The sequence below is a fragment of the Mixophyes fleayi genome, chromosome 4, assembly GCF_038048845.1.
Source record: "Mixophyes fleayi isolate aMixFle1 chromosome 4, aMixFle1.hap1, whole genome shotgun sequence".
In the NCBI taxonomy this organism is placed as follows: domain Eukaryota; kingdom Metazoa; phylum Chordata; class Amphibia; order Anura; family Limnodynastidae; genus Mixophyes; species Mixophyes fleayi.
Window position 1 is genome coordinate 107,481,662 of NC_134405.1, and position 144,179 is coordinate 107,625,840.

Here is a 144,179-nt window from a genome sequence, read left to right on the forward strand (position 1 = left end):
TTGGAAACCATCACTTAAAGCCTCTAACAATACCAGAGTCCAGCACTGTCACTGCAGCACATATAGAATAATATTTTCAAATCCAAAACTCTGGAAAAAAGACTAAAGGCTAGAGGTGAGTGACTGGTGGTGGGGGCAAGAGTACAGGTAATATAATGTACTATATTGTATGTGTTGTAAATAGCTTTCTTTCAAGACAGTAGATTTGGGGCCAAATATGCAGATATGAAACCTCATTGCAAGAGTGACACCAAAGTGTGCGTTTACAAATAACCTTTTTATACATTATATATGCTAACTAGAGTAGTTGACAGAAGGGTAAAATTAATAGCATTGAAAAGTTGTTAGTGACATAAACATCTATTTTGCACACAAAAAAAATGTGTGCAATGTGTTTCAAAATATAACATTATCATTTACTGTAATAGCACATTAAAACTGTCTGTATTATGAATGTGTCACTTAACTGAAAAATATTCTAAAGTAGGCTTCTAAATATTACATTATACTTCATTTTTAATTGTGACTGAATTGTTTTTCAGCATGATGCATAAATTCTTTAAGAATTAACCCTAAGAGGTATATTTACTAAACTGCGGGTTTGAAAAGGTGGAGATGTTGCCTATAGCAACCAATCAGATTCTAGTTCTCATTTATTTAGTACATTCTACAAAATGACAGCTAGAATCTGATTGGTTGCTGTAGGCAACATCTCCACTTTTTAAAACCCGCAGTTTAGTAAATATACCCCTAAGTGTGACATCTTTCAACACGTTAAGTACAGAAAATGTTGAAGGATTATATAAATTGCCCTATTGTATTTGCACCAAATTGTGTTACCCTGAAATATTGGCAAAATAAGCTGAACCAATAGCCAGAACTGCCTAAAGTGGGGGTTATCCTCTTTCAAGGAAGCTGTTGGACCATCAGTCCTAATACTAACCTGTACATGGGTGTGGAACGAATTACTGATGAGCAGAATTCCGACAACAGGGATGTAGACACTAAAATGGCGATGGGTATTATAGCGACATGTAAAAATGTAGACTTGTAGAAAAAGTGACAGCAAAGATTTGCGACAAGACTCAATGCTGGCAGTCTGATTCTCGTCACTTAACTTGCTGACAGTGAGATTGCTGGTCTTAAGGGGGCTTTGCAAGCACCCGGCACCAGGATAAGGTACAACTGTTAGTACAGAAGCTAAAATAGAAAGCGTAGGGGTGTTTTTTTTATAAACACTATTAACTTTGGCTGCGCTACAGTTAAGAATGTTTATAAGACCGACCCCTACACTTTTTATTTTAGCTTTTGCATTAACAAATGTTATTTTTATTTTTTGATTTAGAAGGCACCGCAAAAGGTCAGCAACATTGTATATGAAATATACAATAGTCTACAATACACAGAGGGCAACAGTCAATAACACATTACATAATACATTATATTAAAAAAAAACCAATAAGGCAAAGATCAGACATCTACTAAGAAAACAGGGTTAGGGAAGCAGGCCTAGAGGTACAGAGGTGATACAAAAGTAGAAGACGAACCAGAGGAAATGAGAGCTTGCATTCTAAAGGGAAGGGGAAGACATAAATAGGGTGGCAGCGAGTGTGGGAGTGGAGGTGATAGCTGAGGCAATGAGATAAGAGGAGGACTGATAAGCTTGAATGAAGAAATTAGTTACAAGGGCACATTTGAAACATTGTAGAGTAGAGGCTAAACTAATAGAGTATGGGAGATAATTCCACAGATGAGGAGCAGCCTAGGCGAAGTCCTGGATACAAGAGTTGAAAGAAATAATCAGTGTGGTAGTGAGGCGACGGTCGTTAGCAGAGTGTAGTGGGCTGGAAGGAGTGTAGGTAGAGATGAGGTTGGAGATGTAGGGAGGGGATTGGTTGAGTAATTTGTAGGTGAGGGTGAGGACTTTAAATTTAATTCTGTAGGCTACAGGTAGCCAGTGTAGTGTAGTGGCGGAGAGGGACAGCCGTGATAAAGTGACTAGAGAGAAATACAAGGCTGGAAGCACCATTAAGGATAGAGACTGAGAGGGACAAGGCGAAAATTAGGTAAGCCAGAGAGGAGGAGGTTACAGTATCAAGGCAAGAGATTATAAAGTGGTGAATAAGAGTTTTGATAGCTTCAATGGTGAGAAACGGACAGATCTTGGATGTATTCTGGAGGTGGAGGCGACAGGATTTGTAGTGGAACTGAATATAAGGTTTTAAGGAGAGGGAGGCGTTGAGGATGACTTCTAGGTAGCGGACTTGAGGGACAGAGAAAATGGTTGTGTTATCAACAGAAAGAGAGAGGGAGGGTGTGATAGACTTGAAGGGGGGAGAATATTATTTCCGTTTTAGAAATATTCAGTTTAAGAAAGCACTGGGACATTAAAGATGAGATGGCTGATAGACAGCAGGAGACACAAGACAAAAGGGTAAGGAAGAGGTCAGGGGAGGAAAGATAGATTTGTGTGTCATCAGCATACAGGTGAAAACGGAGGCCAAAGGTGCTGATGAGGTCACCAAGGGAGGGTGTGTAGAGGTATAAGAGCATGTTAATGTGGACTATGCTCAGTCTTTCAACTTAGTAGTGGTGCCCCCTGTGAAGACAGGAAGTGGGTACAGCTGTACTGAGCATGCAGAGACAGGAAGTTGGCTTCTCTCGGTTCAGTGACAGTTGAACTGTAAAGAGGTTATAACTAGAGCTACATCCTTTTTGTGTTCTGTTACATATATATATATATATATATATATATATATATATATATATATATGTATATATATATAAAAATTAAGTGACTGGAGGCGCAAAAATATATATGAGCAACTTGTTCTCTGACATTGCCCACAATGTAAGCTTACCATCTGCATATATTAAGTTTGGCACACGGCCTGTCTGTTGCAGTCAGTATCAACTGTGAGCAACTGTGTATATGTCTATATATCATCTGTTACAACAAGTTTGGAAATAAAGTCTAACAGCTTCTTGTGGTTTAACATCTACCACCAACACCGCTGACACCTATTACATATAACAGCACAAGTGTCCTGATAATAGGTTTCTGGGATCAAGATTGGATCCTTGGGAAACTCAGCAGATATGGGAAGAGGGGGGATATGGAGTCGGCTAAAGAGACAGAAAAGGAGCAATTAGAAAGGGGAGAGGAAAACCAGGAGAGGGCACTGTTACAGGCCTATAGATTGGAGAGTTTGCACAAGGAAGGCAGCAGAGAGGTTGAGAAGGATAAGAAGGGAGAAGTGTCCATTAGGTTTAGCAGAGAGAAGGTCATTGGTGACTTTAGTGAGGGCGGTTTCGGTGGAGTGCGATCTCTGGATTGGAGGGGGTTAGGGAGTGAGTGAGAGGAGAGAAAGGAGGTGGGACGGGTGTAAACAACATGATCGACAAGTTTGGAGGTAAAAGGAAGGAGGGAAATAGGGCGGTACCTTAAAAGAGAGGCAGGGTCAATGGTTGGTTTTTTGATAATGGGGAAGACGAGAGCATATTGTTCCCATGCTTAATGAAAGTCTAAGAAAAGAGAATAGAGCAAACTTGCAATTATTTAAACCATATATTCTTAAAGACCAGAGTTGAAAAGAGCATTATGCATTCCAGTCCAAAAAGTTACCTATATTGCTCTGTCTTTTAAAATACACTTTTATTCATAAAAAGTAATCAAAACATTCAAACTTCCACATCAACCAGGTTGATAGTGGTCAAATATTAAAATACAGTATATGTTAATAACAAATGGTCAAAGTTAACTCTATGAGGATCCCAATGAGGATCCCAACTTACTAGACTTCACAATCCGGCCCCCCCAAGGGTTTGATTTCATTTTAACAGGGCACCTTATATCTTTCTATTTCCACTCTCTTAATGCTGTATTTTAATATTTTGACACTATAGATCTGGAAGATGTGGAAGTGTGAATGTTTATATTAATTTGATTATTAATAAAAGTGTCTTTAAAAAGAGCAATATAGGTAAGTTTTTGGACTTGAGTACCTTCTCCTCTTTCAACTTTTGACTGTAAGAACGAATGTTACTAGAGTAAGTTGGAACAGCACCACCTCAGTTAGATTGTGAGGTAGCATAAGGCATTGACAAAGGAATATGACAACACTAAATCATTTTGAAATAAAAACACTACAAAGAAAGGAAGAAGAGATAACAGGGGATCAGAGATTACCAAAGCTTACTATAGAGAAATTCTGAAATAACACACATTATTAGATACAATTGGATCTCTGGTACATATACATATTTAAAAAATTAAATCTCAGTCTTCCATTAAAGAGTAGGGCTTTAGTCAGTAGTGGTGATGGTGATACACAGGCAGGATGAGACTACAATAGATAGATAGATAGATAGATAGATAGATAGAATTTATAGAAGTGCAGACATTTACAATGTACTTTTATGAAACACAGAGGTAGTGTATCACAGGTCACAGAATAGCCTGGGTCTTATGTGTGTAGAGTGAGAGGTAACCATGACAAGCTGCTACATTGTTTTATATTTCATTTCTACAAAAGCATAAAGTGCAAAGAACCGATCTATACAGAACCGATTTATACTGAACGACAGTGTGGTTATATATATATATATATATATATATATATATATATATATATATATATACTGTGGCAAACTGTGGTTTGACACGGGCCTCTAAGAGAGGACTCAGCTATTCAGCTGACAGTCTGACCGGGTTACATACAGGTATAGCTGTGCACCTAGGTTCAGAGATATACAAGTCTGAGACATGTATGACAAAGTATGAAATGTGATTTAACGGACATGCTTTGAAAGTGTAATTTCCACAGTTAACAGCAGAGCTGACAGGAGTCAGATAACAGGTGGTCAAATATCAGAACTCAGGCAGTGAGCAGGCACAGCAATTGCAGGGCAAGAGCACTGTTACCAGCAGGGAGGCTAAGCCCTCCCTGCCTTTTAAACAAGAGAGTCAATCTGAGGAGGAGTAGGGGAACAACCCCAGCCCGCAATGGTGAGTGCAGTGTGGTGTTTGTAATGCGCTCTCATGTTCCCCAGCTGCCTGTCAAAAAGTTTGGGGCGGAGAGATACAAAATGTCATGGCTGCCAAGGCAATAGCCAGGATGGAAGCATGCGCCTTACAACAGCGCAGTGGCTCAACTGGAATTCGGGGCAATGAGCCGCTGTGAGTAGCGCAGTGGCTCATAACACGTATGAACAAGTGACTCAAGAATGTTTAGAAATAAACTTGTTAACCTTTTCAGACAGATAAGCAGCAACAATGCAGTCTTGTCTCCTTGGCATGGTGTTAACACAAACTTCATGCTGCAGACTGAACAGTCAAAGGGTCTGCTTTTATATAAGGGTGGTAGCACTTCCTGATGATCAAATAATGAAGTGTACTTGACTAACAGTCCCTGCTTAAATTGCCTTCTTCATCAATATGGAAGCATTAAGGTGGACTTTTCACACATGGCTTATCCGTGTTAGTTTATTTTATGTTCAATAAATACCAACATGTTGGGTAGCACGGTGGCTTAATGGTTAGCGCTTCTGATTCACAGCACTGGGGTCATGAGTTCAATTCCTGACCATGTCCTTATCTGTGAGGAGTTTATATGTTTTCCCCGTATTTGTGTGGGTTTTTTCCTTTAGATGCTCCAGTTTCTTCCCACACTCCAAAAAAATACTGGTAGGTTAATTGGCTGCTATCAAATTGACCCTAGTCTCTCTCTCTGTCTGTCTGTGTGTGTGTATGTTAGGGAATTTATACTGCATGCCCCAATGGGGCAGGGACCGATGTGAGTGAGTTCTCTGTACAGCGCTGAGGAATTAGTGGCGCTATATATAAAATAATAATAGTAATATTAATAATAGCAACAGAGTAAAATATGTTATGTATTTTTTGTCACATGAGATTAGATTAATCAACTTTTTGGACTTAGTGATGAATAGATGATTGCTAATTACAGTATGTCCTGATTTGTTAAACAAAATCAAAGAGGGCATACATTCTTTTTCACGTCACCAATTAATTAGTTCATATATCACCTTAAGAGCAGTATGTTCAATAAAATTATTGGAGGGTTTAATTTGTTTGTATAAAAACAGAAAAAGTCTTTTACCTTTTATCATACTTCTCCCATCCCCCAGATGCAGTCAGCTGACAACAAGTTTAATCACTGTGCACTTCTACTTCTTCCTCTCTGATTGAGGGATAGAGAGCACAGTGATCACACAGACCAATCATCATGCGCTCCATTCTTTATTGATGTGTGAGGAGCGGAGTGACAACAGGATCAGAAGAAGTGTTGGAGAGACAAATGCTCCCAGAACCACCAGCCCTACTGCTGTCACCATACTTCTTACAAATGAGTGCGGAAAGGAGCACGTGATCGGAATTGTGTGATAAACATTCTACCCCTCCCGAGGCACTGCACATGATAGAAAAACATAGTAACAGGCGCTCGATCTTGCAATTTGTCTTCTAGACCCAACTGAAGTATTATTCTTTTTATTTTGAAACATAAAAGGAAAAGTTCAGGAATAAGCAGTATTCTACTATTCCATTATTCAGGGAGTAGAGGGATTGACTTAAGCTATTAGTGAATTTACATACATAGGGGCATATTCAATTCCTCGCATTGTTCTTTAGAACAATGCGGGCCACGCACTATTACTGTTACTATGGTAATAGATGAGCATTATTACCTTTACTACGGTAAATTCAACGCTGATTTTAGCTTGCAGCTCTGTGAGCCGCTAGCAAAAATCTGCGTTAAAAATTACTGTACTAACAGTAATATTGTGCTCTCTGTGTTGTTCTAAAGAGCAACGAAGGGAATTGATCTCCCTCCATAGAGTAGTACATTTATTCTTGACTTAATGTACTTGTCATGACTAAACTCAAACATTTCCCAAGATTTTGAAAATAAGCTCTTACATTTAAATATGGTATTTTATATGGTATTTGTTTTAATACTTCACATATTTGTGCAAGTGATCTGTGTGCATAATCTGTAAAAGTAATATTTAGATATCTTCCAGCTGTCATTCCATTTCCAAATCTCCTCACCCATCTTCTCAGCATATAATATATATATCCTGCTTGCTCATGTATACACTAATACTGTTAGTCTATCTCTAGGTTTGTCTGCATCAAAAACTCAGTCACCTACCTGCTAGGAGAGACTCTTGGGTCTATTTCTTGAGATACCCCTGATAAGTACTGTAACAATAATCTGCTCCCTGGTGATACTGGCTGGTAGCAGTAAGAGGTAGTCTTACTGCTTGCCAAAGCAGTCCTGGGACATTCTGCTCATGCTGGAACTGGAACAACACTGCATTACTAACAGTGTTGGTGTAGTTGGAATCATAACTGTCCTTGAAATATATATATTATATAATGTGATAAAGCATGGCAATCACTGGAGTCTCACGTCTCACACAATTTGGCTTCACTGTTTATTGGCAGTTTTCAGGATGGCTTAAACAGTTTCAGCGGTGGTTACAGCAGACATTTCCATTAAAGAATCACAATTCTTCCACAACCCTACGTCTGGCTATACAGTAGTTCCCTCACTTCTAGCCGGCCACTAACTGGCATCGGTGACCCCGTCCACAAATTCAATCATATTATAACATTTTGTCTATCTGTATGTCATGTAGACTATAAATTTGTATGCAGAAGACCATGCCATGGCTGCTGAATCAACAAGCCAGTTGTGTTGGTATTACTTATTGAGTAGATGACCATCTATGAAACATGTGGGTTTGTATTTGTCTTTCTGGAAATACATACTAGGCCAAACCCATCTAGTCTTCCTGATTGTTTTAACTGCATAAAGTTCTCCTGTGGAATATATTGACCAAAATTAAGTTTATGTTACTGCAATAGGATGTAGACAATATACATATTCTTAATGATAACCCTTTTATAGTAGTTAATAAAAAAAAAATATTATTTAAAGGTTTACTGGCCACTGAAGTATTAACTGTGAGCAATGCTCCTTAAAAATACTTGTAAAATGATGATGTCTGAGGGATCATTGATCTGTATGAAAACGACTCTTTCTCATTTGAAACTCATGTTTACCTCCAACATATAGAGTCAATAGGCTTATCATTTATTTAGTAAATTTTGCAAAATAGCAACTAGAATCTGATTGGTTGCTTTAGGCAATATCTCCACTTTTTCAAACCCGCAGCTTAGTAAATATACCCCAATGAGTCGGGTGAGTGCTTGAGGAAAAGCGTTTAGGAGAGACAAGGATGGCGAAGGGTGCAGATGGGACAGCCACCTTCCTCGTCACATCTTAGCCTTCAGTAGCGCTTGTTCATGCTTCCATTCTACTATACAGTTCTGATATTAATGAAAATGAAATGAGTGACAAAGATTGCTGTGACCTTTATAAAAAGCAGTTTTGACAGCATGGAAACATAAACATTGGGGGGAGGATGAAGGAAGCTGGACTTTAAATTAAGGACAAGTTCTCTTTTACCTACCGTGTTTTAGTCTGGGAGTGAGGGGGCGCTATGAGCATATTAGCCTAGGGTGGACTGAACCCTACAAAAGTGAGGGGGCAATACAAGCGTATTAGCATAGTGTGGGCTGAACCCCACGAAGGAGAGAGAGCGCTACGACTGTATTAGCATAGGGTGGGCTGAGCCCTACGAAGGAGATAGCGATATGAGCGTATTAGCCTAGGGTGGACTGAACCCTAAGAAAGTGAGGGGGCAATATGAGCGTATTAGCATAGTGTGGGCTGAACCCTATGAAGGAGAGAGAGCGCTACCAGTGTATTAGCATAGGGTGGACTGAACCCTACGAAGGAGAGAGAGCGCTATGAGCGTATTAGCATAGTGTGGGCTGAACCCTATGAAGGAGAGAGAGCGCTACCAGTGTATTAGCATAGGGTGGACTGAACCCTATGAAAGTGAGGGGGCAATATGAGCGTATTAGCATAGTGTGGGCTGAACCCTATGAAGGAGAGAGAGCACTACCAGTGTATTAGCATAGGGTGGGCTGAGCCCTACGAAGGAGAGAGAGCGCTACGAGCGTATTAGCATAGGGTGGGCTGAGCCCTAGGAAGGTGAGGCGGTGTTACAAGCATAATAGCCTAGAGCAGGCTAAACACTACAAGGGTGAGGGGGCTCCACGAGTCTATTAGTCTTTGGAGGGCTGTACGCTTAATCAGGCTCAGTCTGAAGTACTCCATAGAGTGCAGCTGACATGTGAACAAGCATGAACGTTTGGAATTAATGGTCCTACAGATATCTACTACTGTACACTTTACAATGATGTTAAAGATTGTAAAGCATATCATATTTCCTATTCAAGATCAGTAATAGCAATTGTTACCTACTGTATAAGCACATTAGAGATGAGATTTTGGATTTTATAGAAAAATTGCCAGTTCACACAGTTATTCAATCATATCCACGAAAAGAAAGGTGATATAATACAATTTACACATAGTTTGAGCATTACATGTGCTACTAAAGAATTATATAATGCTTGGAATAGCACAGATAAGAAGACAGACATTAAATAAAATTCTATTGTTTTAAAGTAAAAAAAAAATCTTTTATAATCTTCACATTGGCACACGGTAGCCTCCCTTTATTAATACTTGCAAAATCTAAGATAATATACATATATACATATACATATATATATATATATATATATATATATATATATATTATGTAACAAAAGGAGGCATTTAGCTGGCAATATGCAGAGAAAGCAGGGAAGTAGAGTAAAACATTTGTGCAGTAATGCACCTAGATTGAATATAAAGACCTATGTATGAAAAGAAATAGTTTAAGTTTGGTTTAACTTACATGACTTGAAATCCTTCCTCTCAGCAAACAGACAGGGTGTGTCTGAATTACAGAGCCAGTGATGGGTGTTTCCTTTTAAAGAGGAGGTGGGTGTGTCACCTGCCCATCAAGCTAAGGCTGGAGGAGGACTATCAGGTATAAAAGCTTGTGTATATAATTTGTGCACTGAGACCAATGCTGGGTGAGCTGGCTGGTCCTGAGAGAGAGCTGGACTATGTATAGCTAGTGTTTAGGGTCTCCATGATTGCTGTACAAGTATATGGTGTCAAACATTTACCATCCTGACAATAAATCACCATAAAAAGGAAGTTGTTGTTCGTGTGTGCTTCTGCAGTAGCGGGCTCTTGCCACAAGTGGTGTCAGGAGTGGGATACTCCGGGAAGCAAGTTTCCGCTACCCAACCCGCGCAGACCTCAACATGGAGGAAGTACTGAGAACCCTCGTGAATGTGGCTGCTGCGCAGCAACAGCAGCAAGCTCAGATGCTACGAGATGCCGAGGCACAGGTGGAAAACACAAGGCTCTTAAGAGAAGAGTTAAGCCAGGTGAGACATGACAGAAATGAACCACTTGGTCCTGTTCTCCAGAAAATTTCGCCAGGTTATGACATAGAAGCATATCTGGTGTCCTTTGAGAGACTTGCAAAAAGGGCAAAATGGCCTCTTAAAGATTGGGCTGAGAGGCTGGCGCCATATCTGACTGGTGAAGCTCAGCTAGCGTATATGGATGTAGATGAGGAACGGGCCTCTGATTATTTGTGCCTAAAGTCTGAGATATTGGCTCGCATTGGAGTTTCCGGGCCAGGCCGAGCCCAGCGCTATCACCAATGGCGCTATGATAAAGAAAAACCGGTCAGAGCGCAAGTGGATGAGCTTTCTAAAATTTTAAAGAAATGGCTGCAGCCTGAGGAGAATTCGCCTTCTCGGATTATTGAAGTTCTGGCGATAGATCACTGCATCTGGGGGCTGAACCAAGATTTGCAAAGGTGGGTGCTGCAATCAGACCCAAACTTATGAAGAGCTTGCCACCGTGGTAGAAAGGTTTTGTGCGCTACAGCAAATGACTAAAAAACCTGCATCTGTGCCAAAGCCGCTGCCACGCCAAAAGCCAGGTTTGACAATCCTTGCTACAGGGCCCAATGGCAAAACTGCTATGGACAGAGGGCCAGGCGCAAAGCCGTCTAATCCGAAGTGTTTTGAATGTGGTGAGCTAGGCCACTTTAAGGCAGAGTGTCCTAAACTACCGGAACCCATGGACTGTTCCGTGGCACATATTGGGCCTGCTTTTCCAAGCTGTTTTACCATGAGTCCCACATCAGGAAGTCCTTGTTTGTTCCGGGTGACTGTGCTAATCAACCAAAACCTTGTTCTGGCCTTGGTTGACTCGGGGAGTGAACTCTCATTGGTTTCCAGCTCTGCCTTACCCGAAACCATAACTTCTCGCTTGCCCAAGGTGAAGGTTCTTTGCGTACATGGCACGACAGAGGAGTATGAAAGAACAATACTACCAGTCACACTCAAACACAAAACAGTTATGGTGGTAGCTGCCATAGCACCTAAACTCCCATATCCACTCATTTTGGGGCGAGATTTCCCACTGTTTAATGATGTCCTCGGTGAGCGGATCTGGCCGGACATGCCAGCAACTGATGCAACGATCGGAAGCCCGGTCTTAAAAGAACCGCCTAAGAATCCACAACATCTGGACATCGATCTTTGGGAACCGCCAAACTGGAATGCCATCCTGGGAGTCACAGCAGGAGTTCCACAAAAGCATCCACCTGCGGGGAAACATGGACAGTCCAAACTAGCATTGGTCGGTGATGTCGCAGATGAGCCCACCCCGCCTGTCAGTGAGGATACGGACTGGTCCGCAAGACCAATTTTGTTTCCTCTGCAGGACTTTGCTCGAGACCAACTTAATGATGCCACTTTGGAACATGCCTTTAAAAGTGTGACTGAGGTAAATGGGGTAGCGAAAGCCGCCCAGCCTGCAGAAGGTATACCATATTTTATTGTTAAAAATAATTTCCTGTATAGAGTTGCTACTGTACAGGGGGATAAAGTAGAACAATTAATGGTTCCTCAGGTTCATTATTATTATTATCTTTTATTTGTTAGGCACCACAAGGTTTCCGCAGTGCCGCACATAGTACAAACAGTAGACTATACAGGGTATAACAGTACAGAACAATAAACAAAAAGTACCAATACTTCAGAAACTCCAGGCAGGCAGATGCAATAGACACGGAGCAGAAGAACGGGTAAGGAGACAGGAGGGAAGAGGGCCCTGCTCATACGAGCTTACATCCTAAGGGAGGGTAAAACAGACCAGGCACAAGAGGAGTCCATGTAACCCTAGTGTTAAAAGCAGCACATACACATGTCTGTGGGGGACACCTAGGGGAGGATAAAACACGGGAACGAGTTCTGCTTAGGTTTTACTGGCCCGGTGTACACATGGCAGTGAAAAAGTATTGCCGGTCCTGTCCCATTTGTCAGAGAACCTGTCCCAAACCCATGTACAGGGCACCTCTCATTCCAATACCAGTAGTACAAGTTCCCTTTGAACGGATAGCTATGGACCTTGTGGGGCCACTGGAAAAATCTGCACGGGGGCACCAATATATACTAGTGGTGCTTGACTATGCAACCAGGTATCCAGAGGCAATTCCCCTACGAATAATAAAGTCCAGCACCATAGCTAAGGAACTTGTATTGATGTTTTCACGCTTGGGAATACCCAAAGAAATTCTCACAGATCAGGGTACTCCATTCATGTCTAAACTGATGAAGGACATGTGCCAGTTGCTAGGGGTTACGGCGCTTCCCACCTCTGTATACCATCCACAAACAGATGGCTTGGTGGAACGCTTTAACCGCACATTAAAGCACATGCTCAGGAAAGCAGTGGCTCAAGAAAAAAAAGATTGGGACACTCTTATTCCCTATTTGATGTTTGCCATCCGTGAGGTACCTCAAGCTTCAACAGGGTTTAGTCCCTTTGAGTTATTGTTTGGGAGACAGCCCAGGGGTATCTTGGATATGTTAAAAGAAGGGTGGGAGCAGCAAGGTCCCAGGAAGCCAAATCTGGTACAATTTGTATCACAAATGTATGAGAGGCTAGGAAAGATAGGGCCCATTGTGCAGCAACATGTAAAAGAGGCTCAGGAACGACAGAGGAAAAGTTATGATAAAAGTGCTGTTGTTCGATCTTTCAAGCCTGGGGACAAGGTCCTAGTCCTGGTTCCCACCCAGGAAAGCAAACTTTTCGCCCATTGGCAGGATCCATATGAAGTTCTAGAGGCTGTCGGTCCTGTCAATTACAGAGTCCACCAGTTAGGTAGGAGAAGGGAGGAGCAAATATATCATGTTAACCTCCTTAAACCTTGGTATGATGAGGAAACCTCTCCTCAGGTAGTGAGTACTGCCATTGAAAAGTCTGAAGTGCCCATAGAGCCAGCTTTGTCCATTCAGCAGAGACAACAGACTGAAGAAATGATTCGTCGGAACAGGGATGTCTTCTCTTCCATTCCTGGGCGCACTACCTTAATCGAACACGACATTGTCACTGCGCCAGGAGTCATTGTAAAGCAGAAGCCGTATCGTATTCCAGAAGCCAGACGGGTGGACGTGAGAAAGGAGGTCGAGAAGATGCTCCAGTTAGATGTGATTGAAGAGTCCACTAGTGAGTGGAATAGTCCCATTGTGCTTGTCCCAAAACCCAATGGGACAATTAGGTTCTGCAATGACTTTAGGCGCCTAAACATTATGTCGCAGTTTGATTCCTATCCAATGCCACGTGTGGATGAACTAGTGGGAAATCTTGCTGGTAGCAATTATTTGACAACCCTTGATCTAACAAAGGGTTATTGGCAAGTTCCCCTGACTCCCACGGCCAAGTCAAAGACTGCATTTTCCACCCCTGATAGTCTCTATCAATATAAAGTCCTACCCTTTGGATTGCATGGGGCACCTGCCACCTTCCAAACGGCCATGAATAAATTGCTATGACCTCACACAGCTTATGCAGCCGCTTACCTGGATGATATAGTGATTTATACCCCAGACTGGGGATCCCATTTAGCCAAAGTTGAGGCGGTCTTAGCTTCATTAAGGTCAGCAGGGTTAACAGCTAACACAGAGAAATGTGCCATAGCCATGAGAGAAGCCAAATATTTGGGGTACGTTGTTGGTCGAGGGCATGTCAAACCCCAGCTAGACAAAGTAGAGGCAGTCAAAAATTGGGCAAGACCAGAGAAAAAGTCACAGTTAAGAACCTTTTTAGGCTTAGTAGGTTACTACAGGCGGTTTGTAAGCCACTTCGCCACTAGAGCTGCTCCACTAACGGACATGTTAAAAAAAAATTGTCCAGATAGATTAACCTGGTCTGACTCTGCAGAAACCGCCTGGTCTGATCTTCGGTTAGCTCTTTGTTCCTCCCCAGTTCTACAAGCACCGGATTTTACCCGGAGGTTCTTCCTCCAAACTGATGCTTCTGGTGTTGGCTTAGGTGCAGTCCTGTCACAGGAGAAGAATGGAGTAGAAAATCCTGTCCTGTACCTAAGTCGTAAGTTGCTTCCCAGGGAACAAAAATATGCCACTGTGGAGAAAGAATGTCTCGCCATAAAATGGGCTACAGAAGCTCTGCGCTATTATCTCCTAGGCCGAGAGTTCACCTTAATAACAGACCATGCACCATTGAGATGGATGCAGAACAACTGGGAGGTAAATGCCAAGGTAACCCGCTGGTTCTTGGCACTGCAACCTTTCAAGTTCTCAGTAGAACATAGACCCGGGATTCTACACAAAAATGCAGATGCGTTGTCACGAAAATATGCGCTCCTCGCGAAGTCCGCGTCCCCCTACTTGGAGATGCTAGGGGGAGGGATATGTAACAAAAGGAGGCATTTAGCTGGCAATATGCAGAGAAAGCAGGGAAGTAGAGTAAAACATTTGTGCAGTAATGCACCTAGATTGAATGTAAAGACCTATGTATGAAAAGCAATAGTTTAAGTTTGGTTTAACTTACATGACTTGAAATCCTTCTTCTCAGCAAACAGACAGGGTGTGTCTGAATTACAGAGACAGTGATGGGCGTTTCCTTTTAAAGAGGAGGTAGGTGTGTCATCTGTCCATCAAGCTAAGGCTGGGGGAGGACTATCAGGTATAAAAGCTTGTTTATATCATTTGTGCACTGAGACCAATGCTGGGTGAGCTGGCTGGTCCTGAGAGAGAGCTGGACTATGTATAGCTAGTGTTTAGGGTCTCCATGATTGCTGTACAAGTATACGGTGTCAAACATTTACTATCCTGACAATAAAGCACCATAAAAAGAAAGTTGTTGTTCGCTTGTGCTTCTGCAGTAGCAGGCTCTTGCCACAATATATATGTGTGCATGTAAATATTAATGTATATATATATATATATATATATATATATATATATATATATATATATACCAGTTAACCGTGCATGATACTCATGCATTCTAGTCAAATCAAGCTACTTAAGGTGTTAAAAAGGTTCTTGTCATGCATTTGGGCCATAGCCCAGGCCTCCTCAGGGGAAGAGCGTTACTTCCTGGCGTAAGGGCCCTTTTTTAACGTGGTTTTGTCCACATGTCACCACCTCATCATTCTTCTCCATCAGCTCATCCTTCATTTTCATCGCCACATCTATCCAGATGTCTATCCAGACACAGGGATCTCTCTCAGCGGTCCTGAGTATCACACTCCTCTCACTCTGTCACCCCCGGCAACCACCAACCACTCCCCACTGTCACCCCCGGCAACCACCAACCACTCCCAACTGTCACTTCTCCTTCAAGAAATATATATATATTTTTTTAAATCTTTATAAACACTTTTAACAATTAACAAATTAAATTAACAAATTAAAAACATCTTAGTATACCAAATTTCAGCCCTTTCTGAATTTTTTTTCCACACACACTAAGAATTTAGTAGGTCAGTGTATAACTCCGCCCAGCAGGTGGCGCTGCAGCTTGGTTTTATTTTTTACACACACACACACACACACACACACACACACACACACACACACACACACACACACACACACACACAGACAGACTAACACACGCCACTAAGCATTTATATTATAGATACACATGTGTCTCAAATAGTGGTTTATTTATGCATTTTCACCAATTTGTATTTTTCTAGCTGATGAAGAACTGATGACTCCTCATCAGAGGCGACCCCACAATAAAGGACATCCCCCTACTTCAAGTTATTTTACTACAATTAAAAAAAGAGGAAAAAAGTAAAAGAAAAAACATTAAAAAAAGTTACAAGTTTCAAGTGATTTATAAAACTAAAATAAAACTATTTTTTTATTAGTTGGAAAAACTTGTGTGTGTGATTAATGTTTAATTAATGTAATTAATTATTGTGTATTAAGTTTTTTTAGGTAAAAAATTGGGTGCCACCAACCCAGAGCCGTAACTTAGAATTCTAGTGCCCTGGGCGAGAAAGACAAATGCCGCCCCCTAGCCCTCAATTTTAACCAAATTAACCTAAAATATTCCTAGATTGCGCCCCCTTCAGCGTTGCGCCCTGGGCGGTTGACCCTGTCGCACAGCCCTAGTTACGGCCCTGCACCAACCCCATCCCATAGCTGTACCCTGATCCGTGCTGATAGACTCTTCCCACACCCCTGGGAAGTGGATGTGGAGGTAATAGTGATTTAAATACAGTAAAAATAAATTTTGCCTCTGGTGCACTAGAGGTTCAAAAATGGCCTGGGTGCCATTAAGTGTCTGGCCATACCCATGGCTACCAGAGCATGCCTGCACTTTGGGATTCACAAGTGTCAGCATACTCTGCCACCCAGAGCCTGCTGGTGATTATAGTTCAACAAAGTAAAATAGAAAAAATAATCATGTAAAACACAAGGTAGATGGATTTACATTTAAATTAAAAACACCATACACAACTTTCATTTCCCATCTTTATTGCACATCTACATGAAGAGTATTTTACCTAACATCCCTGTATTCTTTACTAAATAACAAACAATGAAAAACTAGCTCCTAAGAACTCCACTGCAATGATTCTATTCCTACAGGCTTCCCATTCAAATGCATAGCGTACACTACCGTACGTAGACCCAAGAAGTACCTAATGGACACATGACTTACGAAGACATGCAAAGTGGCACGGTACACCATAATTAATGTAACGTAAATGCTGTTAGTACCAAAGTCAAGCAACATATATATTGATCCGTTCCTTGTTGACTTCGGGAGTATGTGGGAGAGGCGCTTTACGTTTGTGTTACGCTGACCGCAGGTTGCACTCAGTATGCATGCCTTAATGACTCATTGAGTTCCACTTTTCCTTAACCAATCTACACTGAATGTATACATATGTGACATTTATTGTTTACATTCAGCTATTGGGTGTGGTCGGGGTAAGACTGGGAACACTTAAGGTCAAATCTCAGCCAGCAATATTGTCCAGCTAAATGCAGAATATTTAAAAAAATAGTTTTTAAAATTTCACTTATCTCTACAATGGAAGACTGATTAGGTTTTGTATCACCCCATACTGGTCAGAAAGTTTAGGTTTAGAGCTTATTGGCTAACAGTTTATTTAGAGAGAAAGATGTAATATTTCATGTCTTATCCAGGGTTGGGTGGGTTTCCCAGGCGTCTGTAGTATCATCTCTTAGACTAATTACTTACTGGCATAATAAGCACTTGCAGACAGGGACAGTCAGTGGAGGACACTCTTTTGATCCCAATGCATTCACTAACAGTAAACACAAGTAAACATAGCAGGCACCCTCCAAAAACACAGGTGCGCTGCAAAAACTAAAAACTGCAAGTGTAAGGTGGTATGGGGTTATTGTAATATATTGATTCCATCCCATACCCATTTACATGCATTTACTAAAGTTAGAAGACACTAGTAAAAATTATTTTTGATGCCAGTGTATAAAGAAATGTAAAATACTAAAATTGCTTACGTATCTGTTACAATATAGTCATAATATTGAGAATAAACTTGTATTATTAACATTTTGAGAGTTCCCAGATTTAAATGCATAATGTAAAGTCAAAGAATTTTTCAATATGTTAAAAGCTTGTTAGTAAAATTCAATTGTGTGCTCATCTTGTTTCTTACATATGGAAACTGATTCATTAACAATCAAGATGGGCAAATCGATTTGTGCGATTCTAAAATTTAATTATTTCAGAGATTTGCCTCCATTTAGAACCACTGTGTGCAGTATTGGTGAAATGACAATGCCTTGTATTTCTCGTGTTTTATGCCAAAGTGCAGGGATTCGTGGAGCAAGATAGTGGCATTTGATCAGGCCAATAGGAGTTGGGAAGAATTAGGGTGTAGCAGCTGCTCCATTTTGAAGAACCATTGTGAGTGGAGGACTCGGCTCAAGATACCAATATGTCCACACCGTGTTGATTACTCCTGAAGAAGGTTACTGCAGGCAAGGCATTTGGTGAAACACTAGTCAGAGTGATAACAGTAAGGATCCTGATACCTGGGGCCCAAGGCTGTAAGGTGACCTTGACTTTTTGAACGCTACAAAATTAGGGATTGATTGATTCATCTACTAACGCAACGTGAATGCAACTTGCATATAAAAAACGTGCATGCATGCCTGTATTCAAATACAAGTGAAACTCAAGAAACGTTTCCATTTCAATCTGGTTATAAGAATGCTTTGGCTATACGTTATCTGCTATATGTTAAAAGACAGAACACACTGTAGGATACGCACATGCATATGTAAGAAACTAGGGTAGAAAAACCACACTAGGTAGAATAGTATAAGCACTGAGTATAATAACCACTTATTGACCCGAAAAAAAGGCTCTAATCGGGGGGTGCACCCAACACTGTAACAATTAAATATGGAAAGGAGAGGAGGGATGGAAAGACAGTGTAAATTGAGGCACTCCGTGAGTGCTTATTAAAATTTAACTTTTATTGAGTTTGATTAAAATGGAAAGTAGATGAGCTAAATAATTAAAAGGAAAATCAGTGATCAGTGATTTAAAATGCAAAAAAAGAGAGAAAAAATGTTTTTTTTGCAAGGTCTCACCTATGTCCTCATAGATATTCAATAGTAGGCTGAAATAGCGCTAATTATTATATCTATTAAACACAATATATGTCCATAACAATCGGACAGCAATGTAACTCTGTTGCCTATACTTAGAAAGGCACTGTCAGCTAGTAGTAATATTGAGATGTTTTAAGTTGGATTAACGATCTAATATATGAGAAGTCGCTAAATAATCCAAGTCGGCAGTGCCCCTTAGAATAATATACAGAATAATACAGCAGGATTGATAAAAAAAAAAACCTCCCAAGGTATGATAACCGGTATTGTGTCCCAGAGAGGCTTCCAATAGGAGCTATATAAAAATCCCACTAGTTACTCAGAAACAGCATCAAGTTATAACAAGCTTTTGCAGAGGCATCAGAGATTGCAAATGCCGTGTCCAAGAATCGCGGGATTATGTGAAGTTTCCCTACCTACACAGAACTGGGGAGCGATTCTTGGAAGTGGTAATAGAAATGAGGATTGGTGAGACAAAACGCTGACGCGCGTTTCGCTCCGTGGCTTTTTCAAGATGAAATGATTTAAAGAGTTGACAGCTCTTAAATAGTCGTTCAGGTAGGTGTGGGTTAAACGGACAGAACCAATCATAAGGATTTTCCGTGATGGGTGTATATTGTCCTGCTTAGCTCCCCCTGTGGGTTTGATTGACAGTCGAATTAGCCAATCACGCCCAGTGTTAATACAGAACAAGTCACTCTATTGGTGTGAGTGAGATATAATGAATTATCGATGTAGAAACTGAACTTCCTAATTATTCTCCGTAATGTACTCATTCTGATTAATGTAATTAAAACGGCGAGGGCTAATCTTAAGATTAATATATATTCCTTCTTATACCTTGTCTCCCCTCGTGGATTTGGTTGATAATCAAATTAGCTTTGTCACTTACAAAATTAGTCCAATACAGATCGCAGAGTGTAAGTAATAAATCATCAATATGGGGACTGGACTTCATAGTGGTACTCTTTAATGTTATGAACCATCTATAATGATTTAATGAATATACTGACCAAAAAGACTAGTTATTAAAGTTATTAATTGTACATACATATGTAAATCTAATAGTAATCTTATATTTTAATGGCGAGTATTACATCCCTATTATATGATAAATTATACTGGCATATAAAACAGTCTACAGCCATTTATAACACAAGAGCATCTAACTGGTAGTTAATGTATATAGTAATAGATAAACAAACTGTGTTTTTTTGAGTACCATAATTAGATAACTCTGTTATATGTACTATTTAAGTTAATGTATAATTTATTCACAAGTTCCATATGCCAATGGACAAGAAAATAGGGGCATCTATCCCTTATAAGAGATGCTCCTTTAGAGTTCTGTAAGATAAACTAACTCATGTATTACTTATAAGCAGTACATTGATGTATCCAATTCTGAATGTCCGTAAGAAATACAAACCAATAGGACCATGACATGATGTCATATAGAGAACATAACATAGCTACTAGGAATAGATGTAACTAACGATAGTCTAATTTGCTATTTATTGAACGAGGGGAGAAGGAAAAGGTTGTCATCCTATATGTAAGTTAATATATATTGATATTTATTGAGTAGAAATTAGGTTAAGTCCGTTTTAACCACACCTACCTGAATGACTATTTAAGAGCTGTCAACTCTTTAAATTATTTAGTCTTGAAAAAGCCATGGAGCGAAACGCGTCTCACCTATCCTCATTTCTATTACCACTTTCAAGAATCGCTCCCCAGTTCTGTATAGGTAGGGAAACTTCACATTATCCCGTGATTCTTGGACACGGCATTTGCAATCTCTGATGCCTCTGCAAAAGCTTATTATAGCCTCATGCTGTTTCTGAGTATCTAGTGGGATTTTTATATAGCTCCTATTGGAAACCTCTCTGGGACACAATACCGGTTATCATACCTTGGGAGGCTTTTTGTTTTATCAATCCCGCTGTATTACTCTGTATATTATTCTAAGGGGCACTGCAGACTTGGATTATTTAGCGACTTCTCATATATTAGATCGTTAATCCAACTTAAAACATCTCAATATTACTACTAGCTGACAGTGCCTTTCTAAGTATAGGCAACAGAGTTACATTGCTGTCCGATTGTTATGGACATATATTGTGTTCAATAGATATAATAATTAGCGCTATTTCAGCCTACTATTGAATATTTATGAGGACATAGGTGAGACCTTGCAAAAAAAACATTTTTTCTCTCTTTTTTTGCATTTTAAACCACTGATCACTGATTTTCCTTTTAATTATTTCGCTCATCTACTTCCCATTTTAATCAAACTCAATAAAAGTTAAATTTTAATAAGCACTCACGGAGTGCCTCAATTTACACTGTCTTTCCATCCCTCCTCTCCTTTGCACATGCATATGTGCAATATAAAGTCCCATCCGAATGCATGCAAAGAAAAATATTCTCTAAAATAAATTTACAACTCTTAATACTATGATCATTAATAAAAAAATATTAAAAGTGTGTAACGAGCCGCTGCGGTACTCACAGCCGCCGCGGCTCGCTTACTGTGCCCTCTGGCGTCCCGGTCGTCACCTTGACGACCGGGACGTAATTTCCGGTTCCTGCCCTGGCCGTTACGCTTCTGCTGTAGCGCTGCATCTCGGCGGTGCTAGTAGCCGGGCGCATGCGCGCAAAGTAATACAGCCTGTGTGTCACTCACCGGAGTGTGAGTGCCTCCACTCTGGTACGTGGTTCTCCATCTTTCCCGCTCACACCTGTGTGGAACCGCGGCCGTCCGCCATCCTGTCGCACTGGGCATGCGCAGGTCCCTTTAACAACTACACCTGACCACTAATGTGATTGATGGATCAATCACCCCTCCTTACTTAAGGCACCTGCAGCCTTAGGTAGTGGCCTGATCTTGAAGTCTCACTCCCAGTGAACTTCTATAGGTGTGTGCAATTTCCAAGCTGCTTCCAGCTCTACTCCTGTGTGCAGTTTCCAAACTGCTTCCAGCTCTACTCCTGTGTGCAGTTTCCAAACTACTTCCAGCTCTACTCCTGTGTGCAGTTTCCAAACTGCTTCCAGCTCTACTCCTGTGTGCAGTTTCCAAACTGCTTCCGGCTCTACTCCTGTGTGCAGTTTCCAAACTGCTTCCAGCTCTACTCCTGCGTGCAGTTTCCAAACTGCTTTCAGCTCTACTCGTGTGTACAGTTTCCAAACTGCTTCCAGTTCTACTCGTGCTTCAGCTTCCACGCTGCTCCCTGCTCAACTCAGCGGCGGTTCCCATACCGCTACAACGCTTCACTTCTCAGCTGATTCCGGATCTACACAACTGGGTATGCTCTACTGACTATTGACTATTGCCTATTGCTCGCATACCAGTTGTATCCATTGTTGTTTGCTGCACAGGGTACAAGTACCCATATAGACTGTTTTACTGCATTGCTTCATTTAGGACAAGCTTTCACTCAAGCTACGATATCTCCTCACGCTACTACTTAGCGTTATTGTGCATATCTGCTGTGACCAGCTTCTCCTCACTGCAAGGCATCTACTCCATACAGACTATTCATTGTGCCTTCCATCTCTGCCTCACAAGACATTGCTCTACTCGCGCTGTTTCCATACAGCCACAGTTTGCCTTTCAACTTCACTCTCCTGCACCTGGACAAGTCCTCATTCCTTCTCACAGCAGTGGTACAACTTGCTGCACGCAGACCACTGACTTCCATGCTACCTACCCGCACCTGTACAAGTCCTCCTATCACAGCGGTGGTACAACTTGCCATACGCAGACCACTGACTCTCCTATTACCTACCTACACCTGGACCAGACTCCTCACCATAGCGGTGGTACAACTTGCTGAACTCAGACCACCGACTACCCTGCTACCTACCTGCACCAGTACTATTCTTCCCATCACTGCAGTGGTACAACTTGCTGTACGCAGACCACTGACTCCTCCTCTACCTACCATCACCTATCCACGTCCACTCCTCGTGTCTACATTATCTTCAGCCTCCAGTTTACTGCTCCTAGTCACTGACTTTCCTCTAACCATAGCTGCAAGTCGCTGACTTCCTCAGACTATCTCTACTCTCCTGCTGTTGTGTCACTCCAATCATTCACCTGCCTGCTTTGAGGTGCGTGCCATAACCCCGCCTCTCTAGTAGAGTCCATCTGGTGAACCTCGGGTAAGCAACTCCTAGTGCCCGTGACAGTAAGATCAGGCCATGACAGACCCAGGATTGGAACTAACAGTTAAGGAGATGCTGCAGCATCTGGTCACTCGGGTAGAACAACAGGATGTTTGGCAGCAACATCTGTTCCAGTGTTTCCAGACTCTGGCCACCCGAGCAGTTCCTCTACAAAATGTTTCAGCGACTGTTGAACCTCCAGCGCCTTCTCTTTCCCCAGTGCCATCCCAGGTCTACTGCTTCCACGCTACACCTGCCTACTCCCTCAAAATATGATGGAGATCCTAAGATGTGTAGAGGTTTTTTGAATCAGTGCTCTCTATATTTCGAGCTTCAACCTCACCATTTTGCCACTCACCGTGCCAAGATTGCCTACCTCATTTCTCTGTTTTCTGGACAGGCTCTTGCGTGGGCCTCCCCTCTGTGGGAGAGAAATGACCCCCTATTGGAGGATAGTGCACTCTTCATTTACACATTCCGCAAAATTTTCGATGAACCAGGCTGCGTTGTCTCTGTGGCTTCCAGCATTCTCCGCCTACGCCAAGGATCACACTCTGTGGCCCAGTACATTATTCAGGTGCCTCTGAACTACAGTGGAACACCGAGGCCCTGATAGCTGCCTTCTGGCAGGGTCTGACGGATAAGATCAAAGACACACTGACCACACAAGAGTTACCCTCCTCCTTGGACGATCTAATTTCCCTATGTCATAGGGTAGACATGAGATTCCGTGAGAGGGAGTCTGAAAGAACAAGCACCTCTAAGGGGTTCACTCGCCCATCACCTCAAGTTCGTCATCTTCCCCCTCCAGTGGAACCCATGGAGGTAGGACGTTCTAAGTTAACATCTAGAGAGAGGGATCGACGAATACAAAATAGACTCTGCATCTATTGTGCTGACCCTACTCACAGCCTGAACTCATGTCCTAAGAAGTCGGGAAATGCCAGGCCCTAACCAGTTCTGGAGAGGTAAGGTTAGGGTCCCTGGACTCCTCTCCATCTTCTATGGATTCCAAAGTGTGTGCATTTGATGTTACCATCTTCTCAGCCACCAAATCTTTTATCTCTCAAGCACTTCTGGATTCCGGCGCTGCCGGCAACTTTATCTCCAGTGCTCTTGTTAACCAGTGGTCCCTACCAGTGGCCCCGTTAAAAACCGCCATAGCGGTCACCGCTATAGACGGCTCTCGCATCATTAATGGACTTATCACCCACTGTACGACTCCTTTGACCCTTCAAATTGGAGCCTTACACAGAGAGAAAATCTCTTTGCTGGTCCTTCCTGCTACTACTAGTCCCATCGTTCTTGGCCTTCCATGGCTTCAGCTTCATTCACCACAAGTTGATTGGAGTACTCCCCAAGTCACATCCTGGGGCCCGGATTGTCATCATAGATGCCTAACCCGAGTGGTACCACACAAAATCAACAGATCATCTGTAACACCTGGTCCTCCGGGTCTTCCTCCACAGTATGCCCCAATCGCTGACGTGTTCGATAAGGCACAATCTGAACGCCTGCCACCTCATCGGGCATGGGATTGTCCCATAGATTTACTACCTGGAAAAAACCCTCCTAGGGGCTGTGTATACCCTCTCTCGCTACCAGAGACACAGGCTATGTCAGAGTATATCAAGGACAACCTTCATCGCTGATTCATTCGACCTTCCAGCTCTCCCGCTGGAGCGGGCTTCTTTTTCGTGAAAAAGAAAGATGGGACCTTAAGACCCTGCATTGATTATCGGGGGCTCAATGCCATAACCGTAAAAAATCGGTACCCGATTCCTCTTATCACCGAACTCTTTGATCGTATAAAAGGTGCTCGGATTTTTACCAAACTTGATCTCCGTGGCGCTTACAACCTAATCCGGATCAAGTCAGGCGACGAATGGAAGACAGCATTCAACACCAGGGATGGGCATTACGAATACCTAGTTATGCCCTTTGGACTGTGTAATGCCCCAGCTGTCTTCCAAGGATTCGTGAACGAGATCTTCCGGGACCTATTATACGTGTGCATTGTAGTCTATCTGGACGACATTTTAATCTTCTCTCAAGATCTTGTCTCCCACCATCCACATGTGGCTGAAGTTCTCTCCAGACTGCGGAAGAACCTCCTATTCTGCAAATTAGAAAAATGCTCCTTCGAATTATCCCAAATTCCATTCTTGGGATACATCGTGTCCGGAGTAGGTCTGGAAATGGACCCAGACAAAGTTAATGCCGTTCTACTTTTTGCCCCAGCCAACTACCCTCAGGGCTATACAACGCTTCCTGGGGTTTGCGAATTATTACAGACGTTTTATCCTGAACTTCTCATCTATTGCTTCTCCTATTGTGGCCCTGACCAAGAAGGGTGCCAATACTAAACACTGGTCCTCTGAGGCCCTTCAAGCTTTCCAAAGCCATAAAGAAGCATTTTCTACCGCCCCTGTTCTTCGGCAGCCTGACGTAAACCTTCCCTTCTTTCTCGAGGTGGACGCCTCCAATGTCGGACTCGGAGCTATTCTCTCCCAAAGATCTGAGCAACAGAAATTCCATCCTTGTGCCTTCTACTCCCGGAGTCTTCTACCCGCGGAAAAGAACTACACCATCGGTGACAAAGAACTGTTGGCAATAAAAGTCGCATTGGAGGAGTGGAGATATCTACTGGAGGGGGCTCATTATCCGGTAACCATCTTCACCGACCACAAAAATCTCCTCTATTTACAAACAGCCCAATGTCTAAACCCTCGACAGGCGAGGTGGTCACTTTTCTTTTCTCGCTTCGAACTCATTATAACGTTCAAACCTGCTGCAAAGAACAGGAAAGCAGATGCTTTATCCCGGGCATTTGCTCCTCCTTCTGACATCTTGGATTCTTCCGATCATCCTATACTGGATCCCAAATGTGTGACTTTGGCCACTTCGTCCACCAATGTGCTACCGTTTGGAAGAACTCTTGTTCCGCCATCTCTACGCAAGAGAATATTGTCATGGTACCATTCTTCACGCTTCTCTGGACATACTGGTGAACGAAAGACTTTTGAGATCCTTTCCCGGAGTTATTGGTGGCCTTCTATCAGAAAGGATGTCAGAGAATTTGTGGCCGCTTGTGAGATCTGCTCTCAATTTAAGTCTTCCCGCAGAACACCAGCGGGATTGCTCCAACCACTACCTATCCCTACCAAACCTTGGACCCACATAAGTATGGACTTTTGTCACCGAACTTCCTCTTAGCAAGAGATGTAATACCATCTGGGTAGTGGTGGATAGATTCTCCAAGATGGTTCACTTCGTCCCTCTCACCGGATTACCATCTTCTTCTACCTTGGCTGACCATTTTATTAAAGAGATTTTTCGAATTCACGGCTGTCCGTCCGAGATTGTGTCCGATAGAGGAGTGCAGTTCGTCTCCAGATTCTGGCGAGCCCTTTGTAAGAACTTGGGTATCCGACTGTCTCTATCATCGTCTTACCATCCCCAATCAAACGGCCAGACCGAAAGGGTCAATCAAGATCTCGAGACCTTCATAAGAATCTTTTCCTCAGCCAATCAAGATAATTGGGTAGATTTACTCCTGTAGGCTGAGTTTGCCCACAATAACATGTACCACGAGTCTTCAACAAAAACTCCTTTTTTCGTGGTTTACGGGCACCATCCGTCTCTCCCAGAGTTTCCTGCCCTCCCTCCCACCCAAGTCCCTGCGGTGGAGAGACTTTGTCAAAACTTTAAAACCATCTGGACTCAAGTGAGATAATCCCTGAGGAAAGCATCAGCCAGATACAAATTCTTCGCAGATAAAAAGAGGCGAGCCATTCCACCACTCAAGCTTGGATACCGTGTATGGCTTTCTACAAAAAACATCCGGTTGAAGGTTCCGTCCATGAAGTTTGCGCCACGCTTCATCGGACCATACAAGATCACTCAAGTCATAAATCCAGTATGCTTCAAGCTACTATTACCAAAGAACCTCCGGACCTCCAATGTCTTCCATGTCTCTCTGCTTAAACCTCTTGTTATCAATCGTTTTTCTGCTCCTCCTTCTGTACCTAAACCAGTACAGATTCATCAAGAAGAGGAGTTTGAGATCTCTCAGATCCTGGATGCTAAAATTTTGCGAGGAACTCTCTGATTCCTCGTTCATTGGAAGGGCTTCGGTCCAGAAGAACGCTCCTGGATTCGCGCTGAGGACCTCAACGCTCCAGCCCTGCTTAAAAAATTCTACCAAAAATTTCCGGGCAAACCCGGTTCCAAGTTTTCTGTGCCCACCTTTAAAAGGGGGGGTACTGTCACTCACCGGAGTGTGAGTGCCTCCACTCTGGTACGTGGTTCTCCATCTTTCCCGCTCACACCTGTGTGGAACCGCGGCCGTCCGCCATCCTGTCGCACTGGGCATCCGCAGGTCCCTTTAACAACTACACCTGACCACTAATGTGAATGATGGATCAATCACCCCTCCCTACTTAAGGCACCTGCAGCCTTAGGTAGTGGCCTGATCTTGAAGTCTCACTCCCAGTGAACTTCTATAGGTGTGTGCAGTTTCCAAGCTGCTTCCAGCTCTACTCCTGTGTGCAGTTTCCAAACTGCTTCCAGCTCTACTCCTGTGTGCAGTTTCCAAGCTGCTTCCAGCTCTACTCCTGTGTGCAGTTTCCAAACTGCTTCCAGCTCTACTCCTGTGTGCAGTTTCCAAACTGCTTCCAGCTCTACTCCTGTGTGCAGTTTCCAAACTGCTTCCAGCTCTACTCGTGTGTACAGTTTCCAAACTGCTTCCAGCTCTACTCCTGTGTGTAGTTTCCAAGCTGCTTCCAGTTCTACTCCTGTGTGCAGTATCCAAACTGCTTCCAGCTCTACTCCTGTGTGCAGTTTCCAAACTGCTTCCAGCTCTACTCCTGTGTGCAGTTTCCAAGCTGCTTCCAGCTCTACTCCTGTGTGCAGTTTCCAAACTGCTTCCAGCTCTACTCCTGTGTGCAGTTTCCAAAGTGCTTCCAGCTCTTCTCGTGTGTACAGTTTCCAAACTGCTTCCAGCTCTACTCGTGCTTCAGCTTCCACGCTGCTCCCTGCTTAACTCAGCGGCGGTTCCCATACCGCTACAACGCTTCACTTCTCAGCTGATTCCGGATTTACACAACTGGGTATGCTCTACTGACTATTGCCTATTGCTCGCATACCAGTTGTATCCATTGTTGTTTGCTGCACAGGGTACAAGTACCCATATAGACTGTTTTACTGCATTGCTTCATTTAGGACAAGCTTTCACTCAAGCTACGATATCTCCTCACGCTACTACTTAGCGTTATTGTGCATATCTGCTGTGACCAGCTTCTCCTCACTGCAAGGCATCTACTCCATACAGACTATTCATTGTGCCTTCCATCTCTGCCTCACAAGACATTGCTCTACTCGTGCTGTTTCCATACAGCCACAGTTTGCCTTTCAACTTCACTCTCCTGCATCTGGACAAGTCCTCATTCCTTCTCACAGCAGTGGTACAACTTGCTGCACGCAGACCACTGACTTCCCTGTTACCTACCCGCACCTGTACAAGTCCTCCTATCACAGTGGTGGTACAATTTGCTATACGCAGACCACTGACTCTCCTATTACCTACCTACACCTGGACCAGACTCCTCACCATAGTGGTGGTACAACTTGCTGAACGCAGACCACCGACTACCCTGCTACCTACCTGCACCAGTACTATTCTTCCCATCACTGCAGTGGTACAACTTGCTGTACGCAGACCACTGACTCCTCCTCTACCTACCATCACCTATCCACGTCCACTCCTCGTGTCTACATTATCTTCAGCCTCCAGTTTACTGCTCCTAGTCGCTGACTTTCCTCTAACCATAGCTGCAAGTCGCTGACTTCCTCAGACTATCTCTACTCTCCTGTTGTGTCGCTCCAATCATTCACCTGCCTGCTTTGAGGTGCGTGCCATAACCCTGCCTCTCTAGCAGAGTCCATCTGGTGAAACTTGGGTAAGCAACTCCTAGTGCCCGTGACACTGTGGGCTGATTAATCTAATCATTCAAGGGGACTGTGTAGGATTCAGAGCTAGGCTCTGATTGGTGGCCTTTTGTACTTAAGGCAGTGAGGTCTGCAGCCTCACTGCCGGTTATAGCTTCTGTTTCCAGTCTGCTGACCTGCTCTGCTGCTTTCTCCTGTCCTTTGGATATTCTGTTGGATTGCCCGTGTATGACCCCTTGCCTGGATTTGGACCCTGCCTGTGTTTCTTGTGACCCCGACCTCTGGCGTGTTTACCGACCTCCCTGTTTGCTTGTGACCCTTGACCTCGGCCTGTTTATTGGATTTGCTGTCTGCTGTTGGCCCTTTACCCTTGCCTGGACTTCGCTTCGCTTACCTGGGTTCTCCCCAGCCGGTGCACACTGCACGACCCTCTGTCAGTCTGCAGCCAAGTCTGTCCCCACTAGGGGCTCCAGTGAACACCTGACTGGCGGAGCAGACTCCGGGTTGTGCTGTATCGGCAAGAGGGGTTCCTAACAAAGTGTATTTTTTTTTACATGAAATACATAAAATGTGATGTTGTTAAGGCATACTGTACATAAAATACAGTTTCTCTTTCTTGTAAATAAATTTTTAGCAAAGAATAAGTGTAGTCATCCCTATCAGTCTGCACTTACACCTGCCCTGTAGCTGGTGATACGAATTAGGCTGGGTACACACTGAAGAATTTTCCAACTAATGTGTTATCTCAAACGATTGTACCTACGACTGAAGCTCCGATCAGTCTGGCGATTCATTTATACACACTGACATGATTCACCTTCAGATCTGTGCTCTTCATCTGGTCCTTCATCTGGTCCTCTAGTCTACAGAGAATGACAGCACAATATTTATTCATTCATTACTGTCACATTTGCACACAGCTTAAAACCACCTTGTTATAGCTATCCACATGTCCTAACGAATTTTGTTAGCTTCTGAAACTAAACATTCTGTCTCAGAACAAACAAATTAATTATTCCTTCTACAGCACTTCTACATTTATTCACCGGGACATTCATCACTAGCATTGTCTGAAAAGAAAACGACTCTGTAAACTCTATGGAGATCGTGAGCATGAGTGCATACACACTGCATGATTGGTTGGTCAGAAAATATTAAACAGTACGAATACCAAATGAAATGATGATCGGCACTTTGGGACGACTTTAGATCGTCGTGTCACTATACACACTCACACGATATCTGACCAAATGGTCGGATGTCGGCTGATTGGAGGTTTTCCGTGCAATCATCGGGCCAGTGTGTACCTAGCCTAAAAAACATGTACCTAAGAGATGCATGAACTTGAATTGGCTGCACATGTGCATGCACTCGACCTTGGCACACCCTTTCTGTACATTATCTACATTAGTTCACCCCTCGTTCCGTACTTCATGTCGTAGGCAGTTGGAAGTGTAATTTGCTTGCGGACATGAACTGCATGCAATTGCATTCACTGGCGTTTGTCACGTTCTGGCACATGAGCAGAGGGACTTATGTCCAAAGATGAATAAGGCCCTTAAAGTGAGTTTGAGGCAAGTGGATTACTGAATAGTCCAATGATCCAGGGTATATGCTATTGCAGTACATTGCAGAAATAAAGCATGAGGTTTGTGCAATATATTATATATATAATGGGGTGTGTTTTATTTTGTATATTCTAATGCCAATTTAAGGCCATGTGTGGTCAATAGTGATAGGAGTTCTTCAGTGGATGATCAGTTACAATAAAGTATAAAGTGTGGGATGCCCATTGCTTGAGCACATTTATTATATAAGTGCACCAAAATAAAATGAAGCATCATCTAAAGACAGAACAAATGATCAGGAAAAATGATTAAACTAATGCATATTTGGCAACGGTTTAAAATCAATTCCAGGGACACATTGCTGCTGAGAGAGTGCATCTAAGCACATCATGCACTTTACTGATTCGGTGAACCTTCATGAACTACAATACCCATCATATCATCTATTAAGCTCTGCTACTGTATAATTTCTGGCATTTTAATGCCCGTGTTCAATGAATACTAAATGATAAATCCCAGAGAATACAAACCGAGAGTGAGAACTGAACTGAGTATTCATAATAACAGAATAACAGAGTTGTATTAGCCTGTTGGTCATAATTAAAAAACAGGGAGCTTTCCGCAGACAAGTCTTTAAAATCTGGGACTACCTCTGGACCACTAAATTGGCAACTATGCTAATGAGTTAAGCAGACTTGGGATAACTCTTATCAACAAGTCATTTTCATGTTTAATGCCCCTACAACAGCAAAAAATTGAATCATGTTCACAGTTTGCATTGATTTTTAGGAACTGTGTTTCTTAACTTGAAAACTAATTATGTTTTAAGATACTACAACTAGAACACTGCTAAAAAAGATACATTTTATTTGAATGCACCTTAGGCATTTCCAGCGCTAAATCTTAATGTTGTTGCTATAGTAATATCCCTGCAATTCTGATGCTGAATGTTTATTTATCATACGTCTATTACATTTCTCTGGGCACTGTGCCAAGACAAAGACTTATGTAGCATACACAGGAATATATTAAAAAATATTTGTATGCAAACAGTAATTTAAAGCATGAAATCCACAATTAGCTCAAATTTGTATGTGCTACTTTGAAATTGCTCCATGCGTTTATTTGCAAAGTAATTAAGAGTTGTAAGCAAGGTAATTAAATGTAAGGATATTATTCATGTATTGTGAACTACATCCTTCTTTAAAAAGGAGTCTGTAACCTACACACAATTGGGATGGCTATTTTGTATACTAAACTAATACTCATTAGTGTGTAGTGTGTCTATTCACTGAAAAACAGTATCCCATGAATATAAGTAAGGCAGTGTTGCTTCAGTGAAAATGGATAGCATATCTACATGGCTCAGCCCACCAGATAGATAGTTCCATTTTGCATGCGAGACAGGTCAACTTTAAATATGTCTTATCAAGTAACAGATCTCGCAGTAGGCTTCATCTAGGCAGCAAAAGCAGTAGAAGCATGCAATATATATATATATATATATATATATATATATATATATATATATATATATATATATGTATGTATAAAGAGAGATCCTCTCTCCCACCTTCCCTCTCTGCCTCTGACTTCTCCACCTTTTTCTCTTCCAAAATTGAGGCCATCAGACTGAACATTTCCTCCTCCAATCCCTCTCCCGCCACCACCATCGCTTCACCGCCCTCTATTAATCAGCTCTGGTGCTCCTTCACCCCTACATCTGGTGATGAAGTTCGCTCCCTTATTCTTTCCTCTCCACCCTCTACCTGTCCTCTTGATCCAATCCCCTCTCACCTCCTTGGCTCTCTTACTCCTACTGCTTGCTCTCACCTGGCTCACTTTTTCAACTTACCACTCTCCTCTGGCATAGTCCCCTCTTCATTCAAACACGCTCTCATCTCTCCTATCCTCAAGAAAGCCATCTTGACCCCACCTCCCTTGCGAATTATCGCCCTATCTCTCTTCTCCCCTATGCCTCCAAATTACTCTAGCATATTGTCTGCAGCCGCCTCACCAGACACCTCTCGGTCAACTCCCTCCTTGACCCCCTCCAATCTGGCTATTGCCCCCTCCACTCCACTGAAACTGCCTTGGCCAAAGTTACCAATGATCTCCTATCAGCCAAAGCCAAGGGTCACTTCTCCCTACTCATCCTCCTCGATCTCTCCGCGGCCTTTGACACTGTAGACCACCCCCTCCTGCTGCAAACTCTTCTCTCTCTCGGCCTTTCCGGTTCTGTCCATGCCTGGTTCACCTCATACCTTGCTAACCGCTCTTTCTCTGTATCCACGTCTGTTTCTTCCTCCACCCCCTCCCCTCTCCCTATTGGAGTCCCTCAAGGCTCTGTTTTGGGCCCTCTACTATTTTCGCTCTACACTTCCTCCCTTGGCGCTCTCATCTCCTCTTTCGGTCTTCAGTATCACCTCTATGCTGATGACATTCAACTCTACATATCTTCTCCTGATCTTTCCTCCTCCCTCCTCTCTCGTGTATCTGACTGCCTCTCAGCCATCACCTCCTGGATGTCCTCACGCTTTCTCAAAATTAACATCTCTAAAACTGAACTCATTGTCTTTCCCCCGCCTCGACTCCCTTCCCACCATGACCTCTCTATCGTTGTTAACAACTCCACCATCTCCTCTTTCGGCCAACTCCGCTGCCTTGGGGTCACTCTTGACTCCTCTCTCTCTTTTGCCCCCCACATTCAATCCCTCGCCCAAGCCTGTCGCTTCCAACTCCGCAACATTGCCCGCATCCATCCCTTCCTCTCTCAGGAAGCCACCAAAACTATCATACACACACTCATCATCTCCCGCCTTGATAACTGCAACCTCCTCCTTACTGGCCTCCCCCACTCCCACCTCGCACCCCTCCGCTCTATACTCAATGCGGCTGCAAGACTCATCTTCCTTTCACGCCGCTCCTCCTCTGCCTCCCCTCTCTGCCTTGCCTTAGACTGGCTCCCTTTCCCCTACAGAATCCTTTTCAAACTCCTTACCACCACGTACAAGGCTCTCTCTCAGTCTATGGCCCCTTACATCTCTAACCTCCTCTCCATTCACACTGCTGCCCGCTCCCTACGCTCAGCTAATGACCGCCGCCTCTCCTCCACTCTTATCACCACTTCCCACTCCAGAATCCAAGACTTCTCCCGTGCCGCCCCCCTCCACTGGAACGACCTCGCTCCATCCGTCTCTCTCCTAATCTGTGCTCCTTCAAACGAGCACTCAAAACTCACCTGTTCCTCAAAGCCTACCAACCTTCTACCTAACCCCGCATCTCCTCCAAACGTTCTACCCTCTCTCCTCCCGGTCCCTCTCCCCACACTTCAACTTCCTCCAATTGTGTCTGTTTCGTTCACCCACACTTAGGATGTAAGCTCGAATGAGCAGGGCCTTCTTCCCTCTTGTCGCCACACCTGTTCTTCTACTCCGCCTCTACTGTATTAACCTGCCTGGAGTTTCTCTAGCATTGGTATTTTGTTTATTGGTCTGTACTGTCTCACCCTGTATAGTCTACTGTTTGCTTTGTGTACGGCGCTGCGGAAATCTTGTGGCGCCTAACAAATAAATGATAATAATAATAATAATAGAGAGAGAGAGAGAGAGAGAGAGATAGATATAGATATATAGATCTCTCTCTCTCTCTCTATACTACATACACACAGTGGTTGAAGTGTGCTGGCATTTGGTGGTATGCCATACTGCCACTTCTTCAATTGCCTTCATTGTAAAACTGCTGAATTCCATTCACTTACATTCCCATTAAGTTTTTCTTACTGCTATCTATAAATTTTCAGAACGGAACTTCTCAATTTTTAGTTTGACCACTGTGTGTGAGTGTGTATGTGTGTGTGTGTGTGTGTGTGTGTGTGTGTGTGTGTGTGTGTGGTTTGCTCACCTATTCAGCAGCCTTGTGAAGGCTGCAGAGCATGTTGCACAGAGGTATAGCCATGCACCTAGGTTTAGAGATATAAAGGTGTAAGAATTGTGTGACAAAGTAAAAGTATGAAATGTGATGTAACTTACATGTTTTGACAGTGTCTTTTCCACAGCAAGAGCAGAGCTGACAGAGTGTGTCCAGGGCCATCTTTTCCATTGGGCACAACGGGCAGGTGCCCGGGGGCCCCATGGGCAAGGGGGCCCCATAGGCAGGGCTCTTAATTGAAATATATCTATCTATATATATATATATATATATATATATATATAAATATATATATATATATATCTACAACTATGTCTATATATCTATATCTATCTATCTATCTATCTATCTATAAATATATATATATATATATATATATATATATATATATATATATATATATACATGTGTGTATGTGTATCTCTCTCTCTCTTTCTCAATATATATATATATATATATATATATATATATATATATATATATATAGGTAGGGGCCCCGGTGAACTGCCTTGCCCGGGGGCCCATAATGTTGTTAAGATGGCCCTGAGTGTGTCTGTAATGAAGAGGAATTACAGAGCACCTGATGAGACTTCCTTTTAAAGACAATGTGGGAGTGTCGCCTGTCCATCAAGTTAAGGATGTGGAAGGAGCCTCAACTATAAAAACCTGTACTGTGCATTGTGACCAATGCCAGCTAGTGACCGGTGACCAAAGATGGAAACTGAGACTAGGCAGATTCAGGTTGCCTGATGTTTTCCTGATGAAGTATATGCTATTTATTGTGATTGAATAGAAGTACCATTCATTTCAAACAAGAAGTTGTCCGTGTATGAATGCCCTGAGAGTGCCTTGTCACAATATCTATCTATCTATCTATCTCTCTATCTATCTGGGCTTAATTTGTACCTTTGTCAAATCATTATTTTAGGCAATGAAATGGAAAGTCACATTTAAATATGATGGCATATTTTAACTTGTTACCCACTACTTGTTACCCACTTGTTTCACTACTTGATCACTAAACCATACTGGGCAAGAGGGAAAGAAAATAAATTGTTTTTTAAACCACCCACAATAGGCAAAAAACCCTGCTCATAAAGCCTACCATACTTGTGATGCCTATGAATAGGTTTATACACTGCTATACCACATTGGCAGAATGTGGTAGGCCCACCAAGTCACATTATAAATTTGCTAATTGGTTGCTACTTTGCTTGTTTCTCTCTCTCTGATGTGTGCACCTCTACATATTCAACATTTAAAGCACAGACTGGATAGCAGTGCATGGGCATGTGTCGCTGAATGTTCCAGTGGAGGGATCGGGAATTACCCCACTGGCCACTCTTTTTTTTACATATGAGTGCTGACACATAGGGAAGTGGGGGGGGGGGGGTTCCTCCTTAAGTGTTGCAAACTATATGCAAATGTCTTAATTTGCTGTTTGATTTTATAAACCTGTCTGATTAGTATATATCCCTTAGAGGAAATTAGCAGAGCTATGACTATGCTGCAAGAAGAGTGGACTGTGCGCTCATCCTGAGTTGCTACAATATTAGGCAAATTTAATAAGGCTGTATACAGTGCAATCTGTGTGCAACGTGGCCTCTTTTTTCATGTTGATAAATTGCCCCTAGTGCTAAAAATACAATTTGTGAATATAACGATTAGCAGTTTGTAAAAAGTCACAAAAAATAGTTATGAGATTAGCATTATGACATAAACACTGAAAACCTAAAGCTCCTGAAACCTCAAAGCTTCTACTGACTATTGCTCACGCATAAACGGAAAGATGCGCATGTTTGCTCTTTGCTTTTCCGTTGTCTAAATAAATAAACCTGCATGCCTGCATTTTTTATCATGAGATCCTGTTAGTGTAAACATATTAAACGTTGTTTTTGGCTCATAGGAAGAGCTTATGTATAGATTACCATGAATAAATAATATATACATATTATATAAACACATTTGTTTTGTTTATGGTTTTAGTTTAGCTTGTACTTATGTGTGCCTATTGCAATATCATAATGACTGTTTCATGCAATCTCCTCTGTAATAACAATGGACATTTATTTGAAGGTCTCCCCCCTCCCTTAGCTAGCATGTCATCAGTGTATACAAACAATGATATTGATGTTGCACAGCTGATGCCTTATATATTGCATTCAAACAGAAACAAACGTCCACATAATTCTACGTTCATCATTATTTGTCTTTAATGGTCTACTGGAAATGACAACCCAGAGAAAAAATCCATTTCTTTATTTTAAGATTTAATAGGATTTTTTTTTTTATCCATAATCCAACAAGTTATTTGTTTCTTCCAGGAATTAAACTATTGCAACAAAAATCTCTAGAAAAACACAGCTAGACTGCAACATAGGTTAATTAATTATTTTAGATGTCTGGATCTATACGCATTTGAATAAAAAATCTCAATAATTCATTGATTATTAAATCATCTTTCTTGATTAATTCAATGATACACATCATGTGGGAAGATTTTTTTTTACAGCAATCCATTGTCAACTGAGTTCGAGAGGACACTTTGGTGCCGTGTCAGTAAATGTAAGCAAATCACCCCAAATATTGTCTTGGTGGATCTCGAGCATTACAACATTACAAGCCATATGGTAAAAAGGTAACTAAATTTGATAATAATTTGATTATAATTTTAGATTTTTTTTTTAAATGCTAGTAGAGAATAAACATTACAATGAACATGTACAATAAATCTAAGAAAGGCAGAATGTTAGGGCAATAACTTTTAGGGACAAATATTTAAAACTAGGGACTAGGGACTGTCCTATGAAATTAGGGTCAATTTGGAACTAGGCGTTAATCGCATGTTTCTTATTTTCAATCGTTAAAAAAATGTGGAGGTTGCCAGAGAGATGTGTTAATCTAAAGCTGCTTTGCTCATTGGAAAGTGTAATCCACACAAATGTAACACTATGTGGTTTAGAGAGATAAGAGGAGAGAAAAAGAATACAGTGTTTCAGACATAAAAGCTTCTTTATAAACTGTAGGCCCACTACGGGGTTATGGAGTTAATATTTATCTAGGCATTTACATTTCAATTCTTACTCTATATATGCAACAAGACAGCAAATGTAAAATAGCTCAGTGTTGTTCTTTTTTGTTGTAACAGATAAATTTCCAAATGTCATAGTACAAAGCACTGCATGTTAACAACATCAAGTTTGCCATCCTTAAGATGAAATATTGATATCTCTAATTAAAGATTTGTGTCCTTTTACTGCAGAGTGGTAAAAACAACTCACACAAATTGTCGCTTACCACCACCCGTTGCACATCACAAGTCAATATCACATCTGACAGTTTATGAGTTATGCTGAATTTCAACAAATACATGTCGGGTTGTAGTGTGATGTGTAGCGTTGCTACATAAAGAGATATCAATCTGCTAAAAGTGAATTAATAATATAGAAATGTTGAAAAAAGTTCAAATAAAATTCTCCCCTGTCTATCTTCAAATGTAACTGTAAAAATAGCACATAAATACAACAACAACAACAACAACAACAAGAAGAAATCATAGTTGAAAGGTATACAAATAATTATTTCATGGGGATAACACTAGGTTTATCATGAGGTTGAGGATGAGGAACAAAGGTTATTTCTATTTATGAATAATATCTTCAACAGATAATTTAGGGAGCTTTATGTCAATGTAATAGTCTTATTAGATGAATCCACAAATTATCTGGTAGTCTTTTGACTGACATTTTTGTCATATTCTGTTGAAACAAGTTTTTGGGAAATTAAATATTTTCCACCCCATGATAGATCAAAATGTACTTTTACTGTTTGATATTTGACAAACAATACAATCTGATGTACAGTATGTCTGAAGTTCTCATCTAAAATCTCAATGATGATCGTTTTCTCAGTACTGGAAAGCAATAGATGGCAGTGTTATAACCAGCAGAGGTGAAGCCACAATAATCCAAGAATGTAAGGTGCCTTATATAAAAGACCTACTAACAATTATAGTTTGTTTTCACATACACAGCAAATACATATAAGTGCAATGCCAAATATCTAATTTTATGTCAAGGCATGGGCAGTTTTACATACACAGTCTGAGAACAAACCATCTGTTATCAGCTGTTTTATGTAAAAGATGTCTAAAGGTAAGAACACTCTGGCATTTGTACAACTATTTACACAATTGTAGACTGGCTACAAAATGGCTAAATGTGTAATCACAAAATGACAAAGAATCCTCCCAGATATCTCAATGTTCAGATGTTGATATGGACCTGCAGAAAATGCACTTGTAAGCTAAACGTGATCTCACGCACTTTGCACATTGTCTGACCCCACATACTGGAGTCTCATGTTATCCAGTGATTTGACCTGATTGGCAAGATCTGTCTGAATTGACCAAATTGGGAATAGACGAGGTGCTTGTGGAACATGATTTGCGTCCCTATCTATCCATGTATGGGTGTGATAAAGCAGGCTCACTGCATTGTTCTCCAATACTCCAGAAACATACTGGTAGGTTAATTGGCTTCTGACAAAATTAGCCCTAGTTTGTGTGTGTGGTGGTGAATATAGATTGTTATCTCCTGTGGGAACATTGTATTTATATCAACTTGTAGGTTTAGGAGTTATTTAAGTCATTTGTTGACATTAAGACCATTCACAGCTTCCCCAATTACCAATCACTTCTGTGTTTAAAAAACACACAAATAAGCAGAAATAGGGTTCTTATAGTATCAACATTGATCAGTAATTACAGATTAATGAATTTTGTTTTATAAACAATAAACATATTTTTTTTATTATTTTTCTATCTCTACATCCATGTCTACTGCCATGTACTCCAATCAGCATAACAACCTTTATAAAAAAATAATCACTTAACGGAAAGTCAGTTAAACAATAAGTGGACTGTAAAGCAGAAGCGGCATCACAGCACTCCGACAACATTCTATTCCCTAGGTACCGTTCAGACAAATCTCAGACTTAAATTTGATGCATGCTATCAGAAGGAATTAGCTAAAGATCACCTGTCTAAAATAACTGTAATCAGTAAAGTTATATGTGCATTCAATGCAACCTGATGGTTTCTTTCAACTTGAAGGATGGCCTTTGTTGAAGGTGGCAGACAAAGCCGCGTGTCATGTGATCCAGCTTCAGAGGACAGCTACTCTTACTTTTATAAAAGGATTAATCAGACTGGAAAACCAAAGACAAAACCTGTCTTTCTTTCTTCGGAGATCTGAGTATCCGGGCACTACTTTTCATTTCTTTATCTAGATGCTCAGTCAAGGAACACAAGGAAGAGAACAAGCATTTTAATACACTTCAGAAGGCCTGAATGATAAAGGGTAAAATGAGACTAAGTCTAGTGTTTGTCAGCGGCTGAACATAAGGCTGGATCACGTAAAAGTACTTTGCTTCTGCTGAAGAGCAGTGTCAGTGAATATTAATTGAATGCTTACCTTTTTACGATGATGGATTTTAAATGGTGAGTCTGAAAACAAAAAGATTTGAAAGAATAGTGAGAGATGGAAAATGAATTAGTGTAGGAACATTTTTCATTAACATCTTGCTTTGTCACAGACCAACTTAATGATGAATCATGCACAGCATACTGCTGTGCCTATTAGTAATATGGAGTAAGTATTTATAACATTGACATGTTAATTATTAAAAGAAATAAAACAAAGTCAGACAAGAGGATTTATTTTTTCCTTTGTTAGGCGTCAGCCGTTTATTCAGTCGTCGAGCTAATTTTCATGACAATTGAATGTCGTTATGAGTATTATAACTAGTATCCATGGACTAAGCTGTTGTTTACTAAACATGTTACATACTTAAATACACCAAGGCATCTACTGTTTCTTCCACATTGATTAGAGCCAACACTTGTACCGACGGGTCTTGATGACATTAATGGGATTCTATGTATTTGTCAGGCTCGTCAGCTTAAATGAAAATAGCTATGCTCTTCTCAGTAACATTAAGGTATAAGTCATACTGTAGCAACTGGTGTATTTATCCAAGTTATAGCTAAACTTTGTTACTACCCCTATATTAGTCTTTATCCTGATCAATTATCATCTTCTTATGCATTAGTTAGTGTATCAAAAATACTCTTTATTATATAAGTTGGTTTATGCAACATTAAGGTCTATCTATATAAACTTGTCTTTCCAATATTTGTGGCTATGTACTGATGGATCGACTGCTTTTTCCAACATATATCATCATTCACATATGTATACACTTATCTGTCAAATGGTCATCTACTTATGTGTTAACTTCCAACATAGCCTATAGACAGATGGAACTTTTTTTTTATCTGTCACATCACTGTTTTGTTTTTGACAGGTTTTCAAATTATGTCTATATCGGTATCCATCTATCCTCACCTGTACAGAACAGAATGTGGGAGCATAGATAGAGAGATGTATTGTGCCCCGATCATCAATAGTGAAATATTAATGTGAAATGTGGTTTCTACAACCTCTAAGGCCGTCTATTCTCTCTAACATATATGGTCAGTTACTCATGTATGAACTAGTCTGTACAAGACAACATTTAGCTAACACAGTATTCAATAATAATTTTTTAAAAATATTTTTTTGCTACACATACAGTACACATTGAAATCTTCCTTATTTATACCATAAATGATTATACTGTTAAGTGTTCTTTTATTTTATGTTAATTTTTTGTTTTTAATGAGTTCTGGTTTGAGCTTCTATTGTACTTATGCATGTGTATATACTGCAATCTGTTCTTTATGTCTACGTATGGCAAGTACTGTTTTGGAAGAGTGTACTTCCAACCAGATATAAGTCAAAATGTACTTTGCTATATAGTTGGCATTCAATACAATCGGAACAAGCTCCGTGCTCTTTTTTTAAAAAGCAACTTATGTGCAAGTTGCGTTCGGACTTAAATTAGACCCACATATTGGACAATTTATGAAGTTATCTTAAGTCATCCTTAGTCTAAATTGTCAGAGTGATAGCCTATAGACAGCTCAAACTCTAGAGGAAGTAAAATAGGTAATAAGATTTCTGCTGGTGAACCTGCGGAAGGATCATTAATGTATATATGTGTATCCCTGGGCCCATCTCTCACATGTGGCTCACAGGAGTTAATTGACAAGCATGTCAGCAGTAGTAAGCTCTCCAATGCTGCCTCGGGTGCCAATAGATGTAGATATTATATGAATAAAAGTGGACTGTGGGCCATTAAACACTGACCATGGTGTCACTTTTTCATGTTCTTAAAAAGGGTTCTCATGGCATTTGGTGGTGAGCAACTCCCCACAAATGTAACATACTCACTAGGGGCCTGATTCATTAAGGATCTTAAGTTAAGAAGTTTCTTATTTCAGTCTCCTGGACAAAACCATGTTAAAATGCAAGGGGTGCAAAGGAGTTTTCTGTTTTGCACATAAGTTAAATACTGACTGTTTTTTCATGTAGCACACAAATACCTGATAGCTTATTTGTACACTGAAATTTAAAGTTGACATTTATGTGCTACATGAAAAAACAGTCAGTATTTAACTTATGTACAAAACAGAAAACTCATTTGCACCCCTTGCATAGTAACATGGTTTTGTCCAGTAGACTGAAATAAAAAAGTTTCTTAAGTTAAGATCCTTAATGAATCAAGCCCTAGATGTAGTTGCTTCCTGATCAATTGTGTGAAATTACTTTATCTCTCTCATTACACATTTAACTCAGTGCCATGTTAACAACATTATGGGGCCCCGGGTAAAGCAGTGTACCGGGGCCTCTACATATATATATATATATATATATATATATATATATATATATATATATATATATATTAGATGTATAGAGATACAGATATAGATATATAGAGATAGATGTACTTGCTCAGTGACCCTTGAAGGTTTTTTTTGCAGGTTTTTTCTTTTGCAGGATTATTTATTCTAATTAAGAGCCCTGCCTATGGGGCCCCCTTGCCCGTGGGGCCCCCGGGCACCTGCCCATCGTGCCCAATGGAAAAGATGGCCCTGATTTAACTCTCTAGTACAGCATTGCTAATAGAGATTTCAGTATTAAATATCAATATAGTTTAATTCACTGATTAAAATACAAACTACAGATGGTTGTCATAAAGTAGTTTAGTAAAGGCGATTGCTGGTGATCTGAAATGAAATAAGCAAAATACATCACCAGATCTCACAGCTTAACTGTATTCCATGTGTAGTGCTGACAGCACAATTCTAATTCATTACTCCATAGGGGTCAGCTCTGCACATAACTAATCTGAAAGTCTGATTAAACAAGGGGGGAGGGTTTGTTTGGATGAAAATTTTAATTTTATACATATTAATTCAGACTTCAGAGCATTCTGCAAATAGGTAAAAACTAATTAATCAAAAACAGTACTGTTTTATGGTAAAGGACATCACAGTGGATTGATCGAGTAAACTCCCAGTGTGGCTGATAGAAGTTTAAAGAACTGTAATATTGAACCATTGTATAAAGCAATTTACATATATTGCAATGTGTATGGCTCTAATTACAACTGCACTCCCCTGACTGAGAGACCTATTCAGCAATCTGTTTAAATATGGTCTCGGATGATATTTCATGTTACACTGGAACTTCAATCTACGTGGTACTTCTTAATCAAATGAAAACATTTGCATATGAAAAGAAAATAGGTGCATTGTCTGTGCAGAATACTTTAGGTCAGTGTGATTTATTGTATGTGCTTGATTGGTGCAAACAACTAGTCAATAAGGGTCATTCACTGCAAATACCAGATCCACTTGTTTTCTTGCAAATATGCCCAATTTTATGCAATGCCCTTGTGATTTATATGCAAAAATCACACAAGTCTGCAGGGCCAACATTTTGCTTCATCTGATAGGTGGAGCTGGGTGGATCAGGATGTCCCTCGCTGAATGTGGCTAGGCACTTTCTCTTTATTATGAAATGACATGGGTGGGGGATGTATGAAAGTGAGGTTGTTTTTTTGTTTTTTTATTATTAATATTTTTTATTATACACACATTACAGAAGTTAAATGTTCAAACACTGTCAGCAATAATAGGCAAGCTCACAGGCATCAGCTTCCAGTTTTGTCAGAACATACAGTGTATATATCCGGGTGTGCGGAATGGGTGTAGGGGGCCTTCAGGGTACTGGAAAGGAAAGGCAAATTTCCTGCATTGTGCTGACCACCCAATATAGTTGCAGTTTCCTATTCTTACAGTAACACAAGACGTACCATTCATCCCTCCAGCAGGGAGCAGTGACCAAGGGATTCTTTACAGTCCAACTACCTATACCAGTTACTCTAAAGTCTGCAAAACCTGACATGGAGATTTTGTCCATGACCATATAAAACAGTGATGGCGAGCCTTTTAGAGAGCGAGTGCCCAAGCTGCAACCCAAAACCCACTTATTTATCGCAAAGTGCCAACACAGCAATTTAACCTGAATAATATATTATGCCCCATAGATCTATACAGCCCCATCCCTAGTTAACACACACCCTGCTCATCGCGCCACTGCCCCCGCACTGCCCCTCTGACCCGCGCCCACCAAATTGAATTCAAGAAAAAAAAAAAAACAGCGTGTCCTCTGGCCCCGCGGCACCCATAATCCGAGCCCACCAACCTGATCCAGAGACAGATGTCACCTCCTGTGCTGCTATACACAGCCTGTGCTGTGCATAGTGCTGGCTGGATGTCTTTAGGCGCGCAGAGGGGAGCAGCCCGGCCCCGCGCTGTGCTATGCTGGGGCGGCGGCGTGTTCCCACAGAGAGGGCTCTGAGTGCCCCCTCTGGCACTCGTGCCATAGGTTCGCCACCACTGATATAAAATATATTCTGCACAGCGACTCCCTCAAGGTAGGATGAGAGGACTGGAATTACTGCTTTGGCGGCATTATTTAAATGCTTTAGAACCATTTTTTTTATATTGAGAAATCTGCATGTTCAGGAGATTAACCAGTCTGGCCTATAAGGTACATGACAACCAAAAATTCTTGCAGTAAGTCCCAACTGCAGAAGGAACCACATCCCCAGTTACATTTTAGACAATTAGGAAGGGCACCTGTATAATCTGAAGAGGACCTTGTACTGAGTTTCCAAATAATGATAGGCTAGAGAAGGTCACTTGTGTAAATTGGACAATTGTGGGCCAAATCTGGTCAGTGTCTGACTTTTAAAAAATCACAATACCATAGTTTGTCATAGCCAGGGAGATTGCTATATAGGTTTTCAGAGATAGTATGTTTAGGATCACGGGCATCACAGCAAAAGTCCTCAAATGAAGTCACAGATCTTTTCACTTTTGCTAGAACATTTATATTTAGAAGGAAATGTCTAGCCTACAAGTATAACCACAATAACATAATGAAGGCACACTCTTTAAAACCTTCCAATATTTGGCTGCTCTTGATCACCCCCAGTCAGACCAGCTTTCAAATGCTCCAGGGTACATCCCTGGTGGAAAGCCTGGGTTTTGTGACAATGGGGTTAGGAGGGACAAATATGAGGAGACAAACTGAAATGTTCTTATATTGGTCCAGCAGTGTAGTGTGGGACTTATTGTGGGGTGTAATGTGCATGGCAGCCTGGAGAGCCATAGGAAGATTACAAAGGGAATTCCTATCTCTTGACCCTAAATTGCCATGCATTACTTGGACATGCCTGTGTCCATAGTAGTGCTCTGGTGAGCATTAATGCCTGATGATGTTTAAAGAAAAGAGGGAGTTGGAGTCCTCCTTGCATCTTCCTCCTATAGAATATATCCAAGAGGTTTTCTCAACCCAGATAAAGTCACAGGTCAGCGATTGCAGTGTATTTGGCTGGAACACTGACAAAGAGTGTCTAGAGGAGATACAAGACTTTGAGCAGAATGTTCATCTTGATCATGTTTATCTATCGTAGCCAAAAGAAGCCATGGGAAAGCCACCAATGGAGTTTTATCGCAATTTAGAGATCAAAGGGATAACGTTCGCTTTGAACAAGGCAGGATCCTTGGTGATCATTACCCCTAGTAGTACACTAGTATTTGATATGCGTGGGGTGCCAGGAAAAGGGAAAGGTATGCTATATGCCAATCAATGTGGTTAGTGGAATTGAGAGGTTCAGAGCTACTGATTAGTATAATATATTTTGAAGTTAGATAATTTGCTGACTTTTAGTTTTAACGCGTATTTAAGATGCCTTTTAGGGGGGGGGGGGTAGATTGTGTGTCCCATAGGCCTGGTGAAAGTTTATTTGTTGATGATTATGACTGTCACATACATGTTCTGTATGTGTATGCTATGTTTAAAGTTTTATGTTTGTACCCAATTGTAAAGCGCTATGGAATTTGCTGGCACTATATAAATCAATGTTGATGATGATGATGATGATGATGATCATATATCAAAAGATTTGCTTCTAAATAATTTTGTGGCTATTTAGTGGCCACATTTTAGTGATCAGCTGTACATCAAGCTTCTTTGTATAAGCATCATATGTAAAACAATGCAAAGAGACCTATTTTGAATTGTGATTTGTAAAACTGCCCTTTGATACAGCCTCCCCATGATTGTCTTTTGTGGGATGTAATTATTTGAATGAGATTCAAGAAGTGCAGAAGCCAAAATTTAGCGGAAATGTTCACTGTTTAGTGGTGACAAAAGAGCATTTTTCTCCTACAAGACTTTTGGTAAAAACCAAGCAATACCTTCAATGGGATGGTATTTGCACCTTCTAGACACACTTTCTACAGTAAAGCATATTTCTAAGCAGCTCGGAAGTCTATGCACTATCATGTTTCATTTTGATTGATTGTCTAGTGCTACAGAATCTGTGGCACCCTATAAGAAAACATTTATGATGATAATGATGATGATAATGATAATGATGATGAATTTAAGAAATGAGTAAGGCTAACCTAAGCAGTGTTTTAGAAAAATAACATCAAATCTAAAATGAACAGTGTTTGGCCCAGCAGTAGTAATATGAACTTTGAAGTCATGTTGTTAAACTTTTCTTTTTTTCACGCACATTTCCATCCAGACCCACAGAAGTTTAAAATTGGTCTTAAAGTAAGATATTCCTGTAAAAGTACAATAACAAATATGATTTGTGTTGCAGGAGGTCCTTGGCAATAATTTAGAAATATTATTACTATTAGCCAAAATTATGATACGGTCTTTTGTGTGTATCAAATAGATTTGTCATTTTTACTGTCTCTGCTCTCCTGCAATCAAAACCAACAATCATATAGTCTACTTAAATATATTGTGCATCATATTGTATGCAGCAAGCAGTGGTCTACAGCCTCCTGAGGACCCCAACAGTGTATGTTTTCCATATCTCTTTGCTTTAGCCCAGGTGTATTCAGCGCCGGTGCTAGGGTTCACGTCGCCACAACCCCCCCCCCCCCCCTCGAACACACTAAAAAAAAAAGGAGAGTTTACTTATTTTTTCTCTAGCTGATCTCCGCGCCTTCTGCACACAGAGGCGGAGTGATGCATTCTGGGAGGGGAGGGGGGCGCCGGGAAAGAACTTTATTCACACTGTCTGTCTGACAGACAGTGTGATACTTCACAGATGCCCCGCCGACACTGAAAAACAGCGGCAAACCTCTCCTGAGCCGCTAACTAGATTAGAAAATCTAGTCAGCGGCGCCCTGCCTAAGGTTGCCTAATGGGAGCGCCGGGCCTGGGTGTATTCACTACTCACTGACACATTGTAACAGATCCACAGGTGGAATAATTATTTCCCTTGTCACCTGGAAAACATGCACTGTTAGGGGTCCAGAGGACTGGGTTTGAGAAACACTGGTATAGAGCCACTGGCCTTTTATAAACACATGCATAGAGGTGAAAAGCTTCATCAAAGACGTAAATGCTGTTATTCTGTATTATACCATGTTTGTTTTGTTTAGAGCTTCTATTGCTATCTTGCTTGTTGTTCTTTTTATCTAAGGCAATGTAATATTTATGACTTGGCATATAACTTTTAACACTTAAGTTTTTTATGTGTCAATAGATTTGCAGCACATTTTACTAAATGCAATTTATTAAACATATCTTTTAGAGAGAGCACCACTGCAACAAAGACTGAGAAAGTAGACACATGGAAGAATTATCACCTGTAAATGCATAAGTAGATACAAGTAAGGAGTTCCAAAACCGGACATGAACATCAAGGCGATTGCGCCAACTGTGATAGGTTGTGTTGCCTTCACCACTGAATTGGTTATCCACATTAAGGCACAGTTGTTGGCACATGTACCCTGTTGGTGGGGTCCCTTTCTGGTCCACATTGTTAAGGGTTCACAGTCGCTGGCTGCAGCAACTTCCTCTACTCCCAGCTGGGAATGAGACGGAAATTACTACTTATGAATATCATTAGCAAAACTTTAAAGAAGCTGCAGCCCATTCAGCTGCGTTTACGACACACCTATCCTAACTGATTGAACAGTTACACTAGGTTGACTCCACCAACATTGACACTCCTGAGACCACTGATGGTGGCATACCTTGAGCAGGTGGTGATTACTTTAACTAGCAGGGATTATCCGAAGCCGGACAACTCCATCTAGGTAAACTTTTTAATTTTTCTGACAAAACACTGCTGGTTTTATACTCATATTTCATGTAACTGCTGAAAGTTAATGAAAATCGGGTAACTTTATTTCCATGGAAAAATACTTACATTCCCTTTTCTTAAATACATTGGTTTACATTCACATAGCTATTTGCACCATAGCATTCCTGTACCTTCATGGAGACTTACATTTAATGAAAGTTCTGGAAATGCACATAGCCAAACAGAGAGGGCCTCACTTAAAGCTAGGAGCAAATCCAGTTAAGGATGGAAATTTGCACCAAGATGTAAGGGGCACAAATACAATATTTTGCATATAGGGCAAACACTGCCTGCTTTTGCGAGTAGCACACAGCTTTATTTTTACACTGGATTTAGTGTTCAGCTAGGACAACCCCCAAGTCCAGCCCTAAATTCCCAGGTAGCCCAGCATGGTTTTGACAAGGTGCAAATTTGCACATATAGCTGCATTTACTCTTAATTCTAGATGAGGACCTGAATCAGTAATAGACTCACATATGCTCGCTCTCCACCCATGCCACTTCATTGAAACACAGTACTAACATCTAATTTATGTGGATCTTATAATTAGTTAAGTGCATTTCAGAGGAATCCCAATAATCCGTCTGGACTGCCTGTCACCCTGTGCTAGTTTTATTCATTTTGTCAACATACATGCACGCCAAATGTTTATTGTAGTGACTGTAAAATTATACAGTATACCTTGTGATGTACACATTTTCATCTGGCCCCCAAGTCAGAGCCTGAAGGAATTAAATCCGGCAGACTCAGCAATTCACCTGGGCTACACAGTAAATCAGCCCCTTAGAAGATGTATGACTTTATATACTTTGTAGCTTAGCACTGTGATCCCATCTTGATTTAATGAGCTCAGTTCCTTCTGGCTCAATCTACAAAAGAGGTAAAATAACCCCAGGACTTTATTTTTTCAGAAGTGCACATTGTGCAGTTAGGTTAACCTTTGATAAAGACTAGAAACCATTTAAATCACTTTTTTTTTTTTACCAAGCCCATACTGCCCTGTTATAGTTCCTTATTTATGAGCTATTTAACTTTAATCACTAGTGTTGGAAGATTAAACATTGTCTGAATAGTAATTAGATGCTAAAAAGTATTGAGACCACACGAAGCTCAAAGATTGTCCCATGGACCAACTGAGAGTGACATTGCTATGTGTCTCTATGGGATATAAGGACACATAAAACTTCCCACAATCCATTAGGTTCTGAGTCCTATCTTTAATTATTCAGTACATAAATACATCCTGGGAGATTAGTATGCATCATGCTAAGTTGCCACATTGCTGTCAAGGCAGAATTTACTATAATGGCAAAATCTGTTACTTTTAACCAGAATGTTTCTGACATGCCATATGGCTGAGGTCTAAAAGACTGAAATTGAAGGTTCTGTGTCACTTGATAAGACGCTGGAATAGTTACACAGTTTTATATTCAGCGTGTTTCCTTGTACATTCTTTGTGCACATTAAAAAAAATATTTGCAAAAAAAATATTATATTATTTTTAATATGTAATATGTAAGAAGGACCAGTGCTAAGGAAAGATTAGAATGCACGTTTAGTTATTTAAGTATTTCAATAATATAGCATGTTATAATGCCTCCTCTGATTGGTTGGGATGATGAGATTGTGGAGGGAGCGATATCTGCTTTAGATAATCATGGAAATTGATGAGTCTTGTGGTCATATCAAATCACAGTAGAGGCTTTTGGAATCAATGAAATATTTCCATACGTCTTAGTGGTTTCTGTTGTGAAAGTACAAAGTTTAACAAATGAGGACAAAAATGGTACTTTTCCAGTTATCACAGAGATTTCAGTCCGGTAATGGCAAGTCAATGGATATGATGTTCCTACTTAAGCAGACATTTGAGATTTGTTGCACTTAATGATCATTGTGTGTCTGCCTGTGGATGGAAGTAGAATTGTAATATTCTGTAGTTATAAGAGTGCATCAATTGAACAAGAGAGGCCGTAAAGATTGGTTACAAAAGTGCAAATAGCATTTACCTATATTTGTATTATATTGACCCCTTTTAACAGGGAAACTGTTCGATTTTCTGGTCAAGATATTGGCATCTAAAGTGGAGCAAAATATTCACAATTTTGCATCTTCTGATGGAAGGAGCTAAAGCAATTGTTTCTTTGCAGACAATGGGCTAAGCACATATGTTTATAGTTATGTATCCACATGCAGAAATAAAATGTCATTTTGCAAGGGTCCTAGACTATTTACATGAAATCCAATGTGTGGGGAAAGTGCAGTTTGGGAGATGTTCTCTGTTTAGCAGGACTGCACTTTTCTCCTTCTTAAAGAACTTGAATTTGATTGGTGCTCAGGAGATGTCGGTTGTCAGGAGCCGTCCTATATTTTCAATGGGATATTGTTTGCATCTTCCAGGAATATGTATTTCTAGGCACAATGTGACCAATGGGATAACAATTTTAACAGACACAAAAGGCATTAAAGACAGCCCCCTTCCTCTTACTGTCACAATTTATTTAAGATGCTAATGATGATGATTATTATTGTTGTTATTCATTTTTATTTGTCAGGCGCCACAAAGTGTCCGCAGCGCCGTACAGGAACAAACAGTAGGACAACACAAGGTAAACATTAGGGTACAATAAGCAAGTAGCACTATTACTCAGGTAGCTCAGCGCACAGCTAATAAGATAGGGTGGGGGAACGTCAGCACAGCAGGAAACCTGTGCCCAAGAGCGTGGGCGAAGCTAACAGGTTATAAGAGCTACTGACAAGGTGCATAGAAGAGCACGGGTGGAGTCATGCCATTTCATGGTGGAAACAGGAGGAGAGAGGACCCTGCTCAGAGGAGCTTACAATCTAAGGGAGGGGCAGACAGACAGAGGGCACAAGGAAAGGGAGATGGGGACGTGGTCAAAGGGAGCGAGAAGGAGGAAGGGTGAGAGAGGGAGAGAAAGCCAACAGGTGGGTAGTTAGGCAGATGACTGAAAGGCTTTTAAGAAGAGGTGGGCTTTTAATGCCAGTTTGAAACTGCTTAGAGTGGGGGAGGTTCTGATATCACAAGGGCGATCGTTCCAGTGGAGGGGCGGCAGCGCGGGAGAAGTCTTGAATACATGAGTGAGATGAGGTAATTAATGGGGAGGAGAGACTATGATCGCAGTGGGCGGGAGGGATTGTGAACAGAGGAGGTTGGAGATGTAGGGAGTAGTGGAGTTAGCAAGGGCCCTGTAAGTGAGGGTGAGAAGCTTCAAGATGATTCTATAGGGGAAGAGGAGCCAGTGAAGGGCATGGTAGAGAGGGGAGACAGAAGCAGAGCTGCGAGAAAGAAAGATAAGTCTAGCAGCGGCATTGAGCATAAAACGAAGAGGAGCAAGATGAGAGTGGGGGAGGCCAGTGAGGAGAAGGTTGCAGTAGTCCTACCGAGTGATGATCAGGGAGTGGATGAGGGATGAACTAATCAGTATTTTAGTAGAAAAAAAGGAAATGAATGAATACCACCAGATCTTCAGTCCAGAAAAAATTGGCACAGATTAATTTTCTGTGTCAGTTTCCAAAGCCAGGATTTGGACGTGTACCTATGAAAGGTAGATGAATAGGTGCATTTCTGCAAATTGTAGAACTATGACCCAGAGAAGAATGTTTAGAACTTTCGAAAATTACTTTTAGTTCTTGCCTGCCTAAAAAAAACTTATTTGGGACAGACAATCAGCTGTATTACAGCAGTAAAAGGTCACACAAAATATTAAGAAATTCAAGCTAGTGAAGGCATCTTGCCAATATTTGTGAGGTCACTGTACATTTTAAGGGGTAATCCCTGTATTCACATATTTTGGTAGAGAAAGAGAACTGTTTTATTCTATGTGAGATCTGGCTGTTTGCACAGTCTGTCAATCAAAGATAAGCTTTAACAGTCTAAAATCAACATATCTGCTTTTCAGATAGTGCTAAAATAATCATAGGAAGCAGCCAGACTGGCTTAACACACAGGGTTAAACTGAAGTAAGAGATAAGAACCATTTACATCCATATATAAAATATATCTATAACTGCCTAAACTTGGCCTAAAGGGACAAAATTAACAAACAGCACACACATATTTTAAAATCTAGATAAAGATGAAAAGCTAAACAACCTCTCTGGATTTAAGATGTGAAAGGTGTTGATTAGCATCAGAGGATATATATATATATTTTCTTCTTCAAAACTTGCTATTAATTATTAATTCTTCAGAACTGGTTACACCTCTATAAGTGGTCCAAGTAAAAACAAGTTGGTCAACTCCACCAACTCCTGCAGATTCATGTTTACAAGTCTGAAACACACATGTAAGTAAGTATGTATGTAACAGAAGCTAGACCAGCATGCAGTCAATTAAAATATATAAACATTAAAAAGAGCACAAAGTAGCAAAGTGAGACTGCTGATAAAATGGTGAAGAAGTGACGTTGTGGTGCTATTTCGGGATGCGGTAACATTTCCCGCATTGGAAATGTCAGCAGTTATCCTGTCGACATGAAAATGTTGGCAGGCTAAATGCCAAGACTTTCATTCTGGTGACATCTTCAAAATGTGGACAGTGTGATTGTCGACATTTGCAAAGTGGACAGTCACACTGCCAACATTAAAAGAGCAATGCTGACATGCCAGCACAAAACAGTTATTAAAAAAAATAATAATAATAATATTAAAAAATAATAAAACTGCTCCCCTCCCTCCCAAAATACATCCAGACTTGTACTGATTGCGGGTCCAGCGACATTGCACTATTAATGTCGACAGTATGACTGTCCACATTTTGAATCTGTCACCAGAATGAAACTGTCGGCATTTAGCCTGCTGACGTTTTCATGTCGACAGGATAACTGCCAACACTTACATTGTCTAGATTTCGTACCCAACCCCTACTTCGCATGAACTGATTTTCATGGCGGAACTTCACAGAGGTGTCAAATTAGGGTGATACAATCTTAGATTACCGGTTTTATATCAGAGTTATGCAGAATGGCCATTTTGGAGTATATTTGTAAAATCTGCTGTCTGCATTGCACAATATTGTTTGTAAATAGATTTGTGATCATGTGTCAATTCATTTTTTGGGTCGTTTAGGGTAAAGGTCTGGATGGAAAAAATTTTTATAGAGGGATTACAGAACACACATGGCCCAACTGGAGATGTTGTGAAAGTCCATCCTCAAATGCAAAACGAGGCAAATATATAGAATAGTGTGAAAACGGTTGCTCATCTTTATTGATAATAATGTACACCCCTTCCTCGGCACTCAGTGAGTCTGAGTCATTAGGCTTTATTTTTACACTGAAATTTAAAGTTTATTTAGGATATGCGCTACCACAAATATAAATCTTTCCCTGCATTTTCATTATACCTCCCCCTCCTATGTAACATGGTTTTGCCAAGGTGCAAAGTTACTACTTTTTTTTTTCTTTGCCCTCCTTAATGACTCAGGCCCAGTATGGTTGTAATGATATGAACTTATTTGCAGCTATTAGATTATCTTTTTCTATGGATCTTCAGCTGTAAGGTGTCCTTGATGTCTCCCCCCTATTTTTGACTGGCTCTGCTCAAAGTAAAGCATGCCTCCGTGGTTATAAGACTTGTTATGCCCATTTTTGAAGTTGTGAGGTGGGGATAAAACAACATGTAACCAAATCAATCGTCAGAATGCTCACAGCAGTATAAAGTGTTTCAGGAGATGTGAGTATTGGTCTTGTGTGAGGCTGTGACATGTTCACATTTGTGATTATGTTCATGAGGAAGAGTCTGCATTTGACAAGACAGCACCCGGTGTTCCAACTTAATAAAAGATTTTAATTGCACAACCAGTCCAATTGCCAATCTACAATCACTCATATTTCTATACTGGGCTGTGCATAGTAAATACTCTTATAAACAAAACAAGTTCCTATATCCAAAGTGAGCAGGTATATTACTTTTTATGGTGCTCTAGTACCCCCCTAAACTACCTGGATCAATATTTTTTTCTACTTTTCTAAAAACACTTAGATGTTACCTGGCACCTATCCTGTCAATCAGTATGTAGGTATGGGAGAAAAGGGGCACATTAATGCCCTTCCCGGAATACCCTCTGCAACACAGTGCCCAGGGGCAGGCTGTGGGTAGCGGGGCATCTGTCCACCTGGTCAGTCCCATAGTGGGCTACCTTGGGTTGGGCCACTGGGCCACCTGGAATTTTTCTCCTTTACAATGTTCTTAATAGGCTACCCACCTGCTAGCAAGCCACCTATAGAGAAAAACCATAGCCCACATTGGGTTGGCTACATATGTGCAACTTAAAATAACAGAAGCATGAATGGTTGTATTTGAAAGGATTCCATTAACTTTTTGGTGAAATCTCCAGACTGCGCGGTATAACCAAATATAATGAAGGACTTCAGCCTCCAACCATTGACAAGCAATCTGTGAAGAATTATATTGTTGATCCACTGAATAACATTATCATTGAGTCTTGCCCCCCCCCCCCCCCCTTGTCTAAAATTTGCCAACCCTCCCCTGACTGCTGACTGTGTCTGAGGTCAGAAAGAGAGGAACAGATAGCACTATACGTGTATGTATGATGCATGTTCTCTATGATTAATTCATGAGACTAATGCCCCTCACAACGTAATTATCTTTGTTTATGCTCCATGTATGCGCTGGTTGGAAGAGCAGATCAATCAACGGTAAAGCAGAAGGTGTAGTGGTTAAGACACATTCCCAGACCTGAGACTCAGTACAACCCTCTTACACTCTGTCACCCATATGTCCAATGAAATATCCTCCTCTTTTCTGTGTATACATATTGTTTTCTCTTTGGTTTCCATTGTTACATCTTATTTTCTGTGTTTTTTAATGCAAACCGGTCGTTATGTCCTTTGTGTTATTGTGTTAAGCTATTAAACATAGCTTGTTAAACAACACTGCTGCACTTATGTTGGAGCACGGGATACAATTACTTACCTAGCTAGTAAAAGCATACATACAGTTTGATACATCTTTGATCATGGTACGGAATATACATGTCATGATTACTTATGATTTATTGCAAGATGATATGGTAGATTTAGTTGACCTTGCCCTTTAGTCCAGACCTGCTTTATAAATAATTCAGCAAAACAGTTTAGTCTATAGTTATCCGCCAGTTTATGTCCACTGTTTAGACTGAGATGCTCTGCACTAGCAATTTAGTCTTTTCTTACAATCAAGTGCTATGGTGTAGTTTTTGCAGTAGCCGCACAGTGCATGATTTGCTGTTGTTTATGTGAAACGGCTTCATTTTTATGATTGTTTTCTAAATGAAAACAGCCATTATCTTTTGTTCTAATTAGAGCAATGACATTCTTCCAACTGTGAGTACATTATGAGGTAATCTGTTGGTAACTTTAGTAATTGTAAGTTTTATGTCTTCTTGGCTTGTTCAGAACGGTGTACAGCTCTGAAAATGGTTTTAGCCGCTTGAGGTCTTGTCTTTTATTCTCTGGAAAAAAAAGAATTGAGTGTATCGGTCAGCGATGCTTTTTTTTTTCCTGGTACAGTTGTACTCTTAATCCCATTGCACTTTATGGGAGCGTTGAGGCAGCACAGTACATGATGGCAACTCAAACCATTTACAGTTGTCTTGTTTGACCTGTTTGTGTTTTATCCCAGAGGCCTATTGTATGCAAACCACTTTTAATGATTGCAATGAGCTGTATTTTCTGAGTGTAAAATGCGAGTTTGAAAGTATTTTACATAAATGTTGCAGCACTGAAGGACTGGCAGATGGGATGCTTTTTGTCTATTTTGTTCCAGCAGACAATTACTGTCTAATGGTTCCTCTGCTTATCCACAGGTGACCTTCCTATGCAAACTTTGTGAAAGCATAACATCTGTCTGGGGATGAAACCACTGAGTCCTTGCATCATGTCAGATTATATTGTACATTTTGTAGGCTAACAATGTATAGGCACTTGGCAGCTAAAAGTGACCTCTTATTGCTTATTGTCAAGCTTTATGTAAGGTCCTCTCTTTCTCCTGGACATCTGGAACAAGACAACACAATTTACATGTTGCATATGAATGAGCTCTGAAAACACTGTTCAGTTTGTTGCAGAATTGTTAGCGCTGCTGTTGTATTTCTGATTAAAGGGCTGTAATTGTACAAAAAGCAGAACACATTTCTTGTCTTGGAAAATTAATGTTCTAGGTGTTTCACTTTCTTTTTAAAAAAAAAAAGTGCACAATTTATAGCAGCGAATGAAAAAGACTGCTGGATGTTTCTTTTTCTTAGGGGACTGGAGGATAAGGGAATGGTGGGGGGGGGGGGGGGGGGGAGGGGGGGGAGGGAGGGCTACCTCAGGGAAGTGTGTCCCCACTCAGGGAACCATCACACCCAGATGAGATGAGATGGAGGGAGTTTAGTTAGGGGAAGGGAAGAAGGGGGGATAGAAGAGATGGTGTAGTCCAGAGTAAAGGTGAAGAGTCACATATATGAGTAAAGGAGAAAGTCAGAGGGTAAAAGGCGGGAGGTAAAGATGAAAAAGAAAGAGCACATGAAACTTAAAACGTGCCAGGGGTGGTCCCATCATTATAAGAGTACCAAACTTTGTGAAATGCAGGAAGTGTGTCACGGAGGAGACTTGTCACATATTCCATTGATGCAGTGTGCCAAATTCTGCTTATAACAGCCACTCTAGAGGATTGTAGGGATTTCTTCCAATCACTAGCTATCTGAAGTTTAGCTGTGTTGTATATATGACAGATAAGCTTATCTGATGATTTGGGGATTCCTTTGGTAGGTTGACATAAAAGAACAGAAAACGGGTCCTTTGGCACATTGGTAGTAGTAACCTGCTTAATTTATAGTAGGACATCATCCCAGAATATTGATACAAGTGGGCAATCCCACCATATATGGAGAAAGGTACCAATTGAGCCACAATTACACCAACAGAGGTCAGTGGTGTGGTTGTAGATAGAATGCAGTCTTGCGGGAACTATGTACCATCTGGTATAGATTTTGTAAGTATTTTCTTGAATGGCTGTGCTAATGGAAGATCCTGCAACCCTTTGTCGAATGAGCGACCACCCCTCCTCGTCCATTTATACTCCAAGATCCTGCTCCCATACCTATTAAAACAGTTTTGTGGGAGGGGATGAGGAGGACAGAAGAGACTGTACAGAATTGAGATATAGCCTTATCAACCCGGGCTTTAGATGCAGTGGCGTTCAAATGGCATTGGGGAACGGAGCTTCAATGATTGTAACTGGGCTTGTATAAAGCTTTACCTTTGAATATAGTGAAAGTATAGGTTGTTGGGAAGATTATGTTTCTGTTGCAAGTCTGCAAAAGAACGCAGTGCATCTCCACCTAATAGGTGGAGGAATCTATCTATTCCCACCTTCCTCCAAGGGTAAGCAAAAGCTCTAATACAACTGAGGATGTCTCCAATGCAGAGTAAGTGGAGAAGGGTAGGGGGCCAGCATGTATTGCTTATTCAATTTGTCCATATGTCCTAGGTGAAACAAATGGAGGGAGTAGTGTAGGCTGAGGCTGGTCTGATGTTCCTAGGGATCCAGGGGAGAAAGCTCACTCCCACATCTGGGGACAATACATCCTCAATAACTACACATTTTTTAAGCCCTAAAGGTGCCAGCCAAGAAATAAGGTGAGTCAACTGTGTGGCTTGGTAATATTGATCAAATAAAAGGAGGCCTAGGCCCTCACTATTTTTGGTTTTAGCTAAACAGAGTCTGATACGTCTGGTTCTTTTACCATTCCACACAAATTTAGCACACAGAGAGATTGTATAGAGCTCAAAAAGAAATCTGGGATTTTAACAGGTAAAGTTTGAAATAAGTGTAGCAACCTGGGTGGGATGTTTATTTTAATGGTGTTGATTCTACCAAACCATGAGATGCAAAGAGAACTCCAGGTAAGTAGATCTTGTTTGATAATTGATATCAAGGGGAGGTAGCCTAGAAAAGAGTTTCATAACATTTTGTGAGGAAAAAGCCCCAAGAAGCGAATTGCACAGGAGCGCCATTGAAAATCAAAATTGAGTTCTAAAAGTTTCTTAGTCGGAGACAGGAGATGTAGAGCGGGTGCCTCTGATTTAGAGTTATTCACTTTATATCCGGATAGAGAACCAATATTCTGCAGTTCCACAAATAGATTAGGAAGGGAAGTCTGGGGTGAGGCTAAGGTTAAGAGGACATCGTCCGCGAAGAGAGAGATCTTATATTGATTACTTTTAACCTGGATTCCCAATACATTCGGGTTCAGTGGAATCCGGGTGTAGCATTATTTTTATTGAAACCTTTCTACTAAGAGCTATTTATTGTGAATCAGTGTTTTAAATAATTTACAATGGCATAGTATATTTCTCTCCCTACATTAATATTATTATTAGATATCATGAATATTATAATTTACTTGTTATATTCTTTAAAGCAATGATGCTGGATTTGTTGTTTGGAGTTGTTAATAGTGGAAGATTGCAACTCAATTGCACTTATGTGGGGATCACAATACCAGCTATGGATGACAGGTGGCAGTACACCATCAACATTGACAGTTGCAATATGTGATAATCTGCCACAATACATGCTACGTACAACATGTGACAGTGCAGCATCAACACTGACAGCTGTATATTCCTTTTAACTTACTGCAATCAACAAATAAGACAAAGAGATCACACCTGTATGCAGTCTTTATAAAGCCTTCACTCCTACCAATCTTTGCAGAAGCAAAGTTGGAATTACGTTTCTCTGCTGCTGCTTCAGGTATCCTGTTTTGTTTGCCTGGTTATGAACTTTGGCATGGTCTAAGGACTAAGTGGCTTGGTCAGTTGTGGTGTGTATCTAAAAGCTACCCTATCCTGGGAGGTACTGGCACCATGACATTTTTCATGTGCCTCAACATGGACCATGCTGGGGTAGGAATGCAGTGTGACACTTTACGACACTATTCAGAGACACCAATCAGAGGCACCCTGAAGCAAATTGTACTTATGGCTGATGCAGCTATCAGTTGTTGGTCACCCAATTCAACCAACAAAAGAATCGCATATATTTGTCTGGAAGCAACAATTGCAGCACCCATTTTTGTCCGGGAGCCTAAAAATTGCTGAACTCTTGTGTTTTGATGAAGGGTGCAGGAGATTCCTGATGCATATCCCCCTGCAGTTTGAACTGCAACCAGCATCGTTCCCCATGGAGTGGATCAAAGTGGGATATATCATCGCCCTGCTGACTGACTGACCAGACTTTTGCCTTGGCCACACCACTTCAAGAGAAGAAAGATACATTCATTGATGATGATCATGATAATGATTCATGGGTAACAGCAAGGGGTTTTTGAAGCTGATGTTTGACTCTATGGGTCGCTCCGCCAATGCCTGATAATTGAGCAACCTAGGCGTTTAGTCATCCAATATGCCATTGAATTACGGACTCTCACAACAGAGACCAGATGGAATGATTACTCACTGCTTTACTCCTTTCAGAGGCCATTGAACTCCCTTCCCACGCTCCTGGAGGGATTCTTCACAATTTGCATTTCCTGGCATCCACATTCCGTAGCTCTTCAGTAGAAAAATATGGCTATTCACCATCCCCTGTTAGATTCCCAGTATCCCCCATGTATGATGTGGGATACTGGGAATCTCTGTCCATCACTGAGTGGAGGCACCACCTGGGGGAGGGCAGATTCAATCTCTCTTCTTATTGACCACAAGAACCTACAGTATATTTGGGGGTCAATGAGGTTGCATTCTCAGCAGGCACAGTCGGCGATTTTTCCATAACCAGGTTTGGTAGTACTGGCCTGGATTCTGCAACTTCAATTAATAGTTTCTTATTTTACACTGGCGGCACTATTATTTTATTTATTATGGGGACAATAAAATGTTTATGATGGAGGCACACTCTTTTATTATTAAACTTGTAGTTTTACAAGGGCATGCGAGAACACTCATTAGCTATTAGTTCATTCTGGCACTTGTAGTGTCAGAAGAGTGTGCACTATATTTGAATAGTATTATCCTGGTATCCAACTGCCAGGAGTACAAGGAGGGGCCCAGTACTATTCAGCATTGGGCTGGTACTCCATAGGTGTGGAAGCTGATAAGGCTGGGGGCACAGGGGACATTTTTCTTAAATTTTATTTAATAAATGAATTATTTATTTGCTTCTCAGTTATGACAGGCAAGATAACTCAAACAGAATGTGGTTTGAGCTATTTTGTCTGTCAGAATGACGTTTTTTTTTTTAACTAATAAGCGCCAGTTTGCCATGTGGTTTGGCAAACTGCTGCTTAATACATTGGACAGTTTGTATACCTTCCATGTCTAAAAATTGGAATTGCGGTTTGAGATCTTGCGGTTTTAAATATAACACTTTTATGTGTGGTTTGGCCTTTAGTAAATTGCACAGACTAAAAACCACGCATTAAAGTTCATGAAAACCTGCGGTTTGGCAAAACAGCACTTTTACCCTGCCCAAGTGCCGAACGACAGGCTCGGTCTCCAATTCTACCCAATATGCGATTACATAGGTTGCTACAAAAAGAACTCTGTTAGTGTAGTCAGCTGATCATTTCTGCCAACCAGAATTTACATGCATGTAAGCAAATTATTAGATCAATTTAAACATAATGTTTCTTTTAGGGCCATCCACTATACTATGTCAGGCCAATTTGCTGGCGAAAAGTAACTGCTCTAGAAATTATTCCTCTGTTTAATCTATGGTTATGTAAAAAACAACAGAGAAAAGAAAACAGGACCAGTAACTTAAGTAATTATTAAAACAATGGCTTACAGATACAAGTTAGTTGAGCTCCAAAACTTATGACATATGCTTGGAGGACATACATAAATATTAAAGATTATGGGGCCAAAAGAAGTGTTGGAACTGGGTTCTTATCTTTCCAGCACAAATTAATCCCTGATTAACACCTCCTCCTAACCATGTTATATACAAATACAAAACGAAAAAAAAATCAATATTGCCCTGTAAGGGTCTGTAATTTACACATTTAGCAGCTGTAGTCAATCACAAGTCTTTTATGTAAGGATATCTCTAAAATGATACAGGAGGTTAACCAATAGATCCCATTAAGTATGGGTGAATTGAGATCCTAATGTAAACAGAAGATTCAGGTGTCACATCATTTTAGTATCTGCAAGCTATATATTCACTTCAGCACAACTCAAACAAAAAAATCTTTCATCTCCACTGGAATATGCAGTCCTGAAACCAATAGTTAGCATGCTAAAAATGCCAGACGATCGTGTTTTTGTGTACATTACAACAAATCCCGCATCCCAGTCAGGTACTGCCATGTTCAATAAAAAGAAACTAAACAATGAAGCCTTTTTGAATGTGAGCTGCAAGGTGACGCATGTACAGTGCTGTGTCAGGTCACATAGGATTTCATTTGTGGAGCTGAGCGCAATGAGAACTGACACAACCAGATGCAAAGCAAACAATGCGTCACGTAACATCCCATGCATGTTTGTTTTGTGAAGCTAAAAACGACAGCGGGTTATGAAATAACGCGGCTGCCCTGAGGATATGTTTAATCAGATTCAAGGCACAAACACAGTTTTTCCATGAAGGTATTATCTGTAAGAGGAAAAGCTGTTTTCTACTGTGTTTCTAACAAATATTATGTAAATAACAAGGATCTGGTTCTTAGGTTTAACTAAGGATTTTGTCTGTAGTGCTCCCTAGTACAGCTTTATGTTCTAAGCTAATGCTTTATTTTGGTCTCCTGAGTTCCCCCATCTCTTTTCCATCCATTCATTATTATAATTTGCATCATATTTGGCCACTCTGTAGTTTCTTTCATTATATCAGCTTATAAGTGTCTCATGGTCTTCCTAAGGCCGAATCTGTATCTTACATTACCTGATCTATTTGTTACATTTATGGCTTTTTCCTCTCACCACAATTTTTTTTTATACTTTGGTTATATAGGTTGTACAGAGGGATGGTATGTTGGTGCCTTCTTAAGAGGAGAGATGAATATTATGTTGATTCCCTCTGGGTGAGAGACACAAGCCAAAATTAATTAATTCCTGCCATGAGGGTCAGGGGAAAAGGCTAGACCCCACTTAGATCTTGAACCCAAAAGGTGAGTATTATTATTATTATTATTTATTTATAAGGCGCCACAAGGTTTCCGCAGCGCCGAACACAGTACAAACAATGGACAGTACAGGGAATAACAGTACAGAACAATAGACGAGTAATACCAAGACTTCAGATGCTCCAGGAAAATCAAGAATATTGAGGTTGGAGCAGAAGAGAAGGTAGAGAGACAGGAGGGAGAAGGGCCCTGCTCATTAGAGCTTACATCCTTAAGGGAGGGCTAACAGACGATCGGCACAAAGGGAGTCAGAGGAGGGGAGCAAGCGCACCCTTTTCAAAGGAGGATCCAGGAGATGAGAGCGAGCATGGAAAGAGGGTTAAGAGTACTGGGTCTTGTGGCTGTTTGTGGCAGGACGATGTTCAGAGCCAGCTTTAGGCAGAGAATCTAGAACCAAGCTATTAATATACAGTTGAATCATGATGTATGACCTTAAGACCAGTGTACTCAGCTAAACATACTCAACTACTACTTTTCTATCTTGTTGCCTATCCTAGTGGAAAGATCTTCCCAAGGCAGCAATTCTGCTTGACTGAGTATCATTATAAATATTATTACTATTACTATTATTTATTTATATTTAACGCCCTGTCTCCATATGTGATATTGGGTACATGAGTAGATAGTGCACCTCCTCACTTATGCTATCTTCTCTGCCCTGGCCAGTGTGGGCATAAATTACCAGAGTGTCCCCCATTTGCAGGTTTTACAACAATGTCTTTAAAATGTGTTTGGACACAGGTGTCGGGTCTAAGTGGTGCAATGCAAACAGATGTCTCAGTAATTTACACGCCAGATCATGTCTCTATTTCATTTAAACACCTTCCCACTCCAGTACAATTCTTTGTTGCAAAGAAATAAAGAAGCTATATACAGCTTCTTACTCTCTCCAGCACCGTTTTTAAATGGGCAATACGAATATGGTTGTAAACTACATTTCCATGTACTTCTCATGTACAAAGCTTAAACATCTCTCCAGTTGTTATGAAGACAGATCACTCCTCCTTCACCACTCTTAGACTGCTGGTGTAGTTACCGTAACAAATTAAATAGTCGGTTAATGTTGGCAATAATAGCAAAGTCACAGTTCTATGTAAAGCACATTACTTGCAGTTAGAGATGCTCAGGCTCCGTTCCCCGAGAAACGAAAACACCCGAACTTAGCAGATCCGAGTACCTTTACTTTCGCGCACCCTCGGAATTGAAAACGTGGCAAAACATCATTGTTATGTCATCGGATCTCGTGAGCTTTGGATTCTATAAGTACCGCTCCCCACAGTGATCCAGCGCCATTTCACAGATGGACACAGAAGGGGTAGCACAGTTCTTGGCAGTGCAGTTCAGTTGGGCAGCGTCGTAGGTAGAAAAAAAAAGGGCTAGCAGTGTTCTTCAAAGTCTCCAGTGACATTCAGGAGAGCTCCATTGCTAATTGTCATTGCTGAAATAGAAATAATGGGTCTGGCAGGCTTGGTCTTCTAAATCTGCAGTCACATTGTACTGTGTTATATAGGTAACATTTAAAGAGGAGAGCTCCATTGCTTCATTGCTAATTGTCATTGCTGAAATACAAATAACATGTCTGGCAGGCTTGGTCTTCTAAATCTGCAGTCTTTGTTTGAAAGTGTATGAAAATAATATTGTGACCTGTGAGGTGGTCAAAATTGACTGCAAATGACTTGAAATAAGTGTTATTGAGGTTAATAATAATGTAGGGGGGAAAAAAGCAAAAATATGTGATTTTTTGCAAAAAAAAATAGGGATTTTAGAAGAAAATCGGGATCCAAAACCAAAATACGCAAGAGCGGTTTTTCCCAAAACCAAAACACGAAGTTAATCCAGATTCAAAACCAAAACCAGAACACGGGGGCAGTGAGCATCTCTACTTGCAGTGCATGAATGTGTCAACATACATACTCATTCATGCACAAGCTTTAACACAAAATGTTACATATGAAATCATCTTGGGTATAATGGTTCCACACATCCACTTGCAGATCACATGTCAGCCTATCCCTGCTCTCCGTCTGCAGGCACACTTACTTCATTAATCAACTATTACTCTAATGCCGACAGTAAAACATTTACCCCACTCAGGATCAGCTTCTCTTCAATGCACTTGTAATACATCTCCCTTCTACAGTGCAGCTCTGACCACAGTTGTGTTCTCTTACTTCTAACACAGGCCAGCTCACCTTTAATCTAGTAATTACAGTTACATACTGCAGGGAGGATATCCCTTGGGCTAAAACATTTGCTCTCTGTGTTCTCGCTGTCCCTCCTGGGATTCTCACATTCACTTGGATCTGTGCAGGCTCTGACACCTTCTCTGTCAGGTGCACTCTCAGACTTGCACACTTGCTTGATGGATTAAATACTCTCACAAGTGTCTACTCAGCAGCCTCTTCACCCACTCATTGGGCTATAACACGTAATGCTACCTCTCTCTACTTCTTGTAGCAACCCTCTCAATAGGGTCTTTTCTCTCTTGTAATGTATGGACTCTACTTCCCTGAGCCTGGTGCTCTACGCTACAACCTGCACCTATATTGGTGTCCTCACCCCCTTCTCTGTCTCTGGTGTCTTATTTGATGTGGAGACTCTCCCTCTTTTTAGACTTTTTAAATAAACTAGCCCTATGTAGCAGCTGCTGTGAACCTGCTCCAGGGAACTGGGGGAAGCCTGGGACTTCCTCCCCACTGTCCCAGGTCCACAGCTATCACATTCCACACCCAGACATAGGAAAGCTAAGTCCTTTATAGACTCAAGTCCCATGTGGTGCATTTGTACCATCTAGCTTGGCCCCCTTTAGTGACACAATCACCCGAATCACCCCTACCTCCTTTCCATGAGGCCCGGTACCTCTGCAGCTTTGAACATTAAGGAGATGATATACTCAGAACCCACGTGGCGCTTTCGTGCCTTCTAGCTCAGACCCGTTTAGTGACGCGGCCACCCATGTCACCCCTACCTCTTTTCCATGAAACCCCAGCTTCTTGGTGAACTAAACATAATGCCAGAGGGAGCATTACATATAAATTGCTAATATATTATGCAGCTTTGAACATTAAGAGGATTATGATACATACAATTTACATGCAATGATATGTAGCAGAATGTAAAGATGTTATCAGGCTGTACTCACTGCTTCTGTTCCAGGTATATGTGATTAGTAGGAGCTGCTTGAGTTTAGAGTTTAGTCTATCCTCTGAATCAATCATAGAAAATACAGATAACCGAGCTATCGCTTGTGATCTAAATGTGATATAATAGACTCCACAATGTGTGAAGTATGGCAAAGAATAGAAACCAATAGGGTATGTAATGTTCTTATTAGATCAAAAAAAAGTCCAAAGTTCGTGGGTTCCACAACTCAAAAGTTAGAGATAGTAAATCTGATACCACTAGTCCATAAAACAACTGGCCAAAGGGAGTATTGAAATGAAAACAGTCCACAACTGCATTCACCAACAGTTCATATGGAAAAAACTTCAGATTGGAATAATGCCAGAGCTCAGATGAATGAACCAGCAGTACTGTATCTCGAAATAAACCAACTACAAATATTTAGGATAATATTTTACCTGACTGTAGATGGTCTGAAATGCGTTCAAAGATTGATACTTAAGCCAATCCAGTAAATGGGACATGTCGGTGCCAAAAAGGTACAATGCAATGTATATGATGAGACTCGAAGATCTCCAGCTTTGAGCTGATGCATTGAAAATTCCCTCACTCTACCCAATGCCTTCAGTCAGCCTGTTTAAACTTCTACTCCACCAAAAACACTACAATCTTCCATCACAAAACCCTGCGCCCTTGGTGAAAATCTAGGTGTATTTGTGCATACCATGGGGCATGACAGGTCTAGCTCCATCAATGACCTCCACCCACTACCCTACTTCCTACTTTATTCTTCTGTTACAAGATGCCATACAGTAATACAGTAACGTCACACAAAAGAAAAGTTTGTTAGTAGTTCCCAATTGGCTGCTATAAATATCTGCGATTGAGGTAACTTGAAAATAATTGTCTCTGCACCTAAACCACTCAACCTATATTGACAGACACCCTCATGTCACCCTATACTTCACCACCACCTAATTCCAGAAAGACTTCCTGGCAGGAAAGTATAGTCACATCTCTTATTATATTTATACATTATTGCAACTGTATCTGATTTTGAGAACTTTAGCACACATATAGCTGAGTTCTCTTTCCTAGCCCTCAGTGAAATGCCATGAGAGTTATGACCTGAAGCTACTTTATAATCACTTTGTGCATTCCCTTCTGATCACCTCTTACATTGTACTATCCCCACCATCCACTAGCCATTTACTCCACTGTATTCACTTTGTTAAGCTCACTATCTGATCACACTCCTGTTACTCTACTCACAGCTGAGCTTCCCCTCCATTTGTGGTTCACACTGGCAAGTCAAATTATGCTACATAGGGTGAGGGCCAGGTGATTCTACTAGTAAATATCTTAGCATTAATCCTTCATGATGATGAATATCTTTAATATGGGGCACTGAAAATATGGGATATTGAATCTGCACCCGCATATCAATCCCCTAAATGTGCAGGCGCTGCTGCAATGTGCTCCTACATTTTGGAATATGAGTCCCATCCAGCAGCACCAGAATATAGCTAGCCATTGTCTTCACATTTCTCACATCAGACTTACTTACATTCTTCTGCAACCTGATTGAGCAACTGACCCACTAAAATAAGAGCGTGTTTTGCCTAGTGGAAAGGGGGGCAATGTCCCTTAACAAAAATAATACCTTTAAAGTACAGCTGAACCCTTTTCACAACACTAATACAGTCTCTGATTCCAAGCAGACGGTATCATAATGTAACTCTATATAATTCCACTGCAGTCGAAGGTTTAATTTAAAATAATTATGTGAGAATGCTGCTTTATTAGAAGATGTTAAAGTATACGTTCATTTGATAATCATGTAATAAAGTTGTATAATAAAACAAAACAATAAAAAGAAACAATAAAAAAAAGTAATAAAGTAGCATTTTAAGGTAAAACTGAATCGAACGCTGTATTCTGCATTCAAGAGACAGGCCAGATTTTAAGTACATAAAATTTAATCTCAGAAACACCCAAACTACAATTGAGCAGACAGTTGGCTATACATTTTGCTGTATAATTTTTGAGCTTTGAATGAGGGAAATGGTGGAACTTCACACTCATTCATTCACACCCCCAATTAAGCTCAACTAGAACACATATCCTTCATTATACGATCAAGTGCAATCCTCTGAATATTCAAAGTTTACAACAGAATAGATGAAAAAAACAAACAGAGGGGACCATGGAATCAGATCATTGTGTTTCTAGAAAGAGAACCTGCAAATATATGCACGGCAGAATTCGTTGTACCATTTAACTCAGTTTGCACAAGGAGAGGGTGATGGATTAATTGAAATCTGCTGCGTTCTCTTACTGCTGCCGTTTTCTCACTCACACCCCTTTTACACCCTTGCACATCTGCACTTATGTTAATTGAATTCCCACAAATTATCCTGCCCGCTTGAACAGAGCAGACACTAGACCTGAATATCTCGACTATTTCTTGCAGAAGGCAAAGGCAATAATTAGTCTTTAACAAGGAACTAAATGTGGAATTGAACATGAAAACCTTTTGCTGATTTAGGAAACAAAATAGATAGCTTAGAATCTAATATAGGAAGTGCGGAGTAACTAAGCCTTGATGACAATATCAGTATTCCTTGATGAGGGCAACATAAAGTCACTGGTTCATCTATTCTAAAAATTGGAATCCAGTCTGATTAGACTGCATTTGGCATTGTGCCTCGCATTAGTCAGTTAATGCTGTGCTTATTCTAGTTCTACTTAATGAAGGCAGCCTGCGTGACTTGATTGTCAAGCAACGATTTTACCCACAGACTATTCCTGATTTTATAAGCTATATGTTTAAAACTAATTGTCTTGATATTTCCCTCAAGTATGGAAATTGGATAAAAAGAAAAAGGCCTTTGAAGTTCTCTATGTATATTTCACATAGGCCTTTGACTTTTTCCTTTTTTTTTTTCTTCTTGAAACAGGTTTCTTTAATTATTCAGATGCAAGAAGCCATGCTGATTAATTTCCCCTACATGTATAAATACAAGGGCTTTATATTTATTGTAAGTATATGTGTGTATATGCATGTTATATCAATCTGTTGTTAGCAGCATTATCACTGTCTACTCTTATATTGGCCGTAAAATAAGGAGAATGCGTTTGTTCCTGCTCAGTGGTATAAATTAAAGGATCACTAGCCCAAATGTGCTTAAGTGTAAACATGGGGTATTTGTGCCAAAATAAGCAGGTGACCTCACAAAAGAGCATTTGCACTGTGCTTTTGTGCATTTATAAATGATCCGTAGAGTTTCAGGACTTTTGCCAGAATTTTAGGTCCAAATATATAAAGGTAAGGGATAGCCATGAACCCTAAGCGCCTCTTCCAACAGTCACTACAAGGAGAAATATTAGGCAATTTAAGGCCACAGTTAAAGTTATGGGCTAATCCAGCTAAAGGCTGCCCCTTTGCATAAGGACAAACTATCTTGAGATGAAAGAGGAGGTAATGCACGTTTTTATGAATGCAGGTCTGCTTTATTTTTACACTGTGATTTTACATTGTGATTTACACTGGCGATACCAAGTTGTGAATACTCACTCTCCCTGGCTCTGCATTGCCCCCAGCCACAAGGGTGGTGTCACAATCACATCCGCACGCTGTTAAAGAGTGCTCCACGGCCATCCCTTACGTCCCCCATGGCCGCTGACTGCCATGCTTTCCCGCTATAAAGTAAACATAATAAGGAATGAGTGGGTGGGAAATTCAAAAAGCCAAGAGGAAGTGATCTCACACTTACTCAAATAAATAACCTCCTACTCCATTAGGGCCTCTCAACTTCTCTCACATTGGCCCTTTAATATAATCAACCCTGCAACCCAACTTTAACTGCTCCATTACCCCATACCCTCCAATGTACAGGAACCCTAACTCAACCTTAGTCACCTTTGGGCTTAAACAGCTCAATTATCATAGAATATCTTTCTAATGCAATAGAATTGATCCTTTTAGGTATAATATAAGGACATTTAAAAAAAACTATCCTCATACATCCAAGGTTTCAGAGAAAATAGAGACATTCCCATACCTCTGTGTTTTTTGTGTGCAAAGGATAAAACACTGAATACTATAAAACATCTGTAGGTACCATAAGGAACTAAAACACATACAGATACATAGTTACAAATGCAGCTATAGCTAAAGTAAGCAATGTGAGAGCTATAAAGTCCAACAGCATAGGGTACATTGGATCCATAGAAATAGCGGTTGCTTAAGGGCACCCCTCTTCTGATGCATAATATGTTGTTTTTGTGACAGGTATTGAGCATAAAAGGAATACAAACATATTTCAGGCCAGCGGGAGAGCTGTGCATTGTGTTGTGATGGAGCAGAGCTTAACACTGACTTTAATGATGTTGGTTGTAGGGAGGTGCAGAAAGGAAACATAATGTTGATATGGAGCACAGTAATATTTTGTTAAATCCCTGTATATAATTTAGATGTTCCTCTATATTTTGGAGCTAATCAGCTAATTTGAGGAGTCAAAGTCAAAAGACAAAAAAAAAGATGGACAACTTAGAAATTTAGGAAAGAGGGACAGGAGGACCTGGGTGCAAAAGAGCACCACTACAACATTACACTTTGAAGATGTGCATACTTGGGAATCTATATTTATAAGCAATTATTCTTCTTTTCTCAGTCTAGAATATTTTTCTCTTCTTTGTCCAGGTGTTTCAGATTGTTTTCAGTTCCCTAACATCCTATAATTAGCGATACTCAATGGGAGAAACCATGCGTGCTGATACTTTAAATCTAAAAAACTGTTCTACTACTCCTAAAATATTATAAATCCAGCTCTATAGGCAGCGAATCCTATTCCATTGTGCTGTGGATGATTTTAATTTCATCCATTTATAACAAATTGTTTAGAGTTAAGCTGGTATTTAATTTAAGCCCACATCATACGGCCCCATAATTAAGAATTATTACCTGTTTCTCAGTCTAAATTTGACAGAGTGATATATTAATTAAATTGGGATGTTTGATGTCTGAATTCCTATTCTTGGTACAAAAGAGGAACATTTATGATAATGTATTATTTTCCAGCCTTGTATCTCCTACTGCTGTAGACTATATTTCTAACCTTCAAACAGCTATTCCTTTTTTAGGATTGGTATGAATTAATTCTTGCCTTTAACGAACGTGTTTGTTGTTAAACAACCTATAGAACTGATGGCTGCATTACAAAAAGAGTAAACAACATGCAATAGCAATAAGAATCTCAAATATTACCTGGAAAAGACAAGAGCAGGGGTATTGCAGGAGTAGAGAATGTCAGATGCCAGTGTAGTGGAGCAAAGACGTGTCCAAGGTTCAAGGAAGGAGCTGCTAAGTGGTTTGCAGGATTCCATGACATGCTGCAATCCAAGAGCCTAATTATCTACCTAGCACATTTCAAGGTGTACACCTACCTCGTAGTATTTGGAACAACCACATTAAAAGAGGGATGCGTATACATTTCCGCGTTTGATAAGGGCATTGTGTAAGCAGTACAAATGTCAATGCGAAGTGCAACCTACTTCCACATAAAGGTCCATTACTTAATTCAATTAAACGTCTCCATTTTTCTCCTAAAATATTGCTTGGTTTAACGTAAGTATTTATACGTTGGGCTTCTGGCACATATGACCAGCCAGAATATTCAAGAACTCTAAATGTTCCTTCTCCGTCCCAGCCAGCTCATTAAAATGATCCTGTCACACTAAATAAAATCTTAGTTTCCAATTTAAGGGCAAAATTAGGTGCACAAATCTTCACTTAACAAGAAATGTCAATGATCCCAACCCCTTCCATCACACAGTGCAAATGTTTGCATCCCTGCAGATCTTAGTCTGCAACTCCTTGCACTTAGAAACAGTTGCATATGTACAAAGTTGGCGTAAGGGATTATAGAAAAATATATTTGCATGGTTCTTGAGCATCTTTCCCAACATGAAATGTTTATTCATGCCTCAGATTCGGTCCCACTGGAGCTTACAATCTAATTTTCTTGTCACAGACACACGCACACTAGGTTCAATTCAGTCAGAAGCCAAATAACCCACTAGTAAGTTCTTGGACTTCATTGCTTTATTGGTTCATTAAATAAAGCCAGCATGAACATTGATGTGCAGCTAGAAATAACTAACATCTAGGGCAGACTTGGCTAACCTGTGGCACTACAGGTGTGGCGAAACTACAAGCCCCAACATGCTTTGCCAATATATAGCAGCTTATTTCTAGAAGGGTATGCTGGAACTTGTAGTTTGACAACACCTGGATTGCCACAGGCTAGCCAAGCCTGATCTAGGGTGACACACACACATATATATATATATATATATATATATATATATATATATATATATATATGTAGATAGATAGATAGATATTGCATATAGGACTTACTAATATCAACTATTGTGAAAGAACGTTGTTTTATTGTGTTTTACAGACCTCTGTTTATTAAAAAGGACTACTTTTCTTATTAATAGTGGAGCATTTATAGTCCTGCTCTGACAAGGGAATATAACTGCATTTGAGAGGAATCTAGCATATAGCTCTAGATTCTACTTTCGGTGGATCACCTAAACACAAATTTCGGGCTTCCTATTAGTGAATAGCTCTAACTGAAACAAGTTAACTGCTAGAACAGCCTCCTAACTCCCAGACTTTCAGTTTACCTGATCTACCTCTGGATTTTCCAAGGCATGATCCAAGAAGTACTGTGTGGATTCTAGGACATTATTTCTGTGTTACCCTGTGGTCCAAATACTATTGACATGGAAGGCCCAGTTCAGTGGTATTAAGACTGCAATGTTATTCAACTCAATATTTGTTGTGAACAGACCTATTTGTCTATTGTTACATAAAGCTAGGTTTTAGATATACTTGACTTCTTTCCTGCTCAGAAGAATCAGGAAACTGCATTATTTAGGTTATGTACATGTTTTTGTTAAAAAAAAGGTGTCAAAGTTTTTATCAAATAAATTAGTCTTGCAAAAACACTCAATTTCAACAGCTCTATATTTCCAAGGAAAAGTAAGACAGCCGGTGTCTTGCGAGGGGTTTAACGTGTGTAACTTACAGGAACGCTCTACTCCTGACTTCTCATGAGGTCAAGATAATCACTTAGTCCATTAAAACCACCAACTGCTCTCTGTTGGGTGTTAATTGGAATAAATCAGTTATCAAATTGTATTCCCTTTGTGTCTGTTAATATACATGAATATATGCATTCCAAGTTCCAGATTTTCAATGCTGAATAACAGACCTACCTAAGGACAACCAAGATACATACGCTTTTCAGAAAGTTGTATTGTCATGGATATCTGTGCTAAATAATTCCCACACCTTGAAATCCCTGTTGTGTTGAAGGTCAATCAATTAAAGCGACTGCATTTTGCAAAGAATAGGAATAGAGAACATCTAATTTCCTCCATCGAAGAGATTCATTAAACAGTATCTAAATGAAACGGAAATTTGCATCTGTGTTAGCAGTTTATGAAGCAAACGCCTTTTGATTGCTACAGGCAAAGCCAAGTTGTGCAATTAAAGTGTTCTGATTTTAGATATTTTATAAATGAGATTGTATATGATATTAGCTGTGATTCAAAATTAAATGCCCTGAGAGCATACTGTAATGTCATGAAATATTAAAAGAAAAAGGTACAGAATAACATAGAAATTTTATACCATTTAATAATCGCTTCCACAAAAGGTTATTTATTGGATGTTATTAAAATTGTTTTGGATGATTATTTTTTTTTTAGAAAATACAGTTTGTTTTAAATAAACATTTGTTGCTATAGTTGGGCAAAGGCGCTGTGGTTTTTGAGCCCATAACATTTTTATTCCATGAGTCTTAAACACTAACACGTTTTAATGATATTTGTATTTTCCCTCATTCTGTTTCTCTCAAAAACTGTTTGTACATTGACCAACAACAACAATACTTATTTTATATGAAGGCTTCTGCTCTGATTGCATCACAAGATTACTAATGAACTGACAGCCAGGAGCCTTGCAGTCTACACATTATGCAGACATCCAGGGTAGTGCTGGACATTGCTATTGATAGTTATACAAGGGATGGGGAAATAATATTAGAGTAGAAGACCCTTTAATTCTTATTTAGGTTTAAGTTATTTATTTATTAAGTTATATTTATGATATTCAGGACATATATATATATATATTATAGCAAACATCATCTGGGTTTTTGGTGTTTCAGCTTTCTGCTTACACAATAGGGGACTTAGGGCCTCATTTAGAGTTAAGGGGTGCAAATACAAAATATTTTTAGCATATACTGCCTGCTCTTGTATGCTGCACGCAAATACTAGGCAGCTTTATTTTTGCACTGCATTTTAGAGCTGAGCTAGGATATGTCCCTCCCCAACTATAAGTCTATCTACACATTTTAAATTCCATCCCCTTCCTCTTACTTACTTTTTCTTTATCCCAGGTAATGCACTAAAAATATCTGTACCACACCGTAGGCTAATTTAAAGATTCATTGTTTCAGTGAATCCATGCATTACAATGAGCAGGCAAACAGACATGTTAGCATGACATGAATGTCTGACAACTGGTTTTCATGAATTCTTTCAAAACTGAGCATATCTTATTTTATTTACCTAAATATTAGAAAAATGTATGCAAGTATGCTAGAAAGCGCCAATGACATATGGGAGCATGACTTTTACAAACTAAAGAGTAAAGGTAGTACAAGACAAGGTATTTTGCCCTCCAAAACAAAGTTGCCAAACTGCCCCCATCCCTCTAGGTCTCCACATTTGCTGAGAGGCAGTTTGGGCCCCAGTGCAGTAATGTCTTGTTACTCCACCTCTATAGTATGCCTCTCAGCGTGTCCTACCTCCTCTCCTCCAAGGCACACTGGGACACAGGTACTTACTACCTCCTGTGTTCACCCCAACACCTATTTCCACCCGGCTGTTTTTTAGTTGCCACCCGGCTCTTGGAACTCAACAGAGTCCTATTATAATAGAATAAACCATTGTTTCTCCTATTAGAACAGGCACTTTGTGAGCACTACAGCCAGCAGTGTGTGTTAGACCACTGACCACCAGTTTGGCTAGTCCTGACAGGTGTGAGCGATAACCTCCAAAATTTTTCAATATTATTGCAATGTATTACAACTGCTCCCAACCAGCTACTTCTTAATGCCACCTGGCTGGCCAAATTTTCTAGGGAGAACACTGACCTCCACCCCACAAGGCACTTTGAGCATAGTCAATTTATAGTTGCATTTGACACTTGTTTGTGTTCTGATTGCCTTAAATTAATGCAACTATCCAAGCAGAAACTCATCCTAACTCATTGTGGCTAGACTTCATGTTAAAGGCATGGCTCTCCTGCTGATATTCTAGTAGAAAAAAACAGATTATATTAATGGCTGGACCTGCACCCTTGCTGTGCCTTTACTGCTTAGACCTCACCCCAGCCCTGCAGACCATTTACCTTGGTTCTTTTAAGGTTTTTTGTTTTAGGAACCTTATATATTATTATTGTCACTTTAAATTGTACATGTTGTAAATTTTACAGTCTTTTACTTATCTTAAAATTCATGTAGATTAACACTATGATGTGTATTTTTATAACAATTTTGTTTTGTTTTTTAATCACAGAATCATTTTACTGCAGCTGTGGAGTGCACAAAACATATCTCAGTGAAATAGAAGAATTTGCTGCCACGTTATAATTGGAATGAGTTTTAATTACGCAGGAGGGATTCTAGCTGGTTTCAGTCCAAACAGCAGGAACTTTACTTTGTGCAGACAAGAGACCCAGATACATAAACACTTCTTCATCATGATCATCAGGAAGTCAGAGATTTGGGTATGTCTATGAAATTATATCTTCCAGAATGACGTTTTCGCATTATGTAATCAAGCATTATTTATTTAAAGCAATTAAGTTAAAAACCTGCTACTGTGGAGACTTAAATTATGTTTGTAGAAGAAGCCAATTTATTTTTAAATTTAGTTGTTTTTTGAACAGGGTAGAGACAAAACAGTGTACACCAGGATATAGCATATGAAAAATTGTTTAATTTGTCTAAGGCCATACTTTTATTCATGTGATTTAGCCTGTCATGTTATATATTTTTAAATATAGTCTGAAAACTCTAGTAATCAATGTTAAATAACAAAATATCTGACATGAGTGGGTCTTTACTGAGGCAAACCAAGACAGCTGTCGGTTTTCATTGGTTACAAAATATGCATCATTGGTAAACTATATAATTACCATACTAACAAACAGGATTATGGTCTAAAGAAGCAGTAAACTTAAAATTATTATACCAACAACCTAACATAAATAGGTAGGTTCTCTTTCTAGCATATTTTGGAGGGCTTCGATTGAAAGCCCTGCTGGAGAAACATTGTAAGTGCAAAGTAGGGTATAATTTTAATGCATTGTCTGCAAGGTCATGAATCTAAATCACGTCCAACCATGCAACTTTAACTGTACTATACTATGCCTACTCCATAAGGGAAATCATGCTCCCCACCATCCCACGAGTGGCTTAAGAAACAAAGCAGGACATTTCAAACCTGCCAATGCTCGCCTGAAAAGCTAAAGATGGGTTCCATATTAATACTGGTTTACAATATATTCCAAGCAGGGCTTTTAAATTATGACTTCCACACTGGGATAAAAGGACCAATGCCGAGGGGAAATGAGAGGCAGATCTTGACTGTATGACCACTGCATTGAACCACAGAAAACTGTGGTAGGGGGTCTGATTAAAGGTGTGTGTGTGTAGGGTTGAGAAAAACTACTAATGTAAGAAATCTCCTTTAATATGCAATGATTGGTTATCTGACATGAACTACATGTTCACCCTACTTGTAAATAGCGGTGGTAGTCACTTCACCGACTACAGAAAGCCCAACAACAATTTGCCCGACATCACAACATCGATACTCTGCTTACCAACAGTGTGTTCATGTCGACTGCTTGGAAAACAGACTTCAAAGAAATGTGGCGAATCAGCAGCCTGTCCGGCCATAATTATGTATATTTAGTGCTCATTTAAGGAGGCGCTTGCTGAACTGGGTGTACAATGTTTTTTTACAAACCATTCTACATTGTACAGCCAGCGCCTCCTTAAATGAGCACCTTAATACCACCAATCACAGTGTCGCTCTCTAATATGACGTACTTTGAAGTCTGTTTTACAAGCAGTCGACATGAACACACTGTCGGTATGCAGGGTATCTCTGTTGTCATGTCAGGCAAATTGTTGTCGGGTTTTCTGTACTCGGCATTTAGTACCCGACCCGTAAATAGAATATATTTTTATTTTACAATAAAGCATAATGGTTCACAAAACCATTAATGAAAATAGGCACTTTGCCGGTAAATGCTGGCAACACACATTGCGATATTGCAGCTGATAATTCAAAACTAGCTTCGTACCAAACCATTTTTGGCCCCAAAACATATGCAGTGCCAGATAAAGATTCAATAAAAATCAATGGAAAAATTATTGGACTTCAAATGCATGCAATTTTAATGACCAATTTTTAATACTAACTTTTAGAGCAATCTACTGTCAAATCCATAGCACTCCATAGGGAGTTAATTTCTTCTACTAATTTAGCATTCAGTACTGGATAACTTATCTCAGTGTTCATATTATGAAGAATTTGAGGTTTCATTAAGTAAAAATGAGGCTTTCTTACTTAATTGTCATGAATGTTCCGGTCACCGTATTAGGGCACAGTTGGAATGTACTGTTATTCAGTGAATAACACTTCAATACAATGACTAGAGGCACTTTGCTGCTTGAATGAATACACATTTGAGAACCGGACATGGTCATGCTTTGCTTTTACTATAGTTTAATTACTTACCTAGCAAAGTCTGACTTTTTCACATAATAAAAAGACTAGGAAGTGTAACCTAGAAAAGCAGCAAGAACAGGATTTTGAGAGAGGGAATTTTAAACATAAAATCTATATTATCCTAGGGGCAGAAATTTGATGGACAGTGCATCATACAACCCATCAAATGTCAAATCATATTTGATATGCTGTATGTATTGCTTATACATTGTATACCCAAAAATATGGCATATAATAACCTTACTGTAGAATAATCTAAACCTCAATCTGCTGTAAGGGCTCACGACCACCAAGATGAGATTTTAGAAAAGATAGGGTAGAGGTCTTCACCTTTAGCAACCGCCTTTCTCGTAGAGCTTTATGTGCTCACGGGTACTTGGATGCCCCCAGGTCTTAGGCTAAGAGTAGTAAAAGCTAATCAATGATGGCCGTAGTGCAGATGAAACCAAAGGCGCTAGCCCAGACGGGAGCGGGTGGTCAGTGGCAGGTCGAGGTTAGGTGTCCGAAGCAGACAGGCAAATCGATATCCAAGTAGAGGTCAGGGTCACAAAGCGAAGTCCAGAATACAAGCCTAAAGGTCAGGGCAGCGCTGCTCAGAAGGCATCCCGACCAATGCCATGGAAATGGTAGGGACGAGGGGAACTGGAAATGACGTCCCAGCTGTTGCCATGACAGCCAGGACACCGATGGAGGAAGCGAACTGCGGATCACCCCAGCTCGTGACTGTATCCCCCCTTGAGGAGGGGTTAAGGATCCCTGACATCCTGGCTTTCTAGGGAACTGTTTAAAGATCTCCATGGTAAGTCTATCAGCATGTAGACGCCTCAGTGAAACCCAAGAACGTTCCTCCAGGCCACGGCCATTCCACTGGATCATCTGCCCCCGGACTCTCTTAGAATCAAGTATCTTTTCTATTAAAAATTCCCAAAGTCCTTCCACATTAACCGAGTGAGGCCTCCGAGATTGAAGACGTTTAAACTTGCTTGAACAAATGACAGGAATTAGTCTATTTTATTCTTCTGGTTGCACAAATAAAACTGCAACGCATGTTTAATATTCTAACCCTGCATAATGATAACAACATGTAATTAAATAGATACAATATTTTTTGGGGGGTATACATTAATTATAAGTTTCAGTGAAATAACATTAACTGTTTATTTTGGCATCTTTAGCTTCTGCAATTTATAGCTGTAGGCAGTAAAATAGTTTATGAGTTAATCTAAATTGCAAACTTTAATTTAGTACCCGAAGGAATGAAAGCATACCTCAAAGCGGGAATGACACAACAAACAGTCACAGCTTCAGAACTATACAGAAATCTTGTAGAGCCGTTTTCCTGCCTAATAAAAATACCATTGTTAAGTATTTTGTTTCTAAATGAATGTAGAAGACATGAATGATGACTCTGCAGCTTTGTGGGTAAAGGCATTGTACCATAGCAAAAGCCACACTCAATTTATGTCCTTCGTATGTTTAGATGTCTTCATTCTCTTTGACCATAGAAAATGAGTCGACTTCACATGGAAACATGGAGGTTTGTATATGGAATGCCAGTAGAGAAATATCTAGCTATAAATTGAGGTAAGAAACGAAACTAAAAATACTTATGTTGCTTATGTGTGTTACATACTAATCAGTTGTGGTGGCTAGAGGAAATAAAGCGATTAGTAAAAGCATGGTGGATTAAGAACAGACAAAATGATTTGTTATGTTGTTTTCCTTTGTAAAGTATGATTATTTAATAAACTAAGTACTGGATTGCATAGTTTCACAGCATTCTAGCTGTGTGGGTGCTGACCATGAGAAATGCATGTGTCTAATAGTGGAGATTTGGTAGGATAATCAGGAAATAATATCTATGGGTAACTTACCTATGCATTCTACTTGTTATATCTATGAAACATTGGGGATAATTTATGCTGCAGTACAAAACCTGTTTATTTCCATTTTGGGAAGTCTTGCAACATGCTTTTATACTGATGTTACTCATTTAAGGCTGTGCTGCAACATGCATTTTTGCAAGCAGGCATTTTAACCCTCTAGATGTGGGGCAGGCAGAAGGGGGTATATAAAGTAGAGATGGTCACTGACCCCTGTGTTTTGGTTTTGGATTCGGTTTTGGATCTGGATTACCGTCGTGTTTTGGTTTTGGTTTTGCAAAACCGCCCTTGCGTGTTTTGATTTTGGTTTTGTTTGGTTTTGTTTTGCAATTTGTTAAAAAAATTACATTTATTGGTGCTAAAATAACATAATTTAGGTATTATTTTGTAGCTACATTATTATTAACCTCAGTAACACTTCTTTTTTGCTTCAACACAGTAAATTTTTTTTGGGTTTTGGTTTTTTGGACTGATTTCGAAACACTGTGTATGTAGTTTGACATCGCCTTGCCCAAATGATGTACAGGGAACACTAACATCAGGACTGGTGACAGAACCTGGTGCTCATTCTGATCATATGTGGACTGCTTTGAATCCATTCTGAGCGCAAAGCACTTGTAGTGGTAAAAATTATTTGGTAAGATACTGCTGACAAATATGACTTTTGACAGCCAGAAATATTTATGCACAATTATGAGGGACACCCCAAAAGCACTGGGGAGTGCCAAATATTACAAAAATAAAATAAACCTCTATCCTCCTCTCTTCTCTAGCGATTTTTGTTACAGCAATTGGAATAAGAATATTGTATTCTCTGTCCCTGCTCTAATCAGCCTGTGACTACACCCTGCTCTCTCCCTCTGTCAAATGGCGATGGATTGCTGTGGAGACAGGTATTTATAATCTTTAGGTATCACGAGAACTGAGGCACGAGATCCGACGACGTCACAATGACGTTCGGCCTCGATTTGGATTTGGAGCGGGCGGGAGAGTACCGAGCTACTCAGCTCGGTACTCGGATACCCAAAGTTCGGGTGGGTTCGGTTCTCGGGGAACCGGACCCGCCCATCTCTAATATAAAGTGACTATCCATTCTTAGTTATATGCATACTAACATATGTAATTAGTAAACACAAGATTTCATTACGCACACAAGATATTAGCAACAAGTAGGTTAAGTGGCTGCTATTAAACATGACCTTAGTCTCTCTCTCTGTGTGGGTATGTTAGAGAATTTAGACTGTAAGCTCCAATGGGGCAGGGACTGATGTGAATGGGTTCTCTGTAGAGCGCTGCGGAATCAGTGGCGCTATATAAAAAATGGTGATGATGATGATGAAGTATTAGGACTAGTGGAACCGTGATAGAATAATTACTGATTGTTTGGCCCATTATGTGTAGAACTTCACTAAATAAATTGACTTGACTTTAGCACCAGGTCAAAGGGAGCGTTATCAGCTACTTTCACTGGAGTTCTGTGTGCTCAGCACAGAAGATGTGGCTAGCGCACAGGAGGTTGACACCATCATTGTTCCAGCTATAGTTATAGATTATAACTTTTGTGAAATGTGGAATTTACATGTAGAATGACAGGGGCAAACTCAGGATTTCTAGAGGGGGGGTTCCAAATGTTTGATTTTGGAACAAAGCAAAAACAAAACAAAAACAAACTGCTTAAATTGCTTGACTGTAAATAAGAAGTTTGGTTGATTCACAGAGTGTAAGACGTAATCTAACAACAACTGGTACAGAAGCAGGTACTGGGAGGCGATTCCTCCACTGTTTACACTTGCCGGTTTTATTCAGTTTTCAGAAAATTTCACCCAGATCAGGATTTTTTATGAAACCCTGGTAATTGTAATTTATTTTAATATTTTTAGAGAAGTAGTACATAAATGTCCATAAGTACAGCATGAACATGACACAAATAGAAGTGGTGCTGTGCAGTGTCCGTATGTATAACAGAAGAATTGCATAAAGTGAAGTGGTACAATGAATGTCCATAGGTACAGCATGAACATGACATAAATAGAAGTGGTATAGTGCAGTGTTTTTATGTATAGCATGGAAATCACATAAAGAGAAGTGCTACTGTGCAGTGTCCATACATACAGCATAGCAAAACAACTCGGAATTGAATACAAAACAGAAAATAGGTAGAAGTGCTGTATTCAGGTATGAAAACTAAAATTAGATTAGTAAAATGTACATAAATGTACTAAAATGTTACAAAAAAGAATGAGGCATAAAGTAAGCTGTACATTAATGTGAGCACTACTATAAGTAAATCTGACCATCTTACCAAATATTCCTCTACAAAACTAATATTAATCTCCTCTAACAACCAATTAAAATAAAAATGATTAAAATTAGTGTTATAGTTACTTACCCAGTGCTGCACATCAGACTGCAGATGATAACAGGTCAATTATTTTCTATGTCAAACAAACACTAGAGCACTAGATAGCCATTTTGTTGAGGTCAATGTTCATGAAAACATATACAAATGCTCCTGGAAATGTTTCCTAGGCAGACAATGTGTTATAGTAATGTAATATACCTGCTAGCTGGGAGATTCCATGACTAGAGAAAGTGTTTTTTGGGTAACTCAGGGGCGCACCCTATGTGCGCCCCTGAGTGTGGAATGCCATTTCACTGAGTGAAGTAAAAACTGCTTGAAGAGTGTATCACCAGAACACTGCACCTCTTTGAAATTCCAATGCAACTTTGCTTATATTTAATATAAACTGCTGCAGCTGTCTCTAAATAATTAGATAAATCCCACGTGCTATAACTGAGGAGAGGATAAACTGGTTAACAAAAACCAACTATAAAACTTAGAATGTTATATACTTTTTTGAACATGCAGTTAATTTGAAACAGACAGACTAACCTGTCTAACCTGGACTCTATGTAATGCACAATTCTTATGCGTGCTTGAATGCGCATTTTTTTAATTAAGATTTTAATAAAACTGAATACCTTTCCATTTATGGGGCAAATCAAGAAGAAAATCGGATTAAACAACTAAATAACAATAGAATCTTAATAGAAAGCAGAAGTGTCATGCCCTTGAATCACTTGGGCCAAGGTAAAGGAAGTGCTTCCGTATGGGTTTCCCAGCATCCTAGGCTACATAAATGCTCAATCTGTATAGATATCTAGAGATATACACTTGAGAACAACTAGCAATGTTGCAGCAAGCGCAACTGACATTATTTCAGCTTTTTGCCCTTTAGCAGCATGATTTTAGATGTGATCTTGTGGGGATAGCAATAGTTGTTTGTGGTAGGGGACAATGTATTCTTAAATAAACAATACTTTTTATCTGCAATGGAAAATTGTGGTAGAATATAATAATGTATTTTTTACCATCATTCCTCATATATGAAAATTTAAGTGTAAAATATCACTTATCTCCCTGGCACACATTTAAACAAACCCATTCTCTATATTAGTGGCTTGATGCTTTGCAGCACAGTACAAGCAGGGAATATATGCAGTACCTCAAGATGAATGAACATAACGACACAGTAACAAATGAATGCGGTGCCGAGAAAGAACTGCCTTGTTTCCTAATAACTTGATTGCTGTATGATTAAGCTATAGCAGAATGCTATACCTTTATAATGGTATTCCTGAACCAGAAAGATAAATGTATCATTATTTTCTTAAAAATGAAATCATACATAACACAGAATCATTATCTTGATGTAACTTTCTGATTTTCAATTCAGAAAATGTCACTTTGCACTGCTAACTTCCTCCTCTATTCCCTGTGTGGCTCTTGCTCAGCTTGCACCATGCTTCAAATTCACAAGACAAGTGGAAGGGTTGAGCTGCCTCCCACAAAGAGAGCAGCTGCCACTGTCTCTCATTCACTTCTTCTGCACATAATCTGAAAGCAGTTTATCTTCATTAACAGTGTCGCTCTTGTCGATTCTTCTTTTGTGGTCTAGCATAAAAAAGGTTTTGCTCTAGAAGCAATCCATACTGTCTTATTAATATGTTATGCATGTTTTCGATGTGTTTTCTTTTTAGATTAATCAGAAAAGAACCTAAACACCAAACTTGAATCAATGTACATTAAAGGCTATCTATAATGCAAGAAAACATTTTTAACATTTTAAGTACTTTTAAATGTAAGGCAACAGTTATGTTTACATCTATGCATTTTTTAAATGATTTTTTTAAGCATTTTGGTGCATGTGTTACTTTCAGAAGGTTTCTATTGATTTAATGAATTAAATGAAATGAAAAAGATTGAAATTAATGAAAAATAGAACATTCTGTGACCTGAAATCAATGCAGTGTTAAGATTTCAAAACACTGTACTGTTATCTATATCTTTGTTAGTAATTTGTTCTATTTTTAATGCAATTTAGATGTGTTAAATAACTCATTAAAACATGTGATTGAGCCATTGGCCTTATAGTTCTCTCTTTTCAAATCTTTCTCATGGTTAAATCTGTTGAAACAAAGACGGTTGACCCAGGTCCTCCAATGGTTTATACTACTATCCTTATCCTGCTATGTGTCGATGCTCCCGGAATTGTTTGATGCACTTGACGTACACTTCTATCTCTGACAAAAGAGGAGCTGAAATAAAAGCAGACATCTCATTTTTCGCGACGGGTTACAGCAACCTTTTCCTGCACAATAGTTTTCATACATCCCTGGTTATGAGCTATGGCAGTGTTTCTGTGTTTAGATCTGCTCCAAGTATATCTGCTATTTTCTAAGATAGTAGGGTTCACATCTCCCTCCCCTCACTATTCACTACAACGGAACGTGACAAGCAGCCCCCACTACTGACAGTATTTTTTTTTATTTGTTTAATCTATGTTGCCAAACTCTGCAAAACAGTTAGCCATTAGTTCTGCAGAAAAATATCAGGAGCAAACGCAGGATTTGTAGAGTGGGCGTGACCAGCATGCAGGGGGCGTGGCTATAATTTTAGACAGTGCTTGGCTGTTCTCCAACTCTTCCTATCCCCATAATATACATGGGCAATGCTGCGTGCACTACTGTTGTGCATGCAGCTCTCCCTTTTCAAGCAGAGCCGTGTGAAGTAGGAGCAGGGCCCAGCCACCTCAATTATACAGTGCCCCAGGCTTGGAGGGGGGTTTCCAGGCACTAGGAATCCCCCCTCGGTTTGCCTATGAATATATAAATTTAATCCAATGCTTTTTGCAGAAAACTAATAGACCTTATTTATGTTCAAATGTAAATCTGTTTTCATGCATAATTGCATGCAATTCATGTCCTAATGCAAATGACATTTATAACTGCCTACCACTTGAAGGAGGACATAGAGGCTGATGTAGGCAAAGTACAGTAAGGGCGTGCTGACATATGTGTGTACTGATTTAAGTTCTGTGACCTTATATTTCACATATGATTTTGAGAATACTGCACTCTGTTATGTACAGGAGGGCTGGCAAACTTCAACCCGGGGGCAAAACTCGCCTCAGCAGCTTATTTTAAAGGGAAAAAAATGCAGGTGACCCAGTGACCCAGCCCAAGGTAGCCTACTATGGGACTGGCCCAGGGGGCAGATGACCCCATGTCCCCCAGCCCAGTCTGCTCCTGCTGTTATGTCTGTTAACATATGGCAAGTACTGTGTAGGCAGAATGTCCTTACACACAGATTCAAATCGAAAAACATCTTGAGATCCCACAAGTTACATCCTCTTTTTTAAATCACAACTTGCGTGCAAGTTTCATGCCGATTTGAATCAGGCACAATGTTTTCTTTCAAATTAATACATTTTCTTATTTTCAGTTTGGGAATATTAATGAATAAAGAAGTGGACATATCATTTAATATAATTTACTTGAACAATAGATGACATGAGAAATGTAGCTGAAATCAATACAATTTGATTGACAGAATGCATCAAATCTGATTGACAGGATTCAAGATGCTCTATGGGCATCACAGTGGCACAATGGCTAGCATTGCTGCATCACAGTGCTGAGGTCATGAATTTATTTTTTGATCGCGTCCCTATCTTTGTGGAGTTTGACGTTCTTCCTGTGTTTGGGTGGGTTTCCTCCAGGTGCACCGGTTTCTTTCCACACTCCAAAAACATACATGGTATAAACATACATGGTATAAACAGACATGGTATAAACAAACATGGTATAAACAAACATGGTATAAACATACAAGGTATGCTAATTGGCTGCTGAGTAAAATAGACCCTAGTGTGTGTAAGTAATTGTGTGTTAGGTAAATTACACTGTAGGCTGCAGTGGGGCAGAACTGAAGTGAATGAATATTCTCCGTACAGTGGTGTGTAATATGGTGGTGCAATATAAATAAACAATAAAAAAGTAAATAAAATAGGTGTGATCCTTATTTGAATATAAGACAAAAAAAGTCAAGGGGGTATATTTACTAAACTGCGTGTTTGAAAACATGGAGATGTTTCCTATAGCAACCAATCAGATTCTAGTTATCATTCTTTTAGTACATTCTACAAAATGACAGCTAGAATCTGATTTGTTGCTATAGGCAACATCTCTATTTTTCAAACCCGCAGTTTAGTAAATATACTCCAAGATTTCAAGTGTTTTAACCTTCAGAAGATGGTAGAATATGGGAAAACCTTTTGCTTGAGAGGTTGAAGCAAAAACTAAAGTGTACTTACATAGCGGCTCATGTTAGGTTGAACACAAATTATGTTATTGCCGTATAATGTACTTGTTTACCTCTGCGCAAGCGCCCGATGACTAATTATGAAATTAGTGGTTTGCATGTATGTTCAGATGTAAAAAAGCACATTATACGCAAAGAACGTAATTTGAGTTCAACTTAACATGAGTCCCATAAAGTGCTGCTTCAGCACACTTGTAGATAATCACTTACATGCCAACTTTCAAACGTCTCCCTCGGGAGATCGGGGAAGAAGTCATGTGACAGAGGGTAGGAGGGGGTGTGGTGACGTTGTTGCGTCACCATAGCCCCGCCCAAACTATAAAATGCCAAAATTAACAGCATTGAATAGTGGGGGCGGGGCTTAATGGCGCGATTAAGCCCTATCCCCACCACTCAGTGCCGTGAATCTCGGCAGATCTGGGAGGTTTGCCTACTCTTCCGGGAATTTCAGGAGAGTAGACAAGTTTGGATAATCTTTTTTTCTCAAAGTGTGAATTTTAGTTTTAACATCTAATGAAAGCTTTAAACATAGTATTTTATTTTATTTGCACAAGAGTTTGTTTAGGTACATACCTAAACAAAAACAGAGCAGTGCACATCACAGTATCAAATACTCAAGGTTATTATTAGTTCTGCATAGTAATTGCAGTTAAGTGGTTAATGGAATGCATTCATCTATTTGACACTTTGACTCAGAGGATCTATTCACTTCTTGATTACCCTCCACAGCACATTATCTCCTTGTCTCTATTTTTATCAAAACAGTGACATTTTCCTGACTGGATAGAACTGACTCAGCTACTAGTCACTTGTCATTTAACTACTTGTTACATGGCCTTTTTAACTGTCATCTTTATTCCACCATCTGTTGTGTTTCCATTTGTACCTTTAAACCTTCAATATGACAGAGGAATCGGTGTAACAGTGGAACATCAGATAATGCTTTCAGGACACACATTAATCTTAGAAACCAAACAGCCAAATGACAAAAAATGCATGCAGCATAGACCTAACTCACTACAAACTGAGTGTCAGAGCTTTGCCTGCAGGGGAAATTCTGGAGTTTCAGTGATAAGTGCTGTGTGCATGTCACTGGTAGAAAGTAACAGATGGTGTCCTGGAAGGAAGACCAGAGCATAGCTGGTACTGGCGGAATAAATGTGAGCAGCTTGTACAGGAATTTTTAATCTCATAGGCAGTCGCGTTTGTTCTTTAATAGGCCATCTTTGTGCGGGGTTCATTTTTATGAGAGAGGCAAAATTATAGTGAGATACCATATTTTAGTGCCCGACATTTAATGGGTATAACTGTAATCAGTGTTCACCAGATGCTTCCAATGGAAAGCAAGGCAGTGACTGAATTACATAGAAGTGTTAGAGGAGGTTACCCAGGGCCAAAGGTTATTGAGTATCCAGAGGTACCAGACACATATACCTTTTCTTCTATTTTTTCTGGTGCTCCGTTGTTGCCATAGTACCAGAGACAAGGTCCCCATGCACCACGATAGGGGTGATTGAAGTGCAATCACAGTTCGCTGGAGGCTATATTGTGGAAACACTTGTGCCTCCATTGTAGGTCTCTAGACTGTAGCTCTGCCTTGGTTTCTCACAATGTAAATGACAGCGTGTGCCAATGTCTTCGTATGGGTCACATGTAGAGGTCAGTAAGAAGCCAGCAGTGTGCAATCTCATGTCACAGCTTTAGTCTCCAGCAGTGTTTGATTCCATTTAATTTCATTCAGTTGATTTGATGAAGTTCAATTAATTTAATAAATGTTTTATGGTGAGACACTGAGCAAAAATCAACTTAACCACTCTTTATCTTTCACTGTAAAGTATTCTACATATTACGTGGCTCATGTAGATGTAACATCCGTTTCCCAGATGCGACTATGTAAGAGGTGTTTGTAGTAGAATTGTAACGCTCACCGTTATCCTTCCCATGCAGTGTCTCACCTTAGTCAGAATCACATGGCATCTTCATTGGGTAATGTCTAAGGTTAGGTACACACTGAAGAATTTTCCGACCGACATGTTATCTACAACGACTTTACCTTTAACCTAAGGTCCGAACGCTAGGACAATTAATGCGTACACACTAGTCATGTTTTAGATGATTAACGAAAGACTGACTGTCTGGGCAGCGACTTTTCACAGCCATATTGTCGTGAGCAAAGATTAAAATTTTGTACACACTGAAACGACTTATGAGGTCCATGTAACCATATACCCAAGAAATTTAAATAAAGGGTAGAGAATATTCAATAGTACCCACTCCAAACCTCATAAAAAGTCGAAAAACTTTGTTTTTTTTACAACACTACACTGACAAAGTTTCTAATTAAAATGGCAGATATATGCTGTACGCATTAATATGATAGACAACTGCTATTGCTTTACCGCTAGAAGCACCTAATTACCAAATGAGTGGCGTGCGGACACCACACCACGTGGAACTGGTACAGGCATCAGAAATTAACCTACACACGCCCCCAAAGGAGTTGGAGCTCAAGGAACTATCGGCAGTTGCTTGTGGATTGATAGGAAACTTATACACGCTACATGATCGTTAGGTGGATCGGTCGCAAAATATTAAGCAGTACAACCAGCCAAATGAGCCGAACTTTGGAACGACTTTGCCTGCCTCCTATAACCTCATACACACAAATCAAGTAGCGCTGCTTCAAGCTGGTCTTTAAAAGCCACACTGGCACGTTTATTTCTAAAGCTTGAGAACCACTAAATGTTTAAACTTTTATAACAAATATATACTTTTCAAAAGATCAATAACAAAACAGCAATATATATGAATAGTATCTTATACTATAGAGAGTGTCTCTCATTTTCCCGCCTTCTAGGACGCATTAAGTGACTATTAACATATTAACTAAGATATACCTCAGGCCACTTATCACTATATTCACAGACTGCCTACTAGTTGATAATAGAATTCTACAGTATCAGACAGTAATGCAGAAATAAATGCCTAAATCTTTGGCATCCTGTAGCATAAAAGGCACAGATCCTTGCACACCTGATCCAAGACTTTAGGAACGTTTATGCAATTCAGATGAATAAAGAAATAACACAGCTCACTTGAATCACTAGACTTGGCAGAGTATTAAAAAATAGCAGTAGTAAGACACAATTTGCAGAATATTTCCTCCAGAAAGAAATATATTTCTTGCAAATACAACATCCAATGCTCCTTCGGCCTAACTTGATAATTCTCAAAATTATGTTTGAAACTGGTGCAATCAAAATGGTGCCTGCTCCCTCTTTTAGCAGTAATGATGATACTCTACCACATTCTTTCTTCTCCTGTATCTCCCAGAGTATGTCACATTTTAAACTTTCCATTTACTCACTGAAATGCTTCAGCTTTGCATTTAACAAGTTATTTCTCCTAGATATCTCAGTACCAGAATCCCTGTCTCTCCCCGCACTATTACCCTTGAAACTAAAACACAGCCCTGCCAAAGGTTTATAAATTAATATCTTTGAGTCTCCCCACCAATTCCCTGTCTAACTTAACTGTAGGAACAAATCTCATTCCAGGAAATAGGCAGATCAATAAATAATCAGTACTTATCCAAAAATTCTTCAACTGTCGCTTTCAGCACGGCTTCTCTCAGAAATGGTGCCTGTCAATCTGACCCACTCTTCTGCAAACAGCCGGTTTTTCACACTCCATAAATTCTCCTCGTGTCCCTTCTTCTCTTGGACTGTGCTTTCAAATAATGAACCCGATTACGGGTTCCAAAGAACAGCTTTCTTCAATTCTCCCTCTCTTAATGGCTCCGGTTTCTGGCTCCCAGCTTCCCTCACACAACCTCACTTCAGCTCTCTAGCTCCTCATTCCTCTGCTTTCCAGTCTTCGCACACAGTTTTCCCGCCCCTGTCAGCCTATTCATGTCTCTCTGAACTCAGTCCAACCGCAAGGCAGTCTTCGGCGCAACAGAGCAGTCTTCCTGTGTTCTGTTTCACATGCGCTGCCTGTCACAGGCGCTCCATAGAGATGCATGCAAATTCCATTTTCCATGTATAATACACTTTTTTACTTCTGTGCATGCCCACAAAGCACCAACTATGTTTGTGGTCATATGTAGACTGAATCGCATCTTGCGCTTACAGCTATTTGCACTTGTACGATTATGAATGACGAGGCAGGTGGAAGGAAGGGTTGTGTAAGGGCAAGTTGGAATAAATTTGACTTCTGTAGACTGAGACTCAGATACATACGCGCCTGTCAGGAGACGAGAAACTTGCAGGTGCTCGATCACTTGTGTAAGTTAGGAACTGATAGTGATGACCACAGATTAGGTGCGTTTAGCTCAGTCATGTAAGATGTGTCTTTTTGTGGGATTCAATTTCTGTCTGCTTTTTGAGACGTAAACTGCTTCCAACTCTACATGAGGCCCTAAATATATACGTGTGTGTACGTGTGTTTTGTGTGAGTCAGGGCATAAGATTTATACAGATCATCTTAGATCAAGACAGAAATATGCTTAATATCTAAAAAGTGGCGATATACATTGAGTCAGGTAAGCTCTTAGTAACCTCTAACCTTTAGGCTTGTGCTGCAATAGGACCAACCATACAGTTAGGGAACCTATCTGTTCAGTTAGAGTGGCATTACCAGGTCAAGAACCTATTAGTGCTAAGATGTTTCTGCTAAAATGTTTCATTTAAGTCCATGAAACTGTGAGAATCCAGCTGGCTCTTTATTGTAAAATATAGTACCTGCAATTGACTGTCTATTCCAAATTATTCCTATTCTCATAAAAAGTATAAAATTCAACTATGCACACAGGAGCACTGTCCACACCCAAGAGTTGAGACCCACTGTTGCAGATTGCGGTTCTTTCATACACTGTCCATAGGCACAAACTGGGAATTCTACTTCTATTAAGTCAGCATACTGCCAGAACACATATTGCATGTAACACCAACATGAGAAGAAACTAAAATATTATTTCTACAACAGACGTTATTACTTAGTAACATACACTGGAGTTCTGTGGTAACACTTACTCAGTAGTACATAGCACACTATGCTGTTGGGAGGCTTTGAGGAAAAAACTGGGATGAAGAACAAGGTTTTGTCTATGCTTTAACTAATGTTAATTGACAATGCCCTTAAGAATAAAGAGAGCATATTGTTGTCTATGTAACCAACCTTCTCACATAAGATTCTGCTAATGCTATTTCCTGTTTTCATAACACTTTTCAGTATCAAATGTAGCTATTTAAAAAGTAACAATTGTAATAATGAATTAAAGAGCAGTGAGAACCATTTAGCAAACACTTGGGATGATGCAGTTCACAAATTAATAGCTTAATATAATTTGTAAGCCACAAATGAGTATAGACATTGCAATAACACAACATGTAATTAGAATTAGTAGTAATTTACTGTCCTGGGTCAATCCTGAAATATTTTTGTATAGCTGTATTTAAAAATGACTAGTTTTATTACTAAATGACAATAATTTAATGAACGTAATTTTCCTTGAGTTTTGCAATGCAGTGAGCACATGCTAATGATACTTTTCACTCTTCTGTAGATAAGCTACATATTTTAGAAAGAAAATTACAACAAACTGAAATTAGACGTGCAATACAATTCACACTTTCAGGAAGCTGGTGGAAAAAGCTTTACTGATTTTTCAGAGGGCTAACTTAAGGGCACATTAAAAATGCATAAGATGTCTGACTTCTTTCCATTATTTTCATTAGTGATAACTCTTCAATTTACATATTTTGAAAACAACATTGAGAATAACAAAATAAAAAGTAAATGTGAATATGTTTCAAGGTTAAAAATTAGCAATATATTTTTTTAAATAAAGAGAGTATTAGGTTCAGATTTTAAAGATGACATTTTATGTCCATCATTTTAATAAACATCTTCTTTACCACCCTATTAATTAATGAAAGCTCTCACTCTCACTGTGTGTATGTATATTGCATTGGGTTTTGAGTATGTATATGGCACTGTGTGTTTGTTTACTGCTTTTGGTTCTGTGTATGTGTATGGCATTGCATGTTTGTATATATGACATTTTGTGTGCATATATACCGTATTTTTCGCTCCATAAGACGCACCTGACTATAAAACGCACCTAGTTTTTAGAGGAGGAAAACAGGAAAAAAAGTATTCTGAACCAAATAGTGTAATAAAAGATTTAATAAACTGTAACAGAATAACAATTGAACCATGTAAAGTGAACAACAGTCAACAGTGGCATTAAGAACCATTATCACTGTCATTAACAAATGGAGAGACTTAAAGGTTTGAGCACTCTAGTTTTATGGAAACCCCAAGAACTCATCATCGCTAGAGTCAGAATTTAGGAAGCTCATTTGCTCACAATCACTGACATCACTTTCTTCGCTGTCTTCATATAAAATACCGTCTTCACTTCCATCTAAGGCATTGCTAATGCCACATTTTTTGAAAGACTGTACAACGATCTCCTCCTTCACTGAGTCCCATGATGTTTTCACCCATTCACAAACTTGAGTGATGGTGGGCCTCTTCATTCGTCCAGTAGATGTCAGATCATGATTACCAGCAGCCATCCATTTGTTCCACTCTTCTCTCATTAAGACCTTAAATGGCTTGTTGATGGAAACATCAAGAGGTTGCAACTGGCTGGTAAGACCTCCGGGAATTACAGCTAGATGAGTCTTCACTTCTTTGAAGCACTTTTTCGTTGGTTCGCTAATATGTGCTCTAAACTGGTCAAGCACTAATAAGGCAGGTTTTTTCAGAAGTCCTCCAGGACGTTTGGACCACACCTTTTCAACCCATATTCTCATTCTCTTTTCATCCATCCATCCATCCTTTCTCATGTACATGTACAACAACTCCTCTCACTTCTTTTGGAAATGTTTTCCTTTTGAAAATCAACATGGGTGGCAATTTGGTGCCATCGGCACAGCAGGACAACACACATGTGTAATGGGTCTTCTCATGCCCTGTAGTTTTCACAGTGATGGTTTTGGCACTCTTCAGATCTACAGTCCTATTAGATGGCACATCAAAGGTTAGCGGGACTTCATCCATATTCCCAATCTGGCCAATTTCAAAGCCATTTTTCTTTCTAGCATCAATAACAAATTTATGAAAGGACAGAATTTTAGATTCAAATTCTTTTGGCATTTTTTGCGCAATTCTAGTTTTGGTCCGAATAGCAAGACCATATCGCTTCATAAATCTGTAGCACCATGATGGTGATCCTGTAAAATCCTGAATGCCTTTCTCTATAGAAATGCGTTTCGCTTCAAATATGATCATTTTTGTCGAGACACAGAAGCCATTATTCCGGTGACGTATGATCCATTCTTTCAGGTCCACCTCCAACTGTGGCCACTTTGCAGCATGCCCACCGAAAGTGTGCTTACTTTTATCTACTTTTTGCAGCTGATCCTCCTGTTTCCTCCACTCTCTAATAATTTTTTCAGTTGGAGGAGGCCCAAAATGTCTCTCCTCTGCTCTGTTTCCATGCTCCTTAGCATATTTTACTACCTCTAGTTTAAAAGGAATTTTATATGCTAGCCTTTTCTGCTTTATCATTCTTGCACTGGTAGAATGAAGTACTGTAGTATTTTTCTGCAAGACATGAAGGAACTGTCAGCATCATTTCTTCAATGTTTACCATTGAGCACTAACCATTTGCCTGCGCATTATCACTGACCAATAACCTGCACTAACCTGCACTGAGCATTGTCTTATGGTAAATCAATGACAACAACAATCAGCCATATTAAAATTATCATTTTAGACAAATACACAGGCAATACTGTGTGCATTAATGTTAGGTGCACACAGTTCTGTCTTCACGAGCAATACATGGTGAAGCGGGACATACAGTAACTCCCAACTGTCCTGAGCTAAACAGTCACCTAAATTCGGGAATGTTCCACCAGATTCAGGACAGTTGGCAGACTGTCCTGCTCTCTCCTACCTGTTCTTGTCAGTGTCAACTTGGGGTGTGCACCAGCCACTTTTTTGGTGTTTTGGGTTTTGGGTTCTGATTAGCTTGAGGTTTTGGGTTCTGGTTTGTTTTGCCAAAACACCCCACAAAAGGTTTTGGTTCTGATTTTGGGTTTTGGGTTCTGATTTTTTTTTAAAAAAAGCATGAAAAGTGCTAAAATCCATATTTATTTATTTTTTTCACTCCTACACTATTATTAACCTCAATAACATTCATTTCCACTAATTTCCAGTGTATTCTGAACACCTCACACCTCACAATATTGTTTTTAGTCCAAAAGGTTGCACCGAGGTAGCTGGATGTCTAAGCTAAGTGACACAAGTGGGCGGCACAAACACGTGGCCCATCTAGGAGTGGCACTGCAGTGGCAGACAGGATGGCAGTTTGCAAGAGTTTGCTAATGATGCAAGATGGAATTGTCCTTGGGCCCTCCCACCCACCCTGATGTTGTTGAAATAGGACATTCGCACTTTAACAAACCAATCAGGAACAGTGAACATAGTTTAATCTCTGGTACTAATATTTCTGGACTGCAGGAACAGTGAACGTAGTTTAATCTCTGGTACTAATATTTCTGGACTGCAGGAACGGTGAACGTATTTATATATTGCAGTAGTAATATTTCTGGACTGCAGGAACAGTGAACGTAGTTTAATCTCTGGTACTAATATTTCTGGACTGCAGGAACAGTGAACGTAGTTTAATCTCTGGTACTAATATTTCTGGACTGCAGGAACGGTGAACGTATTTATATATTGCAGTACTAATATTTCTGGACTGCAGGAACAGTGAACGTATTTATATATTGCAGTACTAATATTTCTGGACTGCAGGAACAGTGAACGTATTTATATATTGCAGTAGAATTTTTTTTATACTTTTTCAATAATTTTTTTATATTTTCTTTTAATTATTTTTGTATAATTTTTTATATTTTTTAAAATTATTTTTGTAGAATTTTTTTAACATTTTTTTTTTCTTTTTTTATGATTTTTAAATAATTTTAAAATAACAAATGAATGAACTTAGCAGAACATGCACAGGACACAGCACCACTGGACTCAGCAGGACAGAGCACAGGACAAAAGCACCACTGGACTGATCAGCAGGACAGAGCACAGGACAAAGTAACCACTGGATTAAGCAGGACAGAGTGACAGGACACAGCAGCACCACTACAATACAACCTCCCTCTTCCCTGATCTGAGCCCGACTGAAGATGGCGGCTGCAAGCGAGGAATTTATAGAAACCGAGTCTCGCGAGATCCGACGCAGGGTTTTGGCGTCATAGCCTCGGTTTCATTTTTTTACCGCTGGAAGTACCCGAACAGTGCTCTGATCCCCTCGGATCCGCACTGTTCGGGTGGGCTCGGATTAGCGCAATCCGAGCCCGCTCATCTCTAGTGTCAACACTTGTGTCTGCTAGTTTCTTTTGCTCATTTGCCGCTTGTCTGGATCATGCAATATTGGAGGCCCTATTTGGAGAAAAAAATGGGTCATAGGCCCCACTATTAAATTAAGGTACCGTAAATTGCCCCATCATCACAACACAAATAAAATAGCACACACACACAAAGTACACTGGACCCCACTCTCACTCACCAACACACACACACTATATTAACACACTGATCCCCACTCTTAGACACACATGCTATGTTAGCACACTGGCACAAACACTGTAGCCTCCAGCACACACACTGTAGCCTCCAGCACCCACACAGTAGCCTCCAGCACCCACACTGTAGCCTTTAGCACCCACACTGTAGCCTCTAGCACCCACACTGTAGCTTCCAGCACCCACACTGTAGCCTCCAGCACCCACACTGTAGCCTCCAGCACCCACACTGTAGCCTCCAGCACCCACACTGTAGCATTTAGGACACACACTGTAGCCTTTAGCACCCACACTGTAGCCTCCAGCACACACACTGTAGCCTCCAGCACCCACACTGTAGCCTCCAGCACCCACACTGTAGCCTTTAGCACCCACACTGTAGCCTCTAGCACCCACACTGTAGCTTCCAGCACCCACACTGTAGCCTCCAGCACCCACACTGTAGCCTCCAGCACCCACACTGTAGCCTCCAGCACCCACACTGTAGCCTCCAGCACCCACACTGTAGCATTTAGGACACACACTGTAGCCTTTAGCACCCACACTGTAGCCTCCAGCACACACACTGTAGCCTCCAGCACCCACACTGTAGCTTCCAGCACCCACACTGTAGCCTCCAGCACCCACACTGTAGCCTCCAGCACCCACACTGTAGCCTCCAGCACCCACACTGTAGCATTTAGGACACACACTGTAGCCTTTAGCACCCACACTGTAGCCTCCAGCACACACACTGTAGCCTTTAGCACCCACACTGTAGCCTTTAGCACCCACACTGTAGCATTTAGGACACATGCTGTAGCCTTTAGCACACACGCTGTAGCCTTTAGCACCCACACTGTAGCCTTTACCACACACACTGTAGCCTTTAGCACCCACACTGTAGCCTTTAGCACCCACACTGTAGCCTTTAGCACACACACTGTAGCATTTAACACCCACACTGTAGCATTTAGCACCCACACTGTAGCATTTAGCACCCACACTGTAGCATTTAGCACACACACTAGCCTCCAGGACTCCCAGCCTCCCATAACTTACCTTATTCCTTCCGTGCGATGTCTTCAGCACTTCTCACATGGGACGGCATCTGTCATGTGGTGCACGTCCCATGTGATAGCTGGGCTCTCACTGATAGGAGGGGGGACGGACGGATCTGCAGGAGCGCTCACAACCACCACCGGCACTTTTCTCTCCAGCCCGGAGGACATCTGGAGGACATCTGCATCAGCCCGCTGGACCGGCTGGAGCCGCTGGACCCGCTGGAGCCGCTGGACCCACTACTGTAAGTTTGCCCACTCTCCTTCGCTCCATAAGACGCACACACTTTCCCCCCACTTTTTTGGGGGGGGAAAAGTGCATCTTATGGAGCGAAAAATACGGTACATTGTGGGTGCTGGAGGGCTGGTGAAATAATACACAATGCTGATAATGACTATCAGCAGCACTATCTAGCTGCTTCTGATTGGCTGATTGTATTAGTGTCACAACTATATTATGTAGATTTGTGGCCGTCTATTCACATCACTTAATTGACATTTCTATTTGGACTACTGCAGGAATTTGTAAGCAGGAATTTGTACGTGTTTGTAATTACATTTACTAATACATTTACATTTACTATTAACTATCAAGACAATATCCTCTCTTGTGTATATGACACTTTATTATTTGGGTAATGCACATTTAGCATTTACTACTAACACTGTCATGCAGCAGCTCTATGTTGTGCAGGTGTACACACTTCTATGCCTGATGGATGCCTGGGGCAAGAGCTGGACGTATCTTGTGCTTTCGATTCAACATAAACACTGAAATAAACTTTTTTGTGTACAATGTGCAAATGTATCCAACTCTAAATTAGCACCAGAATTCTTGTAGAAATTGAAATACTTTGTAATGTTAACAAATATGTTTGTCTTTTCAGTTTCTATTCTGCAAAACAAATACTCAAATTTATCTTTTGGCACAGCAAGCTAGTATGAATGGTGATCTTCTTTTTATGGTTTAGGAACAATAATATAATTCATATCGGTGAACTGACGATTTTCCTGTTCCGGAGTACATGGATGGACCTATTTTTGCCGAATTCTGACATTGATATGCAAGTCTTACCATGGTAGCCAGGGAATATCTCTGCAGATTGACTTGTTAGGGCCAATCACAGTCACATGACTGATATACATAGCCCAGATTGAGCATAGGAAGGCATGTTCTCAGTGATGGTACATACATAACCAAAAGACCTATATGTAAAGTTAAAAAGAATTGGAGTGCATAATGTTACAACAAAGTGTTTAAAAAATGTGTACCAATAGTGGTCATACAGGACATAATCCAGTCCGTTCGCGAATTCACTAAATGACCCATATGTGTGCAATTTGTAGGACAGCCACACTTTATAATTTAGAAATGTGCTCCAGCAAGAACATACATGTTCTAAATGACTTTGAATTCTTGTTAGAAGTCACAGAATATGTTTATTTAGGGGGACACTTGTCCTTATATGACAACTGTGAAAAAGTGGAGAACCAAGAAAGCCCAGTATAACCAACCCCCCTCCTCCAGCAAAGCAAACAAACAAGCAAAATTCACAATTTTAGGTTAAAGCAATTATACTTAACCAATCCACTCCATTAAATGGCTAAAGAAATGCATTCTCATTAAACAGTAAAGGAAAGCTTAACTTACGTTCAAAATCAATGTAACTTTACAGAATTTATCTTTTTAAACAAACCAATGGAATGTGTGACTAATGTAACATTTAAACACATCTAAAGAGACAATGGAAGCTCTTGCAATTACATTTTTTATTACTATAAAAGCTTTTCTTATCACACAAGTAAATGAAGAAAATATGGAAGGAAAGATATAGGTTTGTGCGGGCAGGTCACATCCTGAGAAATTACGTCCTAATTAGACTATGCAAATCACTTTGCGTGTTTTGTGTTTTATGAATAAAGTACCCTGGATATTGCCTTGTTATAGAGCACTTTTCATTTTGAATTTTACAGTTTTATCTCTTCTGCATATGACTACAGTCATAAATTAGTATTACGTTTTCATCCATAATTGCCTTTTCTACAACCACCATTCATGTTTCTTCTGCATATAACAGACGAAACAAATATAGACACTCTTAACTCTTTAAATATGACATTGTATTTTTACTTTGTTAAACCAGCTTGGTGGGAGTAAAAAAGAGGTGGGATTACTGTGTATTATGAAATTCTAAGAACATTTTAGGACATTTCAATTAATTAAGTTGATTTATGATTTATAAAAATAAGCAGAATTTTAAGTAGTTACCAGAAGAAGTAACATTTAAGTGTGCTCATCAGTTACACACAATGGGATGAATGCATTCAAAATGTTCACGGAAAATCTGTGTGACAAAAATCATCAACATTCATTATCTACATTTATTTATGACTCATTTACATGTTTTTTCTTAGTTACACATATCTTAAGATATGTGCGACTCAGCATATTATGATAAATGTTTCAGCTGCATGAATATATTGTTAAAGCGTATGACTCAATTTAAGCATATCATGATATATATACAAGGCATACTTGAGATGGTGAATGGCATTTTAATATGTAAAAAAGAATGAAATAAATAACTAAACAGTGTACTCTGCCCAAAAGTGATCATGCACCAGCGCTCATAGACTGGGCTGCTGCTATTGCGGGATCAGGAACAATGTGGAACCCACTCCACACACAAAAACTACAAATATGTTAACACATTATTCTGCTCTAATCGCAAGGAGTCATGAGGGTAAGATGTGACTGAATCTGCACATGGACGTATCATCATCATCATCATTTATTTATATAGCGCCACTAATTCCACAGCGCTGTACAGAGAACTCATTCACATCAGTCCCTGCCCCTTTGGAGCTTACAGTCTAAATTCCCTACTATAGACACTCACAGACAGATAGAGAGAGAGAGACTAGGGTCAATTTTTGATTGCAGCCAATTAACCTAGCAGTATGTTTTTGGAGTGTGGGAGGAAACCGGAGCACCTGGAGGAAACCCATGCAAACACAGGGAGAACATACAAACTCCACACAGATAAGGCCATGGTCGGGAATTGAACTCATGACCCCAGTGCTGAGAGGCAGATGTGCTAACCACTAGGCCACTGTGCTGCCCACGTATGTGTACACATATGATTTTCACTAAAGAAACAGACCTAAGCCCAACTCTGCTTCAGGTAAAGTGAAAACAATCAATTGTATGGGATGAATGCAGTCTATAAATTCACTAGATACATGAAAGACACATCACTGAAAGGCAGAAACTAGGGATATTACTGAGAAGTTGGAAGTGAAAGCTCCTCTAAACAACAGCCGTCTTTCATTTACTGTCACTTCATCTCCTTGCTAAGGACAACAGTGATGATGAGTAAGCAGTGCAGAAAGTGAGTGGCAGTTTATGTAAGTGCTAGTATTCTGCTCAATACATAAAAGACCAGTGAGGGTGAAAATTATATTTCCTTTATTGAAAGGGTAATGATGAGTGCACACTCCGCATGGTGAATGACATTTGTCTGCCGATATGGATACATAAGGTTGAAGTCAAGGCAACATAACCATGCAACAGGAAAGTGCAGTCACCATGACCTCAGGTAAGGACAGAGGAAACAGAAACAGAGGGGATTGTGAGGGAGAAAATTATATTTTCTTTATTGATAAGTGAATTATAAAATGTTGTTATAACTTTAAATAATAAAGACCAGATATATTTCTGTTTGCATACTGGAATCTAAAGTCAACATCTAGATCAGTCATCGAGCTGTCAAGATAAGGAAACTTACCTTCATTACCATAAAATCTGAAGACTGGAAGAAGCCAACGCCTAGATCAGTCATCTGCTAAGCTAGATAAGGAAAACTCACCTTCATTGCCATATATGGACTTTAACAGCTACTAAGCTATGCTTTACATTTATTGTACAGCAGCCTAGTTCTGTGTATATATAAACGAGCAGCGCTGGAAAGCAGCCAGAGCTGACTCTGAAACATAACCACGTGTCTGAGTTTAATTTCATACTCTCCAATCGATTGCCAGATTGCTGTTATTGGGAAATTAGATTATCAAAGGATTATCAGAGGGGCACTAAGCCTCAGTACCCCAAAATTTACTGGGGCTCTGTCTGGGATCCCCAAAATAGCAGCCCAGCACTGACCAGATACCTCCTCAATCTTCAGGAACAGCAGACAAATCCGTATGGTGAGTAGTTGAAGTTTTGTGCATTTGCACCTCTCTACCCTATCTGCTCTTCCTGTAAGATATAAGGGGGGGGGGGGTCAGGTTCAGTTGGGGATGGTTAAATTGGGGATCTTAATTTTTCACTGAAACCTGTTTCCTAAAAATAATTAAATGTTTTGTGAGTTAAGTAGGGTGTGAAAAAGTGTATGTGTTTGTGTCAATACAGAATGTATATAAAAGGATATAAACAAATTACTTATTAGTTCGTCCTCGATAATCAAAGGCATTCCTCTGCATCTGCAACTGAGGCTTGACCTTGTCCTATGTAAGACGATTATCCCTGGGTTTGAGAGGTCACTATAAGAGATCCTTGGCTCCTGTAAAGACTGAAAGAAAACAAGATCAACACGGTAAAAGTGTTTGATTATGTTGCTTAAAAACAAAAAGTGGCAGCGAAAGTAAAAACTAAAATCTGTTGTCCAATGTCGCTGAATAATGAAAATATTGAAATTTTAGGATTTATTGCAAGATTAATTGTTGGAATAATAGCTATAATTTACGTTTTTTTTGTTTTTTTGGAATTCAGTGAGGGCATAGAGGGCATTAGGAGATTTCTATGGGGAGTATAAATGACAGAAAATAGTCTTAAATGTCCAGATAGTAAATGTGTCATAATTATCCAAAAGACAGCCTCAACACAAGTCAGTAAATTAATAGCGGTCACTGAACCTGACACTGACTGTTTAGTAACTTATGGGAGACTTAAAGAAGGTATTTATATTCCAACCATATATACAGCAGTGTTTGGAAGTTATACGTGTCCAGATTATCTGAAGACTCAGGTAGAACTGGGTTGGTGGCAGGTTTATCATTTCTTGCCTGAAAACATGAGATAGAATAGGGCCACTTACATGTCTTATGATAAATAAATTATCAGGAAAACATATACCCAAGTTTGTAAAATAATCAAAACAAAAAAGGATTTCATTCTAAAGGCATATAGCTTATATAGTCACTTCTTGTGCAAACTAAGGGCCGGCATTCCCATTACTGCAGAAATGGGGGCCCAGGGCAGTAAATGTATAATGGTACATGCATCATTTACTCCAGTGGAACTAGTAAAGAAATGAGAAGGTTTTGTGGCTATCAAGGGAATAAGTTATGTCTGTAGAAAGGCAGGGATGCCAGAAATAGGGTCCCTAGATCTCAGAAGATGGGAAACCTTTCAGAAAGAACTTAGTGTATGGATCACTAAGAACAAAAAGGAACATCAAGTGTCAGCATGGGAAAGGACATGTAAGAAAATAGAACAGGAACACACAGGAAAGAAAGAAATGCTAGACGATATTAAAGGACATACAAATGGGGAGTCATTTGTTGGCCCACCATCTTCCACTACACCCCCACCAGTCCCTCATGACAGTCCCTTAGGCAAAGCCTCAGAACAATTGTCCCCTAACAATCCATTCCTGTCACCAGTCAGATAGCCAAGTCTCAGAAAAAGGTTCACAAGAGAACAAGGAATGTGTCCAGCCTGTGGGTATTGTGTCCCAGAAGCATGTAGTACTTGTCCAAATTGTCAATTGAAAAAAATCCACAGTATGGCCACGTAGGTCACTCCAATGCACCCAAATGAAAAGTGATCCATAGGCAGGAACAATACCGCCCATGGGAACCTGGGGAAATGGCTAGTATAGTAAGGAAAGCTCCAGATTTACAGAAAGAACTCCTTGGTAGTACACAGGTATATGGAAAGATTGGTCACCAAATGGGCCACCACGTGGGCAGATTTAGAAGTCTGTAGATTGATTATAGGAATAGGCTATGTAAATGACATAGTCACGATGCCAGTGGGAAATGGGGTGGTAGCTGCCCCCACAGCAATGGAACATAGGACAGAGGATTCAGGTAACCTATTTTTGATTAGGTTAAGACGTTGGTGCCATGACCAGCAACAGAGGATACCAGCTGTCCCTGAGAGTAGACAAAGAATGGACCAGTTGGTGAAAGATTATTATGACCAGGTACACCAAGCCCACCTAGATAAGGGATTTCAGGAGGTAAATTCCACCCACCATGGTTACTGCGTACTCCCTTCTTTCAGGGACTAAAGGAGTCCCTGAGAAGTGAACTAATGATTAAAAAGCCAGAGGCCAGCACCATGAACGTAGCATCCTTGTTAGAAGTACTGAGGGCCATAGAAGACCAAAGAGAAGAAAAGAAAAGGAAAAGTCAGGAAAAATCCTCCAGGGTAACAGTCCATGTGGTTCAGGAAGCCCCTTAAACCAGAACTTATAATCAGAAAAAGAAACCTAGTAGTGAGGAGGCAAAAAGTAAGGGAATATGCTTTTTCTGTGGCAAACCTGGTCATATAAAGAGAGATTGCCCGAAATATAAGATTTGGCAACAGAAAAATGACCAGCAAAAATCCGAGGTCTCAGTATATGTGACCACCACCCACAAACCTCACCCATCGGAATCAGGCTACCCAGTGTCGGGCCCCCAGCAATCCATTATTAACACCACTGGGCCCACAGGAAAAATTCAGCTAAAATTACCTCAGGGGGAAATTATTGATTGCATAGTGCATAGTGGACACTGGAGCAAGACACACTGTATTAAGGGCCTCAGAGATAGCAAGAAAATATATGAGTAAAGTAAAAATTACAGGTACAGGTCTGTCAGAAAATGGGGTCAAGCTTAAACAGAGTGAACCTGTATTGATTAAACTACAGTATAAAGCTGGTGCCTGTACAATTCTTGACCTCAACAACCTGTCCAGTAAACTTATTGGGAGCTGATACATTATGAGCAATACATGCTAAAATAGTATACAATTAAGGACGAGTTCAAGTTACCTCCCTTAAAGAGGACCAAGGTTGTCAGCTACAAGCTGCCATATATTTGATTCAGAATATGCAGCCAGAAAAAGCAGACCTCGTACCTCTCTGGCTAAGTAGACATGTGTCACTAGAGGTATTGTCAGAAGGGAAGATTTATGTGGGACTATTAGCAGTACAGCCAATACACTTAAAGTTGAAACCAAATACAGTGACTGTTAAAACAGTATCCCCTATCCCAACAGCAAGAAGCAGCCATAACTAGGCAAATAGCGACATATGAACGGGATAGTGTACTCAGGGAATGTAGGTCCCCATGGAACACTCCCCTTTTTTCCGTGAAAAAGAAGGCAAACCTGGAAAGCCACAGGAATACAGAATAGTTCATGACGTTAGAGAAAATAATAAAAGGTTGGTGGTTGATTTACCTATCATGCCCAACCCTCATACCCTTCTTAATCAGATCCCTGCAGTGGAAAAATATTTCACAGTCATAGATTTGGCACATGCATTCTTTTCTGTCCCTTACAGAGGACAGTCAGTTATGTTTGACATTTACACACAAGGGGAAGCAGTACCATTGGACTAGGTTTCCACAGGGGGGAGCCACCTCACCCTCTGCATTTTTAGAACAACGAATCTCATACTAAAAGGGTAGAGGCCAAAATACCCAGCTACACAGTTACTTCAGTATGTAGATGATCTACTATTGTGTTGTCAGACTCTTGAAAAAAGTCAGTCAAAAACAATATCCCTAATTCATTTTTGTAGGAAACAACACTGTAAAGTTTCTGTAACAAAGATACAGACAGCTCAGAGTAAGATGATATTTTTGGGGCACTGCATTTCACAGGGGACCAGACATCTTACACAAGACAGGGTACAAGCAAGTCAACAGGTAAAACCACCACAGAACACCAAAGAATTGAGAGCATTTTTAGTTTTGGTGGTTTATTGCAGAGAATGGATTGTCGGGGCATCTTTGCTAATACAGCCCCTCTATGATGTCTTAGGCATCCAAGATATGTCTAACTGAATCATAATTGATGGTGTTTAACACATTAAAAGAAACCATTACACAGGCTCCAGCTCTAGGATTACCACAATATGATAAACCTTTTACACTGTTTTGTAATGAGTCTAAAGGCCTTGCCTAAGGGGTCCTCTCACAAGAACATGCACATAAACAAAGACCACTAGCTTACTATTCATTACAGCTAAAGAGCATTAGCAGAGGGACTCCATCTCGTATGAGGGCAGTGGCAGCATTACTAAAAGATAAAGCAGCAGATGTGGTATTAGATCACCCATTGACCATACAAGTTCCACATGCAGTTACAGAGATATTAAATCAAGCAAGAACAAAGCACTTTTCCACAGCGAGACTCACTAAATATGTAGCATTATTATGTTCTGCACATATAACAATCAAAAGGTGCACAGTTTTGAATCCTCCTACGCTGTTTCCAGTAGAAGCAGATTCAACAGAAGGGAGAGAGGAGGAAGGTGGGAATCCACCTGCCCTTGATGAATCAGGAGAAGAGGAAGACACCAGTATCAGACAGAATATACCCAAAAAGTTCATTTTTCTGACTCACATGATTGCATTGAGTTAATGAAATTAGAAATGAGAGAATTATAGAATGTAACTGATGTTCCTATACCAAATGTAGACTGGAATTTGTTTGTTGATGGTTCCAGATATTATCATGAGGGGTCACCACACACAGGATATGCTGTGACCACTCTGGAGAAAGTATTAATACAATAACCACTCTCACCCTTCTGTTCAGCACAGGAGGCAGAGTTGCAGGTGCTCACTGAGGCATGTATAATGGAAGAAAATCAGACGGCTAATACATATACAGACTCCAGGTATGCATACGGAGTGGATAGTACGACTATGGACCTATATAGAAGAGTAGGGATTTCATAGGATCAGCTTTAAAGCCCATAAAGCACGCTGAAAGATTAAGGGCATTGTTCAGAGCATTACAGCTGCCAAAAAAGGTAGCCATATTAAAGGTCCAGGAAATGTGAGGGAAGATGAAGCAGCAAAAGCAGCAGCTCTCTGCCCCCAAGTCCAGGTCTTTCATATCACACAGGCCGATGGCCCTGCAGAGCCTGTGACTTGTGACTGTGACTTTAGAAATATTGTGCAAATTCCAGGCACAGTAATCCACTGGAACAAAAAACGCCTGGGAAAAGGAAGGGGCTGCCTGTCAGGATGGCATCTGGAAAACAAGTGACAGATACTGTCTACCCAGAAGCCTGTCCCCTATGATGATCAATTGGCACATGGACAGGTGCACAACTCAAAGGAAGCCATGACAAATAGTGCTCTAAAACACTGGGTGGCTCCAGGGTTTCATTCAGTGGCCTCAGCCTATTCAGCTGCATGTTTTCTAAGTGGGAGATATATTCCAGGACAGTTAAAACTACTCAATGCATACACCAAAGACATTATACCTGTTTCAAAGACTGCAAATTGACTACATACAGTTACCCAGAGCAGGCATTTATAAATATGTCCTTGTGCTATGCACTGACCTCTTCTCAAACTGGGCTGAGGCTTGGCCAGTATCAATAGTCACAGCTAAAAATACAGCTAAGAAAATAATAAGTGAAGTTGTTTGCAGATACGGGGTATCTGAAGTAATAGAATCAGACAGAGGCCTCCATTTCCCCGGAAAATAAAAAGAACATTTCGCTCATGTTTAATTGGACAGAGTGTTTCATAAGAACCTTACATTGAATGATACAAAAGGATAAGGCTCAAGCTCAGATATTGTCAGGGAATGAACAAGAATATCGAAAGATATTTAATATAACAAAACAGGTGTGGATACAGGTAGAAAGCATCCACATAAGGTGTAACAATCATGGATGCACTGGAGAGTTTTATACCTATAATATCTCCAAGTCAGAAATTATGTGTAAATATATAATTCTGCCAGTCCCACTATACACACCACAGGAAGGAACATCATTATGGGTACCAGAGCTGAAAAGTGAATATATAGATAATCTCAACAATACGCATGACTTAAGGTTGTGCACTAGGACATATGATGGGATTGTCTGTAGACAGAACACACTCATATACGAGCCCTGTAAGTTAGAGCATCCAACTAGTATCTGTGCTTGGCATCTGCACGATCCAAAATATGACATGTTTATTGAGATAGCACCACCGTATGTTTGTATGGTAACTCATGACCCAATCACTACTCAAGCATACGAGTTCTCAACACCTTTCTCAAGATGCATTAGCAATATAACTCACGTGACCTGGAGAAACGTAACATACATTTTCTATAAGGACGATATAAAATATGAAAACATACACATCAAGCTTGCTAAGCTCCCTCCTCAAAACTTGACCATTAATCTACAAAATATAATCAATGTGATAAATAACACAAAGCAGCTAACTGAACATCTGAAAGAATTAAATTTCAGTACCAATCATACGAAAATGCAGACCATTGTAGAAGCCGGGGAAATAAAGAAAGTAGTGTCGCAGTTTAAGGATAATCTACAGCATCATTGGTGGGACGTGTTCACTGGACAGTCTCCCACTATTGCTAGTATGTTAAAATACTGTTACACCCGATAGCAATAATCATAGCGACATTGATTATACTAATCTTTTGGAACTTTTATCTATCTTGCAGCTTTAGGAAAATGAAAAGCAAGACTAAGACTCCACATGCAGAGTATGTGGTGAAGTTCAGAGAAAAATGCACTAGTTGTAACAGAAAGAACCTTTGCAAAGAGGCAACTGAATGTGTTTACTGCAGCAGCCTGCTAGGAAAAGGGTAATGATGAGTGCACACTCTGCATGGTGAATGACATTTGTCTGCCGGTATAGATACATAAGGTTGAAGTCAAGGCAACATAACCATGCAACACGAAAGTGCAGTCACCATGACCTCAGGTAGGGACAGAGGAAACACCATTTTATGTTAAACAGAGGGGATTGTGAGGGTGAAAATTATATATTTTTTATTGATAAGGGAATTATAAAATGTTGTTATAACTTTAAATAATAAAGACCAGATATATTTCTGTTTGTGTACTGGAATCTAAAGCCTACGCCTAGATCAGTCATCGAGCTGTCAAGATAAGGAAACCCACCTTCATTGCCATACAATTTGTAGACTGCAAGAAGCCAACGCCTAGATCAGTCATCTGCTAAGCTAGATAAGGAAAACTCACTTTTATTGCCATATATGGACTTTAGCAGCTACTAACCTATGCTTTACATTTATTTGACAACAGTCTAGTTCTGTGTATATATAAAGGAGCAGGGCTGGAAAGCAGCCAGAGCTGACTCTGAAACATAACCACGTGTCTGAGTTTTATTTCATACTCTCCAGTGGACTGTTAGATTGCTGTTATTGGGAAATCAGGTTATCAGAGAATTATCAGAGGGGCACCAAGCCTCGGTCCCCCGACAGATCCCCCCACTAAAACAGTGTTTGAGGGAATATATATATATATATATATATATTTAAAATGGACAACATCTAAACCAAAATAATGACATGAACAGAATCAATGTTTCACCATGTACTGTTTGTGACAACTCTCGTAGCCCTCCTGTGGGCACATCTTTTGCTAGTCCCCCAATGTTCTCTGTTACTTAATGTACATGTACCCATGTATATATTCTCTCAAGCTTCTCTGCTATTGTCACAATGGTATTATAATATACTTGTTGCGGACTCCTCTTAATCTATTTATACATTAAAACAGTTTCTACCTTGCGAGTTTGAGATTTTAGCTGATGTTTCAATTAATGTTGAAAAGATAGTAGTCTGAACTCCCACACACCCCTCCTTTCCCTCTTCCCAACAATAGAGTTACAACTACTGTTAGTTTTTTTTTACTTTGTTTCAACAATATAGCGAACCCTTAGAGCTTCAGAGCGTGACTTTATCCTACCATCCTGGGCAGTGCTATAGCTGTGATCCTGGGACAGCTGTATGAGCTTAGTAATGGGCAAAAAGAGATAAATCAATCTCCTGCAGTTTAGTTTCATGACTTATTTGTGATATTGGGGCATTATATTTTGGTAAATCAATTCTCAAATATTGTATACCTGTTTTAAACTCAGCGTTTAAAAAAAAAAAAAAGTATAGTATTGTAAAAAAAATAATTGCAATAACATACACATTTAATTGTTTATACAATTTGAAAAACCAACAACAAAAGAAAATATTCAACCATTCAAATTTAATAATACATTTGCTAATGGGTTTCGCTGTTCTAACCGAGAGTGTAGATAATATTGAACTTTAAGTGGCAGAACAAGCTTCATATCTCCTGTTCAAACTAATAAGTAAGATATACAAATCAGTAAGAAAACACTATGCCCAACGGTTTGTTGAAAAAATAAGTGAATTACCTTACTTATGAAAGTATTACCCTTTCTTTTATTGAAATCCTATTTCAATACTGCCACAACGAGTAGACATATATAAGTGATAATCTTTATTTATCTTATATTTTCAGATCTGGCTTTATAAAATGCTATCCCCTCTGTACAGGCTAGAAGCAAACTTATGTCCATATTCATGTTCATATTGTTTGGCCTGACAGCACATGTAAGTGGAATCAACAAGGTTTTTCCAGGCAACACCGAAGAGTTCTGCAACAGACTGATAGCCATCATCGAGAGTCATCTTATAACAATATTTACTAACATGTCTGATAATGATCCGACTGATTTTGATCGGCTTATTATCAGGTATAGTTGATTGTTTTGAGGCCACACATGCTCCAATGCCAGGCACGCTTCCCCTGATGAGGTTATAACACCCCTCATTAGCCTCAAATGAGCCATGTTCCCAACTTGTTGTGTTCTGAACAGATAATCACAAAAGACTGATATTGAAAGGAGGGTTTTTGCATGATATAAGGGAATTGTGTGACAACGAAAAAAAAATGGCATTTTGCTGTCACCTGGTTTGTAGGTCTACACTTTTGTAGAAAGTAAATTCCTGTAACTTGTTTTTATTACATCCACCAATTAATATTTACATTATATAACTACAAAGGGAAAAGATAGGAACAGAGTGCAGTTAATCTGCTATTTCTATCCAACTTTCATACAGTGCTTGCTCTAAGTAACTTTTACACCTTTGTTACCTGGTGAGTCATCGAGTTCTCCCCATGTGGCTCTTTTAAAACTAAAAGTCAATAATGGAAGTTGATAGAGGATAGAATTTTTTACAACAAAAAAGAAAGACTGTTGCGAGAAACATTTCCCACCACACACTGTTCTTTTTATGTTGCCCTGTCACATTGTTGCACGCTTCAGCGCCCCTGTGATATGACTATACACAATCAGCTTCACAAAATACAGAACTGTAAAGCAAAGTGCGCTTCTACTCAAACTGAACATGTTTAACGTGCCCTCAAACTGGACATTACCACAGTGAGAAGTCAATGCAAGCTGATACACTGAATAGTTTTTATAGAAAGGACAGAGGTAAAAATCACACAAAAACCAGTGTTAATTTTAAATTGAGTGTGAAATGTTTAAATTGTTAGGCTATGACATTGTTTAGTCATTTGTTAAATCTACAAAGCCAAATATGAAAGGTGTTTCTAAAGAAGGAATAATCAACAATGCAACACTTTCATAGGTTTATTCTAACTGACTAATAATTTCTTGTGTAACAATTACTATATTAGTATAGATATTAAAACTGCCCATACACAAAGCAATGCTGATGGACTCCTCTGTGATTTTACACTAAATTAGCTGCAAATTTCTGTATGGGCCTAAAACGTCTGCCAATCATGATCAACGTTTGTTCAGGATCGATCAGATGTAAATTGGCACCTGCAGATAAAGCACTTGTAAAATGACACAGCATGCAGTCATCATCCAACCACATTAAATACGTATGGTAGGAGTCAGCTTTAGGTCCAAGCATTCAAATTTCTGTGAATTTAGCTGTCAGGAGCTCACTGAAAGCAAGGGAAGCTTGTGTCTGAGGAACAGGACTAGGGATTCCAGAGTCGAGGGGCAGTGTAGGGATGGGGGAGCAGGGTCACATAGGTAGCCCGAAATGTCCATTGCCGGGAAAGAGTATATAGAAATCCATCAACAGAGAAAGGGTCAGAGAGCTGGAAAGGTAGTTTGAGATAGCCACGGTCACACACAAGGATCAGAATGTCGAGAAACGCTAGATCACAGCTGAGAAGCACAATAATCTGGTAGTTGTATACTCCTAGGATGCTGAGGATTGGTTTGAAGGCTGAACTGAACAAGCTCTAGACAAGTTGTCTAAAATAAGAGCTAAGATAAACAATGCCAGTCTGCACCACTGTTCCCAAGCACAGAAGACCAGTAATCAAGTCCCTTGTAGTCTATCTGCATTTTTACTCTCTGATTATACAGTTGCCACCATTTAGGTGTGTGTCACAGTAGAATGTGACATTAACCATAAAAATCATTGCGTGTGTGGTATTTTAAGGATGCACCACCACTTCCTGAGAGTCTTATCGCTTATCTCCTCAGCGTAGAACAGAAGACAACGCAAAGAAGCTGGGTATCGAACTCTCAATTGCTGTACATATGCAAATAAAAACTTCTTAGAGCTTCTTTTACTAGCAACTAAACAGGGTGAACTCTATCAGTGACTCCAGAATTGTAGGTCAAATATATCAGAAAGCAAGTTACAATTTTTTGTAGTCAATGGTATGGGAGCAAGTGACTATTGAGTCCCAAGTGTGATACTTTCATACCTATAATATCAATTGCCAAAAACATCCTGACTTGTTGCTAAATGTTAACTCAATCTATCCATAGCATATAAATCTCACATTAGATGATGCATACCTCCCAAAATAATCCCTACTCACAATCTGACCAAACTACCCCGCTGATCAACTATATTTGCTATACTACATCCACATTCTCCCATTCTGATAGGGCACCACAAACCCCATTCAGTACCCAAAAAATCGGTCAGTTCCAAAACTGAAACTTTGGGACCATGTTACCATACAACAATAGGTGTAATCCTAGTGCTGCAGAAGCTCATTTGCGCTTACCTAAGTTCATGCCATGGTTAATATTTAACTTTCCCTTCTCTTGTGTATAGAGAAGACCCTTTTGTTACACAAATATCAAGAGCTAGCAAATGGAATATTTAGTTGGAAAGCAATGAATCTATAATTATACACTGTTATTATGGTATTTCTAATTGCTCTCATTCTAGAACTATTAGCTTTCATATCTGAAAACCATCTACCATTACCTAATTTAATTAAAATTATATACTCTGATACCATTGCACTAGAGAAGGAGGGTGTGAGTAGGATTTAAGTGCTCTTCAAATGCATTATAGCGTTTTATGATTTCGACACAAGCTGCTACTTCTTTCCTGGCTCTTTTTCCCCCTCTTTAATGTCAAGCGTTTGGCTTTATCAAGCTATATTATCATATCTCAGCAATGTATATCATAAGAGTCTCTCAACACACGTGACATTAAGATGGCCCTAAACACAATGTGGCAGTTATTGGTATTAAGTTATTTCAACTACATTTTGTCTCCAAGTTCTTTGTTCGAGGGGTTCTGCTTGTAATTGAATTTATTTGGCAGTAACAGTGTAATAAAGGGGATATACACTTGAAAGCTTTAATGTAGCATGTGTTCCAAACTGTGGAATATCACACTAAGCCGTTGGATATTTCAAGAGTTCGTCGATGTTCCGATTTATTTGGTTTCTCTGCTATTTATATTTACTGGCAGTTGTAAAACTGTAGAAAAGTTAAATATGCTTACGCTTGGAAAGATTGATTCCCTCCCCAAGCCATAAAAATGTTGTTTAGAGCTATGGAATGATACAGGCAATGTAAGATTCAGCAGATTTTTAAGAAAACAATGGAAACATTAAAAACCAACATTGAGACATGCTACTTGAGAGCATAAATATTATAAATGAAACATTTTTAAGCATATGGCATGTAAATAAAAATCGGATATGCACTGTAATTACTGCTATAAGATATTTGTTAGAGGCTGAATAGCTGCTGCGTTCTCAGCCACTAGTCTGAGCTGATATTATTAAAGGCTGCAGTCAAAATTGTATAGTTACAGGTTATTTGTCAATACAAGGCAGTTTAAGCCATATACAAATAATTAACAGTGATGTGTTGAAAAATAAAAAAAACAGAAATTTGTGTGTAGCTGCACAATAAATGTAATTGCTTATATTTACTGTATTGCAATCCGTCAACTTGCAAATCATCAGTGTAGACTGCTTGTTCTACAAATTACTTTATCTTTCATATGGAAACTCAAAATAGCTTAACTGGAGCTTGATTTCAGCCTATACTATATAGATATTATTTCTTATAAGCTGGGGACCACATCAAGCAACAAGTGGACAGTGAAGTGGTTAAAGCCTATTGGGCTTGGAACCTGTTGCTGCAAATATTTTGCAAAATCTGAGCACACTAGTACTGTGGTTGAATATGTTATTTATTTTTATTTGCTCTTGGATAATTTTAAATATATATTGTGACGAGTACCCTCTTGGTGATACGCACATGAACAATTTCTTGCTTTGTACTTCTCTCTTCATTGCCAGGATACCCTAATGCTAAATTAACGGAGACCAGCTCCGTAGACACTGGCCAACTTATTCAGCATTGGCCACATCACATAATGATTTTTATAGTTTACACTCCTGCCACAGCCCTAACCTGTTGGACAGGTGACACTCCCACCTGGCCTCTATAGAGGAGTTCTCACCTGTGTCTCTTTCACCTACATGCATTACTATACAAATGTGTAACTCTGTTTGCAGCCCTGTTCTGCTTACTGTCAACTAAATACCTAGCTCTTCTCTTAGAGGTCTGTGGTAAACTGCCCCCTTCATCACATATCATTCCTCCTAGTGTCATCAAGTAGAACCTTATACTGGAAGAGACCATCTGGGGTGGAAAATGCGGTCTTTTCTTTTACTAAAAAAGTAACGTGAACTTGCCAATGCCCCTTTGTTAAATCAAGAGTAGTCAAATAGTTACTGCCAGACAGATTTTCTAACAGTTCGATCTCCCGTGGCATAGGATTGGTATTGAATTGGGATACGTTGTTTAACTGCCTAAAGTCATTTCAAAACCGAATGTTCTCATTGGGTTGTGAGTAGAGATGCTCACTGAACCTCGTGTTTTGGTCTTAGATTTGGTTTTGGATCTGGATTACCGTCGTGTTTTGGTTTTGGTTTTGGTTTTGCCAAACCATCATTGTGTGTTTTGGTTTTGGTTTTGTTTGGTTTTGTTTTGCTATTTTGATTAAAAATCATTATTTTTGGGGCTAAAATAACCAAATTTAGTGCTCCACTTGTTTCTTGGATAAGTAATGTAATTGTAAAGCTAATAAATTATCCAAAAATACAGTTTAATTCCTGGTAGGCCTTCATTAATTCGACAGACAAACCAGATTGTCTTCCTCTCCATCTATGAATATTGGCAATGCAGCCATCGTCTTTGGATGTATATTACACCCTACACTTATACTTAAATATGTAAAGAAATGGACAAAGGCAGTTTAGTTTCTGTCTCTCTAGGCCCCCCTCCAATTGTAGTAAATACAAAAAATTTAGCCGTTATAGACTGTACAATATTAATTGAAATGGAGAAAGCCAGTTTGGTTTCTGTCTCTCTAGGCCCCCCTCCACTTGTATAAAATACCCAAAAATTCAAACCAGCCCAGATGTCAAACTCTTGTGGTCTGCCACCTGCGTCATCTCTGCTTGTGTTTGGAAAGTGCAAATTGATGCCAGAACCTCACGTGCCAGAACTGCTGCCACTGGTGCCACTCTGCTGCCACTGGCGCAAGAATTACGCAATCAACCGCATCCTCATCGGGGCCCTCGTCAGCTACCCAAATCTCCCCCTCATCCTCTTCCAATTCCAAAGTGTCATCCTCACTTGGTGTATCACCGGCTACACTCGGGCTGTTCAGGCACACATCAGCAGAACTGCTGAAAGGGCCCTTCTTTATGGGTACATTATTAGAATGATCAAGATTAGACATACCACTGGTGGATGGACTCTCTACAGGGATTGGCGTGATTTCGGATTCAGATCATACATTATCCTCTAATGCCTTACTGTTATCTTGCAGCTCGGCTTTGACGCGTAACAGTAGTTGTGCACCACTTGTAGACTCCAAATTACTTGTTCTTGCTTGGTCACGAGTGACCGTACAAGAAGAAGGCTCGGTAACATTTTTGGATCTGCCACTAATAGACAATGGTGAAGGCCTCATTCTCTCTTTGCCACTGCGTGTGTAGAATGGCATGTTGGCAAATTTTCTTTTTATCGGCACTTAACTTTTCCTCAGTTACACTTCTTTTTCACTTCAACACGGTAATTTTTTTTTGCTGTGTGTTTTTTTGACTGATTTCAAAAGACTGTGTAGTTTGACATCGCCTTTCCCAGATGACGTACTGGGAACACTACCATCAGGACTGGTGACAGAACCTGGTTGCTCATTCTGCTCATTTGTGGACTGCTTTGAATCCATTATGAGCCCAAAGCACTTGTAGTGCTACAAATTGTTTTAGATACTGCTGACAAATATGACTTTTGACAGCCAGAAATATTAATGCAAAAGAATGGGGGATACCCCAAAAGCACTTGGGAGTGCTAAATATTATTTTTTTAGACTGCTGACAAATAGGACTTTTAACAGCCAGAAATAATAATGCAAAAGAATGGGGGACACCCCAAAAGCACTTGGAGTGCCAAGAATTAAGCAGATAGTGCTGTTAGATAAGACTTTCAGCACCAGAAAAATTGTTGTTTTACACTGGGGGATATGGGACACCCCAAAGCACTTGTAGTGCCAAATATTGAAAAAAAAGACTCCTCTATCCTCCTCTCTTCTCTTCTCTATCAATTGTTATCAGAATTGTAATCAGAATTGTTATCAGAATTGTTATCAGAATTGGATGGAGAATAAGGTATATTCTCTGTCCCTGCTCTAATCAGCCTGTGACTATACCCTGCTCTGTCCCTCTGTCAAATAGTGATGGATTGCTGTGGAGGCGGGTATTTAAAATTTTCAATTATTGCGAGAACCGAGCCCCGAGATCCGATGACGTCACAATGACATTTTGCCTCGATTTGGAATCCGAGCGGGCTTGAGAGTACCGAGCCTGCTCGGCTCGGTACTTGGATAGGCAAAGTTCGGGTTAGTTCGGCTCTCGGGGAACCGGGCACGCCCATCTCTAGTTGTGAGACATGGAAAATAGGACTGTTCCATTCACTATTAGAGTCCTCAGTCACCTCCAGCTGGACCATCTTCTTAATCTCTTTTCTTTCCGCAACTTGTTTGGCTTCAGGCATGCGGTATGGCTTCTGCTTCATGAAAACTCCCGGCAGAGTAACAATGTCATGTTCCATTAACGTAACACATCCAGGAAAGTGAGAGAAGACATCCCTATTCTGTATTCTATAATTTCCTCAGTTTGCTGTTTTTGCATAACAGATATAGCTGGTTCTATGGCAAATTCAGACTTTCCAATGATAGTATGCACTGTCCAAAATGAGGGGTTCTCCTCATACCAAGGTTTAAGGAGATTGACATGGTATATTTGCTTCACCCTTCTCATCAACTGACAGACACTGTAAATGACTTCATATGAACATTGCCAGTGAGCAAAATATTTACTTTCCTGGGTTGAGACCAGGACTAGGACCTTGTCCCCAGGATTGAAAGATCAAACTACAGCAGTTTTATCAGAACTTCTCTTTTACTGTTCTTGAGCCTCTTAAACATTATACATTATTCTTATAGTTGTTGTACAATGAGCCCTATCTTTCCCAACCTCTCATACATTTGGGCCATAAATTGTACCAGATTTGGCTCTTGCAGCTCCCACTCTTCCTTCAACATATCTAAGATACCCCTTGACTGTCTACAGATCAACAACTCAAAAGACTAAACTCTGTTGAGGTTTGAGGTATCTCACGGATAACAAACATCAAATATGGTATGAGTGTCCCAATCTTTTTCTCTTGCATTAGGGCTTCCCTCAGCATGTGCTTTAATGTGCGGTTAAAGCGCTCCAGCAATCCGTAAATTTGTGGATGGTACACAGAGGTATGAAGAGCTGTCACCCCTAATAGCGGTCACATGTCCTTCATCAACTTGGACATAAATGGGTTGCTCTGGTCTGTGAGAATTTCCTTGTGAACTACCAAATGTGTAAAAATCAACAAGTGTCCCTACAAAGTCCATACCTATATATTCAAAGGGGACCCGAACTATAGGTATCGGTATGAGGGGTGCACTATATAAGGGTCTGGGACAGTTTCTCTTATAAATGGGAAATGACCGGCAATACCTTTTCACTGCCAATTGTACACTGGACCAGTAAAATCTGAGCAGAACTCTTTCCTGCATTTTATCTATTCCCCACAGATATGTGTATATGCTGGTTTTAACATTAGAGGTACATGATCCTGAGGAACCATTAACTTCCTACCTTTTTATAATATCAATTCTATACAGAAAATTATTTACAATAACAAAATATGGTATAAGTTCTGCAGGCTGGGCAGCTTTTGCTACAATATTTACCTCAGTCACATTTTTAAATGCATATTCCAAGGTTGCATCATTAAGCTGGTTGTGAGCAAAGTCCTGCAAAGGAAACAAAGTTGATATTACAGATTAGTCCTTATTGTCACCAACAGGCTGAAAAGGCTATGTCAGCAGCCATTGCTGCTTTCAAATATCCAGGCTCCCCAAATGGTGACACTTTTGTGGAAGTCCTGCTGTTACCCCCAGGATAGCATTGCGAGTTGGCAGTTCTCAAAGAACTATGATTTTTGGGGCAGATCCTTTAAGAACAGGCTTCTGACCATCGACTCAGTTGCGGGAATGTCTGGCTGAACTTGCTCACAGAGGACCTGTTTAAACAGTGGGAAATCTCGCTCAAAAATAAGTGGATGCAGCAGCTTAGGCACTATAGCAGCCACCACTATAATGGTTTGGTTTATAAGTGTGACTGTCAGAAGAGTTCTCTCATATTCCTCCGTCGTCCCATGAATGCAAAGGACCTTAACCTTTGGCAACCAAGTACTCATGGATTCAAGCTCTGCATGGCTGGACACCAACGTAAGCTCACTAGTAGAGTCAACCAATTCTAGGAGAAGATTTTGGTTGATAAGCACAGTCACTCGGAACAAGGACTTCTTGATGTGGGGACTCATGGTGCAACAGCTTGGCATAGCAGGCCCAACCTCCATTACAGAATGGTCCATTGGCTACGGTAGTTTAGGACACTTGGCACCCCACATTCAATGTACTACAGATTAGACACCTTTCTAACCGGCCCTCTGTCAATAGCAGTTCTATCATTGGGCTCCATGGCAAGGATTTTCAAACCTGGCTTTTGATGTGGAGTTTTGGCACAAAGACAGGTGCTTTGGTCATTTACTGAATACCACCAAACCTCTCAACTGCTTTGACAAGTTCTTCATAAGACTATTGGTTGGACTGCAGTACCCATCTTTGCAGACCAAGGAAGTCTGGCCCCGGATGCAATGATCTATCACCAAAACTTCAATAACTCCAGTAGGCGAATTCACCTCTGGCTGCAGCTATTTTTTAAATTTTTTTGAACCTCAAGCAATTGGGCTCATACTGGTTTTTTTTTGGTCATAGCACCATTCGTGTTAGCACTGAAGTTGGTCTGGCCCCCAAACCCCATTGGAAGCCAATATCTCAGACTTTAAGCATTAGATGCCCCAGCTTTCATCCAGATCCATATAAACTCACTGAGCTCCACCAGATAGATATGGCGCCAACCTCTCAGCCCAAACTTCAGGAGGCCAATTTACCCTTTTTGCAACTCTCCCAAAGGACACCAGATTTGCTTCTATGTCATCAGCTGGTTACATTGTCAGCAGAGCAGAACCAAGTAGTACATTTCTGTCATGCATCACCTAGGCAAACTCTTCCCATAAGAACCTGTTGTCTTCCCCATGTACCTCCACAACTTGTAGCACATGAGCTTCCTGCTCTTATTGTGCAGCAGCCACATTCATAAGGGCTTTCAAAGCTTCCTCCATGTTATTGTCTACACTGGTTGGATAGCGTAAATTTGCTTCCTTAAGCATCCGCACTACTGACACCACTTGTGACATGGGCACCCTACTGGTGATGCACTCACAAACACCTTCTTGCTTTGTACTTTGCTCTTTATTGTCAAATTGGCAAAGTGACTGATAACACAAAGTTCCACGCACTTTCTTGTGACATCAATGCTAAATTAACGGAGACCAACTCCCTAGACACTGGCCAACTTATTCGGCATTGGTCACAAGACATAATGCTACACAGTTTGTATGAGTGTAATGTGCTTATTGTCAGACAAAGAAGAGGCTTATAGAGGACATATATAGTTCAATTGTGACCTCCTTGTGGGCTATCAAGGCATTACACAAACAGGTCTTTGTGTTTATATTTGTTACATCTTCACAGAGTGTCATATATTGTAAACTGTTGTCTTAGAGTTTTTGTAGTAGTGTTCTGTTTATAATATCCATAGCTTTTGTTGTTTATCAGCAGAGGAAAACTATTCTACAATAGATAAATATCAAAGAGCGGCATAATGTAACCTTTGACTCTCTAAGTGTTGTTTTGAAACATTCAGCATGTTTTGCTAGGCAACAAAATAAATGTTGCCATATCTTGCTCTGGAGCCATCACTTTGGTCAGACCTCACCAGCTAGCCCAATTATTAATTAGCTTCAAAGTGTTGGGTCTTTGCTGCCATTAATTGCTAATTTACCCACTATCTTCTTCGGCTATGTTATTATGTCACTTTTGTCATTTTTGAATTTGATTGCCTTGACAAGATAGTGCTGAGTTCTTAAATATATTCAGCATTGTCCTTCCAAGGTCCTGGTGACCTACTTCCATCTGTTCTGCAGAAGAGATGGGTCAAACTTAATTATGAACAAAGGGCAAGATTTATTAAGATGTAAAATAGCTACTTTAAACTTCAATGGCAAAGTCAGTCTAACAGATTTTCTTTCAAAAATATAATATTAGCCCCTAACATTGACTGTTTCAGCACAATATGTAAGACTTTTTTAATATTTGATTTACAGCTCTCTATACAAATTATAATAAATGTGGTGTAAGAGGATTTGAAATGATCACAACTAACATGCAAAGCTGAGGAAAACAGGCTTTCAGGGCTGAATTCAGTCTTTTTTTTGTGCTGAAAGTACTTATTTTTCCTTGGCATTGATTTATTTTTAACTGAGATAAGTGCAAAGCATGTATACCTAATTTAAACAAATGTTATTTTGATTTGAAAAACCAAAACAATGCAGAGACATAGCGGCCATTTTATTAAAATCTAGTGATAAGGCTTATTGTAGCAACAAAAAAATATTACTTATTGCCATAATTTCCGAAGAAAATTTTGCCGGGATAGCTGAGTATCAGCAAGGTGCAGTAAGCGTTTAAAAAATTGGGCATTTTAGTTACACTAATGTAGGATTTTTTTTAAACAGATTACAATATTTTGAAAAAAAAAAAAGACTTAAAAACTATTAATCAATGAAGAATGCTTTATCCAAATGATAGAGCATGTTTTCATTCATTTTCTTCTTTCCTTCCTGAGATGTCAATAACAGTGGCGGTATTTGTATCGACACAATGCTTGTCAGACTTCCCAAGGCAAAGGCATGAAAGAGACTTCTCCGACCAAATCCAACGACACTTACTGCCCTTTAATGTATAGGGCAAAGCAAAAAAAAAGCCCCATCACTAGTGAAAATGGGCAATAGGGCTTTTCACCCTTTGACAAACATGTCCAATAGTCTTGTGATATCTTTACGATATATATATATAAACCCGGCTTCTTCCACTGACACTGCTTCCCCCATTGCTCTCTCCCATGGGAGCCTCTCTTTCACCCACTTCACCAGATCGGATGACCGTCAAAGAGGTTGAACGGGCCTCCTTCTATCCCCTAACTCTACATTCTAAATGTGCCTTCCCTCTCATTATCTGCCTTTGAAGTCCACTCTATACATCTCCCCCATCCACCTCTGTGTCTCAGCCATCAACCTCTCCCCTCCCATTTCCCTTTTTCAAAATTCTCGCCCTTTCTTCCTCCTTTGGCCTCACTCAGTGTACCTCTTCCTCCATCCACTGACTTGGTCACTCCCTTGAAATTGTTTTCTCTCATCATTGTGCTTTCTTGGACTTCTCTAACTCTCCCTTTCCACTCTCTATACGCTATCACCTCTCCTTCACGCTACCCTCACTAGGCGCAATCATGACGTTGTAGACCCTAATTCATTCTCCACTTCTCTCAAAAATCTCCTCTCCCCTCTTTACACCCTGCTCTGCCCTGACCAGGCGACCTCCCTCTACAACCACTCCCTCGCCACTACCCTGGATGCTGTTGCCCCTGCCTTTCCTGTCCACCGTTGCCACTTGATACCCCAATCTTGGCACTCTAAATTAACCTGCTTCCTTCAGAAGTGCAATCATGCTGCTGAATGCCTCTGGAGGAAGTTTCTAATCACAATAATCTGGCCCCACCCCCTGCTGTAATAGGCCGAAATTGGTATTGTATATCAGGGGATGGGGCCTAATGATGCAATTAGCATGATCATGACCCCAAGACATTACCACATGGTGATCTCCAAAGTTGGCAAGTATGGTGTGGATGGTGTGTCCAGTTTGTGTTCTGGCTTTCACACTCACCATTGGAAAGTTTACAATGAGCTCCAGGTGAGCTCCAAACGCTAGTAAAAACATAAGTAATAAATGCATGTCAAACACAAACACAATACCTGCCCTTAGTGTTCTCCAGTCAAACAGAATCATCATAGCTAATCTATATCAGAGTATTTTATTTATATCATTAATAGTGCATATTTCTTTTTTTTATTCATTGTAATATTTCTCATGTTTATGTAACAGAGGACACTGTAGCATTTTCAAGATATATTTGGAGCATCAATCACGACCCATTATCAGATGTACAAATGTGGTGCAGTTACATTTTTTTCAATCAATAGTCATTAGCATTAACATCAATGTTAGTAGACATAAAGCAGATATTCAGCACATAGTATGTATGCAACTTCACATTGCTGAGTAGACTAAAATAATATTTTTTACTCAGGTTAGATAATCGCCTCCATATGCAAAATTATGGGAATTAATGATGTGTTATATCTATGAGCTCAAATACAATTTACCTGAAATGTAAAGTTAAAACTGTTATTTAAATCTAACTTAGGCATGTGTCTGACATGTTTTCACCTTTACACTCTCTTCAATCACTATTGTTAAAGTGACCGTCTAATGAAAAAAAAGTTTTAAAGTATAAAAAATTTATATTTGCAAGTGCATTTAGTCAGGAATGACTCCTAGATGTCTGCACTGGAGCCCAAGTTATTTTTAGTTGTACATACTGGAGTGTGGGAGAATGTAGGCAGAGATTCATGTCTCTGCTGTGGGCAAGAAGAACAACTATACCCAGGGCCGGTGCTACCATTAGGCAAACCTAGGCAGTCCATAGGGTGCCAAATGTTAGGAGGTGCGTAAAACTCTGAGTGAATGACATAATATCACTCATCCAGTGAATTAGTGCCTAGAGGCAACCTCACACAGAGTGCCAAGCACCACACTCCCACTGACATAACAGCCAGCAGTTTCCTACATGTGGAGCTACTGGCTGCTGTTACTTAATGTTAGTGTTACACAGGGAGTGTGGTGCGTGACTTTGATGTCACAGCCAAGCGACGTACTTCCCGTCTGAGGATCTAAAGTTGCAGCCCCAACTCCTGCTTGCCAAGTGTTTGTGTGCATCGCTTCTAGGTGTATGTGTGTAGGGGAGCCCCACTTCTGAGTGTAGGGGTGGGGTACGCTGACTGGCGTGCGCCCAGGCTTGGACCAACCCTAGCAGTATCCTGTTACTTCATTTCGCTTATGGCATAATGTCGCTCATTCAGTGATTTTAATGCCCCGTCGTGCCACCACACTGACAACTGGCTGCTAATATACAGTTGTATGCATCACTTGTGAACTACTGGGTATTGCATTTTTATATTTACAAATAAGCAAATTAATACATCTGAAGTTTAAATTAATACCATTTTTTTTTAAATCAAATAACTCAGAACAATTATCAAATTAGGTTTATTTCAGACCGTAAATACTAAACACCAAACTAATTACAGTAACGCAATAGACGCCATCACATGACCAATACCCTATAGAAGTATCATGTAGTTTTCCTTTAATTTCTTCCTGATTGTGTGATAGAAAACATATTTGTCAGTGTCTCTATAGTGAATTTTGGCTGTCCTACACAACTCTGCCATTTGTTCAGTGTCACAGCATTTTATTATAATTTACATTAGGCTTGGGTGACTGTCACACACCCTGTGACATGTGATGTGTGTGACACCTTGATGAGTATATTGAGAGCTTTGGTGTGGCCCAAGTGGTTAAAGAGTGTGATGTGGGGTCCCAAGGGATTTTTTGTTAGCTAAGCTTCTGTACTATTATTCAGATATACAATATGTTTTTGAGTGACTTCATTTTGAGTCTATGTGTGATAGCCCTTCGACTCTAACCAGGTCAAGGTGAGGCTGAGTGAACCTAATTACTGTATGAGTCCAATCAACTGAGTGTTTTGTTAATTTACTTGTAAATCAGTTCATCAGGACACTGAAGCATGGGTGGGCACCGCTGAGCTCTTTGTTCAGCCATTTGCAGACTTAGGTACATTGCACAATGCCCCCACCCCCACTTCCCAGCATTCCCCATGGTCTTAGAGACCATCACTAAAGATCCAAGCTTAAACATATAAGGGAGTGTCTACAAACATTAAGCATATCTAATGCAATAACATCACACTGAGATGCTGATTACATTAGAGCATTTCTGAGTAACAAAATGGAGGATTCTTCAACTCAGAGAGAGGGCGGTGATGCTGCAGGGAGTTGAGAGTGTTAGTGCACAGTCATGGCAGGCTGCATGTGAGGATTGTGGTTACATGCACTGAGTACACGCGGGAGGTTTACAACTACTCTCCCAAATGTGACCAAGAGTGGATTGAGGTGAGCTAGTACCTGGAAGCATGTGAGTACACTGATATGAACACAACTGTATAGATGCAGTGGACAGTCCGACTACAAGAGAGTGCTATCTCTTATGCCATGTGAAACTACTGCCCAGGAGCCTAAGGTGAGAGAGACTGGGCTACGGCTGGGTGGTTGAGCCAATGATAATACAGAGGTAGGTGTAATGGAGAAATATTTCATGATGCACCAGGCAAACTGGTATACTTATTATCAACTGTCATATTGTAATTTTATCAAAATTGTCTGTCTTCCAAATGCAATGTGTTGGCATGATGCCCCATATTGAGATGGGAGGCCTTTCAATGTACTGTAAAATGCTTTACTGTACTTATAACAGAGAATTGTCTGTGCTACAAACACCTCATTTTCACTCTAATAACATGATAGGTCTGGTACCAAATGTGGAGGTATTATGGGGCCTATTTATCAAACATTCCGCCTGTGTTAAACCCCCGAAAACTGTTGTTTTCGGGGGTTTACCGTGAAATTAATATGTATTATTGAAGCATTGCAGCAGATATCTGAGATATACTTTGTATTTCCTATCGTTTTTCTGACCACTCCCCATAACAGTGTATGGGAAGTGTTCAGAACCTCTATGTATGAAAGTCTTCATAGAGAATTTTTTCTCTTTTTCTACATGTTAATGTACGCCATCTGAAGCTGGCGCCATCTGAAGCTGGCGTATATTAACATATCTGAAAACTTTCGCAGCTGAAGAGCAGAGCTGGACAGCGCATGTGTGGAGGGATCATGTGATCCCTCCCTGTCACTTATCGTGCCGCTTGCCTTCCAGGATGTTAGTGCGCATGCCTTGAAACTTGCGCAGCCTTCAAAATTGAGAAAAGACTGCGATGATCAGGTGAGTCACTTCTCAGGGACAGCAGGTTATCGACACTGCTGTCCCTGAGAAGTTTTTTAATACATTGCCGTTACTTTTATGAAGGAGATAAGGATTGAAAAGTATCAACTAAAAAAAACGAAGGGTCATAAATAGACCCCATTACCTTGTATGTGGCATATTATAGATTGTCTTTTTCTTCATCAAATAAGTACTAGAAAGGGGTGAAGAGGGGTTAAAGATAACACAATATACTGATTGTACATTGGTAGACAGTTGTGTGTATGTTCTATATGCTTATTTTTCTATGAAACAAGTAGAGCATTAGAGGTGGCTGCAGATTATAGGAATATACTTCATGCTTATAGAACCACAAAATTGCTGTTTTCATAGAGTAAATATGAAAAGATGATGTGGGCAAAACCCCATTTGCGGCATCACGTGGACGGGGCAAATTGTAAGATGACACTGATGACATCATCACAGCCCTGACCACTCAGTCATCGCATGTCCATCTACCGTCTACACAGGTAAGTTACTCGGAGGGAGAATTGCATTCTCTGCCTGGAGTCCAGGAAGTGTCCTCCTAGATTTATGAGTCTCCTGAACATTCCCGGAGAGTAGGTAACTATGGATTAAGGTCTTGTAGGCATGTGCATTAGTTTTAGGCTTTAAGGGCTTTTGTTAAATGCTTATTAAAAACGGTTTAAAACTTTTATGTAAGCCTATGGACCTGTACACACGCATACAGTCTTTCTGGTAAGCACGTTGATGTTACATGCAGCATTCACAATCAGTAAAGCTCTCTAAAATACATGTAAACTGTCCAACCCACTAGTGAGCACACTTTTAGTTCTCAGTAAAAGTGAGGATAAGGTACAACACTTTGTATACGTTTTTAACTTGCATTGTTTTTCCGCACTCATGTATACGGAGCTTAAGATCAAAGGCAGGACTGACTCATAAACTAAAGGTTTGAGTATTGACACAAATCAATGTTATTCCACAAGGCAATAAATGATCATGTTGATTAAACAGTAATACTAGCGAGGCACATATTTAGAACTAATTAGTTTTATTATAATGATCTCAACACATCGCCTTTTCATTCTGATTTAACATTAAGTCACTCATAATTACTTATTAATTGCAAAAAGATTTACTCATGCATAAGCTTTTCCATCAGGCGTTTTCTTTATTGCATAATTATTTATTTTTACTTTTCAATGTCGTATAACAGCAAATTACTGCGCGTTGTTTATCACTTGTTGCAATTAACAATTTAGAGGAAAACTCAAAATATCCCGTTAATATAACATGAATGTAAAAATACAAATACAAATGCTGTTAAGTTCCATTACAACAATGTACATAGCTTTTATTTTATTTGCTGTTTTGTGTGGATGCGTTTCCTCTCCAGGCTGTGATCTAAGGCGTTAAGTCACTGGCTAAACATTTTTATGGATAGCAGTAGTAACAGGGACATGACTGGGTTATAATAGACATATGACATATAACATTTCATATGTTATTTATTACTATTAGCATTTACATCATTTAGAATTAATTACATTTTTTATAGTCTATTCATAATATTTGGGGAGCATTTTAACAAAAAATATACTTTACAAATAAGTAAATATGTTCATTTATATTGAAGTTTACACAATTAATGCTAAATGGAAAGTGGTTTTGTGTGGACTAGGATGGTATTCACATGCACCTATTGAAAAAAAAAAAATACATTTCGATTTGCTTAATTGTTAGTAAATTCTAAATTCTACCATCTAAGCACCAAGTAATTATTGTTAGATCTACCTCAGTGATCCTCTTCAGGAACATCTGGGGTCAGGCCTAGCGTTCCCTTCTCCATTACTACCCCCCCCCCCCCCCTCCACCATTTATAGCTTGTTATGCTGACCACAAGTTTTATGCATGAAATTCTAAATGTTCCCTAAAGGAAGAACTAGGGAAAAAAAGGGAACAAGGGATAAAGGAATTAGTTTAAATCACAATCCAAAATCAAACAAAGGACCTGGCTAGCCAAGGTTGAAATCAGAATGTACAAGTAAAAATTCAAGAAAAAGATGTAAAGTTACAAGTAGAAGTCAGTTCATAGTGTTCATGTAGTCAGGAAAAAACAAGGTCAACAATCTAATCACTTCCTGCTCCCACTTCCAGAACTTCTTCCATGCTGCGCCAATACTTTAGAATGCACTAACCATGCCTTATGTGTTAAAGGGCTTTCCTTAATACTTTCCCTGAAATATGTCCGTTTTAGGGAAGAACATTCAATTATTTAAGTTCTCTGACTCTCGATCTCCTAGTTTGTTTGAAAATCCATCCTCTATAATCTATGCATTCTGTCTCTCACTGCGCAGTATGGGACTCATTAAGAGTCGGACGCAATTTACACTGAAGTCGTAAGTGTAAATTGCATCCTGTAATTTACACAGTATTTAAAGTGGCACGGATCTTTAGATCTGTGCAACTTAGAATACTGTGCAAATTGCACAAACATGCCTCTTTATCTGCCTTACGGGCAATAATAAAATGTAATGTAAAATAAAAATAAAAATTGTTCTTCCCCCTCCCCCACAAACAGCACACAGGTTGGTTGTGCTGTTGGTTGGGAGGGGGTGCACACCTTTTTTTACATTTTTTTTTTTACTTTGTTTTTTAATACAACAAGGTCTCTTGCACCAGCTGAAAGCACCCGCAAAAGATACATCTCCTAGAGACTTATCTGCGGTTGCTTTCACCTCAAAATAGCATGTTAAGAGTGTAAACATGCCTTTACATTGCTAGGCTCGCCCCCTACCTCCCCCGTTCCACCTCTCTGAGCGCAGGTGCAATGGGGAGATCCGTCTCAGTAGGAGTGCAAACCTAGATGGATCTTTAGCCAAAAGTGTTTTTTGCGCTGATCAGAAGGACATGCATCTGACTTTAAATGAGTCCCTATGTGTTTTAGCACAGAAACTTTCTGAATGGCCAGTACTGAGCACTTCAAAAGGTAGATTCTTATTAGGGATGAGCGCACTCGGATTTATGAAATCCGAGCCCACCCGAACGTTGCGGATCCGAGTCGGATCCGAGACAGATCCGGGTATTGGCGCCAAATTCAAATGTGAAACTGAGGCTCTGACTCATAATCCCGTTGTCGGATCTCGCGATACTCGGATCCTATAAATTCCCCGCTAGTCGCCGCCATCTTCACTCGGGCATTGATCAGGGTAGAGGGAGGGTGTGTTAGGTGGTCCTCTGTCCTGGTAGATCTCGTGCTGTGCTGTTTAGTTCTGTGCTGTGCTGTTTAGTTCTGTGCTGTGCTGTGCTGTGCTGTGCTGTGCTGTGCTGTGTTCTGCAGTATCAGTCCAGTGGTGCTGTGTGCTGTGCTCTGTCCTTCTGAGGTCAGTGGTGCTGCTGGGTCCTGTGCTGTGTCCTGTTCAGTCCAGTGGTGCTGTGTCCTGTGCTCTGTGCTTCTAAGGGCATAGTTATTTCCCCAATATTCCCCTGTGTTTAAAAAAATAAAAAAAGTTTTTTAAAAAAATACCAAAAACTACTTTAATTTTTTTTAATTACCACAAAATTTGCACAACCAATCCTGCAGTATAAGCCCATTGGTACTGCAATATTACCAAGTTCACACATTCAGCAGTAAAAGTCCAGTGGTACTGCAATATTACAAAGTTTACACATTCTGCAGTATCAGTCCAGTGGTGCTGTGTCCTGTGCTCTGTCCTGCTGAGTTCCGTAGTGCTGCTGGGTCCTGTGCCGTGTCCTGTTCAGTCCAGTGGTGCTGTGTCCTGTGCTCTGTGCTTCTAAGGGCATAGTTATTTCCCCACTATTCCCAAGTTTTTTAAAAATAAAAAAAAAGTAAAAAAAAATAAAAAATTTAAAAAAATAAAAATATATAATAATTATAACCAAATTTGCAAAACCAATACAGCAGTATAAGTCCATTGGTACTGCAATATTACCAAGTTCACACATTCTGCAGTATCTTGTGCTACATATAATGGAGAGCAAAAATTTGGAGGATAAAGTAGGGAAAGATCAAGACCCACTTCCTCCTAATGCTGAAGCTGCTGCCACTAGTCATGACATAGACGATGAAATGCCATCAACGTCGTCTTCCAAGCCCGATGCCCAATCTCATAGTACCGGGCATGTAAAATCCAAAAAGCCCAAGTTAAGAAAAAGTAGCAAAAAGAGAAACTTAAAATCATCTGAGGAGAAACGTAAAGTTGCCAATATGCCATTTACGACACGGAGTGGCAAGGAACGGCTTAGGCCCTGGCCCGTGTTCATGACTAGTGGTTCAGCTTCACCCACGGATCTTAGCCCTCCTCCTCCTCCCCCCCCCTACAAAAAATTGAAGAGAGTTATGCTGTCAGCAACAAAACAGCAAACAACTCTGCCTTCTAAAGAGAAATTATCACAAATCCACAAGGCGAGTCCAAGGATGTTGGTGGTTGTCAAGCCTGACCTTCCCATCACTGTACGGGAAGAGGTGGCTCGGGAGGAGGCTATTGATGATGTAGCTGGCGCTGTGGAGGAACTTGATGATGAGGATGGTGATGTGGTTACTGTAAATGAGGCACCAGGGGGGGAAACAGCTGATGTCCATGGGATGAAAAAGCCCATCGTCATGCCTGGTCAGAAGACCAAAAAATGCACCTCTTCGGTCTGGAGTTATTTTTATCCAAATCCAGACAACCAATGTATGGCCATATGTAGCTTATGTAAAGCTCAAATAAGCAGGGGTAAGGATCTTGCCCACCTAGGAACATCCTCCCTTATACGTCACCTGAATAACCTTCATAGTTCAGTGGTTAGTTCAGGAACTGGGGCTAGGACCCTCATCGGTACAGGGACACCTAAATCCCGTGGTCCAGTTGGATACACACCAGCAACACCCTCCTCGTCAACTTCCTCCACAATCTCCATCAGATTCAGTCCTGCAGCCCAAGTCAGCAGCCAGACTGAGTCCTCCTCAATACGGGATTCATCCGAGGAATCCTGCAGCGGTACGCCTACTACTGCCACTGCTGCTGTTGCTGCTGTTAGTCGGTCATCTTCCCAGAGGGGAAGTCGTAAGTACGCTAAGTCTTTCACAAAACAATTGACCGTCCAACAGTCGTTTGCCATGACCACAAAATACGATAGTAGTCACCCTATTGCAAAGCGTATAACTGCGGCTGTAACTGCAATGTTGGTGTTAGACGTGCGCCCGGTGTCCGCCATCAGTGGAGTGGGATTTAGAGGGTTGATGGAGGTATTGTGTCCCCGGTACCAAATCCCCTCGAGATTCCACTTCACTAGGCAGGCGATACCAAAAATGTACAGAGAAGTACGATCAAGTGTCCTCAGTGCTCTTAAAAATGCGGTTGTACCCACTGTCCACTTAACCACGGACATGTGGACAAGTGGTTCTGGGCAAACGAAGGACTATATGACTGTGACAGCCCACTGGGTAGATGCATCCCCTTCCGCAGCAACAGCAACAGCTGCATCAGTAGCAGCATCTACAAAATGGCTGCTCATGCAAAGGCAGGCAACATTGTGTATTACAGGCTTTAATAAGAGGCACAACGCTGACAACATATTAGAGAAAATGAGGGAAATTATCTCCCAGTGGCTTACCCCACTTAGACTCTCATGGGGATTTGTGGTGTCAGACAATGCCAGTAACATTGTGCGGGCATTAAATATGGGCAATTTCCAGCACGTCCCATGTTTTGCCCACACCATTAATTTGGTGGTGCAGCATTACCTCAAGAGTGACAGGGGTGTGCAGGAGATGCTTGCGGTGGCGCGCAAAATTGCTGGACACTTTCGGCATTCAGCCAGTGCCTACCGCAGACTAGAGGCACATCAAAAAAGCATGAACCTGCCCTGCCATCACCTCAAACAAGAGGTTGTGACGCGCTGGAACTCCACCCTCTATATGCTGCAGAGGATGGAGGAGCAGCAAAAGGCCATTCAGGCCTACACAGCCACCTACGACATAGGCAAAGGAGTGGGGATGCGCCTCAGTCAAGCGCAGTGGAGACTGATTTCCGTGTTGTGCAAGGTTCTGCAGCCATTTGAACTTGCCACACGAGAAGTCAGTTCCGACACTGCCAGCTTGAGTCAGGTCATTCCCCTGATCAGGCTGTTGCAGAAGCAGCTGGAGAAAGTGAGGGAGGAGCTGGTAAGCCATTGCGATTACACCAAGCATGTAGCTCTTGTGGATGTAGCCCTTCGTACGCTTTGCCAGGATCCGAGGGTGGTCACTCTTTTAAAGTCAGAGGAATACATTCTGGCCACCGTGCTCGATCCTCGGTTTAAAGCGTATGTTGTGTCTCTGTTTCCGGCGGACACAAGTCTACAGCGGTGCAAAGACCTGCTGGTCAGGAGATTGTCCTCTGAAGAGGACCGTGACATGCCAACAGCTCCACCCTCATTTTCTTCCACATCTATGGCTGCGAGGAAAAAGCTCAGTTTTCCCAAAAGAGGCACTGGCGGGGATGCTGATAACATCTGGTCCGGACTGAAGGACCTGCCAACCATTGCAGACATGTCTACTCTCGCTGCATTGGATGCTGTCACAATAGAAAAAATTGTGGATGATTACTTTGCTGACACCATCCAAGTAGACATGTCAGACAGTCCATATTGTTACTGGCAGGAAAAAAAGGCAGTTTGGAAGCCCCTGTACAAACTGGCTCTATTTTACCTGAGTTGTCCCCCCTCCAGTGTGTACTCGGAAAGAGTTTTTAGTGCAGCGGGGAACCTGGTCAGTGAGCGGCGAAGGAGGTTGCTTCCTCACAACGTTGAAAAAATGATGTTTATAAAAATGAATAATCAATTCCTCAATGAAGTACAGCACTGCCCTCCAGATACTACAGAGGGACCTGTGGTTGTGGAGTCCAGCGGGGACGAATTGATAATGTGTGATGAGGAGGAAGTACACACTGTAGGGGGAGAGGAATCAGAGGTTGAGGATGAGGACGACATCTTGCCTCAGTAGAGCCTGTTTAGTCTGTACAGGGAGAGATGAATAGCTTTTTTGGTGTGGGGGCCCAAACAAACCAATCATTTCAGCCAAAGTTGTTTGGTAGGCCCTGTCGCTGAAATGATTGGTTTGTTAAAGTGTGCATGTCCTATTTCAACAACATAAGGGTGGGTGTGAGGGCCCAAGGACAATTCCATCTTGGAACTTTTTTTTTTGCATTATATGACCAATCAACAGTCGTTTGCCATGTTCAAAAAGTAAAACCAAATTTTAAAAAATTCAAGAAATTAAACCAAAAGTAAAATGCCGTGTCATAATTTAAAACAAGAGGTATTGACGTGCTCTAAAACTACTGTATTGTTGTTTATATTTTATAAACACTACACTTGAAAGCTTGAGTCTTTCAATAAAAAAAGTAACTGTCCATTGCACGAATATTTGCAACAGGGACAATTTTAGGGTTAAGAAAGTCAACTAATAACACTTCGACGCTGTCTGTCTTTATAAACACTACACTTGGAAGTTGGAGGAGGTATTGTGGCCCCGGCACCAAATTTACTACCGGGGCCACTCCACTGTGCAGTCCATATTTAGGTGTATCAGATATTAAACAACGGTGACAGTTGATGCCCAATTTTTTAATTATATTGTGGCCTCGGTACCAAATTGTGTACCGGGGCCACCACACTACGCAGTCCAGATACTTGTTTGGTGGAATTCAGACCAGTTGAGGGTTTTATTATTATATTGTGGGGACCACTCTATCTATACCACACTACAACTCTATACCACTCTATTTAATACTTTAATTCTATTTAATACTTTAATTCTATTTCATACTTTAATTCTATTTAATACTTTAATTCTATTTAATACTTTAATTCTATTACTAATTACCATAAAGAGGAACTGCCGCTTCTATTTAATACTTTAATTCTATTAGTAGTTACCATAAAGAGGAACAAAATAAACCAATTTTACCAAAAGTATAATATGACTTAGACTTACAAACACTACACTTGAAAGATGGTGCCTTTAAATGAAAAAGTCAGTCTTCATTGCACGACTATGTGCAACAGGGACAGTTTTTTGGTTTACAAAGTCAACCAATAACACTTGGACCCTGTCTGTCTTTAACATACTTGATGGGATCTCAATGACGAATTGTCTGTACCATGTTTGGAGGAGGTATTGTGGCCCCGGTATCAAATTGGGTACCGGGGCCACCCCACTACGCAGTCCAGATACTTGTTTGGTGGAATTCTGACACGTGGAGGGTGTATTTATTTTATTGTGGCCCCGGTATCAAATTGGGTACCGGGGCCACCCCACTACGCAGTCCAGATACTTGTTTGGTGGAATTCTGACACGTGGAGGGTTTTTTAATTATATTGTGGCCTCGGTACCAAATTGTGTACCGGGGCCACCACACTACGCAGTCAAGATAGATAGATGCGTATCATAGATAAAGTACATTCAGTGGTGTGGGGCAAATTGAAAAATATTCAAAATGCACTGACATTATCAAAAACAAGAGGTTGTCACACGCTAAAACTCCAACATGTATATGATGGAGAGGATGGAGGAGCAGCCGTATGTGTAGTGTAATGCAGACCTGTTGAAGGTTTTTTATATATTTTATTGTGGTGCCCAGTGCCCACTCCTCTAGGCAGTCCAGGTACATTTATTGGTGCGATTCATAAAAGTTCAGGGTTTTTAATATATTGTGGTGAGCCACTCCTCTACGCAGTCCAGGTACATTTATTGGTGCGAATCAAACAAGTTGATGGTTTTCTTATTATATATATTGTGGTGACCCACTCCTCTACGCAGTCCAGGTACATTTATTGGTGCGAATCATAAAAGTTCGGGGTTTTTAATATATATTGTGGTGACCCACTCCTCTACGTAGTCCAGGTACATTTATTGGTGCGATTCATAAAAGTTCAGGGTTTTTAATATATTGTGGTGACCCACTCCTCTACGCAGTCCAGGTACATTTATTGGTGCGATTCATAAAAGTTGATGGTTTTCTTATTATATATATTGTGGTGACCCACTCCTCTACGCAGTCCAGGTACATTTATTGGTGCGATTCATAAAAGTTCAGGGTTTTTAATATATTGTGGTGACCCACTCCTCTACGCAGTCCAGGTACATTTATTGGTGCGAATCAAACAAGTTGATGGTTTTCTTATTATATATATTGTGGTGACCCACTCCTCTACGCAGTCCAGGTACATTTATTGGTGCGATTCATAAAAGTTCAGGGTTTTTAATATATATTGTGGTGACCCACTCCTCTACGCAGTCCAGGTACATTTATTGGTGCGAATCATAAAAGTTCAGGGTTTTTAATATATATTGTGGTGACCCACTCCTCTACGCAGTCCAGGTACATTTATTGGTGCGAATCATAAAAGTTCAGGGTTTTTAATATATTGTGGTGACCCACTCCTCTACGCAGTCCAGGTACATTTATTGGTGCGATTCATAAAAGTTCAGGGTTTTTAATATATTGTGGTGACCCACTCCTCTACGCAGTCCAGGTACATTTATTGGTGCGATTCATAAAAGTTGATGGTTTTCTTATTATATATATTGTGGTGACCCACTCCTCTACGCAGTCCAGGTACATTTATTGGTGCGATTCATAAAAGTTCAGGGTTTTTAATATATATTGTGGTGACCCACTCCTCTACGCAGTCCAGGTACATTTATTGGTGCGAATCATAAAAGTTCAGGGTTTTTAATATATATTGTGGTGACCCACTCCTCTACGCAGTCCAGGTACATTTATTGGTGCGAATCATAAAAGTTCAGGGTTTTTAATATATATTGTGGTGACCCACTCCTCTACGCAGTCCAGGTACATTTATTGGTGCGATTCATAAAAGTTCAGGGTTTTTAATATATTGTGGTGACCCACTCCTCTACGCAGTCCAGGTACATTTATTGGTGCGAATCAAACAAGTTGATGGTTTTCTTATTATATATATTGTGGTGACCCACTCCTCTACGCAGTCCAGGTACATTTATTGGTGCGAATCATACAAGTTGATGGTTTTCTTATTATATATATTGTGGTGACCCACTCCTCTAGGCAGTCCAGGTACATTTATTGGTGCGAATCATAAAAGTTCAGGGTTTTTAATATATATTGTGGTGACCCACTCCTCTACGCAGTCCAGGTACATTTATTGGTGCGATTCATAAAAGTTCAGGGTTTTTAATATATATTGTGGTGACCCACTCCTCTAGGCAGTCCAGGTACATTTATTGGTGCGAATCATAAAAGTTCAGGGTTTTTAATATATATTGTGGTGACCCACTCCTCTACGCAGTCCAGAAAGATACCTTGTTGCAACGTTTTGGACTAATAACTATATTGTGAGGTGTTCAGAATACACTGTAAATTAGTGGAAATGCTTGTTATTGAATGTTATTGAGGTTAATAATAGCCTAGGAGTGAAAATAAGCCCAAAAACTTGATTTTTAAACTTTTTATGTTTTTTTCAAAAAAAAATCCGAATCCAAAACCTTAAATCCGAACCGAGACCTTTCGTCAAGTGTTTTGCGAGACAAATCCGAACCCCAAAAATAACGAAAATCCGGATCCAAAACACAAAACACGAGACCTCAAAAGTCGCCGGTGCACATCCCTAATTCTTATGACTATATTTGTGGTTGTTCCATTGTATAAACAAGTACTTATTCTTTTATTTCCTTTCCCAGCATCTAGTTTAAATTGTAAACTATTCTGAGCAGGTTTCTCTCACCTGTTTTACTGATTCCTCTTTTGTAAGTACATATTAAAATTTATCTCTGCTTGATAAATAAAGGGTAGTAGTAATAATAATAATAATAATAATAATAATAATAATAATAACAATAATAACAATAATAACAAGGCTAATAATAGTAATAATAAATAGTAATACTAAATAACCAGTAAACTAAACAAGTTCACTAGACAACATCACCATACTTTTGTACTGATAATGATTTCAGGTGTTCTGTACAAATCCAAAATAAATATACTGCATTGCACTATTAATGTGTACTGAAACACTGTTGGTGATGGATCCTCTTCAATCTTTATACTCTTCACTAAATGATCAAGTCTATATTTTGGTTCTAAAACCATTCTAGTGTTTTGTTTTGGCAAAACTAGGCTGGCAATTTATTCTTAATTTTGGACTTCATCAACAAATTTAAATTTGATGACACATTGCAAAAAAACCTCATAAACATGGCATATTTTCTATATTAATAGTCATATAATTAACATGCAATTACTCTCATTTACTGTCTATATATAATGACCTCACCATTAGCAACATTATAAACAACATTGAGGAAAGACTGCAGCAAATATTATCTACACCTAATATTAAAGCTTCAAACCCACATAGAAGCTTTTTTTCTTTAAATAGAGGGTTAAGTACCTTTCAAGCAAGCATCTGCCATTTTTCTTAGTTTCCTCCTACAAATTATTATCTCCTTTTCAAAATCTGTCTGGAGGGGAGACAATGAAGTCACACAGACATATGGCTAGATTTACTGAACTGCGGGTTTGAAAAAGTGGAGATGTTGCCTATAGCAACCATTCAGAATGTAGCTGTCATTTTGTAGAAAGTACTAAATAAATGAAAGCTAGAATCCGATTGGTTGTTATAGGCAACATCCCCACTTTTTCAAACCCGCAGTTTAGTAAATATACCCCATAAACTCACAGCTCGCAATATGTCCTTTCATGGCAAAGGGGGGATGGAAGGGGGGGGGGGTTTACAGTGCAGGCAGAGCTCAGAGGGTCATTCCAAACCATCTTTGCTCACTACATCAAGTGCCATGTGACTGTGGTTGTCATGGTAGTCATATGACACTATTGGAACTCTGCAGAATTATAAATGATTAATAGCACTCTGAAGAAACAAACAGGGAAACATGGCAATTGCACAGCTTTTTCTTATAGCTTGCCACTGTGAATGATGTTAAAAAACACACCTATTTTATTTTTCATTGGATTTTTGCCTGAATGGTGGTTGATGGAAGACAAGCTTGCTCTATTCATTACATGCATTGACCTGGTGGAATTTTTTCTTTTGCTTATTTAACAGATATGAAATATTTAGCCTCAAGTCAGTATGATATCTTTATACCACTGGGAGACTGCATGGGATGCAAATTGAACAAACAGGAAAAGTAGACCTAGATAAGCAGTAGGATGTCTGTTTTACAAAAAGATTGGGCAAAGCCCAATATTTCCTACTAGTACTAGAAGATAACTTTGGATATAATTAAATATTTTTTAATTACTTTACGTGTCAACTCACTAAATTATAGGATTTTTTATGCAATCGCAAACGATTGCGGTTTTTTTCTGATATTAAGTGTATACTAGATATTGTTAAATATTATTTTGTGCTTCTGTTACAGACTTCAGCTAAACTCTACTGCTCAATAAATTGCTTATTGTTGTTTTATGAATCTGCAAAGCTCAACATTGCAAATTAATTGTTTCACGTGTAGAATAGGATTTACTTGCTTGTCCACTATCTAAAAGAAAGTTTTAGGAAGAATATTTTATAGCATACTAGATGGCGCACTCTGAAATATTTGGTTTCTATCATCTATCTGATGTTATCCCTGACAGACAATATAGATAATAAATAAGAATCTTACATAACCCTAATTTGCTGCATTTTTCACCAATATCATCAATCATCAGGTAACATCAATTAATCAATAGCTTTGGATGATAAATAATTAGATGTGTCTTAGCTCCTCTCTCTTTCTCATGTGCCCCCACATGATCCATAAGAGTTAAGTAATTTTATATTATTGCTGCATATGTTTTTTTGGCTGCCTCTTTGCTCCTATTTCCTTTTTCACATTTAATCTCTGTCTAATCTATTAAATTGATCACATCAGTGATTAATTGACACAATTAGCTGCCCTGCATTTGTTCTCTCTATATTGACCCATATGTTATTCTGCCCATTCCCAAAATGATAGACAGTAGGGAGTGGTGAACATAAACCAGTAGAGTTAATAGCTCACAAGTCACATGGAAATGATGCTTAATTATACTAATTTCCAGCTCTGATGAGTTTGGCCAATTCCAAGTAAATCTGAAGCTTGACTCTGATATGTAACACTCAGATTTGTCAGATGAATCCAACCCCAAACCACTCATCTTTAATGCAAATAGAACAAATCACAACCATTACAATGTAAAGCCCCAAATCAAGTCAACACTGGACAACAAATAGAAGTTAAAATATTAATATTTTAGTTTGATGTTGGGAACATTTTGCAGGCTTCTCAGTTCATTCATTCCAAGTCAAATAAAATATAAATAAAAGTCAGACCTGACATAAAAGTCATTGCCAAAAGTGCAAATCATGCGCATAAATAGAACATTGCATTGTGTGCATTTTCTCATATTTTTCCTCCTCTCATATACATGGGTGAACAGTCATGGGCAAAAGTTTTGAAAACTACACAATATTATTTTTCACAAAGTCTGCTGCCTCAGTTTTTATGATGGCAATTTGCATATACTCCAGAATGTCATGAAGAGTGATCAGATGAATTGCAATTCATTTCAAAGTCCCTCTTTGCCATGACAATGAACTTTATCCCAAAAACAACATTTCCACTGTATTTCAGCCCTGCCACAAAAGGACCAGCTGACATCAGGTCAGTGATTCTCTCATTAACTCGGGTGAGAGTGTTGACGAGGACAAGGCTGGAGGTCACTCTATCATGCTTTTTGCGTGAGAATAACAGTGAGAATAACAGCCTGGAAGCTTTAAAAGGGGAATGGTGCTTGAAATCATTGTTCTTTCTCTGTTAACCATGGTTACTTGCAAGGAAACACATGAAGTCATCATTGCTTTGCACAGAAAGGGCTTCACAGGCAAGGATATTGCTGCTAGTAAGATTGCACCTAAATCAACCATTAATTGGATCATCAAGAACTTCAAGGAGAGAGGTTCAACAGTTGTAAAGATGGCTTCAGGGCGCCCAAGAACGTCTAGCAAGTGCCAGGACTGTCTCTTAAAGTTAATTCAGCTGTGGGATCTGGCACCACCAGTGCAGAGCTTGCTCAGGTCTGGCAGCAGGCAGTTTTGAGTGCATCTGAACACACAGTGAGGCGAAGACTTTTGGAAGATGGCCTGGTGTCAAGAAGGCTAGCAAAAAACTTCTCTCCAGGAAAAACATTAGGGACAGATTGATATTTTGCAAAAGGTACAGGGATTGGACTGCTAAAGACTGGATTAAAGTCATTTTCTCTGATGAATCCCCTTTCAGACTGTTTCAGGCATCTGGAAAAATGCTTGTCCGGAGAAGGAAAGGTGAGCGCTACCATCAGTCCTGTGTCATGCCAACAGTAAAGCATCCGGAGACCATTCATGTATGGGGTTGCTTCTCTGCCAAGGGAAAAGGGTCACTCACAATGCCTAAGAGCACAGCCATGAATAAAGAATGGTACCAAAACATCCTCCAAAAGCAACTTCTCCCGACCATATAAGAACAGTTTAGTGACGTACAATGCCTTTTCCAGCATGATGGAGCACCTTGCCGTAAGGCAAAAGTGATAACTTAGTGGCTCGGGGTTCAAAACATCGAAATTTTGGGTCAATCGCCAGGAAACTCCCCAGACCTTAATCCCAATGCCGGACTGGCCATCTGGCACCTCTGGCAAATGCCAGAAGGGTCTATGGCTAGATGGGCCGGTCTAAGCTCCCGACTGTGTCTGACACAGCTGTGGATCCCTCATCCTCCGGCGCTCCCATTAGTAGATCACACAGGATGCCATGATCAGGTACGTTAATATACTTTCTCGTGTGCAATGCATTTTTTATTACATTGTAACCTTTCTTGAACTGGGCACTATTGTATGGCATAATATGATTTGGGGCACTACTGTATTGCATAATATGATTTGAGGGGCAGTATTGTGGCATAATCTGAATTGGGGCACTACTGTATAGCATAATATGTATTGGGGATACTATTGTATGGCATAATATGATTTGTGGCCACTACTGTATGTCATAATATGATTTGGGACACTACTGTATTGCATAATATGATTTGAGGGGCAGTATTGTGGCATAATCTGAATTGGGGCACTACTGTATGGTATAATATGTATTGGAGGCACTATTGTGGCATAACATGAATTGGGGCAATGCTGTATGTCATAATATGAATTGAGGCTATTACTATGTGGCATAATTTGAACTGGGGGCCTCATAATATCAATTGGGGGCACTATTGTGTTGCATAATATGAACTTGGGGGCACTACTGCATGGCATAACATTAATTGAGTTAATAGTAATATTAATTTGCATAATATGAACTGGGGGCACTAATGTGTGGCATAATATGGACTTCTGTCAAAGGAGGGTGGCCTAGTGCTTTTTCACTCACAAGTCTCTGTCATTGTTGAATATGGAAGTGGCCCAAGAAGTTGCTGTACCAGGGCCAAAAATTCCTCTTGGCGACCCTGCCTCTGAGTCAAGGGGACAGACGCCTCTAGGTAAATATTTATTATCTAATTAGACTGATGGATAACATCCAATTAGCTCTCATCAACCTCCACCCCTCTTAATTTATATACTGTGTTATTTAAAATTAATAGAAAAGACGCATATCCAATTACTGTAGTAATAAATTATTTTCCTCTGACATTTTGCTGTAGATGGAAACACATTAATGTGGCGGTGTAGGGTCAGGTGATCATTCAACAGTTGTGTTTTTTTTCTTATATATTTTTTTGCGTTTTATTTCGTGTGGAATGATTCATGAAAATTTTGCCATCATAATTTAATTGAGAGAAAAGGTTACTTGTAAAATATATATGTGCAAGTACTCTGTTGTTGCTATTTTGTGGGAGATTTGAAAAATGCAGAACATTGGTTCCCTACAGTGGCACCTCTATAATTAGTAAAAAAAAGTTTGCCAAATAAAAAGTCCTTGTTGGTGGTGGTAATGATGTAGTGTGCTTGGGGGTTAGTATTGTTAATAAGTGGGAGATATTATTGCTGTAATGTGGGGGTAATGCTGGTTGCTGTTATTTGGGGGGGTGGTGGTATTCATAATTGCTGTAATGTGGGAGTTTTGCTGTTAAGTGTAGGGGTATTGCTGATAGCTGTAATGTGGGGGAGTATTGATGTAGTATAAGTGTGTGTGTGTGTTGGGGGGGTATTTGCTACTGTGATTTGGGTACTAATAATGTATTAACATGGTATTTATTGATGTAATGGGGGTGCTAACAATGTAATGTTGGGGGTCATTAGGAGCAATAAATTAATGCTATTGATTTTATGTTGAAGTTGGTTGGGGGGGGGCGTAGAGTGTTTATTAGTTGCACAGCTTTCCAGAAGGTGAACAGTATCTATCCCCTTTCCAAACAGGGCTTATTTTTTTAAGGTGAGGTGATTAGACCTTTAATTTAATGCCGGGGTGGTTTGATTATATAAATTTAATGCCAGTGCTGGTTGGAGGGAAATAGATCTATTTATCAAATGTGCATACTATTATTTTAATGTTGAGGCTCTAGGGAGGCCTAATTATATAACGTGGGTGCTACTGATTTAACACCAGGGCTGTTTGGAGTTTTCTAAATTTCATGTACCCATTTTTTTTTCCAATTGGGCCTCCAACATTCCAGGATCCAGACAAGCAGCAACTAAAGACACCAGCAGCCACAGATGGTGAAAGTGACAAGAACAGGTAGGAGAGAGAGCAGGACAGTCTGCCAACTGAATCTGGTGGATGACTCTCCCGCTTAGTCAGGACTTTGTCTGACTGCAAGGACAGTTGGGAGATATGTCCCGCTTCACATTGTACTGCTTGTGAAGGCAGAGCTGATTGCACCTAACAGTAGTGCACACAGTATTGCCTGTGAATTTGCCTAAAATAGGTCTAATAACTATATGACATCATAGGAGCCCCCCTGTCTTAAGTGCCCTGGGCCCCCTGAGTCCTATTCCAGCTCTGGCTAGCAAGAGGAAGCTGATAGTTGCTCCCAGTCACCGGACAGGACACAGCCTCCAGAGCAAGCTGATGAGCGCTAAGTCTCATGAGATTTGGTAATCTTGTGAGATAAGAGTTTCCCTGCTCACTCTACAGGAAGTTCCCTCCCTGATAGAAGTCAGCAACGCCAGAAGCATAGATAAGTACAGAGGACTGTGAGTGTCATAATGTGGATGGGAAGGGCGAGATAAATGTAATGTTTTATTATAATGTATGCATCAATGCCCCATGTTGACCACGCTCCCAACGCAATGTGACCACGCCCTTGGCGTGTGCGGCGGCACATGTGCGGCAGCACATGATTTATATTCTACTCATCAACAGAGGTGGGCCTGTATGCTTTAAATGCCAGGGCTGATATTTAGTCCCAGTCCAGCCCTGCTTAATCCCATTGAGAACTTGCGGCCAATCCTCAAGAGGCGGGTGGACAAGCAAAAACCACACAAATTCTGACAAACTCCAAGCATTGATTATACAAGAATGTGGGGCGACCATCAGTCAATATGTGGCCCAGAAGTTGATTGACAGCATGCCAGGGCAAATTGCAGAGGTCTTCAAAAAGAAGGGTTAACACTGCAAATATTGACTCTTTGCATAAACTTAATGTAAGTGTCAATAAAAGCCTTTGACACTTATGGAATGCTTGTAATTTTACTTCAGTATAACATAGCAACATCTGAAAAAAAGGTTTCAAAACACTGAAGCAGCAAACTTTGTGAAAACCAATACTTGTGTCCTTCTCAAAACTTTTGGCCATCTCTGTATGAACACATTCTAGTTTTGGCAACTGCCTTCAGAAAACCAATCACAAACTGAAAATGTGCCTAACGGTAGGAGTAATAGCGCCAATTCAAAGTTCAGCCTGCCACCCCTTCAGGACTTTACCTTAATTAAGTTCATCTTTTACATTTTCCCCATTTATAGCTTAAATCTCATTTGAAAAACCTTGTCCTACAAAAACTAATTACATTTTTGGAAGTATGTTTTATGCACCTTTCCTGATCTCAGTAAGTAATGTCTCTAACCGCACAGATCCCTTCATATAGAGATGTAATATTTTGTGTTGCTAAGTACAGATGACGCAATTTTCACGTATAAAATCTATTACTTACATCTGGCATTTGCAATATGGGAGGTGCATATTTTGTAGTTTCCAAAAATTCATTTTGGTGTATTCTAGAGATGGTCACTGACCCCCGTGTTTTGGTTTTGGTTTTAATTTTGGATCTGGATTACCTTCAGGATTTGGTTTTGGTTTTGGTTTTGGCAAAACCGCCCTTGCGTGAATTGGTTTTGGTTTTGGTTTTGTATGATTTTGTTTTGCAATTTTGTTTAAAAATCTATTTTTTTGGCCTAAATTAACCTAATTTAGTGCTCCACCTGTTTCTTGGATAAGTAAGGTAATTCGAAAGCTAATAAATTAGGAAAAAAAACAGTTTAATCCCTGGTAGGCCGTCCTTAATTCTGCACACAAACCTGATTGTCTTCCTCTCCATCGTAGCCTATTGGCAATGCAGCCATCGTCTTTGGGTGTATACTACACCCTACACTTATAGTTAAATATAAAAATAAATGGACAAAGGCAGTTTGGTTTCTCTCTGCATCAGCCCCCCCCCTCCACTTGTAGTAAAATCGAAAAAAAACAGCCTATATAGACTGTACAATAAAAATAGAAATGGACAAAGGTAGTTTGGTGGCTGTCTATGAGCCCCCTCCACCTCCTCTTGTAGTTAAATAGAAAAGAAGCAGCCTGCATAGACTGAACAATATAAAATAAATGGACAAAGACAGTTTGGTTGCTGTTTATCAGCCCCCCCCCCCTTGTAGTTAAATAGAAAAGAAGCAGGCTGCATAGACTGAACAATATAAAAGGAAATGGACAAAGGTAGTTTGGTGGCTGTTTATGAGCCCCCCCACCTCCACTTGCAGTTAAATAGAAAAGAAGCAGCCTGCATAGACTGTCCAATATAAACAAAATGGACAAAGGTAGTTTGGTGGCTGTCTATGAGCCCCCCCCCACCTCCACTTGTAGTTAAATAGAAAAGAAGCAGCCTGCATAGACTGAACAATATAAAAATAAATGGACAAAGGCAGTTTGGTGTCAATCTGTATCAGACCCCCTCTCCACTAGTAGTAAAATAGAAAGCAATTCAGCCGGTCTAGACTGTAGAATATAAATAGAAATGGACAAAGGCAGTTTGGTGTCAGTCTGTATCTGACCCCCTCTCCACTAGTAGTAAAATAGAAAAAAAACAGCATGTATAGACTGTACAATAAAAATATAAATGGACAAAGGCAGTTTGGTGTTTATCTGTGTATGACACCCTACCCTTATCGTGAAATTGACAAAACAGCAGCCTTTCAAGACGGTACATGATATGGAAATGCCCCAAGTCCCTTTCCTCTTTGGGGGTAGATTGCATCCTGAACTTAAATAGAAAGTTTTAAAAACATGTTATCGTCGTCATCTTGAGCTTCATCCTCACCCTCATCAGTGTGTACATCATCATCACAGTCTATCAATTCATCGCCGTTTG

General features: G+C 40.1%; 1 long non-coding RNA gene across 3 annotated transcripts; it reads left to right on the top strand.

Moving 5' to 3' along the window:
• Positions 1–44,277: 44,277 nt before the first annotated feature.
• Positions 44,278–83,454, top strand: LOC142149931 (uncharacterized). 3 transcript variants are annotated; one of them, XR_012690930.1, is made up of 7 exons: positions 44,278–44,460; positions 47,653–48,160; positions 68,422–68,502; positions 75,128–75,338; positions 78,834–78,937; positions 80,070–80,129; positions 83,278–83,454. It is a non-coding gene; the product is annotated as an uncharacterized LOC142149931 (long non-coding RNA). The 3 variants fall into 3 exon arrangements; XR_012690929.1 differs by lacking the exon at positions 80,070–80,129; XR_012690931.1 differs by lacking the exon at positions 80,070–80,129 and having other exon boundaries at positions 78,859–78,937.
• The last annotated feature ends 60,725 nt before the right edge of the window (positions 83,455–144,179 follow it).